A 144,179-nucleotide genomic window follows, 5' to 3' on the forward strand; every position below is an offset into this window, starting at 1 on the left:
AAGCAGCCAAACACAGTAGCCTGGTTTAAACGAACCATATCCATATTTTATTTCGTTTTTGCTTTTATAAAAATATGGGGCACAAAGGCTACCGTTTTCTAAACTCGTTGGAATATGCATACTATATCCTGACGAATCTTTGTAAATACACACCTGTGTCTGTGGTACGCTCAGGTAATGTGTGCATGAACATGTGTATGTGCGCGCGAGAGTGTCTTTTTATACGCATGTTTTATGTGTAATAGATTTGGTATATTTCGTTGGACCTTTGCATTCTCGTTTACAGTTACTTGTAACTTAAAACCAAAAATATTTTACAAACACATCTTACGTCACAGGTCATATGTTTATGACAAACTACACCATCTTCTGTGAAAGCTTTGTCTGTGTTTTTGTAAAAGTCTGAGAATGTTCTTTCTAATACAACCACGTGATTCAAATGACGTCAATGTCGTCCCACTGACACCCACAGACGCCAGAAAATATTTGTTCTGACATTAAACTTTGTATGTGTGAATATGAGTCAACGTCAGACCTCTTGACTAAACTCTTTAAATCCAGAAAGATGATTTGCGAGTTGTGATATTTGTGAATATGTTATAGAAAACCAGGAGACAGAAGTTTGTCGGGATAGATACATATAACAAATACGCCAGTACTTCCTCAAACTATCGAGCAATAAATCGTCATTTTAACACAGCAGCGCCAAACGACTTCCTGAGGACCCGACGTGTTGTCACTGCTCTGCCTTAATGAAACAGGCTGTTAGAATTTATATGCATAAATCATGGGAATGACATATGAACCATCACAACGTTTTGATCCGAAGAAATAACAAGACAGATACATATGAGCATTAATAGAGCACCACCCTATTGAAAATATAATATACTCATGGAAACAAATAGAGGAACGCATGAAGGCACGCATTGCTAGTCGTGACATCCTGTGAATGTTTGGATGATGTATGGTTGAATGTTGAACTAAACAAAATATACTGAGGTAGATTGTGTTGCTAGGTTACTGTAAGATTGCGAGAAACAACCACCTTTCAGCATGAATTTAAACATCAAAATAAAATATAATTTTTCAGGATTGAAATCCATTAAAATCGCCATAAATCTAAAACATAGTTCAGTTCTATCAATTTCACTTTATTAAAGTGTTTAGGTTAATGTCACACAGTCTCCAGTACCATTTCTAAATTCCTTGAGTTTTGCTCATCAGTATATGTACGAAAATAGTATATGTTATTGCAAATGGCTTAAAAACAAAATTAAAATGGTTAATATTCTATTCTGATTAAAACAAAGACATAGCTTAAATTGAAATTTAGTAACAATTTACTTGCAATCTGAGAGGAATAAAAACAAATATATCAACTATGCCGGAAAGTATGTCAACAAGACTACGTCACCAATCTGATTGTCCCACTGTTCTCAAATAACGTTTTGGGTGATTCTATGACGGAATGTAGTCACGCCTCAAACGGATATCATATGCCAATTCTCAGCATCAGAATCCTCGACATGGAGTGTTTTGGGGATAATTATAATAACATACATATCGTATTAACTATACCCAACTTTTTAATGGTAATCATTGTTAATATGCCGATTATTTTTGTAAATGTACTAAATATATCTGTGCCAGAAAAACAAAATCGAAAAGCTCTGATTCGATTTCAATAAATATAGCTTGAATATAAGAATTAATTATTGATGCAATGGTGAAATTATCACAGAGCATTAACCGACATATAAATTGTTGAAGGAAAAAGAAAATCTCGTTTATTGATACCAGATTTTGCCATGGATATATAAGACATGGAATGTGTTAATCTACTAAGTTCATTAACAATGTCTAACTTATATATAATCATCATTTTAATGTGTCAATTATTTTTGTAAATGCAAGTAAAATAGCTCTGTCAACAAAGGTGTCATCTCGAAAGACCTCGTTCAGTTCCAAACAATATAAAGTTTCCCCCACAAAAATATAAGAATCACTCACTAAAATAATGACTATAAAACAATGACTAAAAATGATTATAGAGCAGGAATTGATACTGCACATTTGAATGAAGAAGGTGATTGGATAAAACATGTTATCACGGAGATATCACAATAGCAGATATTCGTATAACTAATACCAAACTTGCTTGTACCATGCTTGTACTTCATCTGATTGCAAATGCAACAAAATATTACAGATATATCTGTACATAATTACTGATAAAATATTCTTTAAAAGAAACCGGACACACCAGTTTTGTTGTGTTAGTCAGAAGTTTATGTCCTTCGAGTAGCCTCTGTTGCTCACAAACAGCATCCACACTTGAACTTAAAACATTGGAAACAGTTGTTCAAATTCTCTGGCAGCTTGTGTTTTTCATTTCTTTCACTTGACCGTTTTGGGTTTTGAACAAACTCAAATTCAGCAGGTGAATGGCAACATGACTTACTGGATCGATCGGTTTTACCAACTAGGAAATGTAACTATGAGGAGTTTGGTGACCTAAGACTTTTCTTATCACATGTTGGAACTGAATTTGCTTCTACAGAAAATCGCCTTTAGTGAAAGATTTGCTTAAGCTCAATAATTTGAAAAACACCTTCTGAAAACCGCTTACGTAGTTAAGTCTATAAATTTACGTTTGATATCAGTACAGAATATGAAAGTATGGAAAATAGTGTCACATCTATATATGTGAAATAGTTTGTAGCTGAAGTAACGGTATCTATATATTCTGGCAATTTCATATATTTAAAATTTGGGCCACAAAGGGCTACAAGAATGCCTTATACATTCTGTACAATCAAATCCGGAGATTCGACGCAACATTTATACGATAAGCCTAAGCATTTGTCGTCACAGACGCTGTGAGTCTATACGATGGTATACATACCAGGAACTCGGCTGGTGTTCCGTAGTTGGTCAGATAGTGAGCGCCAAAGTTTAAGCCCCGACATGTTGACAACAGGCATGGTATCACCAGCAGCAGAGGATGATTCATTTCTACAGCACTCAACACTCAATTAACTCAAACAACTCATGACTCAAGTTCCAGATTCTGAGTATTGCCGCAGTGAATCCTGAGATGAACTTCTCTGACGGAAGAGGAGTCACTCTTCAGTGTTGAACTGTCTCGGCGCCCAAACATGTAGGCTTTCTTACCAAAGATTGACAAAACACTTGATTGACAGTTGCTCTATTTTAAGATGACAAACGACCTTTTGATACTTTGAAGTCTAAAACATGACTACAAGCATTAACGTCCTGAGTCACGTGTATTTCGTGTATGGGTATGTCTGTGTTCATTGCTAATAAAGGTTTATTTATGATGACAGACGTAATGATGTATTGTCACCAGGTAAGCTGTATTCCATCGAGGCTGGATATGTTAACGCCTGAGCCCTCTATCGAATAGAGATTACACAAAATTAAATGACAGTTGAATGAATATTTTTGATTGACACCCTGTCATTTAGTTTCATGTCGGTTTTCACTGTGTGACTGTGCATTTTGTTAAAGTATTTCACGATTAATGTGTGTACAGTGTGTTTCATATTGAACATAACAGTCTCGGAGATCACAAATTACAGGACAGATGAATGATATTTTATTGATTGATAACTTGTCATTTAGTTTGATGTTAGGCTTTCAAAGTGTGGCTATGCGGTTCGTTAAAGAAACTAACCATCGTCACCATTAATGTATTTACAGAACAAAGCCACTCCTGAGATTATTGAAACGTTGTATTTGTGCTTATATTATTTTTATGCGTGGGCTTTGACATTTTATTCTTCAAGTTTCTGAAAAATACATACTCCTTCTTAATTCGTTTGCATGTTATGCATTCGGTGTTCTAAAAAATACACATATGCAAGATTTATGTCCGCTGTCTGTCTGTCGTTTCCGAGTTTATGAGGCCAAAGTTTTAAACCTTGTCTAGGATTTGTCTTCATAGCAACACCCTGTTTTATTAAACGACACGTTCGCTCATATACTACTGAACAAGGTGGAACTCTAGGAGGGCAAAATGCAAACGTAAAACCACCCATGTAAAAGCAAACCTAAATGACTGAGTGAGAATCGGTACTATACTTAGAAAGTGTAATCCCAAATGTAGCATTTGTTACGTTGCTTAATGCTTTCCAGTTTGAGAAGAGTTGGAAACCTGTTCAAAGCCACAGATATGCAATTCATTAGTGGTGACAAAATATTTGCGCACTGGAGTTTTGTTTGGTGACGGGACACCTTTAGCTTTCATGTTTTTAGAAGTTTGCTTTGGCACTCGATCCGAATATTGACCATGGTTTGTCTGACCATTCAGTTAGATTTGATGCCGCTGTGTACAGTGTTCCACTTCTACATTCCGTGTATAACTGTACCAATGCTAAGTGTAGATAAGACATGTCCAGATTTTCATAAATCGTCTCTTGTTTTTATTATTTATGCCATGCTTTTCCAAATCTTAGGTATACTTTGTACCCTGTCAAATCCAATTAGAATACCTTAAAGGGTAGCATTCCATGTTCAATACTGAAGTTTCATGTGAAAATATATTTCTCTATTGAGATTTATTGGGAAAAATGAAGCTAAATCCATAACTCAGATTAACACCATTTGAGATAAAAACAAATGATTCGAATAATGCAAGGAATGCCGTTCCAGTCTGACGGTACAATGCTTCTATCCTGTCCATCGAAAATGCCAGATTTCAAAGTTCTGACTTTTTAATGAATGTTAACTGCATTTTGTTCTGACAAGCGCCCTTCACGCGTTTCAGGAATTCCAGGTAAACATGTCAGTTCTGATGCGATATTTTTAAGCCTTCCTTGCAGGTGTCATGGGTGTGATGCAGAATTATTTGGAAAAATGTTTACTTTTTGTGAAATTGCATCAAAACAGACCTACAGGGGAAATAGCCCGACTGCCTTGTTAAGATTGATCTACCTGTCATTTTACAAACACTAAATGTAAAACAGATGTCTCCTTGGGGACACAGACATCGTTTATTAGCATGCATTAGAAGATGGTTTCATAACAAAAAATACACGTTACTGTTGAAAGGGTGCACATGAAAATGTTGAAACTTGAGGATTGCTGAACAAATATTTTCATGTAGGGAGATGCCTTTTTAACGATGCATTTGTTGAACCAGTGTAACGTTTGGCTGCTCTCATTACTGTGGACTATCTGAAAAAGAAACCACCAAAAGTTTTGTAATAACAAAATAACTGTTTTTCAGATATAAATGCTTTTCAGAAACATCCAGGTCTGTCATTGCACTATATCTTGCCTTCTTTACTCTTCACTGAACGAAGTCAAGGTCCGGGTTAGAATTACCCATATCATCGTATCCCAGCTGCGCCATCCGACGGCGTGGATCGTTCCATCAGATTGAAGCGTATGAATGTCTTTGTTGTTTAACGCCACACTCAGCAATATTCCTGCTAAGCGAGTCTGGGGCGGATAACCCAGTGATCAACAGCATGAGCATGAGGTGATATACCTGTTAATATTGTTAAGATGGCGTTAAACCCAACTCACTCACTCACTCACTCACGATACTGACTACAAAAGTCTATAAAATGTTTTCCCCCACTGAGGTTCACCTTGATAAAGAAAGTTCAGTGAGATAAACATTAAATCACGCCCATGCAGCAGTACCAATAAATGGCCATTGGATCTGTTCCCTTTTATTCGAACGGTGTAGGTGGCTAACATTACCCGAAACTGAACCTCTTGCCAACCTACCTGTATATTTCATATGGACCTTCCAGTTGCCGTATGTCTGCTGTTTTCCGCCTGGCAGCAAAAATATTCACATGTGTCATTTTAAGAATTCATTTTCGAAACATTCCGATTCATTTTACATTTAAATTCTTTCATTTATCGTTAACCGCTAGCTACATGTAATGTTTGGTGACGTGCAGTGTCAAATGTGATTAACCACTCGTAGGCGTTCTAATGACGTTGACTCTTCACAAACACCTGCTTTTGTGATGGTGATTCATACACATATGCTTACGTACGATATTGTAGCAATCGTACAACGAATTCTATTTCTAGAATATTAATATTTCCGTATGATTGTTGCCTTCATGTAAAATTAAGAGTCACTGCAAAATATTCCCGATGAAATTTGTTTAATGTCGTAATTTTCAAAGCGAAAAATGGATACTTTTCTTCATACAAGCAGCTAGCAACTTAATAAAACTTTTGTTTCGTCGATATGGGACGTCCAGTCCTTTGGATAAACAACATGAAGTGAGTACCAAACAAAATGCCGGTCGATCTATCACAATCGTCTCCCTTTGTCTTGTCCTTTTGTCTATAATCAGTCTAATGGTATAAAACCTTACGATTCCAAGGCATTAAATTACTGATCTTGTTCAAACATGCTTGCAAACCATTGTTGAATGTAAATCTCTACTTTGTGTAGCAGATATTGTACACGAAATGTGCAGGTCCATACTTTAGATTGCCCCTAATGGAAACAGAAATACATTAATGATATTGGGGCAAGCTGATTGGTTGAACAACACAACAACACAAACGACACCCTGTTATGGCGTGTTGGATATCTATTTAGTATTTCCTCCGATTGATTATTTGGAAATTGTACTAACCAGGCAGCTCTCAGTACGACCATTTATAGAAAAGGGTCACAGTCAAAATGTTGTATTTGCAATGTGGATGCATATATCAGATTTATGGACAGAGATCGATGCAAATGAAGGTTTAGGGTTTAAATGCTAACAACCCTCAATCAACATGCTGCAATATCCTGATGTATGTATTCTTAACACTTACACATGTTGCATGACTTCATACAGAGCTTGGACATGTACCCTGGAATAAGGCGGCAGTAGCCCACCCTGGCCAGCATCCCACACTGGCTGCCCACGTCCTTGCAGTGTATCATCACAGCTGGAGAAGAGGAACGAAAAGGAATGTCAGGAAGACAGAAAGGGGTAACTGATTCTTATATAATTGAATAATCTATACTACCCATCAAAAGTTTAGAACCGCCTCCGTGGTGTAGTGGTTAGAGCTTCCGCCCGGAGAGCGGGAGGTTGCGGGTTCGATCCCCGACCGCGTCATACCAAAAGACGTTAAAATATGGTACTTGTTGGTCCCTGTCTGGTGCTCGGCATTAATGGGTACAACAAGAACTGGTCGGCTCGGAGTCAGTATAATGTGTCTGAGTTGGGTATTCATACTTCACTGCGGCATGGTATCACAGTGGGCTAGCACTCTAAAACCAGCTTCAGTCTGGGCTAGTACAAGCAGCTGCACATACACATACACACGCATGCACGTCGTCATATGAGCGAAATATTCTCAAGCACGACGTAAAACCCAATTTCACCTCACCTCACCTCAAAAGTTTAGACTCACTTAAAGCATTCACTATATGTTATGTATATGGTTACATCGAATATTGATTTCTCCACTAACTTGAGGGAACCAACTGCAAACCTTATGCAGATGAATTGCACGAGGATCATGCATCAAATTGCTGAAAAGCATGTGCATGCAAATACCGTGCATGTTAACAGCTGCGTTTTGAAGGAAAGCTTTCTTAAGAATTCGTCAATTTTCACTGAGTTTCATCATTTATTGAACTCATGACAATAATTTTTACAACGTTATGAATTTGTTTTACAATACATCCGTTCATGTGTAAACAGTTCCTTTGAACAGTATGGAATATTTAGCAAAATCTACTTTAGGACAGTTGACTGAAGTAAGTGCCTACATTTACACTAGTGAGTCTAAACTTTTGATGGGTAGTATACATATGGGTAGTATACATATGGGTAGTATACATATGGGTAGTATACATATGGGTAGTATGTTTCCCCTCAAGGTTAACTAACGGGGTGGTAGGGTCTGACAACGAAGGATGTACAGTACACCCAGAACAATTTGGAGTACACTACTTTCAATGCTTATAGGCTGTGTTTTAATTAAATACTCAACCAGACAGCATATTTCTGAAGGTTTTAAAGCGACTTGTTACTTTTCTTAGTCATCCATGTAGACTCGATGACAACTTTAGGGAATGATGTTGATTTTCCCTGTCACTGTTATGTAGGAATAAGTGTTCAAGAGGTGAAGGGAGATCGAGCACAAGTCACAAACCTAATAATCTTGAATGTGAGACCTAACAACATTCTAATACATGAACTGGGTATCACAAACGTCAGGTGTTGAAATTACTGACTTGTAATCTGAAATGCTCTTCGGAGAACGTTGTTTTGAAAGGACCAAGCTGATTTCGACCGTGGGCGACTACTACGCCACTAGAAGGAGACTATCAACACCACTAAGACCTATGCACGACGTTGGAAGAGATGTCCAGAGCTCTTGGGGACCTATGTTGAAAAGTAACTGTGAGCCAAGTCGAGCGTCGCAGACCTTAATGATTCTGCTCGAAACATTTGATTACAACAGGGCCCATCTAACAGTCCCAGCAATATCTCCCCCACCAAACATTCACTCTACACCCAGCATATATCCTAAATATCGCTGATGTAAATGCCAACACATTTTAGTCCAAGGGCAAGTTTAAACATCCCGGAAACAAACTGTAATAAATATTCGTACCTGTCCATTTCTTCCGTTCCTGGGTGGTAAGAACGGCTCCCACACAGACCACTGCGAGGTATAGAAAAGCCCAGGAACTTCCCTTTGTGATCATTTTACAATTTGTAGGAAGCGTCGGGATAAGTACCACTTCTTACTGTCGATACTTGTATAGGAGGGTAAAAGTATTATGAGAATATTATATTTATATGGCGAGTCCACAATACACGAGGGGTGTCGATGACTCATAGAAAATACTTGTATAATCTTAGAAACAATTAAAATGATCAAGGTGAAAGTAGATAAATAATGAACGTTGAACAATTTGTAACATTATCTGATCAATAATACTTATTTGGACACATACCAAAATGTGCCTTCGTTTTCTTTCGAACATGTCGGAAGACTACAATGGACTAGGCCATTATTTGCATGTGGTGCACACATTTGTATCAAGGTCCGATGTATCGTATAGCAACTTTCACGTGATTCATATCATTATTTTGCCCTTACACCTGATTATAATCTCGGTACTAATATTCAGAAACATGTCAGACACTGATCTATCTTTGCACATAGGCTGACATTTTTGGCAGGCTCTCAGATTTCTTTATAATGTGCCAAATGGTAAGAGAGTATATGTGTCCAAGGATGAACTTGCACATATGCCTATTGGAAAGCCGTTTAATGTGTTAAAGGGAGGGCGATAGATGTGCCAATGGGTATGTTAAACAATGCGCCCAGGGAAATGCTTGTAAATGTTCCAAAGGAAGAGCTAGTAAATGTGACCCTTGGTGAGTTAGTGAATGTAAACACTTGTATCACTGGTAGGGAACTTACAGTGAGAGTGGAGTCTTTGTGATTTTTGCGACAGAAACTTTTTGATTTGTGACAGAGTCTTTGTGATTTGTCACATAGTCTTTGCAATGATACGTGTTATAATAAGATAAAATGATAATTATAGCTTTCGTTTGTGGTATTAAAGACTATAATTTTCCTTATCAACACATGATATCATCTTGCAACTTTATAATTTACTTTAATAAATCTAGCAATAGTATAGATATCATTTTTATCATAATCTGCATGAAAGTTATTTTGATAATACATATGAGTGAAACATTAAGATTAACAACCTCAAGAAGGACAACATATTCACAACGAATTAGGTCAAGTTTCCACATGAAATGGTGTCATATATATCAATGTTTCAACATCAATTTCACTTAAATAATATTTTAGATATGTGACAGAGTCTTTACCACTGGTAACGGATATTATGACTTTGAAATTTCTATTATTTTATGTTCATTCAGGATAAGGCAATAAGTTGTTCTGTTGTATATAAAAACTTCCTTGGTCAATAAATGGTGAGTATCATGCAATTTCAAGTCGCCCAAATGAACAAGTCCTTAGATGATATGATTTCTATATTATCCCAAGGGAAATTTGGTGTGCATCATGTACAGTTCTTCAGTTTTTACATTCTTAAATCATGTCTACATAACATTTTTTAATGAGTACCTGCAGGTGATTGCAATTCACAACATCATTACCTCTCCAAATGGAACACATACAAATACATAGTACAAAGCCCCATTCACAGTGCTTAACTCACATAGTCTGTACAAATACAATAATTTTCATCAGAAGACAATTTAGTCAATGTTCATGATGATTTTGATGATGATTGTGATCTACACATTGTTGTTGATAATGATGAGTATCTGTCAATCATAAATAGACTTCAAAGCGTAAAATGTTGTCTCATGTAACACACTAGGTGAATAAACACGACAGACTTGAGGAATGGACGTTTACATTCAAGTGGCAATTCATAGTGTTGGGAATTGGTTAAAATCTCGTAATCGATGATTGGTTAACTGCAATCGATCAATCATCAAAAATAGTTGGTTAGCGTCATTTATCAAACTTTCCTGCATTGTTTCTTAATGCACAAAAAGAAAGAAAGAAAAGACATGCAATTTTTTTATTTTTTGTGTGTGTGTTGCAAATTGCACAAAATGCAATTGCAAACTTCACATTTTTAAAGAAGTGAGTGAGTGAGTGAGTGAGTTTGGTTTTACGCCGCTTTTAGCAATATTCCAGCAATATCACGGCGGAGGACACCAGAAATGGGCTTCGCACATTCTTAAGCATGACGAGCGAACACTTTAACCACTAGGCTACCCCACCGCCCCATTTTTAAAGGATGACTAGTATGTTATGAACATATATTTTCTGGAGTCTTTAAGATAAATTCAATCATGACCTGGAACAAACTTGTAGTGCTTATGAAATGTAAATTTAATGACAGACAAAACCAACCTTGTGAAAAACATTGTTAATGCTAGTCAATGTGTCCATGGGGTAGCTAGTAAATATTATATAGGTAAGCTAGTCAATGTGTCCATGGGGTAGCTAGTAAATATTATATGAGTAAGCTAGTCATGTGTCCATGCTAGTAAGCTAGTCAATGTGTCCATGGGGTAGCTAGTAAATATTATATAGGTAAGCTAGTCAATGTGTCCATGGGGTAGCTAGTAAATATTATATAGGTAAGCTAGTCAATGTGTCCATGGGGTAGCTAGTAAATATTATATAGGTAAGCTAGTCAATGTGTCCATGGGGTAGCTAGTAAATATTATATAGGTAAGCTAGTCAATGTGTCCATGGGGTAGCTTAGTAAATAATGTGTATGGGTAAGCTAGTCAAAGCTAGTCAATGTGTCTATGGGGTAGCTAGTAAATATTATATATATTGATAAGCTAGTCAATGTGTCCATGGGGTAGCTAGTAAATATTATATGGGTAAGCTAGTCAATGTGTCCATGGGGTAGCTAGTAAATATTATATGGGTAAGCTAGTCAATGTGTCCATGGGGTAGCTAGTAAATATTATATAGGTAAGCTAGTCAATGTGTCCATGGGGTAGCTAGTAAATATTATATAAGCTAGTAAATGTTATATGGGTAAGCTAGTCAATGTGTCCATGGGGTAGCTAGTAAATATTATATGAGTAAGCTAGTCAATGTGTCCATGGGGTAGCTAGTAAATATTATATGGGTAAGCTAGTCAATGTGTCCATGGGGTAGCTAGTAAATATTATATAGGTAAGCTAGTCAATGTGTCCATGGGTCAATGTGTCCATAGCTAGTAAATATTATATGAGTAAGCTAGTCAATGTGTCCATGGGGTAGCTAGTAAATATTATATAGGTAAGCTAGTCAATGTGTCCATGGGGTAGCTAGTAAATATAATATGGTAAGCTAGTAATGTGTCCATAAATATTATATTAGTCAATGTGTGTCTATGGGGTAGCTAGTAAAAGTATTATATAGGTAAAATATAGTCAATGTGTCCATGGGGTAGCTAGTAAATATTATATTGGTAAGCTAGTCAATGTGTCCATGGGGTAGCTAGTAAATATTACTTGGGTAAGCTTGTAAATGTGTCCATGGGGTAGCTAGTAAATATTATATAGGTAAGCTAGTAAATGTGTCCATGGGGTAGCTAGTAAATATTATGTGAATTAGCTAGTCAATGTGTCCATGGGGTAGCTAGTAAATATTATATAGGTAAGCTAGCCAATGTGTCAATTATTATTATTATATTTTATGGGTTAGCTGGTCAATGTGTTCATGGGTAAGCTGGTCAATCAGCTGATGGGTAAACTAGTGAGTGTGTTAATAGGTAAGCTACTAATTGTGTCCACGGGTTAGCTAGGAATTGTATCTAACGGTAAATTTGTAAACCTGTCCATGGGTAAGCTTGTCAACGTATCTATGGGTAAACTAGTAAATGTGTCTGTGGGTACGCTAGTGAATGCGTCCATAGGTCACATACTCGATGTGGCAAATGTTCCAAAGGCAAAACAAAAAACGAACCGGAATACAGCCCAGGTATAAGTCCTTGGATGCAGTCATGTAACGCTGTATCAAGTGTTATACCATACGTGGGGGAATTAGGCACTTTACAGCCACAAGAAGACAACCGGTTTAGGAGCAGTGCCATAGTTCTGCGTCATACATATACTCATTTCAGATTTCATTTAAGAGATTTCATTCATAGGTTATAATAAAGACGTTCCATAACTTCATCTTTGAAGACCAATGGTTAAATATCTGCTAATGTTTAAAATATTAACACTTGTTCGCCTACTTGTTACATGAATAAAATAAAAATGCCTAGAAGAGTCTCTATCAATGGAAAGTAAATCGCATTGCTTCGGAAGGCAGGTGAAATATATTATGTTGTTAGTGGTTCAAGATGACTATGGGCGCATATACCGTTAAGGATGACACACCTATCGCTTGCATGTCTGTCACTGTGTGTACCAGTGGGTTTTGGTGAAACCTACTGTCGGAGTACAAAAATTGTTTATGTCTTAATTTATGGCTAGGGGTGTGATTTTAAAGGGGGTGTGGGGTGTCACCCATTTTGTTCTGGGGAGGTAGAGGGGGGTTATAAAGATTGTACACATGTACTCGGGGGTGTCATTGATTTTGTACATGTCATACAGGAAAAAAACTGTTACAAATGACAGTGTCAGATAATGAGTATAACATTTTCAACAACTGTAGCATGTCCTTAATTGTCCCCCCCCCAACACCCCCCCTTTCATCGAATCAACACATTCAAGCAGACCCTGCTACTCAAATAGTTGCCCTTAGTCCAACAGAACTTTATTTTCAATGACTGCATGGTGCCAGAATTCCACTGAACCCATCAAGATTGATGTATTGTCCGCGGATATCAAGCTATGACGCACACACCAACCTTGGATTTACGCCCGCGTCTCAAATTCATTTTCAAAAGTTATTAACATAATAGGTCCGTATAGATTCTGAATGGATACACAGTAACATTCTTTCTGACAGAATATTGTTGAACAATATCACGGAATGAGAGAACGCTTTTGTTGTGCCATTCAGGCAAGGTCATTCAGCTTATACGAGAACCGTGGGAATGTGGTCGTACCAGATCACGTGTAAAGTCAATGAAATATAAATGGGCTGAAATATATACACGAGTAATCATACACATGTTCAGGCAATGATGTTCATATGGTTTAAGGAGCCACAACTCGATCTGCAGAATTATTCCCCTTATTTACAAGGGTCCACATGCATAAAGCAATCTTAGCACAACAACCATCTTAATGATAAATACGTAAGGGTATAGGAGTTAAGATCATCGTGAACGCTGTGTGCAAGTGGGACATGGTCCTCTTTTCACAAAGTGATCTTAACATTGTGGTGATCGTAAGACAGAGTAAAGGTATGTGAGTTAAGATCATCGTAAGAACGCTGTGTGCAAGTGGGACATGGTCCTCTTTTCACAAAGTGATCTTAACATTGTGGTGATCGTAAGACAGAGTAAAGGTATGTGAGTTATTTGATCATCGTAAGAACGCTGTGTGCAAGTGGGACATGACCATTTTTCCACAAAGTGATCGTAACATTGTGATGATCGTAAGGAGTTAAAGATAACCGACACATGTAAGATCGCTTTGTGGAACGGGACCTGGATCGGTGGGTTATGGGTTTGGATACCTCAAGGGTAGCTGAAGATATTTTAATTTCCTCCTGATGGATTGATATGATATGCTGCAGTTGTAAGAACAACATTTCGCCTCGGATTTTGAGAGAAACCCTTGCTTCTCGTACGAATTGGATCGATTTGATCGCTTGATCAGATAAAAGTGACAACCGTTTGCCACATACAATTTTATATGTGCATTATTTAATATCCACTTATGTTTCAATAGCTTAGACTTTACCGTACAATCTGGGTTGAAGAAGTTTTACTTTTACTCTTCAAACAAATGACAGTGACAGGCGAACATAAAATCGCTTAGGTATACACTGAAACAATACAGCCTTGGTGTTTTGGATTAAATATCCTTTTACTGAAGCATATTGAGGACACCTGCCCCGTATAAACCCTCTATGAATATAACGTCACTACGTACAGTAGTTATAGTATGCAAGAATGACATTACATGGTGTACAATACAAACAGCTTAGTGGTTCTGGTACTTTCCAATGTATGCCATGACGTAGACAATAAGCACATATTTTGTTGTAATTAACTCGGTGTCAAAAGCTACTATAATACGTGAAAAAAACACTTTGTAGGAGTTAGTTTGGTAGGAGTTTCTTGAACCTGTTCGGTGTATAATATCACTCGTCGATCATGTCCAGCGTCAGTGTTTTCTTGGCGGTGTTCTGTGTGAATCTGGCATTGTTGGACACACACCTGGTCTCTGGCTCAGGTAATGGGGTTTATCTTGTTATCATAATCAATAACTTCACATGTTATTTCGTGAAACATCGTTACTCGAGACAGATTTTCATCAAGGCAAAGGTTCCTTGTCGACCTCACATACTGCTTCTTAAATTTCAGCTGTTCACAACAGTGGGTGTAGCGACCGGGTTTCATTGCTGTGCGCAAGGCATCTCCGCCAAGGCCACTGCGAGCAAGACAGGTGGAACCGTTATTTGAAGAACATCTGCAAAAAAACTTGCAACTTTTGTAAGTATTCGACGACGATCTGTATGCGTGTGTGTGAATAGGTAAAGGCTAAAATGGAATCCTTGACAGGGCATTGTGGCGTTGTCGCCCTTACAAGCAAAATGTGTTTCTATTTGCATAGAGACAATAATCTGAGTCCGGTCACACAATCTGACCACCTGATCCATCGAGACAAGCATAGCGTTTCAGGCACCTTTCTCCACTGAAATCCTTGCATTTCTACGGTTTAGCTCAGGGAGTGATGTTTTTAGTTTTACGCTGCTTTTAGCAATATTCCAACAGTATCACTGCTAGGGACACCAGAAATGGGTTTCACATATTGAAATCATGTGGGGAGTCAAACCCGGGCCTTAGGCGTGACGCGCGAACACTTTAACAACTGGGCTCCCCGACCACCCCGTGAGATTATCAATATCCTATTTATGAAAAATATAACTTGATCTACGAACGTCTTCGATGATTGTGAAAATCATATTGCCTAACGGGATATGTCTTAGTGATGTGGTGAAAGGGTCTTTGACGGGGAGGTCAAGATTATGACACGTGGGTGTTATTGCTTGTAATAGTCTGTACTAATGCAGATTTTGAAGTTTTAGATAACTAAGATACCATGTATCAGTTATATAGATAGAGTAAAATAGCTGTTAAACAGTCCTAGTTTTATTCCTTAAGTTAATATTTTAACTTGATTTCATTACGAAACGGCCCGGACATGGAAACACCGACCATCAATGTTGTATATTACCCAGGTGGGAATGAGGAGTGTGTGGATGTGAACAGGGTCCTGTGTGAGGAGAACCAGAAACAGGGCGAGTGTCAGGAACCCACGCCCTTTACCCTCAACATGTGCAAGAAGACTTGTGGATTCTGTAAGTTCACATATTCATACCTCACGCTTTCACACATTTGTGTAATTCATTGCGTTAAATGTTTATAGTGTTTCACGTCTAGCATTCAGTGCACATAACACGTGTATAATTTATTCCCCATTAACATGCATATAACGTTCTTCCTCATTTACGTTTATATCACTTTGTTCTCCATTCATTATCACGTTCCTCATTTTACGTGTATATCATCCTCATTTACGTTTGTTCTCCATTCACGTGTATATCGCATATCACGTTTTTTGTTCCTCATTTACGTTATACGTGTATATCATATTTTGTTCCTCATTTACGTGTATATCACTTTGTTCCTCATTTACGTGTATATGTTTATCATTCACGTGCATATCACTTTGTTCCTCATTTACGTGTATATCGCTTTGTTCCTCATTTACGTGTATATCATCTCGTTCCTCATTTACGTGTATATCATTTTGTTCCTCATTTACGTGTATATCACTTTGTTCTCCATTTATGTGTATATCACTTTGTTCCCGATTTTCGTGTATATCACTTTGTTCCCCATTTTCGTGTATATCATGTTGTTCCCCATTTACGTGTATATCACTTTGTTCCCCATTCACGTTTATATCATTTTGTTCCCCATTTACGTGTATATAACTTTGTTCCCCATTTACGTGTATATCATTTTGTTCCCCATTTACGTGTATATCACTTTGTTCCCCATTTACGTGTATATCACTTTGTTCCCCATTTTCGTGTATATCACTTTGTTCCCCATTCACGTGTATATCATTTTGTTCTCCATTTACGTGTATATCACTTTGGTCCTCATTTACGTGTATAACCCGTTGTTCCTCATTTACGGGTATATCTCTTTGTTCTTCATTTACGGGTATATCCCTTTGTTCCTCATTTACGGGTATATCTCTTTGTTGTTCATTTACGTGTATATCACTTCGTTCCCCATTTTCGTGTATGTCACTTTGTTCCCCATTTACGTGTCTATCACTTTGTTCCCCATTAACACGTATGTCACATTTTTCCCCATTAACGTTTAAACCGCCAAGTCCATATAAGTGTATCAGTTCTTTCTATATTTACATGTCTATCATTGCCTTTCACCTGTGCGTGAATATCAGAATGTTCTAGTGAATATTTATGTGCTCCAATCATTCAAATACGCATCTGTTCCAGGGACTGACAAGAAAGGGCAAAATCTTACTAATAAGCCTCGGGCCAATTACCATTGCCTGCAAACACTGACATTTAGCACCAACTAAGCCCTTTGCCGTTTACTGGCGTGTTTCAGCCTTACAGTTAATTGTTACCTTAATCACACACAATGTATCATGTATTAAACTAACTACAATGTCTAGACGTAGCCTGGGGACCAGATCGTGCAGTATTCTCCCTCATGCGCTTTCTTTGGTTTCACGAGGAAGGTCAGCTCATGTACAAAACTCTTGGTAACTCCTTACTGTTCTGCAGGGGCGGCAGGGTAGGAGCGTGCGTAGAGTGTTCGCTGGACACCCTTAAGGCCAGGTTCGATTCCCTACGTGAGAACCATGGTGTCCCTACTATGTTATTACTGATACGTTGCCAAGATCGACCACGCCACATTCAACATTCGCCTAGCCATCAACCCACCTTCATCCATACACCCACACATACACTCACCCCCTCATCCACTATACAGTACAACCAGAAATTATTAAGAATTTAAGATTGTTATTGTTTATATTTTTTTCACTCATTACTCACGTATTAAATGAGAATATTAGCAGAACATAACTCCAGATTCAAAGACAGGTGAACAGTTAGTATTTTGTCAAGTCACCATGGGCAGCAATGCAAGCTTCAATGCGGCGGGACATAAAACTGATCAATATCGGACCACCTCTTCTTTCATTTCAGCAATATTTGTCAGATTTTTCTTATTGACACTTTCCTTTATACGTCCCCAAACATTTTCTATTGGATTTAGGTCAAGGCTATAGCTTGGCCAATCTAATAATGTCATATTTTGGGTCCGAAACCAAGACTGTGAATGCTTTGTACGATGTTTTGGATCGTTGTCCTGCTGGAAAATCCAAACACAGATATGCCACCCCATACGTTAAATTTCGGACTGTACTTTGGGCGCTGATACAAAGGTTTTTCATTTTTTTTGGTCCAGAATTTCAGTGTATTAGGAAACAGCCACACAGAACTTTCATCTGAGAAAATCACATTGTCCCAGTTAACATTTCTATGCTGTAAGCACCAGTTCAACCTTCGCTCCTTTTGTTCAGGTTTCATGATCGGTGATGGAATTCTTCGACTTTTCTGCCAACCCATTGCATGCAGCTCAGTTCTAATTGTCTCCTTACAGACAGCCATAGTTCCTCTATCAATCATATCCAGCCTTACGTTTTCTAAACTCCTTCGTTTGTTTTAGAAACAAGAATACCAAGCCGCCTCCTGTCACCGACAGTCAATTTTCTGGGCCTACCTGCGCCTCCCTGGTGCTCAATGCCATATCCATTTGCAATATTTTTCAAAACACGATAAACAGTGGACAAAGAGATGTCTGTTCTACTTGAATTCACTTTAGCTGATCTGTTGTCCTTGTTATAATACTCTAAAATCAAGTTCATCCATACTGAGGATCACTGAAAATGTCGTCTGCTAGCAAGTAAACAAAGGGGGATAACTCTTCACAAACTAATGAAAAAGGATTAACGGAGTTGTCTCTCTTGAATGAAACCAAGCACTTGATAGCTGGTCAAGGTTGTTTATACTAGAAATCCAATTAAACATATTCCTAAAATTCTCAATAATTTCTGGTCATACTATAACTTCAGAGGAATTCGGGGGCGGTGGGGTAGCCTAGTAGTTAAAGCGTTCGCTCGTCACACCGAAGACCCGGGTTCGATTCCCCAAATGGGTACAATGTGTGAAGCCCGTTTCTGGTGTCCCCCTCCGTGATATTGCAGGAATATTGCTAAAAGCGGCGTAAAACTATACTCACTCACTCACTCTCTCAGAGGTATTCGAGAGGTGACAAGCTTGAATCACCTACGTGCATGCTCTATGCAAACAAACACAGGCATGGAGGTCAATGGAAAAGATGACATTAAGAATCACAGTGAAATGTGTCGTTCCATTTCATATGTTGAAAGTGTACAGGCATTGTGTTCCATAGGACATATGCTTCACATACTTGACATACAGAAACATGTTGGTTTATAATCAATTATTGTTTTACAGGTGATGTCAGGAAGTGAGAGAACGTTGTCCCCGTCAGCAACTTCACCAACAGTACATCTTCTTAACATACATCATGTACACTCGTCAGATATAAAGATCTGTTCAATCTGATTTGTTGATATTTACTTTCTACTCACATCGTCTACACATTTAGTTTAGTTCAAGCCTACACCGGGTTTACACCGACTTCAAGTAACCTCAACTTGGTGTAAAAGACGAGTACCCGTAAAGAGCCGGGTAGAATTGGTCTTCAGCAACCCATGCTTGTCGTAAGAGCCAACTAACGGGATCGGGGTCAGGCTCGCTGACTTGGTTGACACATGTCATCGTACCCAACTGCGTAGATCATGGTGTTGATCGCTTGATTGTCTGGTCCAGACTCGATTTTTGAACGCCTCCATATAGCTGGAGTATTGCTGAGTGCGGTGTTAAACAACAAACTAACAAAGGTCTTACGAAGAAACATGAGTGAGTGATACACTAATGTAAGCCACTTCGTGAACAAAGCTATAGGCATATATGGACCAAAAACGCTGGTGGTATATATAGCGCCGTTGGGATTGATGGAACGCAAGAAATCCATCCCCATGACTGATAACCAGATCCAGTTCCGTCGAATATGGATGCTATGAGATGGACCCAGGTATTCGGACATACACATCTTAGGTGATAAAGCCCATCCTGAGGGTATGATTGCGGTGATATGGACCCAGGTATTCGGGTACTCACCATGGTTGTTGAGTCTTCTCATGGCCCAACAGACCTCATGACTGAAACCATCCCCCGACTTCAGAATGTCCATCATGACATAGCCAACAGACCTCATGACTGAAACCATCCCCCGACTTCAGAATGTCCATCATGACATAGCCAACAGACCTCATGACTGAAACCATCCCCCGACTTCAGAATGTCCATCATGACATAGCCAACAGACCTCATGACTGAAACCATCCCCCGACTTCAGAATGTCCATCATGACATAGCCAACAGACCTCATGACTGAAACCATCCCCCGACTTCAGAATGTCCATCATGACATAGCCAACAGACTGACAAGCTCGCTCTAAACGACGAGAAACATCAAAGTCAAGTTGTTATATACATAATCAGCATTGCTTTATCTGTTAAAGGGAAAACATATACCCCTTAGAGCATGGGAATCTGTTCGAACGACTCGAAGTGTACAGATTATGTTGTTTTTTGTTGTTGTTGTTTTTTTGTATGTTTATTTCTGTAGAGATATTACATGAGGTATGCATGATTTGATTAATATGTATATGCGTTGTACAGGACATGATAAATAAATAAATAAATAAATAAATAAATAAATAAATAAATAAATAAATAAATAAATAAATAAATAAATAAATAAATAAATAAATAAATAAATAAATAAATAAATAAATAAATAAATAAATAAATAAATAAATAAATATTCTTCTTCACACACTTTGTTTGTGGTGCACTGTAATCACGTTCGCTAAAGGGAGTTACTTTTATTATTTTAAGCCCGCTTCAATCGCTAGATCATACGTTATGAAATAGCCAGAAAATTTGTGTGTGTGTGCATCGTTTTCGCGGTCCGTGGTTCTGCCATGGTTTGGACAAGTGGAATAGCACACCAGCTCAGACAATCAGCAGAGTGTCACACACAGTAGAATGGTTCCGCATATCACCAAGGCAACGCTCTATGGGAACAGAAATCAGAATAATCTTGAGAGGTTGCCAACACGCATGGAGTGTTGTTGGTGTGTTGTTGGTGTGTTGTTTAACGCAGCAATAGCCCAGCTAGATGACTGTGGTGCGTAAAGAACTCACCCGGCTGTTATTTGTGAGTTGGTAAGGGTGATATTTAGAGTTCGAGTGAAAGTAATAGGCACATGTCGTGACGTGGCTTACTCAACTTCTCTTCTCAACTTCTCTTAAAGATTAACTGAGTGTAATACAGTATTGCGCGAGGGGTGCGAGTCAGCAGTCCTGTCTGGTTGCCTGGTTGTTCACACCTACATACACGGGTTTCCTTTACAAATGGGACACTTCCGGGTTCTCTTTGTAACTGTTTACTTAAAGTTTGACCCGGAAGAGCCTCATTTGTAAATGAAACCCGTGTATGTAGCTGCAGGTATATGTAACCTGAACTGCATGATCTCATCGAGGCTCTAATATAACACACACCAATATCACGTGTAGACAATCAGTTACCGTATGGAAGGAGATAAAGTTCAATCCGACAAGCCTACTCTCAGTTGTTGCGACATGTAAATAGCGCAGCGATAAGGTTTGTAGAAATGTTTTTGTACTTTACAAATACATTTTGCTCTACCTCCACGTATAGTGTAATCCAGCTGTTTTGCCCTAAGCTATGTTGACGTTAAAGCATTAAAGCGACAAGCGCAGTAAAACAAATGCACGTGCGGTACGTGATGAGCGTTAACTTAGACCAACCCTACATGTTATTGGTGTTTCATTTAATGTGCATACCCCCTTGTGATGCAAACGAATAAAGCGATTTGAAACTATGATCGTTTGTTAAACAACTTTTATCCTAAGTTGAATAAAATTCTGAGATTTGAATGTTCAATTGGCAATGTAAAATTATGAGGATTCGCAATCTTAATTTCACTTTATTCGATTTACATTTTTGTTTAAAGTGAAATTCATCGGTAGGTTTTCTCTGCAAATAGACTATAACAGTGGTTTCAATACTTTCGGTAGTAAACCAACACATGGCATATCTAAATTAGAACATCCAATCTACTTACTCGAGCTCCCTGTGTATTATGTCTTTGTCACAAACAAACAGTTTATAAAAACGCTTTTGGGGACTATTTTATTATTCCGTAAGATGTGACTTGACCGGTGAAGATCCAAGCTACTCATGCTTGTCGTCAGAGACGACTAACCGGAGCGGGTGGTTAGGCACGCTCAGTAATTGTTTTAATACATTAACAACAAAGTGTATCGACGCTTCATTTAAAGCGCTCTGAAAACGGACTGGAGAATTAGATCAGTTTCACTCTTAGTTATTTAGCGACCCCCGATTTGAAACAAATCGTCGAGTAAAAGTTGAACCTGGGCACAATGTGTGAAGCCCATTTCTTGTGTCCCCCGCCGTGATATTGCTGGAATATTGCAAAAAGCGGCGTAAAACCTAACTCACTCACTCACTCACTCATTCATAGCCTCGTTTTCCCTTTATGCATACTTGTTTGTGACATCAGCATTATTCTGAAAAATATTGATAAGCTTCACATTAATATTCAAAGTCGTTCAATATCACTAAAGCTCTACTTAACTCGATACATCCCTTGGCGGTATATGGTTAAATCAATATGAGTAGATTATACTATGTTATAGCACGACAGTTGAAACTAGTTAGAGATACGTCAAAGACGTACCCGATCGGCAATGTGAGTAAAATCTTCCTTTATTATCAGGGGACACCAGAAAACGGGCTCCCACATTATTTCCCATCTGGGGAATCGAACCAGACGAGCGAACACGACTGACCGAGAAATGCCACGCATTCCAGCACACAGTTATTGATAGAGTTGCAGTGCTGTTATCACAGTATGGCAGATCAGATAACACCTAATGCGAGGCTGATCTGTTGGTTCAGCTGCCTTGACCTGAAACACGATGTGTTCACAATGCATTATGCCTACCTTTCACGATCTACGCTGCACCTGACAAGGAGTGTGATATGCTCCATGTCTATCCCTCCCAACTCAAATAACATAAACCTCCATATACCGGGGTACCATATAAACACTACTGACAAAAGCATTTACAACAGGGGATGACATCTTCGTTATGAGGGGTTCCATGTCGCCAGGTGAAATACTCGAGCCTATCACTGGACTGAAATATATACCACTGCTTCAGTTATTGGCATTCTGAACTGATTACTTCTTGTCTAACCTTTCCGACCCCACCATCAACAGTAGATTGTAGTGGTTAGAGCGTCCGCCCGGAGAGCGGAAGGTCGCGGGTTCGACGTTAAAATATGGTACTTGTTGGTCCCTGCCTGGCGCTCGGCATTAATGGGTACAACAAGGACTGGTCAGCTCGGAGTCAGTATAATGTGTCTGAGTGGGGTATTCATGCTTCACTGCGGCATGGTATCTCAGTGGGCTAGCACTATAAAACCAGCTTAAGTCTGGGCTATAGTACAAGCAGCCGCATATACACATACACACGCATGCACGTCGTCATATGAGCGAAATATTCTCAAGCACGACGTTAAACCCAATTTCACCTCCCCACCTCTCTCTGGTTATGTTTGTTGGTAAGTGTGAAAACCTTGCTCTGTGTACCTGTCAACACACTCACAGTCTCCATGCTTGAAGTTTGCCGTGTTCGGTTCAAAATGGTAATTTTCTGTGATAATTGATATTTTCTAAACTGTCATGCCACAGGGTATAAAAGTGTACGGAGTTTAAAAGCTACGTATTTGGAAAGGTAGACATTGATGAGCCTCACGTTCTCAAAATATACAATGAGTTTAAACTACAGTTTGTGTAGTGTTGTGTCACTCGTAAGATGCGGTTATTCAGAATCAGTCCCAAGTACAAGGTGTATTCAAACTGATGAATGTACATTAAATGGGGACCTTGGTTCACATTCTTGTGTTTAATCTGTATCTTCTTATGTTTAATCTGTATCTTCTTGTGTTTAATCTATATCTTCTTGTGTTTAATCTGTATCTTCTTGTGTTTAATCTGTATCTTCTTGTGTTTAATCTGTATCTTTAGTTGAAATAAGACACTTGACACTATGTAATTTCGATAATCGTTGTTACATTTATGTTCATCTTGTGACCAGGTTGTTATGTTGGCAAAGGGGTTTTCAACGAGTTGAATCGAATTTGCTTACAGTTCTAGCCTAGAGCCCCTAAATATAGAAAACAAGTGGCACTATGAACGACTTTTGTTTTATCAAAGAGTTAAGGCGTCATTTCTGAAATAACTGTAACACACACACACACACACACACACACACACACACACACACACACACACACCCCCCCACACCCTCCCTTACTTCATTATGTGCATGTTGAGAGAGCTTAGTGACCAGTTTAGGTAGCTTGGGCGGTTGGGTAGCCTAGTGGTTATTGTTATTTTTATTGTTGGACTTGGTTAAATATTTTATATGTTGAACTTAATAAATGTTTGGTATCAACAAGATTGTGCGTGTTTTTGTCAGCAGTTTTTGTCAGAGGTTTATCAGGAAAACTCTTTGAATATGTTGCGACAATTAGTTGATTGGGTCTGTCAGGAGTGCTGCCTCGAACCAGTGTGGACTTTTAAGTTCCGAATCTCACACACAGGAGGAGTAGCGTGAGTTACATATTAAATCCAGTAAATTCTTGAAACAACAGAGAGAATTGTCTCTCTTTGACAAGCCTAAACATGACCTTGAAAAATGGACAGGCTTGAGGAATACTTGCCATAGCCCTTATCAATTTGAAGGATGACGTCATGGAAGCGAAGCAAAACGTTTTGGATAGCCAAGAGGACTTGGATATGAGATGGACTTTATATTATTGGGATACAATCTTCCCCAATCGTGCCAAACTTATATTAGTGTTTGTTTGCTCTTTCACCCATGCACTCCAACACTCTGATGACGGGCTGTAAATATTGGAGTCTTCCCCAGACAATCCAGTGATTGACATTATGAACATCGATCTACACAGTTAGAAAACGATGACATGCATCAATCAAGTTAGCGAGTCTGGCCAACCGACCCCATATAGAAGGTTGAATATGTCTGAGTCAAAACTTTTCAATCAAGATGCAGATGTCCCTGATCAAGATTGATGGGAAAAGTGACCGATATTAAACCAATCCTGCACACTTTAGTGGCCCGCGTTAAAATATGGCCAACACACGAAGTCAGCCATCCACTCTGCCACCGCTGCTTCAACAAACTGGATGTCAGATATCTGATAGTGTAGATCATATAATTTGTGTACCCCTCTGAAAAGTGTAAACTGGCATGGCACATTCCAGTGACAAAATCTTATTTCTATATCATTTATATTTCTATTGATAAAAATCTGTTTGGCCGTTTGTTCACTAAATGTACACATATTTACTACTACTGTTTATGTTAAAGTATACGAGTTTCGACAGTCGTAGCGTTACAATAGATTAGTGAACCGGTACCCTGAAACATAACACTGTATGGAGTTTGACCAGACAATGGTTCGTGGGTGTATAACAACAACAGAGACGTGTTCCAGGTGTGTTCGGTATTACGAAACAACTGACTGATATATCTCAATACAGTACGCACAGCTCTTGTGTATGTAAATTGAGCATCACGTGGGCATCTGCGCTATCTATGTGGGAGGTGTATCTCTTATCTACATATAGAGATTGATGAGGTAGGGACGACATGAGTATAAATTGAGTCCAGCAGGGCTTCTTGAAGGACACACTTATATGTGAGATGCGTTATATGCCGCAATGTTCAGGAAGGAGAGATTCGCGAGGTAACTGTAACTATTTATTTCTAAATATTGGTCGGCTTTTGATACTGCTGCAGTTGGATTCTCGAGGTGAAGTGCTGATGGGTTTGTGATTGATTACACTGTTGTTGACTACGTGTTGATCAGCACACTGGCCTCACTAGTGTGGTCACATGATGTACACATCGTTCAGCAATTATATGTGTTCTAATGATTGTATTCATTTTCAGTTTGCCAATATCATGTGTCTCGGTTATTGTTTTCCAATACTAATTTAAAATACATTCAGCAGCCATCATCATCATCATCGTCATCGTCATCATCATCATCCTCCTCCTCCTCATCATCATCATCATCATCATCATCATCATATTCGTCATCATCATTCATCATCATCATCGTCGGCAGCGGCGGCGGCGGTGGCACTGGGATAAAAATTATCATCGTCATCATCAACAAATGTTCATCATGACCTACATCAAAGAAAATCATCAAGCTATGAAACAAATCAGGCATCCCAAAGGCAGCCACTTTAAACTGTCTTTTATGTTGCAGAATGGACACATTCCCGCTGTGTTCATTGTGTCAGATGCAGTTTACCCTGAAAGGCCCCGCCCCTTACCTACTGCCCTGTCTACACGCTGTGTGCGAGACGTGTGTCACATCTGCAGCTGGTGGTGTGATATCGTGCACATGTCAGAGAAAGGTCAACCTAACAGACACAACCCTCCAGAAGGATGCAATCAGAGAGAAGGAAGTGTTCTACCTGACAGTCAAACATCGCCCGACGGTGCTTCTCTGTACCCATGAAGATGACGGCAACCAGGCTATGTGTTGGTGTCAGGATTGTGCGGAGTTCCTCTGTGAATACTGTCAGAACACGCACAGCAGCTTTAAAGCCACCAAGATGCATTCTGTCCACACCCTCCTAGAGATGGAGCCTTCTCAGATTGACGGCCACCCCTTCTGCAGTATTCACAAATTTTATCCTCTTGACAGGTTTGACAAGGACTGTAAGACTTTGCTCTGTGATCGATGTATGCGAGAGGATCATGCTTCTCACGACGTGGAAGACTTGACTGTCATCGCCAGTGCTTCCAAACAACAGATAGAACACCACTCACAAGCCATGTCCTTGCTGCAGACCCGGCAACAGTCTCAAATTGAAAGAATCGGAAAAGATATTGAAGTCACCGAGACCACATGCAACACCCTTAAGAAGACCATCAGACAGACATTTGACTCTCTGAGGGACCAACTTGATCAAAAGGAGAAAGAGTGCATCAGTGATATTGCAGGTCGGTCAAAGCAAATAAAGTCCAACCTCCAGGATCTGCAAGGTAGATTTAATGACAATCAAATGAGAGGCAGTGGGGCCTCAGACTACATTAGGAAGACACTGATGTATGCTTCCAAATCAGACATGGTGGCCCTTGACAAGGTATTGAGGGATGAAACCAAGAGCTGCATCGACTCAGTTCCCCCTAACTACGAAACGCCTATCCTTGCTCTGAACATGAACAAACTCGATGATTTGAAGGACAAAATATCCACCATTGACAACATCAGCAAATTGGGATCTGCAAGTGAAGATGGGGCGTGTAGAGGTATGTGACTACGTCTTCCCACTTCCTCAATACACTACATATATAAGTTGTTCACTGGTCACGAGGGGGGCATGGGTTAATGTACCCTCGATGTTTGTTTATGTTCCCGTCGCCCTTCGGGCTCAGGGAACATAAACAACATCGAGGATACATTAACCCATGGGCTCCGAGGGACCAGTGAACAACGTATTTATCTTACCGAACACCTTAATGTTAATTTTGAATTGTTTGAAGCACGGGTACAAATCTCTTTGTAGCCATCACTAGATGTTGCTGACAAGAAAAACAGATTTAGAGTTATCTCCCATCCATCGATTTGCATTCGCAAAACATCGGTAATTTCCGTACATCATAAACGTGATTCAATGTAATTCTAGATAAAGAATTAGTACCACGAAGTACCAAATGAGTTGCCATTGACAGTGGGGTACATTGAAATGTTACTTGCTTGTAAGCGGGGTACATTGATGATAATAAAAGAGCGCTCAGCCAATCAGAAAGCGACATTTATGTGTGAGGTAAGATAAATATTACTAAACATAATTTACCCAACATTTATTTCAAGTTCATGTGAAGGAGGCATCAAGGCATTGTAAGGTTCCGCTTTCCTCTTCCAGGTCACGGGGCTGTACATGCTGGTGATACAAACAGAAACCAAGACAGACGAGTAAGAGAGACTATGTCTTCCATTTTTTTGTTTAACTCCAGTTTACCAATGAGTATGAAACACATACGCACATTTTACGAGTGTCCACTTACATGGTGCAACACTTGTTGTATCTCTATTCAAACACATAGCTGACTGAAATAACGAAATCCCCTATATCTTTATTCTATCTTTTTTACCATCAGATTGTATGATGGCGCTTTGTAGGCACGTCTTTCATAAAACCTTTACAGTCATCCCTTGCCGCCGACACCTGGTTTAAATGATATGACCATGACCCTATTGTCATTACTTGTACATCTAAAAGGTGTTCATTGAAATGTTATTGTGTGAACAGTGGAAAGTCAAACTATTATGTCTGACTATTGCTACAACATGAACCAGGTGTTTTGGGTGTTGTTTTATTACATACTCTATTGTACTGACTAGAATATGAGTGAAGGTTCACATAATCTGCCAGTTCCCAGGTTTCCTCATGCGATACTTGTCACATATCAGTGAGTGAGTATGATTTTACGGAGCTTTTAGCAATATTCCAGCAATATCATGGCGGGGACACTATGAGTGGGCTTCTCGAATGCGGGTCTTTGGCGTGACGAGCGGACGCATTCACCACTAGGCTACCCCACCGCCCCTTGTGGCATGTCAAAAATTGTGCAGCAACTTATTGTAGGACATGTATTAATCAACCTCAGTAATCTGATATAACTGAACAGATATTTGGTTTTAGCCTCAGGATTGTTTCTTTGTCCTTGCTTTGCACGAGATTACATCCTGTTCCTCATTTCAGGAAGTTGCTTGTCTGCAGAAAGATGTTCAGCAGGTCACAAAGAATGCCAACAGTGGGGACACCGTCAAATCAGGTAGGAACATTGGGACTGTGGAATCAAGGGTGTGTTCATTAAAAGTGAATCAGCGTTTGAGGTATCTTTAAATGCACAAAAACAGTCTGAGGAACATTTTGTGCTCACGGTTAACTTTCACTCCACGCAGATGGTGCTCCAGTCACCTACCACCTTCTGGAGACAACCGCCATGGACCAAGCTCCTGTCATCCTACAGTGTAAGTATCTATCGTTATCTGTTGCCATGCAGTTTGTTATCTGTTGATCACGCAGTTTCAATGACCATGCATCTTGCCCCCCTTGGCTACACTGATAGGTTGAATTCCAGTGTGTGTAATATTTTCTTAAACATTTTGTCATGATAAATATACATTCCTCATTGATATATAATAACGATCTAACAATTACCATTTGTTACACAATTCGAAACAAATATGTTATTGTCATATTGAACTGTATTCTTTAATGTAATTATTTTTGTAATATGAAAACTTGGTGTATGGGTGGCGTAGTCGTCAAAGGCAGAGCATGAAAACCAAGCAAAGATACGTCCCTTTAGCACGCAAGAATCCCGGTTTGCCCCGATATGTGTCCAGATTTGCTATCACCAGGGGACGTGGGTTTTACCGAGTGTTAAACGTCATTTTACCTCCCACAGTAACTCGTGAAGATCCGGGTTAGAATTGATATTCAGCAACCCATGTTTGTCCTAAGAGGCGACTAACGGGATCGGGTGGTCGGGCTCACTGACTTGGTTGACACGTGTCATCGTATCCCAATTGCGTAGATCGATGCTCATGCTGTTGATCATTGATTGTCTGGAATATTGCTGAGTGCGGCGTAAAACTAAACTCATTCACTCACTCACCTCCTACAGTAAGCTGACACCCCGTGACGTCATTGATATAATGCTGAAAGGGGCGTTCAACCCAACTCACAGTCTCCTTGTGTAATCTTAATTACGTTGTAGGCATACACGTGCAGTACGACTACAGCGCATTCAATCTCGACTATGTCAACGTCACTAAGGAGGAAGACCTGGTCAACAGGAGACCGGACACCAGGCTTCCACGGCAGGGGAGACTGAAGACGTACCGGGGTACCTGCAGCACCAACCCCCTCCCCAGGACCGGCTACCCCCAATACTGGGAGATGATCGCTCGGCTAAGCTTGAAAAGGACACTTCGAGGCACTCGGTCTGTTTTGGAAACAGGCATCTGCAGAAGGGATGTGTTGGATAAAATAGAATTAGTAGGGGGTCAGAATCACTCCTACAGTCTCACCATTTCCCAGTGCCCTACGCATGGCGGCATATGTAGGAACATATGGAAGAAGCGGAAGCATGTGCTGCATCTTCCCGTAGCTCTCGGTGACATACAGGGCTCAACCACACTTCATTACGGCGTGGTGTATGATGACAGCAGGAAGAAGATTGCCTTCGTTGACGTTAATGAGAACAAAGTAATGGTGACCTTAGACAATGTAGACTCTAGTCAGCCCCTGTGGCCGATGTTCGGGGTATATAACCCTGATGACGTCAACGTCAAGATGACGCTTGTAGTCGGCCATGGCATCTACATGACACAGGAGAAGAAACTGATGATCACCCATGCGCTGCAGGCGGAGCAGCCACACTCTCCCTAGTCAAAACGGCCACACACTTCCAAGTCAAAACGGCCACACGGTCAAAACGTCCACACGCTCACAAAACGCCCACTAGTCAAAACGTCCACACCTCCCTAGTCAAAACGTCCACACGCCCTCCTAGTCAAAACACACACTCCCTAGTCAAAACGTCCACACGCTCCCCTAGTCAAAACGTCCACACAAAGGCGCCCTAGTCAAAACGTCCACACGCTCCTAGTCAAAACGTTCAAAACGCTCCACACTCACCCTAGTCAAAACGTTCACACTCCCTAGTCAAAACGTCCACACACGTTCACACTCTCCTAGTCAAAACGTCCACACTTCCTCCCTAGTCAAAACGTCCACACTAGTCAAAACGTCCTAGTCAAAACGTCCCACGTCAAAACGTTCCACTCCCTAGTCAAAACGTCCACACCCTCCCTAGTCAAAACGTCCCTACAAAGGCTCCACCCCTAGTCGTCCACACTCTCCCTAGTCAAAACGTTCACACACTCCAAAACGTCTAGCAAAACGTTCCAAAACGTTCACGCTTCCACTAGTCAAAACGTCCACACACGCCTCTAGTCAAAACGTCCACACACTCCCCTAGTCAAAACGTTCACACTCTCCTAGTCAAAACGTCCACACTTCCCTGTGAAAAAAACGGCCACACACTTAAATCAAAACGGCCACGCACGAGCCTAGTCAAAACGTCACACACCCACACATGCGCCCTAGTCCTAGTCAAAACGTCCACACACTCCTAGTCAAAACGTTCACGATTCCACACCCTCCCTAGTCAAAACGTCCACACACTCCCTAGTCAAAACGTCCACACCCTCCCTAGTCAAAACGTTCACGCTCTCCCTAGTCAAAACGTCCACACACTCCCTAGTCAAAACGTCCACACACTCCCTAGTCAAAACGTCACAAGTCAAAACGTCCACACACTCCCTAGTCAAAACGTCCACACTAGTCAAAACGTCACACTCCCTAGTCAAAACGTTCACAGTCAAAACGTCCACACACTCCTAGTCAAAACGTCACACACTCCCTAGTCAAAACGTCCACACACTCCCTAGTCAAAACGTTCACGCTCTCCACTAGTCAAAACGTCCACATCACGTCCACACTTCCTAGTCAAAACGTCCAGTCCTAAAGTCCACACACTCCCTAGTCAAAACGTCCACACACTCCCTAGTCAGTCAAAACGTTCACGCTCCCTCCACTAGTCAAAACGTCCACACAGTCAAAACGTCCTAGTCAAAACGTTCACACTCTCCTAGTCAAAACGTCCACACGCTCCTAGTCAAAACGTTCACACTCTCCCTAGTCAAAACGTACACTCGCTCCCTAGTCAAAACGTTCACACTCTCCCTAGTCAAAACGGGCACAATACTTAGTCAAAACAGATACACTACCTAGTCAAAACAACCACAATGCTTAGTCAAAACGACCACACACAACAGCCATGGTACCAAGTCTAAACAGATACACTACCAAGTCAAAACGCCACACGCACCCTGATCAAAACGGAAACACACATACTTGTCAAAAAAGTGTACATTGTCTTAAGCTCTATTTCTTTAATGATCACATGTGATGACATGTAGTTAGTTGTTAAACGTATATAATATTTTCACCCCGAAATTCAAGGCGTTTGTTACACTGTTTACTTCAATCTTGAGAAGGAGTCAGTCGGCTGACCACCATCGGACTGTGACTTGAGCTTGTTCCGATCTGAATAAGGCCACTGATAACATTTACTGTGAAGCGAATTGGTCTTCTTATCAATGCAGTATGTAATAGTATGATGGACAAAAGATAGTGAGTGATGTGAAACAGATGCTGAATTGAAACCAGGAGTATTCATGTTGTTTTAAAGATGTCTGTGTTGAATAAATGGACTAGGGAAGATGTACTGGCATTATAACTGTTGATGCTTCAAAATCTTCTTGCCAGTTATGTATGACGCACTGATGCTTGGCGATGAAAGCGCTGGAAGAGAGCAACACAATTCCTCTTTGTTCCCAGAGATATGTCAAGTGAAGTGTTTGTCATGTGTATGTAAACGAGTGGTCGGATGGATTGTGAGGGAGTATCTTTTCCGCTGGAGGGTGTATCTTGATAATGATAACATGTCAGTGATCGTCGTCGAGTCGGTATGCTATCATATATTATTTATAGACAACATTACACAGTGTATCTGAAGTATCAGTCAATGTTATAATGTTATCAGCTAGCACCTTTAGTTTCTATCCACCAGAGGGCGCCATTATTTGTACTTTACATCTACTAGGCAGAAATTCCATATTCTAGCTGAGTTGTGAAATGTTTGGAGAAAAACATACAGCCGTACATAATATATCCAAACACATGAGATAAATCTTTTCAGATAGTTCGCTTATTCAAACAGAGAAAAACTGTTGACCCCTCAAATTGACACATGCTTTCTACAATTGTACATATGCATTATTTGTGTTTGTATTTTTTGTATGGATCGGAGAGTTTGAATACAGTAAACTGAACTTCCGGCCATTGAATGATACATTTAAATGATGGATTTGTCTTGAACGTAACAAACGTTAGTAAAATGTTACTTTCCTGAAAACAGTCGCCGAATCACTGCAATAGTATCATTAAGATTGGTGTATACTTACTTTAACATTTTACTTACATTTTAGCAGCAATTGAATTTGTCACTTTTTTGTACTTTGATTTGTAAACTTAGTCAATTCTAGAATACAAATGTTGATTACGATTTCTTTCACGTACAGTAGCAGATTTCGGGTTAACTTATGTTTTCAGCTTGGAAATAGACGCACAGCAACATTGTTATTGTACGGTTGACTAGAGTGAGTGAGTGAGTGAGTGAGTGAGTGAGTGAGTGAGTGTCATTCTCACCATACACGAAGGATGTTGTTGAGGTGGCTGGAGACGGGATTGTTAGCATTGTGTTTTTTTCTTTTATTACAGACAGCCACTGATATGGAATCCGAGAAGGAACATTGTCGCGTTGTCGCATTGTCGCCCTCTCAAAAAACAAGTAAAATGAGGCAAAATAAACCAAAACGCGACACGCGACATTTCGCCCATTTGTCGCATTGTCGCGATGTCGCGTGTCGCGTTTTGAATAATATTTTTCTATTCCTCCAAAGGGCGACACGCGACATAGCGACAATTTTCAATGTCAAAATATGTCGCGTTGTCGCATTGTCGCCCTATCTAAGATGTGTAAAAGGAAAAAGATTACCGGTGCGCATGCGTAGAAAGGCAATTAGTCTACGCATACGCAGGAAAAGTTATACTCTATTTCACACTTCAGTGGTCTTTTGTTACCTCCAATGGTTTTTACAATGAAGTAGTACGCGTAATGATAATGGGGCTGCTTTTCTTGAACTTAATGCAAATCTTTCATTGTTGCTTTGAAAATTATTGTATATATTGTAAATGTATTTGGCCAATCAAGTGTGTTTTAGCAGCAAGTCAAATCATTAGCGCTACTATTCCTTGTAATGGCGGCACACGGTGGCCCTGTCATTCAAGGCGGGGCAATTTGCTGTGCAGAAGTTGTGTCTCTTAGTCACACCAGAAAACTATGATCATAGGTTCTAATCCCAGCACCATACACACTCATCACTTTGGACATTTCACCGATATCAAGCTGACAGGTTGTGAAAAAACTGAAATATTGTTAAAATTCAGGCCACACCATCAGAAACATCAAGTGATGTCCACGAATGGGTCACTATGTTCCACAGTTTGGCTCCTGACAGAGTTTCTTGGTACAGTCCTGTCCGACGGTGATGAATTTGTCCGACATCTGCCTCTGTTCAGCCAGCAGTGGATGGATACCAGGTAGAATGAGATTGGTAATATCACTTAACCATCCAGCACCTCAAAGACAGTTTAGGTCGGCTTTAAACGTGATATTCTTCTTGGGAAAACGCCATACAAATGGACTGTTATCATTATGATATTAAAACCGGTGAAATCGCTTGGCAGAGTTGCGTACCCTTGGAGTGCAAGAAATCAACTCTCCCTCGCTCGCTCGCTCCCTCCCTCCCTCCCTCCCCCCGCTCCGCTCCACTCCACTCCTCTCCGCTCCGCTCACTCATTCACTCCACTCCACTCCACTCCACTCCACTCCACTCCACCTCCACTCACTCACTCACTAGGGCGGTGGGATAGCCTAGTGGTTAAAACGTTCGCTCGTCACGACAAAGACCCGGGTTCGATTCCCCACATGGGTCCAATGTGTGAAGCCCATTTCTGGTGTCCCCCGCCGTTATGTTGCTGGAATATTGCTAAAAGCGGCGTAAAACTAAACTCACTCACTCACTCACTCACTCACTCACTCACTCACTCACTCACTCACTCACTCACTCACTCACTCACTCACTCACTCACTCACTCACTCACTCACTCACTCACTCACTCACTCACTCACTCACTCACTCACTCACTCACTCACTCACTCCCTCCGCTCCACTCCACTCCACTCCGCTCCAAACATCGAAAAGTAATCATGCTTGTGATAGTTTATAAAATCCGCCGTAACTAATAAAACGCGACATTTTGATGAAATGTCGCATTGTCACGTGTCGCGCTTTGTTAAAATATTGACTATGGTATGTATTATAACGTATTGACTAAAACGCGACACGCGACAATGCGACAACGCGACATTTCATCAAAATGTCGAATTTTCGCATTGTCGCGTTTTAGTAAATTTTTAGGCCGTTTTAACACATCTTACATAGGGCGACAAGGTGTCAGTTCAACTCACACACCCATTCATAACGATGATTTTACTTTCTGATTTTTATTCCATTGTCCACAAAGCATTGCTCGATGGGGATTTAAATTCTGAACCCATTGAGATTCTTGCTCCAACAGAACGAGTAGCAACAACTTTCCGCATTCATTAAACGGGGCGGTGGGGTAGCCTAGTGGTTAAAACGTTCGCTCGTCACGCCGAAGACAGGGGTTCGATTCCCCACATGGGTCCAATGTGTGAAGCCCATTTCTGGTGTCCCCGGGATATTGCTGGAATATTGCTAAAAGCAATATGAATATTGCTCATTCATTAAGCTGACACGTGAGGATATAACTGAAATAACTCACAGTGGGTGTGACAACAAAGCACTCCCTCATTCATGATGATCAGAATCATTCATTACCAAGGAGACTTTGTAAACCCAGCCTTACAACATCGCTCACTCACATAATAAGCCGTGTTGTAGAAGTAATCACAAAACAATATTGCTTTCAGATGCATGTAGTATATTATACATGATGTTTACATGTCATTCACTGTGGAAGCCAGCCTGGTGCAAGTCATCACTGGCAGTCACATCCACTAGGACAGTTCTCGAATGCAGCGCCGCATGTAGTTCTGCAGCTGCGTGTCAGGGGTCCATTTGGACAGATGGTTTTGTCGAATCTGCACTGCATCTCCTGGTTCGTGCAAGCTCGTACACACAATGTGCATCTGCTTGCCTGGCCCGTCACAGTCACTGTCATAGTCACTGCCAGGATGACTAGGATTGCAAGTCTCTGAAATAACAACGTTCTTTGAAAACAATAATCACTCCTTGTATATATTTACGAATACGAACCGTTTGCTGGACGGGCTGTTATTTTTAGAAAATATTGTGGTGTGGATACAGAGCATATTGTGCCTTTTCCACCCACAGGCCGTGTTGTGTTCGGCAGTGAAGGAATTAAAAAGAGAATTTGCAGCGTACAGTCATTACAACGAGGAAGTATCTCAGTAAACCAGCTTAAGTCTGAGCTAGTACAAGCAGCCGCACATACACATACACACGCATGCACATCGTCATATGAGCGAAATATTCTCAAGCACGACGTTAAACCCAATTTCACCTCACTGACTTGGTTGACACATGTCATCGTATCACAATTGCGTAGACCGATGCTCATGCTGTTGATCACTGGGTTGTCTGTTCCAGAATTATTAACATACGGCCTCCATATTACTGGAATATCGCCTAACCTAACTAAAACTAGATTCACTCACTCACTCACCTACTCACTCAAAGGTCTAGTAAATAAGAATCTATCCTTAACACGATATTACAGACTATTTCGCTTGACCCTATCTCGGGACAAACCGGTTGGTTGAAGCGCTGCCTGAAAACATATTCTGTCTCAAACACAATTCCGAATATCAAATATTCGTGTTATCTTCATAACGACACTCGGGCGGTGGGGTAGCCTAATGGTTAAAGCGTCGGCTCGTCACGCTGACGACCCGGGTTCGAATCCCCACATGGGCACAATGTGTGAAGTCCATTTATGGTGTCCCCCGCCGTGATATTGCTGGAATATTGCTAAAAGCGGCGTAAAACCCAACTCACTCACTCACTCACTCATAACGACACTACTCATTCTTGACCGCATTTCAGTTTTTCAACCTTGTCTAAAAAATAATGAATAGGCTACCACTAACTGAGGACACATCCAGAAATACCATGAACAGGTTACCACTGACTGAGGCCACATCCAGAAATACCATGAACAGGTTACCACTGACTGAGGCCACATACAAAAATATCATGAACAGGTTACCACTGACTGAGGCCACATACAAAAATATCATGAACAGGTTACCACTGACTGAGGCCACATACAAAAATACCATGAACAGGGTTACCACTGACTGACACCACATCCAGAAATACCATGAACAGGTTACCACTGACTGAGGCCACATACAAAAATATCATGAAAACAGGTTACCACTGACTGAGGCCACATACAAAAATACCATGAACAGGTTACCACTGACTGAGGCCACATACAAAAATATCATGAACAGGTTACCACTGACTGAGGCCACATCCAGAAATACCATGAACAGGTTACCACTGACTGAGGCCACATACAAAAATATCATGAACAGGTTACCACTGACTGAGGCCACATACAAAAAATATCATGAACAGGTTACCACTGACTGACTGAGGCCACATACAAAAATACCATATCATGAACAGGTTACCACTGACTGAGGCCACATACAAAAATATCATGAACAGGTTACCACTGACTGAGGCCACATCCAGAAATACCACGAACAGCCGGTTACCACTGACTGAGGCCACATCCAGAAATATCATGAACAGGTTACCACTGACTGAGGCCACATACAAAAATATCATGAACAGGTTACCACTGACTGAGGCCACATACAGAAATATCATGAACAGGTTACCACTGACTGAGGCCACATACAGAAATATCATGAACAGGTTACCACTGACTGAGGCCACATCCAGAAATACCATGAACAGGTTACCACTGACTGAGGCCACATCCAAAAATATTATGAACAACTGGTTACCACTGACTGAGGCCACATCCAGAAATATCATGAACAGGGTTACCACTGACTGAGGCCACATCCAGAAATACCATGAACAGGTTACCACTGACTGAGGTCACATCCAGAAATATAATAAACAGGTTACCACTGACTGAGGTCACATCCAGAAATATAATAAACAGGTTACCACTGACTGAGGCTACATCCAGAAATATAATGAACAGGTTACCACTGACTGAGGTCACATCCAGAAATATAATAAACAGGTTACCACTAACTGAGGTCACGTTCAGAAATATAATAAACAGGTTACGACTGACTGAGGCTACATTCAGAAATATTATGAACAACTGGTTACCACTAACTGAGGCCACATCCAGAAATATTATGAACAACTGGTTGCCACTAACTGAGGCCACATCCAGAAATATAATAAACAGGTTACCACTGACTGAGGCTACATCCAGAAATATTATGAACAACTGGTTACCACTAACTGAGGCCACATCCAGAAATATAATAAACAGGTTACCACTGACTGAGGCTACACCCAGAAATATTATGAACAACTGGTTACCACTAACTGAGGCCACATCCAGAAATACCATGAACAGGTTACCACTGACTGAGGCCACATAAAAAAATATTATGAACAACAGGTTACCACTGACTGAAGCCACATCCAGAAATATTATGAACAACTGGTTACCACTGACTGAGGCCACATACAAAAATATTATGAACAACAGGTTACCACTGACTGAGGCCACATACAAAAATATTATGAACAACTGGTTACCACTGAGGCCACATACTGACTGAGAAGCCACATACAAAAATATTATGAACAACTGGTTACCACTGACTGAGGCCACATACAAAAATATTATGAACAACTGGTTACCACTGACTGAGGCCACATACAAAAATATTATGAACAACTGGTTACCACTGACTGAAGCCACATCCAGAAATATTATGAACAGGTTACTGACTTACCGACTGACTGAGGCCACATACAAAAATATTATGAATAACTGGTTACCACTGACTGAGGCCACATACAAAAATATTATGAACAACAGGTTGCCACTGACTGAGGCCACATAAAAAAAATATTATGAACAACTGGTTACCACTGACTGAGGCCACATACAAAAATATTATGAACAACTGGTTACCACTGACTGAGGCCACATCCAGAAATATTATGAACAACTGGTTACCACTGACTGAGGCCACATACAAAAATATTATGAACAACTGGTTACCACTGACTGAAGCCACATCCAGAAATATTATGAACAACTGGTTACCACTGACTGAAGCCACATCCAGAAATATTATGAACAACAGGTTACCACTGACTGAGGCCACATACAAACATATTATGAATAACTGGTTACCACTGACTGAAGCCACATCCAGAAATATAATAAACAGGTTACCACAAACTGAGGCCACATCCACCGCTCCTTACAAGAAGGATAGACGTCCAGGTAACGGCAGTGACTAATTATCACCTGGTGTTAATGACCTCAACAGTCAAGAGAGTGGTTAGTTAGAGAGAAAGAAGCACCGAAAGCCTACCCCTAAACGTTTGTAGGATGTCTCTACAGAATCGTTTTGTTTTGTACATACATACCAGACTCAGCATCTTGATGGTCAGCGGGATCTGTAGGCGATTTGAGTTATGAATATATCTGAAAACAAAAATGGGCAGAGTTAGGACTCTTAATACACACTGACCAGGTTTTCAGTGAAAGCTGAGATGTCTTTTCCTGGTGCGTGGGCAGTTCCAGTGTATCAGTCTGTTTCTATGGATGACTTCCCCTTGTTCTTGGTGGCTTAGGTTTGGTACCTCTCAGTCTCATCACTGAATTTGGAGAGTACCCAACCCTTCTAACAATCTGGGTAATGCAGACGGCTGTGGTGTTGGGGAGTCTTCACAACCTCCAGAAAGTGTTAGGTGGGTTCGACAAGGCAGCGCTTCCTGGGAGGAGTCCCATTCACTATTTATGCTGCGTGTTGAGGGAACAATTGCCCGGAGCTGATGATGAGCATAACCAGCCTTACTGTGCTAGAACCAATCGAACCCTCTGCTGCATTTATTTCTGTTCATTTGTAAAAATAATAATGTTTCCAACAACGTATATTCATGAAATTGTTATGAAATTTAAACTTTATCAGTACATACCGAACTCTAGATCTACACGTTTCTCTCTCCAAATGCAAACAGTGTCTAGGCCGAGCTGTCAGCCTCTATGTACTCTCCCACTGTAGTATGCGTGTGTTTTGTATTTGTATACGTCGCGAACAGCAGGAGGACACGTACACAACGTCAGCAATGTAGCTGTGTGCAGTCATGGACGTTGTGCTCGTGCCTGACCCTGAGGCGTTAACTGACTCTTACTTTCATTAAACACGTCACTGCACTTTGGCTTCATCGCATATCAACCTCACCTTGATTGTTACGTGGCGAGCATGGAGTAGATTTGTGTGTTTGTACAGCGTCGCGATGTGTTGTCAGTAGTAAATGAACAAACATTAGCTTCCGCAAACTACATAATGTGTCAAACACTTGCGGTATCTAGTTCGAAAACAGTGTTATTTCATGAACTACGGAAACCAATACGATTTTAGGATTGTTATTATCAAATTAGAGCAAAGACTCTTGGCCAATTTAAATTTATTACTTCGTGGTTCTGTTTATTCAACTCGTAAATTACATAGGAAACTTCGTGAAAACAATTGGGTACTCTTTTTGAAAACGTCAGTTCAGCATAACTTTGAGTGGCCGTGCATGCGAAAGAAACACATAGCTGAGGCATACATTAAGTATGTTGTGGCTATTTAAGCATGTTGAATTTCCGGCACATTTCTCTAAAAATAATGAAGATATTTTGTAGTGAAAAGTGCAATGTACCGGTTTGGCTGGATGAAAGAGCTCGACTTTGCTAGCAACAGTGATTACTTATGCCGGTTTTATAATACTAGCTCAATGAGACAGGCTGTCCACAAGTACCACAGTCGAACCCCTGCTTTTAGGGCAGGTGCTCTATCCATTAGACTATGATGTTTTAGGGGAGATTTAGTCTTGCTAAATTCATTTTACATAAGGTTCAGATGTAATGGATCGATATAACGGCAATAGTCATTGTTAATGTCTGTTTTCACTCCTCCTAAATGGAGAGGTGCATGTTCCCCTATCAATATATCGGTCGTTGAATTGCATATGCATACGTAAGGGCAGCATTTTTTTCTGCGTTTTTCATCGCCATCGCCCTGAATTGAATCCCATTTCATGTTTCATATCTTTATATCATATATTTTTTTATGCAACCGTTTCCGAATTGTTCACTTACAGTACGTCACACGAATCCTTCCTGTGGCGTAAAACTAAACTCACTCACTCATCACATGAATCTTTCAACCATGCATCATATGTACCTACCTTGTCTGTGTGGAACAGGCTGTGTGGTGTGCTCGGACTCTCTGGGTCTATATATACTAAACCTGCCTCGTTATCCACATACGAGGCATACGACTGTGGTTGAACTACGCTGACACAACAAAAGAGATGGTCATTATTGATGATCATCACAATCACACGCTCTGAAGCGGTGTTTAACATTCTACAACTATTAAAGAACAGGCCTCAATTTAAGTTCAAAGTATGAACACACTTAACAGGAAATGTCAGGGCAATCGCAATAACAATCTTTTTCGGTATGGCGACCACATGGTCTAAAGTACATTTAGAGTACACAGATGTTGTGCACAGCGGTACAAGATAAGCTCAAGTTATAGTACTGTAGAAAATCTAAGGTTCTATTCAGATAAGGGCGGTGGGGTAGCCTAGTGGTTAAAGCGTTCGCTCGTCACGCCGAAGACCCGGATTCGATTCCCCACATGGGTGAAGCTCATTTTGGTGTCCCCCGCCATGATATTGCTGGAATATTGCTAAAAGCGGCGTAAAACCGAACTCAGTCAGTCTTTTCAGATAAATACGTAAGGATAGTATATGCTCCTCATTAGTTGATGATAACAATTGATAATACTTGACGAGTGATGGGTCTACCTGGTAATAAGATGGAATAATCTTCTGACGACTTTCTGCATAATCAGGACAAATAAGCAGAAAATTATCCTCATTTTCAATTTGCTGTAACTGACACTTGGAGCAGACTAATTCATTTCTATCAACATTGTTATCAAACCGATACTGCTGAATATTCAACTTATGTGAAAGACAACGAAACTTACATAACAGTCTTCTCAAATCTTTTTTGCAAGCAGAGTGAGGATGTGTACATTTCTGGAGTTAACGATGAGGTAAAGTGAATTGTTAATCTTATAATGCCAATCCTGGAACTTGATATCTTTACAACGGTGAACTGTTAATACGTCAACATGCCCACAGTCCTGGGAGATCTAGACATATGAAACACCAGTGTAAAATAGGAATAATCTAACCCTTGACACCCAATCTATTTTTCCATTATCATCATAGACCTTAAGCATTTCATAGCATGCCTTAGGGTATCTACAAGATTCCAAACATATCAATCGACACCGGTACTTGATACAGCGAGTAAAATATCTGATACAAAGTGGGTATCTGCCTGTCTCACCGAGAATGGCATTTGTTGAGACACCTGACACCTATATATCTCTTAAAGAAATGTCACTGTACTTTTTCTATTACCTCCTTTGGCATGAAGCCCCAAATTTCGGACCCATACAACAAAATTGGAAACTTTTGCAAAACTTTGCAAAAATCTTTGTTACACTATTAAACTGAATAGCTGGATATTTTCTCAAAAGTTGCTGTAGTGGGCAAAGGACTTTACTAGCTTGCAGAGCTAATGTTTCACAGGCTTAAATTTAGACCAACATAGTCTTTATGAAAACATAATTCCATGATATTTAAAATAAGTTACTATCTGCCTTTCAGATCCCCTATAATACCATTTTTCAGTTGATTTCAGGTAGCCACCATTTCTGAACAAAATAATATTTGACTTCAAGTCCTCATTTTCTACAATAGCTATCAAGGGCATCAAGTTTTCTCTGTAACCCAACGACACTTGAGTGAATCAATGACATATCATCAGCGAACATTAACATGATGATTTCTTCAATACTTTCTGTTACATGTATACCTCGTAATCCTAACTGTTTGAGTTCCTTAGTACATTTATGAATAAGATAAACAGTGCAGGACTAAGCATGCATCCTTGTCGTACATAGGAAGATATGTCAAACACGGATGAGTTCCTGTTCCCTAAAATGTCAGGGCAATATGTTACATGGTATTATCTATTCTTGTGCTTAAGTGCTGTAATAGGATTTGCGGGAAGTTACATGTGTATAATTATACTAACATGTAGATCACGGACAAAGTTTTCATACTATTTTATCACGTCACTTGCCATTGAAATTATGAATATTACAAACTAACGGACCATGTCCCACTATCTTAAACCTGCCAAAGGTCAAATTGATAACGACCACTGGACATAATCAGTGACCATTGCGTCCTATTGAGCTGGTAAGGCACGGATTTAAGGCACAGTATCTCTTAGTGTGCCGATTAGCTACATTTAAAGGAACAATGTCACACATATTCGACAATATTTTGGCCTATAATTTCTATATTAGGGCATATGCACTCACTTTGGCTTCCTATTGATGCAACACAACACTTATTATCCCTTACGACTTGCCTGAAATCGATAATTGAAACTTCCAGGCGAACAGCTTGCAAACAGAGAACACTTGCCATATATGGTAAATAAATAATTGCTCCGTACATCGAAAACTGTCGCACGCGGTGCTGTCGGTGTTTGCCGAAGTGGTTTAAATCACAAGTTGTGCGCAGGATATGCGTAAGGAGCACTCCAAGGGACATAACTCTATGGGATTCGCTTGAGATCATTTTCGGCAGGTAGAAAGGGCGACAGTCGACTTACAGCAACGTTGCAATTTATTATTGTAATCTAAACACGTATTGTTTTGGAATAAACTATATGGTAGCTTCCCTGAGGGCTGATAGTTAGTATTATTGAGAGAAATGCATTATTTATTTTTAGAGAAGTACGGTGTGAAATAGTCACTTTAAGGAACAATTAATTTAACTGTATTATGGCTACGTTTATCAAACCAGATCACATCAAATCGCATGTACTTCGTGTAAGAACGGCGACATATAACCAGAGCAGATAAATAATTCACATTATACTTCATCCGGACACGCCATTGTCATTAATATCTTCGTCGAGATACAGTAACTAAAGTTTACAGTAGCAACCTTATCGCCATTTTAACCAGACAAATGGGTTATCATAAGAAGCTGGAATATATATAAATATGGACGATATTCACTCTATGTGTTGACAAATAAACTTGTGGTATATTTACTCCGGTGTTGTGTGTGTTGGTACACGGTGTAACGGTGTGCCTCTCCTGAGCGGGCTGATTTCCCAAACTATATTCAATATATATTCTACATTCTGTATTTTGGCCTTTAGGACGTTTCAGTGAGTGAGTCTAGTTTTACGCCACACTCAGCAATATTCCAGCTATACGGCGGTGGTCTGTAAATACTCGAGTCTGGACCAAACCATCCAGTGATCAACATCATTCTACGCAATTGGGATACGATGACATGTGTTAAGAAAGTCACCCAATCCCGTTAGTCGCCTTTTACGACAAGCATGGGTTGCTGAAGACCAATTCTAACCCAGATCTTCACGGGCCAGGACGTTTCAGGGACATATATGGAATTTTAGAATGCTTGAGTTGTGATCTACATTTGTTGCTTACATATTCTATATTGTTTGTTGTTTAACGCCACACTCAGCAATATTCCGTCTATATGACGGTTTCCTTTAACCCATTTAACACCGTAGGCAGGAAAACCGGCCAAGACGTCACGAGTCCCCACACACCGTAGGCAGGAAAACCGGCCAAGACGTCACGAGTCCCCACACCGTAGGCCCGGCCAAGACGTCACGAGTCTAAACCCGTAGCCAGGAAAACCGGCCAAGTGAGTCCCCACACACCGTATCATCAAAATGATATTACTAACGTATGATTCATTTATTGAATCTGTCACTTTTAGCAATGTCTGAAAACACTTATTTCATTTCAAATGACCATATATTATCGACAGCATTAGAATTATAAACTATTTTTCGCAATGTTATTGAAAAATACAATTCTCGAACAACGGGTCCACGTCAAAGTTGTCAAAGAGCAAAGTAACGATGTTTCGAGATAATAATTAAACAAATTGAATAAAAGAAAGAATAGAATCAACAACAGTACTCGTAAAAGTTGTCAAACGTACATTACAACTTACTTTTTCCATCTTTATTGTGCGATCGTGTAATGTAATTCAAGTGACATCTCGGCTTTCATCGCCTCGAACTTAGCACTCGGACACGATGTTTAATGCTAAAATATATGCATGAAGCCTTTCTGTCACAGGTCATAACCTAGCACGATATGACCACTAAGTTCCATAATATACGTAACACGTTCGGAATAGCATGATTTTGCCCAAAACTTCCGTCTGAATCTAAAAGTTCTCGTTTACGAGGACGGTATCCATTGCTGTCTTATGATTGGCTGCCTTAGGTCACGTGCCTGATTTTGACCAATCACGACCCTCATAGCAGACGGTGGCAGAAAAGCGTCATTAGAGACCAATATTTATCCTGTAAAATCGCTTCTTACAACTGCGAAAACACTCTTGGCAAGGGTGCAGTGATATTGTTGATGTTCAGAGCTTTCGATACCCGTCATCAAACGAATTGCGTCACATGTTATTCGTACGAATCTTACAAAACCGAGGTATTTCCCACTGTTGTATCACGTTACCGAGCAGAAAGCCACTGGTATCGGGAAATAGACACCATACATATTATTTGAGAAATCTTTTCATAATAATTTTCCGATTAGGTAAAAATGAAAATATAAAAGAAAAAGGTAAGGGGATATTATAACATGTTACAAATGGAAAAAATCGCCACATTGTTTGCCCCCTTCGTGGTTTAACTGGACACTATAAATGTGTAAGCTTGCATTTTCATTAAATATTAACTTATTTACGTTGTAGTTGTATTATTTGAATAATATGATAAAAATAAATTTCATATTTATAAACAGTAGGATTAGACCTTTCAAATGTGTATGATATGTAGTAGCAATAATGTTTTGCAAGCTGATATTTTCCTTCATAAACATAGGCTTCATCTATGACCTCAGAGGCTCTGGGAACTCGGTGTCATGGAAGTAAATGCCTCTGGTTGACTGGTGTTGAAAGAGTTAAGTAACTGAGCCCGGATCAAACGGTCCAGTGATTGACATAATGAGCATCGATCTTCACACTTAGAATAACACATATTAACCATGTCCGTTTGCTTCACCACCGGATCCCGTTAGTCGCCTCTTATGTGTTTTTGCTGAAGATATAATTCTGACGGGACTGAAGCTACTAGTACGCCACCAGCGAATGTTGCCGTTTTGCTTTGCCACCTTAATTAAGAGGTAAGCAGTTTAGCCTGTTAGGCAGATTTTGAAGAAGACCCCAGCCTGCAACACCAGAACGAAGAACTGATCCATAGAATCCATTCTATAGTGACGACGAATTACGGTCGGAGGTTAGTTTCTTACACACCCGTGGGTGAGAAACCCATGTAAGAAAACTGGTATCACACATATGTGTGAGATCGATTTCTAATCCCTTGATTGGCCACTCCATGGTGATGACCTAGGGTCAGGTTATGACGGACTACTTTCCTGATTAAAATTCATTGATATGTTCCTCGTTCTTCAATCGAACAGAAACCTGTTACTCGTACCAAGAAAAGAAACCCTTTACACCTACCTGTTATTTTCGCGATTGCAACATAAACAGGTATTTATACAATGAAACAGAATTTGAAGAAATATAACACGAATCTATTTATTTTCTAATTCCTTTTATTAAAACTTTTGATTCAATTAGTGAAAAATCGTGTATTAAAACAATTATGTGAAAATCGCCCTTAAAAATAAAGACCGGGATTCCCTTCGAATATTCAAAATGTACAACATTGGTACTTTTACTGGAGAGATGCGACAAGTCATGTATGGTCTTGCAAAAATTTCTGACACGATAACGTCAGTGCCTGTCCTTTTGGAGATCGATTTGCCTCGTCGTTTCTTTGATGAATTGATGAAGATGACATTTTGCATTGATAAACATGATAAAGACCCACTTCCAGCTCCGAGCTACTATGTGATTCTGTTATCAAATTCACTCATGACAATCAGGACCAAAACACACTCGTTGTAACACAGTACAACATGAAACGTTTGCAAGGGTTCATGAGTGCAAATGGCGGCACACGTCCTTTCTATTCAATCGAACATACAGGAACGGTTTATCTACACATTAGTCATTGCTTAAGATATTCCTCCGACGCATGATAATGCAAAGTTCATGTCTTCATAACATACAGGATGTAATCAACTCACATTTCATACTGACAACTCCGTAAATTCCGTTACATTCCATGTGGCAGTTTTCTGGCTCGGGAAAACGAGAAGGCTGTGGCGAAGAAGAGTAGTCCCCTATTGATAGTGAACGAAACCTCAGCAATGTCATATTCAAGCACACGGATTACACCTAATGACACCCACTCAATAGTTCTGGCTCCGATTCGATGGAAGAACATTGAACGTAAACTGGTACACAAGTACAGATCCCCAATGACAATGTGCAGAGATATCCAAGACAATCTTCCGATGACGACAACCACCAAACGATGACGATGACGTCACACGCTCATTTATTTTGTGCTTGCAAGAATTAAAATTGTCCACATTTACATGGTAACATCATCGTTTTAGAGTGTTTAATTAATTTTCTGTGATCGTATCTACTTTACATTAGGAAGCCAAGTGACGTCACTCATCATGAACGTTGTGTTGTGAATTATTGCTCAGCTACGATGAGAAAATATGAAATTTGATTCTATTCGACCATAATATGGTGGGATTTTATGGTGTGTAAGAAACAGATTACTGTACTCGTGTAAATGATATCTGACAGACGCTCGTTTAGTAATCTCTATTTAGGAAACAATTCCCAGGAGAGAGTGCATTTCATTATGGCAGAACATCTAGTAACAAGAGAGTATAAGCTTTTGTGGTTGCGAAGCTTCTGACATCTTGTCCAAATCGCACCAGGAATGACATAAAATATACCTGTAGTCCTGTTTATAGCTTATCCAGAAAGATTCTTGAAAAAGATTGCGTCTTTGCGACGCCACATGTACTTTGGTGTGGATCAGGGTCGGAAATCCAAACACCTACACACAAAAGCATAACACACGAACACACACACGCACGCGCACACGCACACGCAGGAGTCACCTCTTTCTACGAAGGAGGTTATTAGATTCGTCACCAGGCCTTACAGCTGAACGTTAAATACCACCAGGCTTGTCAAGTTGAATACATCGGCTCAACATCTGCATTCGAAATTTAATGATGGTCATGGAATTCCCTTGAGACAATGGACTGACAGTTATTGATAAAATGTGAATTAAAGGTGTGGTTTTGAATTCTACAGGAAAATAATGATACTTTGTTTTCATGCTGTTTTTTTTATCAGTTTCACTACAAGATAGATATGGAATTGAAAACTGCCATATATGTTTCAAATATTTCGGTGACAGTAATACTTTCCACTGAAATTCTATATTTAGATTTGCACCAAATGTTACATTGTTTTTCACATGTGATCAACTAAACTTCTCTGGCACTATTTTTCGTTAAGATTTACAAATATGGAAAGGCATTTTGTCGCTTCATTATATTTAATATATCATTTACCATGCGACATCCACCCATTAAGATAATAAATATATGTCAACACTCTTTATCTAAACTATCTTTTTTATGACTATATTATAACACGATATTCAGCATTGTCGATAAGGTGTACTCTTGGTAGTGGCTGTATTTACCATTGTCAATAGGGTGTACTGTTAGCAGTGGTTGTATTCACCATTGTCAATAGGGTGTACTGTTAGCAGTGGTTGTATTCACCATTGTCAATAAGGTGTAGTCTTAGCAGTGGTTGTATTCACCATTGTCAATAGGGTGTACTGTTAGCAGTGGTTGTATTCAACATCATTAGGATGTACTGCTAGAAGTGGTTATATTCACCATTGTCAATAGGGTGTACTGTTAGTAGTGGTTATATTCACCATTGTCAATAGGGTGTACTGTTAGTAGTGGTTGTATTCACCATTGTCAATAGGGTTTACTGTTAGTAGTGGTTATATTCACCATTGTCAATAGGGTGTACTGTTAGTTGTGGATGTATTCACCATTGTCAATAGTGTGTATTGTTAGTTGTGGGTGTATTCAGCATTGTCAATAAGGGACACCAGAAATGTATTTACCATTGTCAATAGGGTGTACTGTTAGTAGTGGATGTATTCACCATTATCAATAGGGTGTACTGTTAGTTGTGGATGTATTCATTATTGTCAATAGGGTGTATTGTTAGTAGTGGATGTATTCACCATTATCAATAGGGTGTACTGTTAGTTGTGGATGTATTCATCATTGTCAATAGTGTGTATTGTTAGTTGTGGATGTATTCATCATTGTCAATAGGGTGTACTGCTAGTAGTGGTTATATTCACCATTGTCAGTAGGGTATACTGTTGGTAGTGGTTGTATTCACCATTGTCAATAGAGTGTACTGTTGGTAGTGGCTGTATTCACCATTGTCAATAGGGTGTACTGTTGGTAGTGGCTGTATTCACCATTGTCCATAGGGTGTTCTGTTGGTAGTGGCTGTATTTACCATTATCAGTAGAGTGTACTGTTGGTAGTGGTTGTATTTACAATTATCAATAGGGTGAACTGTTGGTAGTGGCTGTATTCACCATTGTCAAAGAGGGTGTGGTGTAAGCAGTGAGTGAGTGAGTGAGTGAGTTTGGTTGTACTCTGCTTTTACCAATATTCCAGCAATATCACGGCAATAACACCAGAAATGGGCTTAACACTGACTGACTGAGTTTGGTTTTACGCCGCTTTTAGCAATATTCCAGCAATATCACGGCGGGGGACACCAGAAATGGGCTTCACTCATTGTACCCATGTGGGGAGTCGAACCCGGGTCTTCAGCGGGACGAGCGGACGCCTTAACCACTAGGCTACCCCACCGCCCCGGTGTTAGCAGTGGTTGTATTCACAATCGATAGGGTGTACTGTTGGTAGTGGCTGTGTTTACTATTGTCAATAGGGTATACTGTTGTAAGTGGTATTATTGACAATTGTCAATAGGGTGTACTGTTAGTAGTGGATGTATTCACCATTATCAATAGGGTGTACTGTTAGTTGTGGATGTATTCACCATTGTCAATAGGGTGTATTGTTAGTTGTGGATGTATTTACCATTGTCAATAGGGTGTACTGTTAGTAGTGGATGTATTCACCATTATCAATAGGGTGTACTGTTAGTTGTGGATGTATTCATCATTGTCAATAGTGTGTATTATCAATAGTTAGTAGTGGGTGTATTCACCATTGTCAATAGGGTGTACTGTTAGTTGTGGATGTATTCACCATTGTCAATAGGGTGTACTGTTAGTTGTGGATGTATTCACCATTGTCAATAGTGTGTACTGTTAGTTGTGGATGTATTCACCATTGTCAATAGTGTGTACTGTTAGTTGTGGATGTATTCACCATTGTCAATAGTGTGTATTGTTAGTAGTGGATGTATTCACCATTGTCAATAGTGTGTATTGTTAGTAGTGGGTGTATTCACCATTGTCAATAGGGTGTACTGTTAGTAGTGGATGTATTCACCATTGTCAATAGGGTGTACTGTTAGTTGTGGATGTATTCACCATTGTCAATAAGGTGTACTGTTAGTTCTGGATGTATTCACCAATGGTATTAGTGTGTACTGTTAGTTGTGGATGTATTCACCATTGTCAAAAGGGTGTACTATTGGTTTTGGATGTATTCATCATTGTCAATAGTGTGTATTGTTAGTAGTGGGTGTATTCATCATTGTCAATAAGGTGTACTGTTAGTAGTGGATGTATTCACCATTATCAATAGGGTGTACTGTTAGTTGTGGGTGTATTCATCATTGTCAATAGTGTGTATTGTTAGTAGTGGGTGTAATCACCATTTGCAATAGGGTGTACTGTTAGTTGTGGATGTATTCACCATTGTCAATAGGGTGTACTGTTAGTTGTGGATGTATTCACCATTGTCAATAGGGTGTACTGTTAGTTGTGGATGTATTCATCATTGTCAATAGTGTGTATTGTTAGTAGTGGATGTATTCACCATCAATAGGGTGTATTGTGAGTAGTGGATGTATTCACCATTATAAATAGGGTGTACTGTTAGTTGTGGATGTATTCATCATTGTCAATAGTGTGTATTGTTAGTATTGGGTGTATTCACCATTATCAATAGGGTGTACTGTTAGTAGTGGATGTATTCACCATTGTAAATAAGGTGTACTGTTAGTTGTGGATGTACTCATTATTGTCAATAGTGTGCATTGTTAGTAGTGGATGTATTCACCATCAATAGGGTGTACTGTAAGCAGTGGCTGTATTTACCATTGTCAATAGGGTGTACTGTTGGTTTATGTCAATGTTCTTTCGACACAAATGAATCGGCAGGAGCAATAACTATCGATATATTCGATTACCTTAACTTACTAGTTCTGAGACATTACGAAGTGGTATTAGTGTATTGTAAAACTGTTGATGTAATAAAGAATAAAGAAGTGCCTTCTCTGTTTGGTGATGTAAACCCGATACCAAGAAAATCTTAGCACCGTTTTTGATACATTGGGACCGACTGAGCGAACACCTTTTCCGTAGTTGAAGAAGGATTTTCGCTGAATCGGCCATAAGCCGTACAGCCCATGGTACATCGCAGACGCTTAACTTGATTTCGACACCCCGGTCCAAGTCAGATAGACAACGTGTGACAGAGACACCGAGGAGAGTATGTTTGCAATAATGATAAACTCGGTTCTTAATAATGATTTTTGTGGTTGCTTCAACGACGATTTTGGCCTGCATGAAACCTTCGGGTCTGACGACTGATTCCGCCTTGCCGACACGCACAACATGCGAGAACAGTAAAGCTCAAGCAAGCTACTTTCCCATCAAATAAAGTACATTGTCATTTCAGAAGTAGAACAGGATGTTGATGTGACCTGGAACGGATCATTAGATGATTATGTACAGGATGTATAGTTAATGAGATTAGTCATTATGCCCTCTCATTTGAGAAGAATGAACAATACCGTATAACTGTTTTATCTGTAGAAATATGTTCATTTCAAAGACTAGATGGCCGTCTAATGCACCACAGGAACAGCTCATTTCATTACAGTCCCGTTGCTGCAGGTTTTGAGATGTCCCCTGTGGACTGTTTTTGTTCAAATGCTGGCCTCTTTCCTGTAATAAGTACTCAGTTTTCCTTTCAGAAAAACTACTACTCTCTTATGGTACTTTGAATGACTTGAAACAATCATTAAAGTTAGACTAACTTTATGCAAGGAGGATACTGCTAATAATGAAGTACAAAGCCATTTAGATTGTTCATGGAATATTTACTATTCCAGAAAAGAAACGCATAACCCAGAAATCTGCTGCGAAAATGTTGTATTTTTAAACATGTATAACTCGTCCACAAAATGAATTTAGTACATGATTTTTTACATCAGTTTAGATACAACGAAGTGGATAATTTTAGTTAACGGAGACGTTGAGCGCGATGGCGACGATGTAGCACGGTCCCGACGTTGGGTCTCCTGGATCTCTCTCAATCTGTTCCGTACCGTTTGACGGGATATCTTCCGAAGTCCAGGCACCCTGGCTGCTGTGCTCTCATCGGTGGCAGTACGATCACGCAAATGCGGTGACTCGAGGTCTGCCTGTACGGGGACGGTCATTTGTTATACATGTTTGGTTGTAACGAGCTGCAAGCCGTGTTATCGTGCTCAGAATAACATTCAGACGCCTGGCAACAGGAGATTTGGTATTCTCCAGCGTGATTCTTTCAATGGCGATGTTCTGTGTCGCAGAGTCAAGACGTGGGGTAGTGATTTGACCTTGAAACTTCTTCAAAACGAATGTCGATTTCCGAAAGCAATCTTGATTTTATATCCAGACAGTGTATGCACTTTGCTGCACAATTTCAACTGGATGGTGATTCCTGTTGCGTTGTGGCGATGCCTGTTTAATCCTTGTAAGAAATCTCATCAAAATCAACATTTTCGGGTAAAGTCGATTTTTAACTTGTACAATTGTTTAAAATCATGTTATCAACACTTTTGTTAGATATTTTGACGATTGTTTAAACACAATAGGTGATTAATAGATTCTAAAAACTACAAAATGCCTATGCGTTTCTTTTTATATAGTATATAAATCACCCTAACTGTTAGAGTGAGTGAGTTTGACGCCGCACTCAGCAATATTCCAGCTTCATGGCGGTGGTCTGTAAATAATTGAGGCTGAACCAGACAATCCAGTCATCAACAGCATGAGCATCGATATATGTATGAACTTGGCACACGATGACATGTGCTAACCAAGTCAGCGAGCCTGACCACCGGATCCCATTAGTCGTCTCTTACGACAAGCATGGGTTGCTGAAGACCAATTATAACCCGGATCTTCACAGGTTAACTGTTAGAAAGGTTAGACCATTATAAACTAATGTTTTCAGTACAGCCTAACAAGAAATACGCTGGCGATGATGTACACGTCTTTTAACCTTTCTAACTTAGACTTCTCACATTTTGAACAATTGTACCAACACTGAAACCTTTTTGTTGGGCAGTCCGTGGTACAAAATGTACAACAATCTTTGAAAACAAGCTGTATATGTTACATTCAGTATGTTTTGTGAAATATGGTACAAAATATGTTTAGTGAAACATTGATCTAAGGGAGATAACTCCCTTTTCTTTAGCGGTATGCAAGGTGAGCATGTCGCTGGAAAAGAGGAATAACTCTCGGGTTTGTAAAGGACGTTTGAAGGTTGTAATGGTTTCTGGAATAAAAGACTCAACTGCACACAACTTCACACGTGGTGGAGAAGTCAAAACTTGAACATTACCACGGTTTGCCACATGACCATGGCGCTATAGTTTGGCATGAAATGCATGTGGACCCGGTTTTGTGTAAATATCTCTTCTTCCAATGATCCAATCGATCTCAAACTGTGCAAGTGGATGTTTTGTCAGACAACCTAATCACATTGTAAATCACCGATTTTATGCATTTGTATTAAAGAATCTGTCTATGTAACTGTCAACAAAATAAACAGCAGAACGCAGACTGCTTGCAGAGGGAGGGAGCCAATGACCGGTAACAGCGGCAGTGTTGGGTCATAAAGGTCAATGCACGTGCAGTTCATGATAGTTACCTGTGCACCGCACAGTGATAGACCGTTTGGATCATTCACATTGACTACTTCTAGCTGTCAACCTTCGTCAATGTAGGTCAGCTATGCACGTGACAGGTATGAAGAGGTGTCACAGGTCGTGAATAGGGTAAGGTGGGTGCCAACTGTTAACTATCATACGGAGTTTGTTTCTCTGATGTGTTCAACATTAACCACAAAACCCATTAGTGAGAATTATTCTGTAGGTTAAAATCTTTAAATTTGTAATGTTAATGTCATATTTTGTTTATGCAGTACCTAAGAGGAAATGCATTTAAAGAACACAGAAAGTATATGTACACTAAATCATTAATCGGACCACCTATGGTTAGAACTCAACAACTGTTAAAGTCCCGTTCCCTCGGACACAAGCACACACAATCATGCACACTCATTGAAGAAAAGATAGAATGAAGACAAAAGTGTTATGTTTTGATGTCGTTCACATTCCAAATTAAGCAATGCATTTCTAATAGCTTTAAGCATATAGATAGTTAATATTTATATTTTCATGATAATTTTATGTGAAATGAGTGTTTCATGTTACACTATAAGTCGTTGGAATTAGTCAGTGCTGTCATTGTTAAAAGAAGTTATATTTCTTTGAGCATATCTGGCTGGATACTATTATTATCTGTAAATATAATAACAGAATTAAACTTCATCAAGTTCACTCCATTCTTCCACAGAGGAGTCATCAGTGTCCAGGCGAATGACAACTGGATTAACTGTTTGCTCCTTCAAGCCATCTTTGAGCCAGTACTCTTTCTCCACCTTCTTGACATGTTCAACACATGCATGCCAGCGTGCAATGTCAATGTCACATATAGCAGTGTTGACAATGTGCTTGACATCATTCAACTTGAATGATTGATTTTTCCGGTCCACTGTACTTTTAAAGTCTCCCCAGATAAGTTCGATTGGGTTGAGATCACAGTGGTACGGTGGTAATCTCAAGACCTTATGGCCGTGTTGGCGTAGCATGTTGTCAATGTTATATGTGGGTGGAGGTTTGTTAGGTTTAATCAAAGAGTACAACTGTGGTTTAGTGGCCTTAATTAAAAATTGTATATTGTTATTTGTTAGCCATTGCTGCATATCTGACTTCTTTGTATTGGAAGTTGGGCACCTATTGTTTGGATCTCGAACACTGTGATAGGGAGCATTGTCCATGACAACAAGACTTTGGTAAGGCAGATCTGGCAACAATTGTTCCTCAACATACTGTGTGAAAGCCGTTGAGTTCATTTCTGTATGATAGTCCCTACCATCTGTGCTCTTTGACCGAAATACCAGATCACACCCAGATCACACCCACATCCACTGTGGGAACCAGCATGAAGAACGATTAAACGTTCACCTTTGCCACTGTCTGGCAGCAGTATGGTTTGCATTGACCCAGGTCTCTTCCAGATATATCGGTTCGAACCCATCCTCTCTTGCTTGCTTAATTTCTCTCAGATAGTTACACCTTATTTTCACAATATCAGATCTCTCACACATTACAAGTTTCTGGTTTGCTACCTTCTTGTACTTGTATCCAAATTTGAGCAGTAGTTTGCTTAGCATAAACCTAGAGAACATTAATGTCGTGATCCTCTGCAAGGATGTGTTCTAACTTTCTTGTGGACAGGTGTTCATTTCTAGCAAATAACCGGCGAATGACATATCTGATGACCCTGATGTCAAAAGAATCTAACTTTGGATGCCTACCTTTTTGTACAAGGTTTTGTTTATTGGTTGTTGGTTTATTTTTCACAATTTTTAGCACGATGTTCTTTTTCATGCCAAGAGCAAAAGTTGTACGTTTCATGTAATCCGACCACCTTATAAATCGGGTTGCTCTCTTTTTAAAAACAATTAAACACATTTCTAATCAAACGTTTAGCATCATCTGAATAAGCTTTCATGTTGACAGCTAGAAGTAGTCAATGTGAATGATCCAAACGGTTTATCACTCCCTCCCTCTGCAAGCAGTCTGCGTTCTGCTGTTTATTTTGTTGACAGTTACATAGACAGATTCTTTAATACAAATGCATAAAATCGGTGATTTACAATGTGATTAGGTTGTCTGACAAAACATCCACTTGCACAGTTTGAGATCGATTGGATCATTGGAAGAAGAGATATTTACAAAAAAAACGGGTCAACATGCATTTCATGCCAAACTACTTGGATACGGAAATTTGAAGCATGGGCGGCAATTCAGAGGTATAGTGATGATCAACACGGATCAGTTATGTTGTTGTGTCTGGAGGACGCTGCTTTGCAATGGTTTCTGGATTTGCCTGATCATGTAAAGCAAAGTAAAGACCAACGTGTTTATCACTTTAATGAACACTTTGTCCGTGGTCAAAGTGCATGGCTGTAGGAGCAACTGTTGTGGGACCGCACAATGCTTGATGGAGAGCCGCTTGAATCTTACATAGCAGATGTTCAACAAAAATGCTCACGTTTAAATAAGACTGAACATGATAACTCTCTCTTTTTAGAGGGTTGAAACCTATCCTGCGTGGTCCGGTTATGCAACACAGACCTGCAACGCTCACAGAAGCAATTCAACATGCACGATTAGTACATGAGAGGCTCCGTCCGTATTTAATTGTGTCAGCATTTAAACTATGATGGTGTTTCTGTTATTGACAACGAAACTCCCCCCCTGCGTGTACCTAGCTGCAAAAGACTTCAATACGGTGGGTATACTACAGTCCGTTTGAGTCAGAAACGGACCGATGAATTGCAAATTTTATCATTGTACAAAATTGCCACATAAATATAAATAGTACACATGTTTATCATTTACGAATACCCAACAGCTTTCTTATATTTGAAAATTTTCCGGATTCCACCAAAAAAAAGTTGTTTAAGAAACTATCATCATTGAAAACGCAAAAGTTGTTATCTGTCGCGGCGGGGTGAAACCGCAGAAACGGAACAGCCAGTCATGGCGGGGACATCTCAAAATCTATTCCGGGAGACCTGTCGGTTCCTCGTCTGTCGTAGTGTCATAGTCACGACTTAAAGGGATGACAAGTGGTGCCACAGTTGCCTGTTGTAAGCCATCCCGAGACCAGTAACCTTGTTCAATGACGTTAGCTACCTTGTTGACACAGTTTTGCCCAGTTTCAGTCGTGATTTTGTTCAGGGATTCCTTAACCAAAACCTCTACGTCACGTTATCTAAAAGTTGTGTTTGATCTGGCAACATCTCCTTTGACAATACCCCATATCATTTCAATGGGGTTAAGGTCACAGTGATAGGGTGGAAGTTGCAGAATATCGTGACCCTTACTTTTTATGTAACTGTCAACTTTGTAGAAAGGTTCACCTTTGTGGGTTTTTTATGATCTCATATAGCTGAGGCTTCGTTGCCTTTGAAGGCCGTGCGATCTGAAATTTGTCGAGCCATGATATCATATCACCTTTTCGACTGTTCGATGTCGGGGCTTTACTATCGGGGTCCTGCACGCTGTGGTATGGGGCATTGTCCATTACGATAAAAGACTTCTCTGGTAGAGCTGGTACCAACTTGTTTTTAACCCAATCGAGGAAAACCGCACCATTCATCTCGGGATGGTAGTCTCTGTTATCTGCGGACTTTGCCCTGAATACCAAGTCGCAGCCTGGGAGAAAGCCTTTGCTGGAGCAACCAGCATGGAGAATGATTAGTCTCTCTCCTTTCCCTAGAGGCAGCTTTCTACGTGACCCCTTATCACCCCCATCGGGTACCCACTGACTGCTGGCAGTGTGCGAGGCATTGACCCAGGTCTCGTCCAACTACACTGGCTCGAACCCTTCTTCACGCTTCTTCATTATAACCCTGAGAAAATTAATTCTCAAGCGAACGATATCAGGGCGTTCACAGAGTACTGACCTATTCTCCCCCGAAATTTTCTTATAACGATACCCGAAAGAGTGTAAGAGTCGCCAGAGTGTGTACTTTGATACTCTGAGTTTGTGTTCTTGCTTCAAATGCTTTTTAAAAATTTTCAGCGACATGTATTTGTTTTCAGGATAGAGCTTGTTGATAGACTGCCTTACAAGGTTCTTTTGAAAGTTGTCCAAATGTTTTAATTTGTGTGATTTTGACACAACCCTACCTGCTTCGCATCACCCTCACAATGTTTGTGTTCCAGAACATTTGTCAGTACTCTTGCTGATACTCCTAAAGCTTTTGCTGCCCGCTTACGGAATTTATTAATGGCATAAAATGGTTTGCCCCTTTCGGCTTCAGCATGGAAACAATCGTACACTTTAATCATCAACTGTTTCACGTCAACATTCAACTTCATTTTTCATCAGGCATGTGTATCCCGTGCACGACGAGATAGTGGCTGTTCCGTTTCTGCGGTTTCACCACGCCGTGACAGATAACAACTTTTGCTGTTGTCAATGATGATAGTTTCTTAAACAACTTTTTTGGTGGAGTCCAGAAAATTTTCAAATATGAGAAAGCTGTTGGGTATTCGTAAATGATAAACATGTTTACTATTTATATTTATGTGGCAATTTTGTACAATGATAAAATTTGCAATTCATCGGTCCGTTTCTGACTCAAACGGACTATATCTCATTCTTCTCCCAACTATAACACGCCATAAAACTACTGAAATATTGTTGAAAGAGACTCCCTCGATCGCAATGAAACCACGGTCCCTGCTTGGTTAGGTGAGAATTGATTACTACCTACAATCGAAGCTGTTTTTCAAAGCTCTCATATATTCACCACAGCTAAATGGAACTGTATTCAGCTCCCAGATATGGGCTCAAATACATGGGGTGAATATCTAGGTCACGAGGTTTCGGATGCCTACGCTGCCTGTCAATACACACGATTGCGAAACCCGAGGGACGTTTTCAGTTGGATATGCAGGTCAGTCACAAGACGCATAATTCTTTAACGGCTGTGGTATATTCGATTTACATGAACATTTCAAGGGTATATGTCGATTGTTTGTTGGGTTGATGTGTGTATGTTTATCGAGTAGCCGAGTGGTGGGAAGGTGTGTTTGGGATAGCTTGAGATAACCTCGCGGATGATGATTTTTATGGAAAAGCATGTACAATGTGAATGACGCCCCCTAAAATGTATGTACAAAATAAGTGCCCCTGCCTGTCATTTACAAATCAGTTACCCGTCCCTCCCCATGATTTCTAAGCAAAATCTTACACATATTTTTATGTACAAAATTTATGACCCCCACCTAGTAAGTGTGTACAAAATTGATGACCCCCCATCTAGCTCCCTCCCAAAAACATTGGGTGACACCCCAAAACAAATAATCATCAACCCCACCCCACCCACCCCTAGCAATAAATTATGAACGGTCCCTAAAGTGAATGATATGACAACGTGCAAACAGTAAACATTCGACTCAATCGCGACTCAAGAGCTCAGTGAATTTGTGCACCTAGAACTCAAAGTCCGCCGGCCGAAAGTCAGCGTTTTCTCCAGGCGACTTTGCCCGAATAGAGACACCAAGCAGGTAATTATGTTTGTGTGTTTTGAAAAAGCTTCGAACATACGTTAAAGGTATCTCATTACTAAGCCCAAGGTTATGTAACCTTCGCAGTTGTGTAAAGGGTGTTTTCATGACATTGAACATAAGAACCTCAAAAAGGGACCGTTTATAATTTATGACTAGGGGTGGGTGGTGGACGGGGTTGTGATGATGATTTTAAGGTCACCCATTTTGTTCTAGGAAGGTAGGGGGGTCACTAATTTTGTTCACATGCTGTAGGGGGGTTCGGCTAGTTTGTACATGAAAAAGATTATAGGAGGGGGTCATTGATTTTGTACATGACATGCGGGAGGGGGCACTTACTTTGTACATAAATCTAAGGGGAAGTGTCATTCACTTTATGCCCATAAAAATCATCATCATTTCTCAGCAATAAATTATGAACGGTCCCTAATATTGCTTGTATCGGTGGTGGGTGTTCAAACATATACATGTACATACAGGACAAGAGCGACATGTACATGTTGGTCGCTGTAGGATTCCATCTAGGTTAAGGGGTGGTGGGGTAGCCTAATGGTTAAAGCGTTCGCTCGTCACGCCGAAGATCCGGGTTCGAATCCCCACATGGATACAATGTGTGAAGCCCATTTCTGGTGTCCCCCGCCGTGATGTTGCTGGAATATTGCTAAAAATTGCGTAAAATCAACTCAGTCAGTCAGTCAGTCAGTCATTTAGGTTAATTTCATTGAAATGTGAACCAATACATGAAGGTTAGCTGTTTTGTTTAACGCCACAATCAGCAATATTCCAGCTGTATGGAGGTATACATGATTGTACATGGTGAGTGAGTGAGTTTAAGTTTACGCCTCCTTTAGCAATATTCCAGCAATATCAGGGCGGGGGACACCTGAAATGGGCTTCACACATTTTACCATGTGGGGAATCGAACCCACGAATACTTTAACCGCTAGGCTACACCAGCGCTCCCCGATGATACATGGCGAGACGAGTCGTCCATTTACTGTGTGCTCCCGTGGTATTGCTGAAGACTCACGTAAAATACACTTGTCATCTATCAGGAACTATTAAAACAATTTGAAATTCTGAAATGGAAGGTCCTAGTTAATTAAGGCAAGACAATCACATGACAAAACAAAATTCATTATATTAATTTTTTTGTAACTTTTGGAACTTGGGAAAACAGCGCGAATTCGTTAGAAAATTAAAAACAACCCATCATGCATACATTTGGTTCTGTCATTCAATCATACATTTCAGTTTGATTACTCAGAACAAATTTGCCAATTCATTTTAATTGTAACACCATTTGGGAATTAAAGAAAGGCTTAAATATGTTTACTTTGTCTATGTCAGTCATTCAAGGAAAGTGCACCAATTGTCAAAACATCGTAATAACTATAGATTGATATAAATGTCAAACATAAACCTCGCAACGCCAAATCAAAAGAGTATTTTATATTACCTACTGCTGTATCTCTGTCTCTTATCAAAGTCGTACATATTCAATTGTGAATAATTGCTAAGAACGGTATCAGACGGAAGAGCTGTTATGACAACGGAAGACTGTGGTAATCTGTGTTGCAGGATGGGTAAATGCACGGCACTGTTTGTGGTAAGCGGCGTCCTGCTAGCCGGTCTTGGATACATGCTGTACACACCTCTACCTGCCCACTTGGCCAACCAGTGGCAACTGCAGAAGATGTTTGGCAGGTTCAAAGTGGCATTTTTGGCTGTGAGTAGATCAAACCAATCCAGGAACTGTACATACACTCCATAAATTTCTGTCTCGTACATACATTTTGGCTGAATGCATGCAAGTTTTAATGGATAACAACTTGTATTTATTCCTTACAGGGCGTTTCAGAGCTTATTCTTGGTCCTTCATCATCCCCGGTGAAGGAGGAAGAATTAGTTGTTATCCGTAAAATCATGTATTCATGTTCGCCCAACTTCTAAATGCTTTTCAAGAACTTCATTTTGGTTGAAGATCAGGACTTATAATCCGTTTGATTCTGGAATCGAAACCAACGTTCACCGGATTATGTTTTGGCTAAGGGACGCAACTCTACACAATGGGTAATGAACATGTAGAATAACGATAACACAAACGACACTCCTGGCCATGATGATGGGCGATCACTTCGGTCACGAACTGAAGCATGTTTGGCACAGGGTATTTTAGTTGTCACAGCTTCAAGACTTTCCAAATGTCTCCAGTGACCTACACATTTTGTGTTAATTTCAATTGTCATCATTCCTTGGAGAACTTCACCTAAAACTCTTACTTATAAATGACAAAAGAAAGTGTATCGGCGTTATTGTACATTTTGCCTTTTGTTTTGGAAGTCTGAAGTGTCTTACCAACTTGGCTTGAATGGGAACGAGAGGATGTACGGAATAAGGAAGACCATTAACTACCTGTTCAAAAACTCTGCAACGGAGGAGGACCAGGCTGCACTTGAGGTAAAATTATTTTGGTTCGACGACCTCCTGTTTAATCCCCGACCCCGACATACCAAAAGACGTTAAAATATGGTACTTGTTGGTCCCTGCCTGGCGCTCGGCATTAATGGGTACAACAAGGACTGGTTGGCTCGGAGTCAGTATAATGTGTCTGAGTGGGGTATTCATGCTTCACTGCGGCATGGTATCTCAGTGAGCTAGCACTATAAAACCAGCTTCAATCTGGGCTAGCATAAGCAGCCCACATACACATACACACGCATCCACGTTGTCATATGAGCGAAATATTCTCAAGCACGAAGTTAAACCCAATTTCACCTCACCTCACCTCCTGTTTGACAAATGTTAAAATTAGGATTACTCAATTTCAGTAAAATGTAAAGTCGAGTACTTTTGGGGTTCATCGGGAATCGAAATTTAAAAGACTCACGTGGCTGCACACAACATGAAATTGTCAAAAGCAATATGTATCGGTGTCTGGCTGATGTAAACAACCTTTCCTGAACACAGTCCTACGTCAGCTTCTTCTCTCAATCTTGAATTTCTGTACTCTTTTTTTTCTTTAAATTCACTGCTATTCTTTTCAGATTTACGACACAGAATTGAATGGAGTCCCAGTTAGGGTGTACAAACCCAAGTCAGCCAAGGGAGCATTACCTGGGTTGGTGTATTACCATGGTGGCGGCTGGACAGTCATGAACATTGGTGAGTATGTGTCTGAGACAGTGAGGGAGGAGAGAGAGAGTGACAGAGAGAGTGAGAGAGAGAGAGAGAGGGCTACAGAGAAGTGAGAGTGTAGTGATTGATTGAGTGAGTGAGTGAGTATGTTTTTACGCCGCTTGTAGCAATATTCCAACAATATCACGGCGGGGGCACCAGAAATCACTTTAATCACAAGGCTACCCCACCACCCGATAGTGAGAGTGAGGCTGAATGTAAGAGATATACTGAGAGTTCCTCCCATGTAAACCATGAGGTATTTATTTTCCAGCCACCTACGATGCACAGTGTGCCCACATCGCTCGTAAGACCAACATAATCGTCATCTCCGTTGAGTAAGTTCAACTACAGAAAATTACAACTTATCTCAAACCGCCGCATACCCAGAACCTACACTCTCTCCGACGCACGTTTGCTCCTGAAGTTGTTATCAGTAATCTTGCCAATACAAAGCGCCTCTGAAATGAAACGCAAACTGGAAATACACCCGAACCTCAGAGCAAGTACATGTATATATATTATATTTCCCTCACTTCATCAGGTACCGACTGGCTCCGGAAAATCCATTCCCTGCTGGTTTCGATGACTGTGTCCAGGTGGCGCTTTATGCTTTACAAAAAGGGTCGCGACCTCAACCTTGACCCGACAAGGATCGCAATAGGAGGTAAATGTCATGGTCAACGATGCTTTTGGCAGGGGTTTCGTAGATCCTGGTAGTTTTCCTTCTGATTGCGTGAAATTTGGGGGTTAGTGAGTTAGTAAGTGAGTTTAGTTTTAGGCGGCTTTTCGTAATATTCCAGCAATATCACGGCGGGGTACACCACAAATGGGCTTCGCACATTGTACCCATGTGGGGATTCGAACCCGGATCTTCGGTGTGACGAGCGAACGCTTTAACCACTGGGCTATGCAATTTGGGGTTAGGAGTTCTGAAGCATTATTGCCTGCAAGTGCCGAAATCTGTTGTTTCTGAATATTTGTTATCCATAGAAAGGCCGAGGTATCCGTTTGTTTACAAGTGGTTTGTTATGTTCTCAGACAGCCCTGCTAATCTTAAGTCAGCTAAGGGAATCGGATGGGAAGTGTATGTGACTTGGTGGATAGTTACCGTCATACCCGGAACACAGGACATATTGCTCATTATATCAATCAGTAGTTTGTTGCCCTGTCGATCCAGAGATGACATTTTCTTGTATGCAGTGTTTAAACAACAAAATAGTAATCTTTTATGGGGATTAGGTCAGGCAAGAAGGGAACCTCTTACGTTAAAGATCTTATATTGTTTTGGCATAATGGAAACTTCCTGGGTTCAACTTCGATTTTGTCAACGTTTTAATAGTTCACACTGATTAATCAGAACAGTCGAAAATTAAAATGCAAATGTTTGATACCAACATCTCCTAGGTGACAGTGCCGGAGGGAATCTGGCAGCAGCAGTATCCTTGAAGCTGAGGGACGACAAGGTAAAACCAGCTCTGAAGTCCCAGCTCCTGATCTACGGTCTCTTCCAAATGTGCGACATGTCTCTGCCAATCATGAAAGTACGTGAGGAGTATGAGAACTCCACATTGATGTTAGCCTCCTTCTACAAAGCCTATTTCAGTTTAACTGAGGCTCAGACTCGACTTCTGGTGACGATGAAGTACTCCACACCGGAATTGGTGCAGAGATGTACCAAACTCGTTGATTACAGACTTCTCCCAAAGGAACTTATTCCGGATGGCTATGAACCGGAAGTGACACTTGCAAGCTCTGTAACCGATGACGTCAAGTACATCAGCAGGATGTTCAGTGACCCCAGGGCGGCCCCAATGATGGAGGAGAATCTGAAGAATCTGCCAGCTTCTCTGGTTGTGGCTGCGGAATGGGACTCGCTCCGAGACGAGAGCTTCATCTTAGCTGAGAGGCTGAAACAAGCTGGGAACAAAGTTCAGCTTAAGTACCTGCCCGACTCGTTTCATGGAATCTTGAATGCTTTTGATTATGAGAAGTTTGGGTTCGATGCTGGTCCAGTTATCATGAATAGTATTTTAGAGTTTATTAACAAAGAACTGAAGTAACATTTTACACCACATTGTAATAATACATGAATATTTCCATAAATATGTACAGTGACTTTATATATGTTATATTTCTTGGCAATAGCAGATACAAGAATATATACATCAGGCTTGAAATCTAAGCCAAAACAAATTGATGAAGTGTTTTCTTTGTGCTTACATACCACATGAGTGGCGATAATTGCGATACTGTTTGGTTAGAGAATTTGGTTATACAACTCTTTGAACCGTTTTTCATGACGGCTTACGAATACTGTTCCATTTTGACAACTCTTACCATGAGTACAGTAACGCAGTTTAGGCTGTCCGTACTTCCTGCTGTGTTTCCCATCTCCACCCCGCCCAGAGTTGGCATTCCGACGAGAAATAATAAAAAGTGAAATATGCAATAATTAATGTGTTAAATAGTGTGTAGGTAAGGATGACATTGATAGATCGATGTATTGCACCAAAAGTTCGTATTGCAATATATTGCAATACACTCTTCTGCACCGCAATACGTATTGCGGTATATTGTGAAAGAAAAGTTAATGAGATCTGTCCACTTTGTAATATTCTTTTACATTCAAATTGAATCATAGTATATGTGAGTAACCATTGTGCATTGTATAGCTTCTTTCAAAGTAAAAAACGGCAAAACTAGACCATTCTTCTGTTTTCATTTAAAAAACTCATTAACAGTAATTTATGGCACGAAAGAGTCAAAACAAAACAGACCTCTACCTGAGACTACAAACTAAATTCAAAAGTTCACAAATAAAAGTTTCACCACATAGACAATTTCTGAACACAAACATGTTGATTGCCAGAGTGTCTCATACAGACAACAAGTATCACTGATACACTGTACTTATTTAAAACAAATAATTCAGAAAGAGGAGAATGTCTACATTTTCTGGTTTCATTGAGGAAAATCCCTTTCTGAGGGAAGACGTGTTGCTTGTATACTTAAAATCATGACAAATGTACCAGATGGGGGTACTTGCCCTCATTCATCTTCCACCAGGAAAGGCTGCTCGCACTCAGTACCATACCGGGCTCACTGCGGTACTGCTCCACATCACGTTTCGCTGGCTCAAATGGGGGCTGTGCTGGCTCAGATTTTACAATAAAGCCTCTCCGAGCAATCCTTGTAGGAGTGTGATTGGTTTCGGTGCAACCATGGCTGATTGACTTGATTTTCGTTCCTCATTGTTAGATTCAGTGGGAGTAGATGTAAGCTCAGACTCTGTTTTCACTGGGGCGTCCGGGTGTAGGTCTGGCAAATTTGGCAATGTTGATTCTTTGTCACCTGTATCAGGTTCAGTTTTGATAACAGGCTTGTATTTTTCTCTGTTATTTTGGCTGTTTGTGCTGTGACATTTCCTAAAACATCATATTTCTCTTCATCTGAGAGGAAATGAAGAGGTTTGCATGATCAACAACTAAGGTTGCGTACAGCATTTCTGCTTGGTTTACATACCTTGGTTGAAAATCTGTTGCCACTATCCGTTTTATTTTCCGTTGAGGAAAGACGACATTCATCAAATGATGTTTCTATGGCATGATGACTTACACAGTGGGGGAGTTTTCTGTGCATAGCATTCTGGTCATGTTCTTCATCGGTTTCAAGAACTGTATCACATCTTATGCCAGTCGAGCTTCCTCGTATCATAATGTGGCCAAATCAGCTTTGCACTTGCCCCATTTTTCGTCCATCAGCACTGTAAGGACAGCACACGGCATTTCTAGGAATCTTGCCATCATGTCATAGACACTTTCCGCTGTGTTTCCCATCTCCACCCCGCCCAGTGTTGCCATTCCGACGTGAAATAATAAAAAGTAAAATATGCAATAGTTAATGTGTTAAATAGCGTGTAGGTAGGTCTCACTGAAGGGAAACTGGTTTGTTCCCGGAATGCCGGCATGTTATGGTTGCTGAACTAATCCGCTGTTGTCACAAGTCGTATCAAATTTAAACGTACAATTTACATGCAGGGGTTAGTAATGGGTGGTACTTGTCTTACTAGGGAAAATGAAAGAAAAATAGATGTCACAATTAAAAGACATTTTATTTTTGTAAAGCAATGGACATATATCCTTCATTAATACGTGAACACCAAAGGACATAGTTAAGACATTTACACAGCTAAGGCAGTAACATTCTATCGCACGAAATTCTGAAACATTTAGGAAGATTTGTTAGAAAAAATGTTAAAAGATAGCACACAGTAAGTCAAATGGTTATGAGCGAGTCAACGAGTGTTATGTATTATCAATAATTTACTATTATAGTGAAATCAAATAAACTCCATTTGTAGTTAACCGCCTCCGTGGTGTAGTAGTTAGAGCGTCCGCCCGGAGAGCGGAAGGCCGCGGGTTCGATCCCCGACGGCGTCATATTAAAAGACGTTAAAATATGGTACTTGTTGGTCGCTGCCTGGCGCTCAGCATTAATGGGTACAACAATGACTGGTCGGTTCGGAGTCAGTATAATGTGTATTCATGCTTCACTGCGGCATGGTATCTCAGTGGGCTAGCACTATAAAATCAGTCAAAGTGTTGGCTAGTACAAGCAGCCGCACATGCACATACACACGCATGCACGTCGTCATATGAGCAAAATATTCTCAAGCACGACGTTAAACCCAATTTCACCTCACCTCACTCATTTGTAGTTAAATGAACTTTAAATTTCCTGCTTACGTCCAACTTCTTCTCTGTAAATCTGCGTGACAGGTGTGGCGCCTTGTCCTGCCATCTGCTTGATATTAGAAAGAAACCTTTCTACGTACGGCGAATATGGTATTATCTGTAGGATGGTTGTGAGGCTGACCTAGCTTAGTGACAAGATCATCTTTCGTGTTGACAGTTGCGGTGCAGTCTGGTGTTGAGCATGCCCAATAGGTGCTATTTTGTCGTCTACTTTAGCATGCTTCACTGCTTTACCTATCTAAATCAAAGGGTGCCGGCATTCCGGGAAGACGCCGGGAAAATATATAATTATACTATATATTTCAGTTAAAGTTTTTGTTTGTCAAAACACCTGTGCCTGGTGTGTTTTTAGTCCAAATCGAAAAGTAAGACGGTTTTTTGTGTATCAGATGCTACGGATGTTTAGTCTGTGTGTCAGCTAACGATGACTGCCTGAATCGACGCTTTGAACCACTGATTGGACAGTTAGACAGTGCTGGCAGTGGCACCCGTGAAGATCCGGATTAGAATTGATCTTCAGCTTACCCATGTTTGTCGTAAGAGGCGACTAACGGGATCGGGTGGTCAAGCTCTTGGTTGAAACATGTTATCATATCCTAGGTGCGTAGATCGATGCTCATACTGTTGATCACTGGATTATCTGGTCCAGACTGGATTATTTACAGGCCGCCGCCATATAGCTGGAATATTGGGGAGTGCAGCGTTGAACAACGAACCAACCATGCTGACAGTAGCGTAAAACAACATTCACTCACTCGATGCATGCTTAACACAACATGGCACAAACAGCAGGACTAAAGTGTGTTTTATGTAGGTGTAGTTTTGCGATCTCACATTCTCGCGATCTCGAGTTTGAAATGAGGTAGGTATGCCCAAAGCGCGAAAATCTCGGGTTCTCGCATTTAACACTTGTGGCACATTTAAATTAATTCCAAAGATCGACATCGCGATAACGTGAGATCGTGGGAATATCCCTTACAGTGTCCCATAGTATGCAGAGAAGAACAGCGTGACATTTATTATAACACCGACGGGGGTTTTGAGTTGGTCATGTCAGCACAAGTAAACATATGACTCAAGCGCTCACTGAAACTGCTTACCCTCAAGTCAAAGTCAAGCCTTGATTCGGGGTACATGCAAGGCGGTCTCACACAGCAGCCGGACACCAACGCAGGTAAACATGTACATGAATTAGTGTTCTAACGTTAAAGCACCTTTCCTTATTACCTTCAACACAAGGATGTTGCATTGCCAGTAAAATGTGTGTGAACTACAGTCCGTTTGAGTCAGAAACGGACCGATGAATTGCAAATTGTATCATTGTACAAAATTGCCACATAAATATAAATAGTACACATGTTTATCATTTACTAATACCCAACAGCTTTCTTATATTTGAAAATGTTCCGGACACCACCAAAAAAGCTGTTTTAGAAACTATCATCATTGAAAACGCAAAAGTTGTTATCTGTCGCGGCGGGATGAAACCGCAGAAACGGAACAGCCAGTCATGGCGGGGACATCTCAAAATCTATTCCGGGAGACCTGTCGGTTCCTCGTCTGTCGTAGTGTCATAGTCACGACTTAAAGGGATGACAAGTGGTGCCACAGTTGCCTGTTGTAAGCCATCCCGAGACCAGTAACCTTGTTCAATGACGTTAGCTACCTTGTTGACACAGTTTTGCCCAGTTTCAGTCGTGATTTTGTTCAGGGATTCCTTAACCAAAACCTCTACGTCACGTAATCCAAAAGTTGTGTTTGATCTGGCAACATCTCCTTTGACAATACCCCATATCATTTCAATGGAGTTAATGTCATAGTGATAGGGTGGAAGTCGCAGAATATCGTGACCCTTACTTTTTATGTAACTGTCAACTTTGTAGAAAGGTTCACCTTTGTGGGATTTTAGGATCTCATATAGCTGAGGCTTCGTTGCCTTTGAAGGCCGTGCGATCTGAAATTTGTCGAGCCATGATATCATATCACCTTTTCGACTGTTCGATGTCGGGCTTTACTGTCGGGGTCCTGCACGCTGTGGTATGGGGCATTGTCCATTATGATTAAAGCCCGCTCTGGTAGAGCTGGTACCAACTTGTTTTTAACCCAATCGAGGAAAACCGCACCATTCATCTCGGAATGGTAGTCTCTGTTATCTGTGGACTTTGCCCTGAATACCAAGTCGCAGCCTGGGAGAAAGCCTTTGCTGGAGCAACCAGCATGGAGAATGATTAGTCTCTCTCCTTTCCCTTGAGGCAGTTTCTACGTGACCCCTTATCAACCCCATCGGGTACCCACTGACCGCTAGCAGTGTGCGAGGCATTGGCCCAGGTCTCGTCCAAGTACACTGGCTCGAACCCTTCCTCGCGCTTCTTCTGTATAACCCTGAGAAAATTATTTCTCAAGCGAACGATATCAGGGCGTTCACAGAGTACTGACCTATTCTCCCCCGAAATTTTCTTATAACGATACCCGAAAGAGTGTAAGAGTCGCCAGAGTGTGTACTTTGATACTCTGAGGTTGTGTTCTTGCTTCAAATTCTTTTTTAAAATTTTCAGCGACATATATTTGTTTTCAGGATAGAGCTTGTTGATAGACTGCCTTACAAGGTTCTTTTGAAAGTTGTCCAAATGTTTTAATTTGTGTGATTTTGACACGACCCCTACCTGCTTCGCATCACCCTCACAATGTTTGTGTTCCATAACATTTGTCAGTACCCTTGCTGATACTCCTAAAGCTTTTGCTGCCCGCTTACGGAATTTATTAATGGCATAAAATGGTTTGCCCCTTTCGGCTTCAGCACGCAAAAAATCGTACACTTTAATCATCAACTGCTTCACGTCAGCATTCAACTTCATTTTTCATCAGGCATGTGTATCCCGTGCACGACGAGATAGTGGCTGTTCCGTTTCTGCGGTTTCACCACGCCGCGACAGATAACAACTTTTGCTGTTGTCAATGATGATAGTTTCTTAAACAACTTTTTTGGTGGAGTCCAGAAAATTTTCAAATATGAGAAAGCTGTTGGGTATTCGTAAATGATAAACATGTGTACTATTTATATTTATTTGGCAATTTTGTACAATGATAAAATTTGCAATTCATCGGTCCGTTTCTGACTCAAACGGACTGTATCTCATTCTTCTCCCAACTATAACACGCCACAAAACTACTGAAATATTGTTGAAAGAGACTCCCTCGATCGCAATGAAACCACGGTCCCTGCTTGGTTAGGTGAGAATTGATTACTGTCGACAATCGAAGCTGTTTTTCAAAGCTCTCATATATTCACCACAGCTAAATAGAACTGTATTCAGCTCCCAGATATGGGTTCAAATACATGGGGTGAATATCTAGGTCACAGGGTTTCAGACGCCTAAGCGGCCTGTCAATACACACGATTGCGAAACCCGAGGGACGTTTTCAGTTGGATATGCAGGTCAGTCACAAGACACCTAATTCTTTAACGGCTATGGTATATTCGATATACATGAACATTTCAAGAGTATATGTCGATTGTTTGTTGGGTTGATGTGTGTATGTTTTTCGGAGTAGCGCAGTGGTGGGAAGGTGTGTTTGGGATAGTTTGAGATAACCTCGCGGATGATGATTTTTATGGAGAAGCATGTACAATGTGAATGACCCCTCCCTAAAATTTATGTACAAAATAAATGCCCCCTGCCTGCCTGTCATTTACAAAATCAGTTACCCCCCTCCCTTGCCATGATTTCTAAGCATAATCTGAAACATATTTTTATGTACAAAATTTATGACCCCCACCTAGTGTGTACAAAATTTATGACCCCCACACACACACACACACACACCTAGCTCCCCAGAACAAAATGGGTGACAACCCCAAAAATCACCCCACCCCCACCCCACCCTCCTTTAGCCATAAATTATGAACGGCCCCTAAAGTGAATGATATGACAACGTGTAAACATTCGACTCAATCGCGACTCAAGAGCTCAGTGAATTTGTGCACCTAGAACTCAACGTCCTCCGGCCATTAGTCAGCGTTTTCTTCAGGCGACTTTGCCCGAATAGAGACACCAAGCAGGTAATTATGTTTGTGTGTTTTAAAAAGGCTTTAAGAAATTTCGAACATGTGTAAGGTATCTTTCCTCTCATTACTGAGCACAAGGTTATGTAACCTGCGTAGTTGTGTAAAGGGTGTTTTCATGTCATTGAACATAACAACCTCGAAAAGGGACCGTTTATAATTTATGGCTAGGGGTGGGTGGTGGGTGGGGTTGTGATGATGATTTTAAGGTCACCCATTTTGTTCTAGGAAGGTAGGGGGGTCACCAATTTTGTTCACATGCTGTCGGGGGGTTCGGCTATTTTGTACATGAAAAAAGATTATGTCCCCCGCCGTGATGTTGCTGGAATATTGCTAAAAGCGGCGTAAAACCAACTCAGTCAGTCAGTCAGTCATCTAGGTTAATTTCATTGAAATGTAAACCAATACATGAAGGTTGGCTGTTTAGTTTAACGCCACAATCAGCAATATTCCAGCTGTATGGAGGTATACATGAAGGTACATGGTGAGTGAATGAGTTTAATTTTACGCCACCTTTAGCAATATTACAGCAATATCAGGGCGGGGGACACCTGAAATGGGCTTCACACATTTTACCAAGTGGGGAATCGAACCCACGAATGCTTTAACCGCTAGGCTACACCAGCGCTCCCCGATGATACATGGCGAGACGAGTCGTCCATTTACTGTGTGCTCCCGTGGTATTGCTGAAGACTCACGTAAAATACACTTGTCATCTATCAGGAACTATTAAAACAATTTGAAATTCTGAAATGGAAGGTCCTACTTAATTAAGGCAAGATAATCACATGACAAAACAAAATTCATTATATTATTTTTTTTGTGACTTTTGGAATCTTGGAAAACAGCGCGAATTCGTTAGAAAATTATAAAAACCCATCATGCATACGTTTGGTTCTGTCATTCAATCATACATTTCAGTTTCATTACTCAGAACAAATTTGCCAATTCATTTTAATTGTAACACCATTTGGGAATTAAAGAAAGGCATAAACATGTTTACTTTGTCTATGTCAGTCATTCAGTGCACCAATTGTCAAAACATCGTATTAACAAACGATTGATATAAACGTCAAACATAAATCTCGCGACGTCAAATCAAAAGAGTATTTTATATTACCTACTTCTGTGTCTCTGTCTCTTATCAAAGTCGTACATATTCAATTGTGAATAATTGCTAAGAACGGTGTCAGACGGAAGAGCTGTTATGACAACGTAAGACTGTGGTAATCTGTGTTGCAGGATGGGTAAATGCACGGCACTGTTTGTGGTAAGCGGCGTCCTGCTAGCCGGTCTTGGATACATGCTGTACACACCTCTACCTGCCCACTTGGCCAACCAGTGGCAACTGCAGAAGATGTTTGGCAGGTTCAAAGTGGCATTTTTGGCTGTGAGTAGATCAAACCAATCCTGGAACTGTACATACACTCCATAAATTTCTGTCTCGTACATACATTTTGGCAGAATGCATGACACGTTTTAATAGATAACAACTTGTATTTATTCTTTATAGGGCGTTTCAGAGCTAATTCTTGGTCCTTCATCATCCCCGGTGAAGGAGGAAGAATTAGTTGTTATCCATAAAACACGAGTCATGTATTCATGTTCGCCCAACTTCTAAATGCTTTTCAAGAACTTCATTTTGGTTGAAGATCAGGACTTATAATCCGTTTGATTCTGGAATCGAAACCAACGTTCACCGGATTATGTTTTTGCTAAGGGACGCAACTCTACACAATGGGTAATGAACATGTAGAATAATGATAGCACAAACGACACTCCTGGCCATGATGATGGGCAAACCCTTCGGTCACGAACTGAAGCATGTTTGGCACAGGGTATTTTAGTTGTCACAGCTTCAAGACATTCCAAATGTCTCCAGTGACCTACACATTTTGTGTTAATTTCAATTGTCATCATTCTTTGGAGAACTTCACCTAAAACTCTTACTTATAAATGACTAAAGAAAGTATCGGCGTTATTGTACATTTTGCCTTTTGTTTTGGAAGTCTGAAGTGTCTTACCAACTTGGCTTGAATGGGAACGATAGGATGTACGGAACAAGGAAAACCATGAACTACCTGTTCAAAAACTCTGCAACGGAGGAGGACCAGGCTGCACTTGAGGTAAAATAACTTTGGTTCGACGACCTCCTGTTTAACCCCCGACCGCGTCATACCACAAGACGTTAAAATATGGTATCTGTTGGTCCCTGCCTGGCGCTCGGCATTAATGGGTACAACAAGGACTGGTCGGCTCGTATTCAGTATATTGTGTCTGAGTGGGGTATTCATGCTTCACTGCGGCATGGTATCTCAGTGGGCTAGCACTATAAAACCAGCTTCAGTCTGGGCTAGTACAAGCAGCCGCACATACACATACACACGCATGCCCGTCGTCATATGAGCGATATATTCTCAAGCACGACGTTAAACCCAATTTCACCTCACCTCACCTTCTGTTTAACAAATGTAAAAATTAGGATTACTCAATTTCAGTAAAATGTAAAGTCGAGTACTTTTGGGGTTGATCGGGAATCGAAATAATAAAAAAAACTCACGTGGCTGCACACAACATGAAATTGTCAAAAGCAATATGTATCGGTGTCTGTCTGATGTAAACAACCTTTCCTGAACACAGTCCTACCTCAGCTTCTTCTCTCAAATCTTGAATTTCTGTACTTTTTTTTTCTTTTTTCTTTAAATTCACTGCTATTCTTTTTCAGATTTACGACACAGAATTGAATGGAGTCCCAGTTAGGGTGTACAAACCCAAGTCAGCCAAGGGAGCATTACCTGGGTTGGTATATTACCATGGCGGCGGCTGGACAGTCATGAACATTGGTGAGTATGTGTCTGACACAGTGAGGGAGGAGAGAGAGAGAGTGACAGAGAGAGTGAGAGAGAAAGAGTGGGGGAGGGCTACAGAGATAGTGAGAGTGTAGTGATTGATTGATTGATTGGGTGAGTGAGTATGTTTTTACGCCGCTTGTAGCAATATTCCAACAATATCACGGCGGGGACACCAGAAATCACTTTAATCACAAGGCTACCCCACCACCCGATAGTGAGAGTGAGGCTGAATGTAAGAGATATACTGAGAGTTCCTCCCATGTAAACCATGAGGTATTTATTTTCCAGCCACCTACGATGCACAGTGTGCCCACATCGCTCGTAAGACCAACATAATCGTCATCTCCGTTGAGTAAGTTCAACTACAGAAAATTACAACTTATCTCAAACCGCCGCATACCCAGAACCTACACTCTCTCCGACGCACGTTTGCTCCTTAAGTTGTTATCAGTAATCTTGCCAATACAAAGCGCCTCTGAAATGAAACGCAAACTGCAAATACACCCGAACCTCAGAACAAGTACATGTATATATATTATATTTCCCTCACTTCATCAGGTACCGACTGGCTCCGGAAAATCCATTCCCTGCTGGTTTCGATGACTGTGTCCAGGTGGCGCTTTATGCTTTACAAAAGGGTCGCGACCTCAACCTTGACCCGACAAGGATCGCAATAGGAGGTAAATGTCATGGTCAACGATGCTTTTGGCAGGGGCTTCGTAGATCCTGGTAGTTTTCCTTCTGTTTGCGTGAAATTTGGGGGTTAGTGAGTGAGTGAGTGAGTTTAGTTTTAGGCGACTTTTCGTAATATTCCAGCAATATCACGGCGGGGTACACCACAAATGGGCTTCGCACATTGTACCCATGTGGGGATTAGAACCCGGGTCTTCAGCGTGACGAGCGAACGCTTTACCCACTGGGCTATGCAATTTGGGGTTAGGAGTTCTGAAGCATTATTGCCTGCAAGTGCCGAAATCTGTTGTTTCTGAATATTTGTTATCCATAGAAAGGCCGAGGTATCCGTTTGTTTACAAGTGGTTTGTTATGTTCTCAGACAGCCCTGCTTATCTTAAGTCAGCTAAGGGAATCGGGCTGGAAGTGTATGTGACTTGGTGGATAGTTGCCGTCATACCCGGAACACAGGACATATTGCTCATTATATCAATCAGTAGTTTGTCGCCCTGTCGATCCAGAGATGACATTTTATTTTATGCAGTGTTTAAACAACAAAGTAGTAATCTTTTATGGGGATTAGGTCAGGCAAGAAGAGAGGTTCTTACGTTAAAGATCTCATATTGTTTTGGCATACTGGAATCTTGCAGGGTTCAACTTCGATTTGTCAACGTTTTAATAGTTCACATTGATTAATCAGAACAGTCAAAAATTAAAATGCAAATGTTTGATACCAACATCTCCTAGGTGACAGTGCCGGAGGGAATCTGGCAGCAGCAATATCCTTGAAGCTGAGGGACGACAAGGTAAAACCAGCTCTGAAGTCCCAGCTCCTGATCTGCGGTCTCTTCCAAATGTGCGACATGTCTTTGCCTATCATGAAAGTACGTGAGGAGTATGGGGACTCCTCAATGATGTTTGCCTCCTTCTACAAAGCCTATTTCAGTTTTACTGAGGCTCAGACTCGACTTCTGGTGACGATGAAGTACTCCACACCGGAATTAGTGCAGAGATGTACCAAACTCGTTGATTACAGACTTCTCCCAAAGGAACTTATTCCTGATGGCTATGAACCGGAAGTGACACTTGCAAGCTCTGTAACCGATGACGTCAAGTACATCAGCAGGATGTTCAGTGACCCCAGGGCGGCCCCAATGATGGAGGAGAATCTGAAGAATCTGCCAGCTTCTCTGGTTGTGGCTGCGGAATGGGACTCGCTCCGAGACGAAAACTTCATCTTAGCTGAGAGGCTGAAACAAGCTGGGAACAAAGTTCAGCTTAAGTACCTGCCCGACTCGTTTCATGGAATCTTGAATGCTTTTGATTATGAGAAGTTTGGGTTCGATGCTGGTCCAGTTATCATGAATGTTATTTTAGAGTTTATTAACACAGAACTGAAGAACTGAAGTAACATTTTATACCATTGTAATAATACATGAATATTTCCATAAATATGTACAGTGACTTTATATACATGTATGTTATATTTCTTGGCAATCGCAGATACAAGAATATACACATCAGGCTTGAAATCTAAGCCAAAACAAATTGATGAAGTGTTTTCTTTGTGCTTACATACCACATGAGTGGCGATAATTGCGATACTGTTTGGTTAGAGAATTTGGTTATACAACTCTTTGAACCGTTTTTCATGACAGCTTACGAATACTATTCCATTTTGACAACTCTTACCATGAGTACAGTAACGCAGTTTAGGCTGTCCGTACTTCCTGCTGTGTTTCCCATCTCAAACCCCGCCCAGAGTTGGCATTCCGACGAGAAATAATAAAAAGTGAAATATGCAATAATTAATGTGTTACATAGTGTGTAGGTAAGGATGACATTGATAGATGCGATATATTGCGATACACTCTTCTGCACCGCAATACATATTGCAATATATTGCAATACACTCTTCTGCACTGCAATACGTATTGCGATATATTGCGATACACTCTTCTGCACCGCAATACGTATTGTGATATATTGCGATACACTCTTCTGCACCGCAATACGTACTGCGATATATTGCGATACACTCTTCTGCACTGCAATACGTATTGCGATATATTGTGAAAGAAAAGTTAATGAGATCTGTCCACTTTGTAATATTCTTTTACATTCAAATTGAATCATAGTGTATGTGAGTAACCATTGTGCATTGTATAGCTTCTTTCAAAGTAAAAAACGGCAAAACTAGATCATTCTTCTGTTTTCATTTAAAAAACTCATTAACAGTAATTTATGGCACAAAAGAGACAAAACAAAAGAAACCTCTACCTGAGACTACAAACTAAATTCAAAAGTTCAAAAATAACGTTTCACCACATACACAATTTCTGAACACAAGCAGCAGAAAAAGGAACATTTTGATTGCCAGAGTGTCTCATACAGACAACAAGTATCACTGATACACTGTACTTATTTAAAAAAAGAGGAGAATGTCTACATTTTCTGGTTTCATTGAGGAAAATCCCTTTCTGAGGGAATACATAAAATCATGCCAAACGTACCAGATGGGGATTCTTGCCCTCATTCATCTTCCACCAGGAAAGGCTGCTCGCACCATACCTGGCTCACTGCGGTACTGTTCCACATCACGTTTCGCTGGCTCAAATGGGGACCGTGCTGGCTCAGATTTTACAATAAAGCCTCTCCGAGCAATCCTTGTAGGAGTGTGATTGGTTTGGTGCAATGGCTGATTGACTTGATTTTCGTTCCTCATTGTTAGATTCAGTGGGAGTAGATGTTGATTCTTTGTCACCTGTATCAGGTTCAGTTTTGATAACAGGCTTGTTGTTTTTCTCTGTTATTTTGGCTGTTTGTGCTGTGACATTTCCTAAAACATCATATTTCTCTTCATCTGAGAGGAAATGAAGAGGTTTCCATGATCAACAACTAAGGTCGCGTACAGCATTTCTGCTTGTTTTACATACCTTGGCTGAAAATCTGTTGCCACTATCCGTTTTATTTCAGCAACTGTAGGAATGTCATAATCTTGAGGACAGACAACATTCATCAATGATGTTTCTATGGCATGATGACTTACACAGTAAGTGTGCTGCGTTGAACAACAAACCAGCCGACCATGCTGACAGTACCGTAAAACAACATTCACTCACTCGATGCATGCTAACACAACATGGCACAAACAGCAGGACTAAAGTGTGTTTTATGTAGGTGGTGTTTTGCGATCTCACATTCTCGCGATCTCGAGTTTGAAATGAGGTAGGTATGCCCAAAGCGCGAAAATCTCGGGTTCTCGCATTTAACACTTGTGGCACATTTAACTTAATTCCAAAGATCGAGATCGCGATAACGAGAGATCGTGGGAATATCCCTTACAGTGTTCCATACACAGGAGCAAAAGCCGGATAGTAAACCATTGAAATACTCGTAAATACAGTAGGAAATACATGCCATGACCGGATTTACGTATGTAATTCAGATATTTCCTAACTTCGGGCATATATTTCATAGGAATCTATACCTTTGAAACATATGCTCATCGTACATTTTCGTATGCACAAGCACCTCGTTCATGTATGCCATGACCGGATTGTCAGGTATTTCCAAACATGAATTGCAGAACAGATACCCTGGTAAATACATGATCATACAGTATTTCCAATGCATTCCTTTGAATTTCAATGGGTGCTGAAATTTCCAATTTCGTTCTAAGTTTACTCGGGTCGGAAACATGTGAATTTACTTAGGTGGGGGAACACATGTAAATTTGCAAATTTGCAAATATTTACACACCTTAGATATCTATGTATCATACCGGATTCCATGGGTATGTATATGAACGGTTCATACACCTTCATGTTACCTGTACTCAAGCAATATGATCATATATATCCATCATGTGAATTACTTGGTTCATGTAATTTTATTTTCACACGTTTTAATACGTTTGAAATCAACGTTCACATGACCTCAATATTTTTATCACCAAAAGAGCCTGACAAAGAAAGCAGTATTACGCAAGCTAACACGCCTTATCAAGCTGCACTCGCTCTTGCTACCAGTATCAGTTACGCCTTGTCTGTGGTGTTGGCAAATCTTTTGAGGTGCATGATTTGAGGGATTAAAAGGTTCAGTGGTGAACAAAGGGCAACGCATCGCCCTTTGTGTCCCTAGCTGTCCCAATATAGAATAGCACTTTGTCTCTCTTGGATCACAGCCAAATATGCTACACGAATAGACTCGTAATTTTTTAAGTCTGTTCAGTTCGCGCATCGCTACTGTAAAATATTTTGTGGCAGTACATAATTGGAATATTATTGCACTGCATGAGGCATTCCTTAATAGTCTCACAGTGCCTGAACAATGTTTTTTCTCCATTTGCTCAGCCTTTGCTGTAATAACGCCATACATAAACTTTAAAGTTTTCCACATTTGTTTAACTAACGCAAATGTATACGATAACAAACAATGCCATATCAAATTATATATTCTGTGAGACATGAAATGAAGAATTGTTTTTATTGTGTAGCGATTATGACCGGATAGCACAGGCGGTTGCGTTCTCTGAGTATATCATAGGCATGTTGGATCTCTATGCCTTTTGTGAAATTCGTCTATATTGTCCTGTTTAAATTGACGATCCATAACTCAGATTGCGAGTAAATATCACGTAAGTAATTGTGATGTCGCATCACTGTACATTTCCCTGTCGGAGAAGTCATTCTCACAAGATATATATACCCTCATTTGGAGAAGATATATGGCTATTACGCCCCAGTGTTGCTAAACATCTTGTAGGCCTTTAGTCTGACACAGACGCAGACCTCGCATGTTCTGACAGATCTGACAGGGGCTGAAAATATAATTCCGACATGAATACAATATCTCAGTGTTTTCCTAAGTAAGTGGAGAGCTTTCTACAACATCGGAAATAAATGTATCGTTGTCCTTCTGATATTCCCCCGAACGAAAGCTCTACCCATTTAGGGCACAATGTGTAAGTTACGGAATTGTGGGGAATAGTCTTAAGACTTTTCTACTTTGACCAGGATTCTTCGAACTTGTAACAGTCGTTTGAGGAGATAAAAAGAGAAAAGGGTAGTGCACAATATATCTGACGGACGTATTTGGAGAACGTTCAAAGAACTTTATAAATACAATGATAGAAATACCGGTTATGTTTAAAACGTACCCTCAATCTGATAGCCAGAGGGATTGGAAAGACTTCCGCCCGCATCCCCCCTTAAATTTCATTCTAGTCAAATCATATCACCTGAATATGCATTCCTCATCTGATAAGGATGAGTTTTAACATGTTTCTTCAACTGTGTCTGAACATACTGAAAGACATGTCCAACTTCTGAAAATGACTCTCAATGACAAAATGGATACTAGTGCTGTTAAATGTTATTATACATATACATTCGTCCTTGTCTCGGTAGAAATGTATATTTTCCACCAAATGTACCTATCGGAGGATATCGAAATCTAGGTTAAGCTATTTGAATCATATTTACAATTAAAAGACCCAAACAATGGTTTGTTGTCAAAAGTTTTGGTTTTCCATAGTCACAGAACGATAGTTTTTCCCCTTCCGTCTGTAGGAAAACTCATTGCAGGGTTGGGTTATGGAGAGCCATATCAAACACCCACAGCTGGCGGGACCAACATCTCCAGTAACATTTACATCTGCCAACGCTTAATTCGCAAGTGGTGAGGCAATGAGCTAATGAGCTAATGAGGCTAAGGGTCCTGTACCATGTTTGTGAAATATCTATGATGCCTTATATGAAGTCTATCATCTAAGCAAGTCTAGCTATGTATGGCGTTAAGTCACTGCTTGAAGAAAGGCTCCTTTAGAATTTTATTTGGTAAATACATGTATTAGTAGTTTCATCATATTGGAAAATACATAGACTAACGCTCAGTGTCTGAATATATATAAGTGTAATAGCAACAAACAAACCCATTTAAATTGAAAAGGAGCCCCAGGCAGACACGAGATTCAGTCCCGCTAGCCATGACAGTTAGCTATAGATATGTTTACTTTGTAACCCGACCCCCAAAGTGAGTTAGGTTTCTTGCAGATGTTAACAGACTCTGGGCCTGAGGAGATCTAGACTTGCTTCATTTAAGGCTTTAACATTGCAGAGAGGGCTTGGCAGTAGGGGGAATAATGTGGTTCAGGGACTGTGAGACAGACTAAGCAGTAAGGAAAATAATGTGGTTCAGGGACTGTGAGACAAACTAAGCAGTAAGGAAAATAATGTGGTTCAGGAACTGTGAGACAGACTAGAAAATGCATGGCAGCCTACACTTCATTTTGACTATGATTAAGGCATCATTTCAAAAGACAAGGGTTATTTCCTTTGCGTCAACTGACAGGTTTTCGGTGTCAAATTATTTGGAACTCCAGCCCAAGGTGGTGTTATGCTGTCTGCAAATATGGCTTTTTTGTAATGCTTTGGTTGCACATAATGATAAGTGACATATGATGTTCTTGAAGGATAATCTCAGCTGACTAATACTTTGCACGTGCCCCCACACACACACCCCCACACACACTCTTTCCATACCCGTAAAAGTTAACTTTCCACATATATGTCTGTAAGAAAATACTGTAAAGTAATGGGATGGCTGAATATGGCCACCTGAGGTACTGACCACAGCACTCTGGTAATACTGCATTGAGAGAGGACAGAGCTTGGCAAGATAACAATAAATATGCTTGTCATTTAAACCTTTATCTGATGTTTGTGGAATGTGATTTTATAATTGAAGATGCTTCCTGCACCTGTAGCCCCGATATAGACGTTGTTAGTCTGTGAATCTTCCAAATTACTTCGTCTGTTTTTTTCAATTGAAATTAAGATCTTTCCCTTTTATAAAAATAATAAACTGAGGGGCAAAAGAAACGTCCCCGATCATTTTTGTATCATAAAATGATACAAACACGTGCAATTCAATGTTGAAATGTTTGATATAATTTTTGAACATATTATGCAGACTGTCATTACAGAACAATTGAAACAATTTGCTGTAAGTAGAGTTTTTGTGACGTTTTTCACAGGAGTTGCAAATGTCCGGTTGTCGATCATGACAACACATGCACATCAGTACTGACAGAGTGTCTTTGAGTGTCCAACTCCTCAGTAGCGAGTGTGTCCACCTCTTGCAGCGATACATGCTGCCACACGACGTCGTGCAGAGTGCACAAGACGTCTGATCACGTGATGTGGGATGCGACGCCATTCTTCCTGTAGAGATTGAGCCAAAGCGTTTCTTGTCTGTGGGGATGTTGACGTTGCTTAACCTGACGGCCGAGATGATCCCATAGGTGCTCAATAGGTGATAAATCGGGGATCTTGCTGGCCGAGGAATGACGTTTACGTTGTTGTTGTTCAGGAAGTTCCGGGTAACAACAGCAGTGTGGGGAGTAGCGTTATCCTGCTGAAACAACACGCCTCGATTCTGCTGGAGGAAGGGTAACACGACAGGTCGTAAAACAACATCAATGTATCGACGGGCATTCAGGTTTCCCTCTATCACCAACAAGTCAGTCTGCCTCTCGCCACAAATTCCCCCCCACACCATCACACTACGCCGCCAAACGTCTCAACTTCCTGAACGCAACAACGTGCTGTGCGTTCGTTCCGACGTCTGTAGACTCGTACCCGACCATCAGCTTTGTTCAACTGGAAGCGGCTCTCGTCACTGAAGAGTACCCGGCGCCAGTTCCGCGGCTGCCACTGCCGAACTCTACGTGCCCAAGCCAATCGACGACGTCGATGTTCACGCGTTAACGTCACGCCCCGGAATGGTCTGTAGGCTCTGATACCGAATCGGCGGAGTCGTCTGGATATGGTCCTTCTACTGACTGGATGGGTAAGGCTGGTTGTTGCTGATGACGTCACAGTCAGGAATCTGTTGCGCAAGTGAAGCACCCGTAAATGGCGGTCTTCCTGAGGGGTGGTTACGGGTGGTCTCCTGTCCTAGGCCTGTCTGCAGTCCGACCTGTTGTTCTGAAGCGTGTCATCAGTCTGGTGATGGTTTTCTTGCTGCAACCCATGATTCTTGCAACGTGACTGTGAGAAGCACCCAGCTGCAACATCCCAATAGCTCGTTCTCTCTGTTCTGCCGTGAGTCGAGGCATGTTCTTTGTGTCCAACGTATTGAAGTGATGAATTCGAACAGTCGAGCATAATTTTTATACTGTACTTTCATACGGGTATGTTTCCACAGAAGCATGCAAAAAACGTGAATAAAAGCAATTTTCATGCTTACAAAAAACTCCACGTGGATTTCCTTTCTGTGAGACGTGGGGATGCGTTCGGGAGATGTGTTCCTAAATAAATTTCCGTCATAACGAAAACAGAAGCAATGTTTTTTACAATTTTACTTTGGGGACGTTTCTTTTGCCCCTCAGTTTATATTTTCAGTCTTAATGTGCCTATGTCGGAAATCAACCACCGGTTTTTGACCTGACAGGCGAACGCTTTAACCACGAGCGTACCCCATCATTCTTTGATACTGTTAAAGAATATACATGGTACTTTTATTATACATTCAAGATTGAACCCAGTTTTGTCACCATATATCCTTCAGCTTTTATGTTAGTGACATGATCTGCACACTGATAATTTAAAAAGTGGAATATAAATAATGATTGTTTGCGATCTTTATCCAATTTAGTTTTCCATTGATCTAGTAATTTTCAGTTTCTATTTCCTCGAAATTCTGTACGAAGGTACTTTAACAGTTTCACCCAATAACAGTAAAGCATACAGATAATACGTTTCGGTACTTTGATAGATTAATAAGTACACATTATATTCCATGATATTGAGATGCCAAAATGATTAACATAATTATATAATGTATAACAAATTAGACAGCAATAAGCAAAAACAAGAAAGAAAACGCACGAGCAACATAATGCTGTCAGGTTGTAAGCTTTCAATAATTATCGAAACTGCTTAGTTATGAGCTAATTGCAATCACTACAATTTTCTATAGTCTACCCAAGAGATGGAAACAGAATAGGTCTATTATGAAAAATTATGAGCTAATCGCAATCACTACAATTTTCTTAGTCTACCCAAGAGGTGGAAACAAAATATGTCTACAGTATATTCCGTCGGGTGACTGAAATTTGAGAAAACGTCCGTATGGAAGAATACCTGTATTCCGAATCAAAAAGAGGTCATACCAAGCATGTAGTATGTGCATGTTCACACATTTACAACAGTAATTTACACCGGGAATCATTAATACATTGTAATCATCTTTTATGAAAGTATAGATAATGAATTTGTTTCAGTTATGATCAGTCGGATAACTCATACAAGTGAGCACTAAAATTAGGGACCTACCGGTTCATGTCTGTGTGAACACATCTGTCTGTGTTTTATTGTAATTAGCAGTGTCTCCTTGTATAGCATATATAAGAAGTGTACCTAAGGTCAGTTATTTAAACTGTTATGTAATTTCCATTACAAAAAGTATAAACGATATTACCTACTGACTACTGGTCAGAAAGACTTATCAGTACCTCAACACCGACCCACCGCCACCACCCCACCCTAGGCCTACCCCATGCCACACCCTCTCCCTCGCACACACACACACACCCTAACATACATATCGCTCTGGCCAATAGACCCGATATTTGAACCTGTTAAACAGACACCATGTGTATGTCAAGAAAGACACGCACGTTATTAGTGGTGCTCAGTCATGGGTATCACTTCACCATGTGTTTCTAATTATCTCAGTACATTATGGCGTGGTCGGACGCGCTAACGAACCCTATGTGACAGTTACATTACAGAACCATTGAAATACATGTTAAAGTAGTGCTAATCTTGTAACACTATGTTTACCCATTTCCAACCATTTACGCATGTACTAAATATATGACAAACCTAACCCTGGTCATACGAGATTTCAAGGGTATTGAAATGCATGTCCTACAATCACAGCATTTACATATGTTACACATGTTAGGAAACACCTGGAAACAATGGCCAGATTTACACACCTGTGAAATACATGTAAATGCAGAGTTGAATGTTCGTTTATTTTAACACCCCTTTAAACGTGTGTAAATCTGACGACCAGATGATACGTAGATTTCAAACGTTGTTCATATGGCCGCCGGATGAAACAAGTATTTCCTGACGTTAGTAAATTTGGCTAATACAGTCATTTTGTGTGGTGATAGTATGCAGAGAAAAAAACAGCGGGACCTTTATCATAACACCGACGGGGGTTTTGAGTTGGTCATATCCGCACAAGTAAACATATGACTCAAGCGCTCACTGAAACTGCTTACCCTCAAGTCAAAGTCCAGCCTTGATTCGGGGTACATGCAAGGCGGCCTCACACAGCAGCCGGACACCAACGCAGGTAAACATGTACATCAATTAATTTTCTAACGTTAAAGCACCTTCCCTCATTACCATCAACACAAGGATGTTGCATTGCCAGTAAAATGTGTGTGAACTATAGTCCGTTTGAGTCAGAAACGGACCGATGAATTGCAAATTTTATCATTGTACAAAATTGCCACATAAATATAAATAGTACACATGTTTATCATTTACTAATACCCAACAGCTTTCTCATATTTGAAAATTTTCCGGACTCCACCAAAAAAGTTGTTTAAGAAACTATCATCATTGAAAACGCAAAAGTTGTTATCTGTCGCGACGGGGTGAAACCGCAGAAACGGAACAGCCAGTCATGGCGGGCGACATCTCAAAATCTATTCCGGGAGACCTGTCGGTTCCTCGTCTGTCGTAGTGTCATAGTCACGACTTAAAGGGATGACAAGTGGTGCCACAGTTGCTTGTTGTAAGCCATCCCGAGACCAGTAACCTTGTTCAATGATGTTAGCTACCTTGTTGACACAGTTTTGCCAAGTTTCAGTCGTGATTTTGTTCAGGGATTCCTTAACCAAAACCTCTACCTCACGTAATCTAAAAGTTGTGTTTGATCTGGCAACACCTCCTTTGACAATACCCCATATCACTTCAATGGGATTAAGATCACAGTGATAGGGTGGAAGTCGCAGAATATCGTGACCCTTACTTTTTATGTAACTGTCAACTTTGTAGAAAGGTTCACCTTTGTGGGGTTTTATGATGTCATATAGCTGAGGCTTCGTTGTCTTTGAAGGCCGTGCGATCTGAAATTTGTCACCTTTTCGACTGTTCGATGTCGGGGCTTTACTGTCGGGGTCCTGCACGCTGTGGTATGGGGCATTGTCCATTACGATAAAAGCCCGCTCTGGTAGAGCTGGTACCAACTTGTTTTTAACCCAATCGAGGAAAACTGCACCATTCATCTTGGAATGGTAGTCTCTGTTATCTGTGGACTTAGCCCTGAATACCAAGTCGCAGCCTGGGAGAAAGCCTTTGCTGGAGCAACCAGCATGGAGAATGATTAGTCTCTCTCCTTTCCCTTGAGGCAGTTTCTACGTGACCCCTTATCACCCCCATCGGGTACCCACTGACCGCTAGCTGTGTGCGAGGCATTGACCCAGGTTTCGTCCAAGTACACTGGCTCGAACCCTTCCTCGCGTTTCTTCATTATAACCCTGAGAAAATTATTTCTCAAGCGAACGATATCAGGGCGTTCACAGAGTACTGACCTATTCTCCCCCGAAATTTTCTTATAACGATACCCGAAAGAGTGTAAGAGTCGCCAGAGTGTGTACTTTGATACTCTGAGGTTGTGTTCTTGCTTCAAATGCTTTTTCAAAACATTTCAGCGACATATATTTGTTTTAAAAATAGAGCTTGTTGATAGACTGCCTTACAAGGTTCTTTTGAAAGTTGTCCAAATGTTTTAATTTGTGTGATTTTGACACGACCCCTACCTGCATCGCATCACCCTCACAATGTTTGTGTTCAAGAACATTTGTCAGTACCCTTGCTGATACTCCCCAAGCTTTTGCTGCCCGCTTACGGAATTTATTAATGGCATAAAACGGTTTGCCCCTTTCGGCTTCAGCACGGAAACAATCGCACACTTTAATCATCAACTGTTTCACGTCAGCCTTCAACTTCATTTTTCATCAGGCATGTGTATCCCATGCACGACGAGATGGTGGGGTATTGTGAAAGGAGATGTTGTCAGATCAAACACAACTTTTAGATTACGTGAGGTAGAGGTTTTGGTTAAGGAATCCCTGAACAAAATAACGACTGAAACTTGGCAAAACTGTGTCAACAAGGTAGCTAACGTCATTGAACAAGGTTACTGGTCTCGGGATGGCTTACAACAGGCAACTGTGGCACCACTTGTCATCCCTTTAAGTCGTGACTATGACACTACGACAGGCGAGGAAAAAATTCTACATGTAGGGGCGGTTGTATAGCCTAGTGCTTAAAGCGTTAAAGTACTGTCGGAAATAGAAAAAAACTGGATTTGTTAACATTTTATCTCTACAGTTTGTGTAGTTATTATGTAAAAGTGTGAAATATCTGTTAAACTAAGTTCGGCCTAACTACAGTCTCAGTGGTAGGGAGATAGGAAACGTAAAACATGACTTTACTGAATAGAGATTTGTGCAGAAATGAGCAATGCGGGGGTTTTCTAAGTCACGATAACATATACAGGGAAGCAAATTTTGCACACTGAAGGAAAGACGATATCGCTCTAAACTCATAACTTTCTATAAATGTATCATCGTCTGTTTCCTGATTATCTGAACGATAACTCCACTTAATATTATGACCACTACATAGCCACTTCCTGTGATTATGACCACTACAGTGTCCTCCCATTTGTGAGAACTCCCAGTTGTGAGACACATTAATTTATGGTTCAGTGCACACAGGTGGTGCTTCCCCATCCCTACGATGAGAATGGGAACAGCCCTGTTGCTGAAGAGTACCTGCAGGATAGTTCGTTATAAAAATGAGTTAATTAACACAGAAGACATTGTTCGTTGAAGAGCATTTATTGTTTTCAATAAAGAACAAGTTAGATACTGAAATACTGAAAAAGATTATCATTTTATTTACACAGAAGAAATAGTTCATTAAATATTTCATTATGATTTATGATTCACACATTTTGATGATTCACACATTTGATTAACTATTATGATGTTTGCGTGTCATTATAAAACACTTTTGTACATGGGTCCATATTTGGAAATCTTGACACTTTTCATATTTCCAGCAGTTTGCCGAATGCATCAAGATACTGCATGTGATTTTTCGTTCCATCGGCGAATTTATCTTTGAGTCTAAGTAGGCGATTGTCTATTTCCCTATACACGCGTTTCCTCGATCGAGGGGCGCCTCCCGGGTCGAGTTGGCACAGCTTGGTCTTCTCTGCCTTCTCTATTTTCGGAGGCGGTGGACATCTTCTGGAGGATGGTCATGATCAGTCACTTTCCAAACAAAGTCGCCGAAGTGTATTTGCCGTTGTTTTTCTTACCTCCACAAGATTCAGTTAAATAGCTAATCCCTAATTAGCTGGGGTTAATCCATCTATCAGATAGGTGAGTAAGGTGTGTTTTCTTTGCTAATTACCTACTCCACTGTCTCACATCTGGGAGTCTCACACTGGGAGTTCTCACAAATGGGAGCAGACCACCACTACATAACCACTTCCTGTGATTATGACCATTACATAACTACTTCCTGTGATTATGACCACTACATAACCATTTCCTGTGATTATGACCACTACATAGCCACTTCCAGTGATTACGACCACTACATAGCCACTTCCTGTGATTATGACCACTGCATAACCACTTCCTGTGATTATGACCACTACATAACCACTTTCTGTGATTATGACCACTACATAACTACAGACTGTAATAGTAACACTCTCAACTCATTACACCAGTTCATTTCTAACAGTAACCGCTCCCAGTGATTATCACCACTACATATATATTCAATGTACCTCAAGTTAATATAATTGGATTTTCTGCGGCAGTTCATTTCGTCGCTTGGCATAACCAGAGACCATATAATATGGTCTCTGGCATAGACAACACATTACGACCATATTCAATCATGTATCAGATATAATGTATGATGTTCTCTCAATATTCTTTCTCAGTTTTATTCTTTGTAGTTAAATTAATTTATCTGAAATGTTGTTTCTTTTGCTTTAATGTTACAAACACACGCATGCATCTTCAATTGTGTTGCATTGTAGATATAGACTACAGCCCTGGTACAAAGGCTCACGCTTCAGTGTCTCTTGCTAATTACCTGGCTCGCATCTCTCACCTAGCCATAGTGCAATGTTGTCTTAACAAGACCTTTTTGGGTAGACTCTGGCTAAGTGAGAGTGAACCGTCCAAAGGGACTTATGTGGAACAGACTATGGCTTTATGCAAATAAGTGTGCTATGATATTGTATTACAAAGAACACTTTTTAAATGCCCATTTTGAAATAAACCTTAGCTTCATTATCAACGATAGCTGACATAAAATTAATAACTTTAATACTGAATATAGAGTCTCACTATCACTATAAAAAGAAACAGGTAGGAGGGGTCATTTCAAAAGCAAAACCAGGACGGGTATTTTGAGACATTTAATACCTTGAACTATGGCTGACTTTTTCTATGGGTATCATACTGTTTTACATATCTCAACATAAACCATATGAAAGAAGGACACGTAAGATGTTAATCAATAGATGAACCCTTGTGTCTGTAGGCAGCACATGCATTTCATGCCAGGTGAGTCAACGGTCCGTCGTCATACCTGGCTGAGCGACCTAAATGCCTGATAGTCTGATCTATTGTTTTCAGCAATTCGTATTTTTTCTTTTGCCCTTTTTAAGTTTTGCCCGATTTTACGAGTGAACATGCTTTTCTGGATATCCTATTACGCATCCCACTGAACGCCCAGTTTGGCCGACGTTGGTTATTTCGACATATGCTATTTGCAATTGTGTACAATTTAGGGATACAGAATAACAGCCTAAAAACATTTTTTTTCTATTTCCGACAGTACTTTAGTTCGTCACGCTCGTAAAAACTCACTCACTCCACTCCACTCCACTTCACTACACCACTTACTCATTCACTACCAGTAAAAGTGGTAGAGTAGAGATTTTCAAGAATATTTCCAGAATGTTATACGTGAATCACCATGCTCTTTTTAAATATTGGATACCGAAGTAAGTGCCATAAATCTATCTGTCTACCCCTCTCTCTCTCTCTCTCTCTCTCTCAGTAGCATTTTAAATGTTAAAGAAAAACAAATAAAGGAAGAGCAGTTATGACGACGTATGACTGACTATGCTAACCTGTGTTGCAGGATGGGTAAATGCCGTACAGCACTGTTTATAGCAAGCGGCGTCTTGCTGGCTGGTTTTGGGTACATTGTGTGCACACCATTTCCTGTCCACTTGGCCAACCAATGGCAACTGCAGAAGATGTTTGGCAAGCTCAAGCTCGCATTTATGGTTGTAAGTAAATCACACGTCATGCAATATGTATCACAAGTGAGTGAAAGAGAATCATAAATTCCGCTTTAAGAAAATTTCATAATTTCACTTTTCTGTTTTTCCGCGCGATGGAAGGCTCTGAAAGACACTCAGATTTTGTATTGTTTGTTATGTAACGCCATACTCGGCAATATTCCAGCTATATGTCGGTGGCCTGCAAATGGTCGACTTTATAATTAGACCAGACAATCCTGTGACTGACACCATGAGCATCGATATCCACAATCAGGTCTTAGATGTGTAACACTCTTGTGAAACCCCATGCAAAGATACGGAGGTCACTGTTTACTGTTAAAGAGACCACACGAATCTGGGCTCTCCCTCTCTCTATACTGAAATAGCAAGGGTATTGTAGTAAGCCTTGTCGTCCAGGTTCATTTTGACATTTAGTAATGAGATGGGGGCCATTTGATGTGTCTGACTTTCATTCGAAGACACTAGCTATAAGATGACATTGATCAACATTCAGTCTACGAAGGTCACATGACTGTGCGCAACAGTCTAGCTATCACATACAATAGAAATACATAATATAATGATTTACATGATATACATGCACATACAATTTTCGCTGTCTGAACATGGGCGTCCGCATAGTCGAGCAGCTTAGCTCTGAGTTTGTCAAATATGGTTTGGTGCAGTATTTGAGACTATCTGTGTCATGTTCTTTCAAAGCAATGGCTCATAGCCTGGCCGAAGCCCCGCAGCATCACCAGTAGCATGTCGCCAAGATTTGGTGGGTTCTAACGACCAGCACGAGTCACCAGTAGCATGTCGCCAAGATTTGGTGGGTTCTAACGACCAGCACGAGTCACCAGTAGCATGTCGCCAAGATTTGGTGGGTTCTAAAGACCAGCACGAGTCACCAGTAGCATGTCGCCAAGATTGGGTGGGTTCTAAAGACCAGCACGAATCACCAGTAGCATGTCGCCAAGATTTGGTGGTACTAACGACCAGCACGAGTCGCTAGGGATGAACCTATTTGCGAACCCCAGCTAGTGTGATAAATAATTTTCAGTGGTCAATTTCCTTTTTAATTATAGTTTGGGATTAAGTGGAATCTCTCTGAGGACATTCGAGTATTTTTCGCACTGATATTTCTTTGTTTCATGCAGTATATATTGTTTCCATTGCAAGAATGAACTGTCGTTCCAACTTGGTTGAAATGGGAAAGAGAGGATTGAGGGAATACGACGAGTGATGGACGACCAGTTTTCATTTGGGCCATCCGTGGAGGATGAGGCTGCAATTGAGGTAACAACCTGTTCCACACTGTGACGACCTTCTTCTTGCTTGTACCGATTTGTTGATTTGTTGGAAGAATATTCCAGGGTAAACTCTGAGTATTTTCGTTTTAAAGATATGATCTTTGAGCACACAAAATCTATATTTTTTAATGTTGTAAACGTGAGCATGTACTGAAAGCTTGTATGCCTACTGACGAGTTCATGTCGTAAAGAGTCAAAATGTGGTCTGACGAGTTCATGTCGTAAAGAGTCAAAATGTGGTCAGCAATACAAATGACGAGCCCAAGTATACCCGGAGACGTCAGAGCGTGAATGATGACACCGAGTATATCCGGAGACGTCAGAGCGTGGATGATGACCCCGAGTATATCCGGAGACGTAAGGTCGTGGGTGATGACCCCAAGTATACCCGGAGACGTCAGAGCGTGTGTGATGACCCCAAGTATTCCCGGAGACGTCAGATCGTGGATGATGACCCCGAGTATATCTGGAGACGTAAGGTCGTGGGTGATGATCCTCAGTATATCCGGAGACGTCAGAGCGTGTGTGATGACCCCGAGTATACCCGGAGACGTCAGAGCGTGGATGATGACACCGAGTATATCCGGAGACGTCAGAGCGTGGATGATGACCCCGAGTATATCCGGAGATGTAAGGTCGTGGGTGATGATCACGAGTATACCCGGAGACGTCAGATCGTGGGTGATGACCCCGAGTATACCCGAGAGGTCAGAGCGTGGGTAGTGACCCCGAGTATACCCGAGAGGCCAGAGCGTGGGTAGTGACCCTGAGTATACCTTTAGACGTCAGAGCGTGTGTGATGACCCCGAGTATACCCGGAGACGTCAGAGCGTGGGTGATGATCCTGAGTATACCCGGAGACGTCAGAGCGTGGGTGGTTATCCTCAGTATACCCGGAGACATCAGAGCGTGGGTGATGACCCCGAGTATACCCGGAGACGCCAGAGCGTGTGTGATGACCCCGAATGTACCCGGAGACGTCAGAGCGTGGATGATGACCCCGAGTATACCCGAAGACATCAGAGCGTGGGTGATGACCCCGAGTGTACCCAGAGACGTCAGGGCGAGGGTGATGATCCTCAGTATACCCGGAGACGTCAGGTCGTGGGTGATGACCCCCAGTATACCTAGAGACGTCAGAGCGTGGGTGATGGCCCCCAGTGTACCCTGAGATGTCAGATCGTGGGTGATGACCCCCAATACACCCAGAGACGTCAGATCATGGGTGATGATGCCCAGTGTTCCCTGAGAAGTCAGGTCGTGGGTGATGACCCCCAGTATACCCGGAGACGACGGATCGTGGGTGATGACCCCCAGTATCCCCGGAGACGTCAGGCCATGGGTGATGTCCCCCCCAGTATACCCTGAGACGTCAGATTGTGGGTGATGACCCCTTCCCCCTATACCCGGAGACGTCAGGTCGTGGGTGATGAAATAATAAGTTCATGACCCCCCAGTATACCCGGAGACGTCAGATTGTGGGTGATGACCCCCTCCCCCTATACCCGGAGACGTCAGGTCGTGGGTGAATATGGATGGAGTGCATGGTGTATTCATAGTTTTCTGCCACAGGAGCCGTGCCACTTTACGTGATCTAAACCACCCCTTACTAGACTTAAATTTTGGCTCAGTGGGTTAGGTCTCCGACTTAGTGTGCTGGCGATTGGGTTCCTTACTCTGAGAGTGTTGGTTCTTATACCGAATGAGATTCAACCACAACGAATAACGGAATGTGAACTGAGTACTGAGTAAGTGTTATCAGTGATACAGCATATGTTCAATTTGACCATTTTCAGATGGCAAAACGCAAACTGTTCTTATTTAAAATTTATTAAACCGCGTTACTTAACACTCTCTATCATCAGGACGATTTGATGTTAAGTGAAATACTGAGAAATAGCATGTATGTGTATTAATGAATGATTGGTGCGATGCAGATTTCCTCTGTGTTGACCTTCGAATCAGGTGATACCCGTGAAGGTCCGGGTTAGAATATTGGCCTTCAGTAACCCATGCTTGTCGTATGAGGCGACTAACGGGATCGGGTGGTCAGGCTCGCTGACTTTGTCGACACATGTCATCGGTTCCCAATTGCGCAGATCGATGCTCATGCTGTTGATCACTGGATTGTCTGGTCCAGACTCGAGTATTTACAGACCGCCGCCATATAGCTGGAATATTGCTGAGTGCGGCGTAAAACTAAACTCACTCACTCTAGTCAATATTTCCTTTCAGATGCCTACGATCTCCCGTGCGCCCGCATTGCCCGTGAAGCCAACATAATCATCATTTCTGTGGAGTAAGTTCAATTAGATTTCATGCAACGAGCGGAAGTGGCCCAATCTAATGCGCATTTCGCTTTGCAGGTCGTCAGGCTTGCTGACTTTGTTGGCACATGTTTTTGTATCCCAATTGCGTAGATTGATGCTCATGATGTTGATCACTGGATTGTCTGATCCAGACTCGAATATTTACAGACCGCCGCCTTATAACTGTAATATTACTGAGTGCGGCTTTAAACAACAAACGAATCAAACATCGCTTGGCGGGGCTGCGTCCCGAGAGCACGAGAGAAACATATGGTTGTGGGTTCAAACCACGTCTCGCCCCGATTATATCTATAAGCACCCAGCTGGTAAGTTTAACCAAAATGGTCTATTTCTGAGACCTGCATCACGAATGGGTCTCCAAAGTCAAGCTGCACGCCATGTTGTAAGCGGAGGAACACACGGTCCAAAGCAGCGTTAAAACCAAGCTCGCTCTGGTGACTACAGATCACAAATTTGCGCGCATATCCGAACCCTCTACCAAGATCGTTTACGTCGAAACGACCAACAGGCTCTTCTGTTTGGAAAACAAACGTCTAGGCCACTATGGGGCATTGATTGTCTCAGTCCAATCAAAACGCTGGACATTGTAGTGTGTTTTCAATGTTCGATGGGGCGGTGGGGTAGCCCAGTGGTTAAAGCGTTCGCTCGTCACGCCGAAGACCCGGGTTCGATTCCACAGATGGGTATATTGAGTGAAGCCCATTTCTGCTGTCACCCGCTATGATATTGCTGGACTATTGCTAAAAGCGGCGTAAATCCCAATTCACTCACTCGATGTTCAAAACAATGAGATGACATGCAATCACGGAAATACTCCCAAGGTGGCGTAAAACCCAAACTCGGCCACACATCAATACGCACATGTTGAAACATATTACTCACACATTCTTATAGCTGACTTGTAGTGCAGTTGACGTACGATGCACTAAGTGTGAGGGTAATGAAGTTGACTGTTTTCGCCAGGTACCGACTGGCTCCAGAGCACCCATTTCCTGCTGGTTTCGATGACTGTGTCCAGGTGGCGCTTCATGTGTTGACACAAGGTCGTGACCTCGGCCTTGACCCAAACAGGATCTCAGTTGGAGGTAAATCATGCTGACCGTTTTTTTGCAATGGAGTCATGAAGAGATAGAAGTGCAATGGCGCAAAATGAATATGTCCTATTACCTTTGGCAACATGAGTTTGGGAGTTCTGAAGCATTTTGTGCAGAGGTGTCGTCATGAGATCATTGGCTTGTGATTGTGTGACCTTTATGCGTCGATGAGCCCATGTTTTACTTAATCGCGATATCTCAAATATATTTCATCATATTTGATGAGACGGGTTTTTCTGATATCGAATGTATACAGTTCCAGTGGGTTATAGGCGGCCATTTATGTTAGTGATAATGCGCATGCTCATCGATAGACTGGTATTTGAGTCACACGGTTGTGCCTTAAGGCTTGTTCATTTTTAAGATTCGAATGGAAGGAATTTTTATCTTAGTTTGACCTATCAGAAACACTCATTCTTCAGACTCACGCATTTCACGGCTTAGTATTGGCAAACAAAATAACTTCAGTCTTTATCATTACAAAATATTATTGACATATATAATTTTCCCCGACGGAAACCAAACTTGTTCGAGGTCTCACATTGATTAATTATAAATATAAATGATGACGATTGTTTTGCACGACCGTTTCTGCAAATGACGTTTAGAATGTTAATTAAACATCAATTTCATCTAGGCGACAGTTCTGGTGGAAATAATGCTGTGGCAGTTTCCTTGGCGCTGAGGGACGAAAAGACAAAACCGGCACTGAAAGCACAGATCTTGATATACGGGATCTACCAATATTGCGACAAATCCCTGCCAGCCATGAAGCTGCGTGAAGAGTATGAGAAACCCACGGCAATGTCTACATATTTCATTGACTCATATTTCAATTTAACAGCGGCTCAAAGTGAACTTCTTATAGCAAGGAATTTCTCCACACCGGAATTAGTGCAGCGATGTACCAAACTCGTTGATTACAGACTTCTCCCAAATGAACTTATTCCTGATGGCTATGAACCGGAAGTGACACTTGCAAGCTCTGTAACCGATGACGTCAAGTACATCAGCAGGATGTTCAGTGACCCCAGGGCGGCCCCAATGATGGAGGAGAATCTGAAGAATCTGCCAGCTTCTCTGGTTGTGGCTGCGGAATGGGATCCACTTCGCGACGAAAACTTCATCTTAGCTGAGAGGCTGAAACAAGCTGGGAACAAAGTTCAGCTTAAGTACCTGCCAGACTCGTTTCATGGAATCATGAATGCAGTAGATTATGAGAAGTTTGGGTTCGATGCTGGTTCGACATTTATGAACAGCGTTGTAGATTTTATTAAGAAAGAAATGTAATGTTTTCATATACAATGATATATAAATATAAGTATGTACAGTGTCTATTTGTTATTTTGTAGTTTTATATTATAATAAAAACCTTTAGGGATAAAATCACAGCCAAACCAACTAGTCCAGTCTTTTCCTTGTGTTATAGCGCCTCAAATGACTATGATGAAAATAAAAGTAATGGTGATATTTTCAGTGAATGGATGTTGTTTAACCACCCTTTTAACGTACCTATGGTGATGAGAGGTGATCGATATTGGCAGCAGTGGTGGAGAATTTGAGTCATTCTTAGATTCCAAGAGATTTCATTGTAAGATGGTCCTAAAAGATAGGTACGTTTCTTACATATATATTTTACAGAATATACATGTGCATGTATTGTTCACAGAGGGGAAGACTTGCGCGATGTGATATCTACTACTTAAAAGAACACCGCAAGTTTTCATAAGACTATATTCATTCTGTCATTGCTGATAGATAATACGCAGTGTTCGAATTCTACTTCCCTTTAACAATGTGTGTAAGAGAATATGTCGTACTGATACAAATTCCTCTCCAAACTACGTTTAGGATAGTATAGCTACACGTTTCTAGTTTAACGATGCACTCTGTAATATGCCAGCTATCTAACCAGTCTTTCTGGACCAGACAGTCCAGTGATTGATGTCATGAGCAAACGTTCCACTCGTCGGGGTAAAACGGCCAGCACTCACCCATGGCACGGGGTCTGACTATTCTGTTCACTAAGGCATCCTTGACTTCAAGCATCAGTATCAAGTGCTCAAGTTTTAAAGCATTCACCAATTCATGTCTTGATAAAATCTATCCAAAACGACTTTATAAATATAAAATATACGTATAGCTCATCAAAACTGATAAACAGATTGCTTCATTGTTAAGTTGCAAACGGACGGTCTTCTTTCCTTTGCATTGTCAATACATATTATTGTTTCAAGTATAGATCCTCCCTTTAAGGCACGTGAGAAGGTTAGTAAATCTAATGTGAATGAGTGGCAAAGTTCATGAACATCAGTGCGTTTCATGGCTCCCGGCATACATGTATTCCATACTGCCTTACACACTTGTGTTCCATACATCCTTACACACTTGTATTCCATACTGCCTTACACACTTGTATTCTATACATTCTTACACACTTGTATTCCATACATCATTACACACTTGTATTCTATACATCCTTACACACTTGTATTCCATACTGCCTTACACACTTGTGTTCCATACATCCTTACACACTTGTATTCCAAACTTCCTTACACACTTGTATTCTATACATTCTTACACACTTGTATTCCATACATCATTACACACTTGTACTCCATACATCCTTACACACTTGTATTCCAAACATCCTTACACACTTGTACTCCATACATCATCACACACTTGTATTCCGTACATCCTTACACACTTGTATTCCATACTTCCTTACACACTTGTGTTCCATACATCCTTACACACTTGTATTCCATACATCCTTACACACTTGTATTCCATACATCCTTACACACTTGTATTCCATACATCCTTACACACTTGTATTCCATACATCCTTACACACTTGTATTCCATACTTCCTTACACACTTGTATTCCATACTTCCTTTCACACTTGTATTCCATACATCCTTACACACTTGTATTCCATACATCCTTACACACTTGTACTCCATCCATCCTTACACACTTGTAATCCGTACATCCTTACACACTTGTATTCCAAACATCCTTACACACTTGTATTCCATACATCCTTACACACTTGTATTCCATACATCCTTACACACTTGTATTCCATACATCCCTACACACTTGTATTCCGTACATCCTTACACACTTGTATTCCATACTTTCCTTACACACATGTGGTCCAGTCGGCAAAGGCGCCATAATTCGATGTACAGAGTTGCTTCCCTTGGACACGCCGGTTATGTTTCTGAGTTTGTGAGTGAGTATAGTTTTACGCTGCACTCAGCAGTATTCCAGCTATATGGCGGCAGTCTGTAAATAATCGAGTCTGGACCAGACAATCCGGGAATCAACAGCATGAACATCGATCAACGCAATTGGGAACCGATGACATGTGTCAACCCAGTTAGGGAGCCTGACCATCCGATCCCGTTAGTCGCCTCTTACGACAAGCGTGGGTTACTGAAGATCAATATTGTAACCAGGACCTTCACGGGTCTGAGTTTGTGATCACCATACCCGTGCTCGGTGGTTTCACATGAGACGTGCATCACTTGGGCTTGACATCCAGCAGACGCGTCGTGATATGACTGGAATGCTGTTTAAATCGGCATCCAGCTTTAGTCACTCATTCTTACACAGCAACAAGCCATCCTACTAATGCCACCTCACTTCACGAACAGGATACGTAAGTCCAGAAACGTTCAAAGTTAATTCAAACTTACCAGATTGTTTAAATGTAGTATCTTTGTGATTTTAAATTTTGACTAAATTTGTCTACATTCCCCAGCGGCTAAAGGGATGATATAAATTAAGCTAGGGTCCATGCATCCTTGATAATCTTCAGGGTATACGTTACGATCACTCTCCACTATACCCTGGACGCATCTACGGCTTGGCCCGATGATTTTATTACCTCCATTGGCTGACTGCGCATTCTCACAGTAGCCAATCAGCTAAGCCGCCGTTACAACCGAACTTGCCAGTGTCAACAAAGATAGCGGTTGCAGCCTCGAAGGTTTGTTCGCAGTGCGACTCAGATTTTTTGGGAAATCATACAGACAAATTTACAGGTCTGAAACTTTAAAAAAATATATGCAAGAACACCTTCGACCTCTTTCAGAGTACCTCTGCATCAATTGTGTTGCCAAGTTTAATCTGTTAGATAACTTAAGAAGCGAACGTGAGTTGTGATTGGTCCGCTCAACTTCCCAGCGTAGACACCTGATTGGATAAGAAGCCAGCCAAGGGAGGTAATAAAATTATCGGGCCAAGCCGTATATGCATCCAGGGTATAGTGGAGAGTTATCGTAACGTATACCCTGGAGATTATCGAGGATGGGGTCCATGAAGGTAGCAAAAGCACTGTAAGTCCCCATGGTCCCAAGTATGGTGATCTACCTTCAGTTGCTGGCGGTCTATAAGTTATATTGTGTTGTAAATTAACAATGTACTATTTTTTATTACCCACGTGGTCAACGTATGGGTTGTTGCATACTGATCTCGTACGTCACACGAGTGACACGTTGACCTGTGTCGTAACGACTTGACCTGAGATTCTAACGATTTGATTGGATAACCGATGACCTCTCAATTAGGTCACATTCTGACGTAACTATTTTTTTATTCATAACAAACACGCGAATTCATTCATTCTACAACTTAAATGCATTGTGGGAATGTAAACATTGCGAACGTTGCCGTGTCACTGTTTAATTGTGAGTCGAACTGAGACATTATAGCCGTCGAAAGACATTAGCGCAATATTTCCACCAGTGATGTTATCCGAATGAAGCAACTGCAAACCAAGAAACGGGGTGCTACGGAGTAGTTTACTGTAGGAGGCTGTACGAGGCGATGACAACTGACATTCATCGTGACGTCGGTTACAAAGGCAGTGACGTCATTACAGTGTGACGTCATGCAAATATTGTACTACAGTACAAAACTCTTCCGCAACCTCTTTATGAAACCGGTTTCGATTTGAAACCAAAATATGAACAAAAATACGCTATTTTGTCAATTTAATGCATGTAAAACGTGGGTAATAAATAAAATACCACACTCGGTCTCATTACTTACGAATTAAACGAAACTCGTGACCTTCCTATGTTATCTGACCTCGCTTTCGCTCGGTCAGATACCATAGGAAGGACACTCGTTTCGTATAATTCGTATGTAATGAGACCTCGTGTAGTATTCTCTATATATGTTCCCAAACTAGCTTAATATACAATGTGATAATCTAGTTGTTGTACTGTAATTTGCCGACAGGATTTTATACCGTTTTAATATATGTCATATATTTGTTATTGACGTATATGTCTTTCTCTCGTAACGATATGGCTGAAATATTGCCGATGTGACGATAAACTTTAACTCAACCACTCAGTTCACGAACAGAGAGTTTCACTTGTTTAAGTGAACAGTAGCATGAGTAGAATATGTCCGTTGTGGGGGGAAACTTTGAGGTGAAGCAGGTCTCATGTGTCTACCACGTGACTGAAACCTACAAACAAGGGTATGGCGGTGACAAGCCAGGGGGTGGTTGTCGCAGTAACACTGCCGGTGACACCAGAAATTGGCTGCACACATTGCACCAATTTTGGGAATCGAACCTGGGTCTTCGGCGAACCTGGGTCTTCGGCGTGATGAGAGAACGCTTTAACCGCTACGCTACCACACCGCCCCACCGTTACTGCACCGTACTACTCACTAAACCATCCGAGCCCCACACATAGACTTGACGACACCACTTACAGTGCGCGAGCCATGAGTGAGGAGGTTTGAGGTTGACGCTGCTTTTTGTGATATCCCAGTCATATCGTCACCGTGGGGTCACCGCTCATTCAGGGGTCACCGTGCGTGGATCTTCACAATGTGTACACCTTCCTGTTTGTTTGCTATTTAACGCCACGCTCAGCAGTATTCCAGCTATATGGCGGCGGTCTGTAAACGATCCAGTCTCGGCCAGACAATCTAGTGATCAACAGCATGAACATCGATCTACGCAATTGGGATTCGATGACCTGTATCCCGACTACCCGATCCCGTTAGTTGCATGGGGAATCAGTGCGGCGTTAAACAACAAACCAATCAATCACGCAATCGAGTTTAAATCAGCGAATCAGATTGCTGCAAACTTTAATCGGGCCACTGTGGCACGGTTAGAGTTCGTCCACTTGCAGCTCATATCCATGAACAACGGCCACGTGTAGTGCCGTTCCTTACAAATCGTCAGTCATACTGCCTGCTGACGTCAATAGTGTACACTAACTTGGGTAATCTTTGCCAGTAGCGTGTTATATTTTCAGATAAGTCCCGATTCACTTTGCACTGCCTTGATAGGCATGATCGTGTCTTGTGACGTCATGCAATGGAAACCTGAGACATTATGACATCACTGTAACTGAGCGAACCTCACTCCACGTTGTGAAAGGGATGAGTGAGTGAGTATGGTTTTACGCCGCTTTTAGCAATATTCCAGCAATATCATGGCTGGGGACGCAAGGAATGGGCTTCACACATTGTACCCATGTGGGGAATCGAACCCGGGTCTTCGGCGTGACGGGCGGACGCTTTAACCTCTAGGCTAACAACAAACACACACACACACACCACATACTGCCACCGCCCCTGTTATGAAAGGAAGGGTAATTGGATAAGACTATCAGGACAATATACGGACATCCTTTGTTGTTCCTTTTGCAAGGGGTATGGTTCGACGTTTTGTCTTTCGAAAACGCCATTTTTATCACTGACGTGTCGTCACTGCCCACTTCCAGTAGCACAACACAGTATGGCCATAGCCAGTTATGAGCCTAAACCTTTCCCCATCGAATAGGCCTGTACTGGGACATGATGCATGGAGAGACGTGTGCATCGGCTGAACTTGGTCCGGCGTTGCAAGAGGAGTGGAACAGACTCCTCAAATCGCCACTGTGAGACTCATACACCGTGTAATGAATACTTAACAGAACGTGGCAGTATTATGCACAACTCATCGAAAACCTTCAGAAACCCATTTTACCCCTATCGCCTCAAGACCGCCTCCATGGTGTAGTGGTTAGAGCGTCCGCCTGGAGAGCGGAAGGTCGCGAGTTCGATCCCCGACCGCGTCATACCAAAAGACGTTTAAATATGGTACTTGTTGGTCCCTACCTGGCGCTCGGCATTAATGGGTACAACAAGAACTGGTCGGCTCGGAGTCAGTATAATGTGTCTGAGTGGGGTATTCATGCTTCACTGCGGCAAGGTATCTCAGTGGGCTAGCACTATAAAACCAGCTTCAGTCTTGGCTAGTACAAGCAGCCGCACATACACATACACACGCATGCACGTCCTCATATGGGCGAAATATTCTCAAACACGACGTTAAACCCACCTCACCTCACCTATCGCCTCAATTGTTCTGTTGTTGACGGTTATCCCATCTACTGACATAATTAACCACACACACACACACACACACACACACACACACACACACACACACACACACACACACACACACACACACACACACACACACACACACACACACACACACACACACCAAAAAACCAGCAACAACAACAAAAGGTCATTTTTTGGAAAGGCCAATTTGTACGCTATCCATAATAGTTTCTCGAAAATGAAAAGATTCACTCACAGACAACTTTTACCCAATCGAAGTATAACCGTGTATGAGGGGTACCGTATGAGGTATAGTGATGAGCAATGATCGGTTGCCTAAACACACCCGCGTGCAACACGTGCGTGTGACGTCATCTGAGGTATAAAAGCGCTTGTCGACAATTTTCGACGACAGGTACCGAGTTAGAATCGTCGTGGCAAGGGTAACACATTATTTGTAGCACAGTTTACTGACGTTTAAAGAGCAATATGTTAAACTTTCGAAAACTTAGTTTGAGTTGTTGAGTTTAATAATATTCGTTTACGAATTCATTTAAAAAGGTTTTTAGCTGTGAATTTTCATTTGCAGGCGAAAGTTGAAAAATGGCAGCTCCTGTGGCTATTTTAGCTGTTCTTGCCTTCATAGTAAGTACAAAACAAGGGTGTCTAAGTACTTACATTAATTGCTATAGTGATATGGAGTCGTACCCGGATTTAGTTGCTTATGCTGTCGACCTGTTTTGTCGATCGCTGGCTACTGTGTGAAAAACATTCACTCTTGCTGCGGAAAATGGTTTCACCGTGAAGTAAAAAATTGGAACCGTTGCACGGATGTACTGATCAGAAACAGTTTACTGACTTCGTAATTTATCCAAACACTGCAATTAAACACTGTAAATCTGCCCGCGTTGTGTGTGTCTAAAACGCATTGGTAACATGGTCGATTGATAACCAGTTCAGTCGTAAGCTTTTGGCTACACTATGGCTTTCTGCATGTGAATATTTTTCTCTCCAGGCTTCTGTCCAGGGTGTTGTACCTCCAGGGTATGTATTGGATAGTAAGTATAGTCTCATTCCTACCTCACCACGTTGTTTTCTTCAGCAGTCCAGACACACACACTAGCTGTACTAATATCAAGTGGGGGGAATGTGATAACAAGTGAGGGTAGCATTGTATTTCTCATCGCCCGACCGACCCTTCTAATTTCATTCCAACATCGTCGTAAAACGTACCGCTTCGTCATATAATACGTTTATCTTTTAATCAGACACTGCCACGAGTCCAAAGAACGAGAGCAATTGTGATAAGAATTACAATAAATGAGTATCAAGTACATTGTTCAGATAATTTTTTCTTTATTAAGGTGGTTTTGGGGTTTGTTTTTCTCGACAGACAGACCCATGTTCAAAATTTGGTGGCTACGTGCTACACAAATACGTGCAACACATAAAACAAATGATGCCCTAAATCAGTTTGTATTCTCCCACAGTAGATGAGAACGAAGCTCAAGTGCTGGCAGACCCACTGTAGCAAATGTTTTTGTTTAGCCTCCTTCCGTGTATATTTAACATACTGAATTTCGGTTTACATCAAGAGTTGGTCAGGCACCAAACGATCGGGTCACACATATTTACAATTAACACTGATGTATAAACTGATCTGTATTACCGCGATAATGAGTAAACTCTTGCTGAAAACCACCTCGGGTATTTAAGGACCTAAGTAGTTACAATCTACAGGATTCATCCCCTAGGTATGTCCAGCTTAGAGTTAATTACACTTCGCTCCACCCCCACGTGTGTTTGATTCTAGTTTCACCTGACTGTGGGGCAAATGGTATTTCCGACGCTGCTGTACATCTGATGACTGACTTCGACGCCGAGGCCAAGGCGATCTGTGCCGGCAACAAGGAAGTTAGCTTCACCACGCATGATGGAGTGTTCTTTAATCTACCCGTCTCCTACCCTACTTCCGGGAAATCAACATGTAAATTTGTGGCAAGTATCCTACACACCGCGGGATATTGGTTCTACTAGGCCGGGGTTGGTGGGGTAGCCTAGTGGTTAAAGCGTAAGCTCGTCACGCCGAACGCCCGGGTTCGATTCCCCACATGGATACAATATGCGAAGCCCATTTCTGGTGTCCCCCCGCCATGACAATGCTGGAATATTACTTAAAAACAACGTAAAACCGTATGCAGTCTACCAGGCCGTTTAATATTTCATTTTCCTTGATTTTTAAGTCGGTTAACTACATCTAAATTATCACATTTCAGCATACATTGGATGGCCGTATGTAATACTGTATAAACTTTATTTTACAGAAAAAGAAAGACGCCTTTGTGTACACTATTCTGGTGATTGTTGCGTTCGGTAGTCCCGGTAGCCGTCTCCACCAGTCGGATGAACGATACACCGTCACGTGCTCCTTCCAACCAGGGGGCAACAAGAAGAGCTTCCCACTCACGATCAAGCCAGGGTAGGTTGCCGGAGGGGAGGGGAGGGGAAGGACATACATTGTACGAAGCCCAGCGGTGGACGTAATTTTCTTTCTTGAAATTCAAAGCAGGTAAATTGACACTTTTATAGTGCCCAACCAATCTCGCGTTTAACGCCGTTGTCAGCTATAGATGTATATGACGGTCTAGCAGACAATGTAACACGGATCTACGCAAATCTACCGCGCAGACAATCTTACGATAAGCATGGGTTGATATCGTGAGCGACGATCTACATAGTAAATGGCGACTACCGCGTCTGAGCACCCGATCCGTCAACCATAAAGACTCGCCTAAGACATGTCCACTATTGCCCGTGAAGACCCGGGTTAGAAATGGTCTTCAGTAACCCATGCTTCTCGTAAGAGGCGAATAACGGGATCGGGTGGTCAGGCTCGCTGACTTGGTGGACAAATGTCATCGTATCCCAATTGCGTACATCGATGCTCATGCTGTTGATCACTGAATTGTCTGGTCCAGACTCGTTGATTTACATACCGTCGCCATATAGTTGGAATATTGCCTAGTGCGGCGTAAAACTAGACTCACTCCTTCACTCCAATGGACATAACTACTGAACTACTGACGTCAGATATTAACTGGTATTTTCTTATGTTTCTGCTAATGTTGGTTGCTGCATTTCTGAACACTTTATTTCTGTACAAAAGGACTTAGGTCTATGAAATGGGTTACCCATGGAGATTAGAATTGGGCTTCAGCAAAAAGTTGCTTGTTCTGAAGCGAATAACGGGATCGAGTTGTCAGGCTCGTCGACTGATGGTCGGGCTGGCTGATGGCATGGGTAAAGAAATGTTTAACTTCCATTTTTCAGAGGGGGAGTAAGTGGGTACCGGGAAGTAATTTTGTCGATGTTGCATACATGGGCAGTTTATAACCATGTAAAGGCATGTATAGTCAAAGGCGTTTGATTTGATTGGTGGTTCGAATCTCAGATTTAGCCCGATAATCTTTGTAAACACTATGCTCGAGATATTACCAATGGTCACCGTTATTTTACGTTTAGCTTTTCTCCCGTCTCGCGCCAAAATGACTTTCAAGGCGTACTAATCCCATGCTGCATAGAATAACTGTACTGGGAATCTAACTCTCGTGTACTTCTGTTTGTTTAACACCGTACACGGCAATATTCCAGCTATATGGCGGCGGGACAATCCAGTGATCAACGGCATGAGCATCGGTCTACGTAATTGGGATACGATGACATGTGTGAACCAACTCAGCGAGCCTGACCACCCGATCCCGTTAGTCGCCTCTTACAAGCATGAGTTGGAAGTCCAATTGTCACCAGGATCTTCACGGATGTGTATTTCTGAAGACATGTACAATAGTATGCAATAGTATTATATCTATAGCAAGAACCTTCCTTTCAGGGACACTGCTCCCAGGGTGGTGGAAGGAAACACGCCTCCAAAGAGTCCCTCTGTCATCCATCTGTACCTGGTCAACATCGTTGGCAAGAAGATAACTGGTTCCGTGTCAGCGGGCAAGAGTGTCAGACTGAAGGCCGTAACTCTCGGTGAGTTTAAGGTTTATATTTGGCAAGTTATTGTATGTACTATGTGTCTGACGCACTCCAGATGACCTTGAGACCCAGGCCCCGTTCAATGCGATCGTAGCGCTACGACTGTCGTAAGTCTATGTTAAAGTATGGGAGTTACGATCACCTTAGCGCTACGATCGCTTTGAGGAACGGGACCCCGGTCCGTAATTCTTTATTAGTTGGGGCGATGAGGTAGCCTGGAGGTCAAAGCGGTCGCTCGTCACGCCGAAGACCCGGGTTTGATTATCCATATAGGTACAATGTGTGATGCCCATTTCTGGTCTGGTGTAGTAGGGGATATCACTTTCCGTAGTACCCGTGAAGATCCGGGTTAGACTTGGTCTTCAGCCACCCATGCTTGTCGGTAAAGGCGACTAACGGGATCGGGTTGTCAGGCTCGCTGACTTGGTTCACACATGTCATCGAATCCCAATTGCGCAGATAGCTGCTCATGCTGTTGATCACTGGATTGTCTGGTCCAGACTTGATTATTTCCATACCGCCGCCATATAGCTGGAATATTGCTGAGTGTGGCGTAAAACTAAACTCACTTCCCGTAGTTTACCAACATGGATCTTCTAGGACCTTCTGACAAGGGAATCCGACCGGAGTCGTGCGATGCTGTCAACTCAAAGGGCGCCCGATTCTCTATTCTAAGATCAGGGTGAGTTTGGTTTTATTTCCTGAATCGCCTCCCTTTCATCCATTGACATTCTCTTGATATAATCATGTAATCCTACCGTGTGTGCACAACTCGGTATATATCGAAACAGCCGAAAGTATTAGCCCATAATTAAATCGGACTTCTGAAAATTGAATGCAAGCATATAGACAAATGAAAGACGTGTAAACAAAAATGTGAATACAAAATCTGGAATGTCAAGGCCGAAAAACCGATCTTTGATTTGCATCTCGGTTCGTCCCCATAGTGTAGTGCTGAAAACCCCAAACCCGCGTACAATCTTTGGGGCGGTTGTGTCGCTTGGCAGTTAAATCGTTCGTTCGCCATGCAGAAGACCCGGGTTCGATTCCCCACTTGGGTACAATGAGTGAAGCCCATTTCAAGTCTCTTCCCCCCCCCCATTTTAACGCAGCTGGAATAGTGCTGACATAGTGCGTTAAACCAAAATCACTCGCTCCAGTCTAAATGGTAAATGACTATTTTCCTTTCTTGGTTTCACTCCAACATGCATGCATATTGTTTCAGGTATAAATCATTCCTTGCAGGCACGTCAACAATAGCATTAATAGTAACTGTTGGTGTATGAACGCCCTCGTACTGGATTCCCTGTTCGATACCCAGCCTAGTGGGGCCCAGGTGAGATATTGCCTCTTTGTACGTTGTTTCAGGTGTGGAGACGGAATGGTCATGAAGCAGACGAAAGGTTTCAGAACCTATGGCAAGGTGGCATACAGCGCTTTCTTTAAACTATTTACAGTCAACGGGGACCCACAACTAAGTATAGATTGCAACTTTACCATCTGCGCCAAAACGTGCAATGGGGTAAGAGCGCAACTTGAACCTTTCTCGCAGACGCCGACATGAAATACAACATATCCTACTCTAACTGGTAGCCTACCAATCGTGAGGTCATCTCCAGTCATTTCCAGTCATTTCCAGTGCTTTCCTGAAGCGACTAACGAGATATCCCAGTGTATGCTTATTATGTCGCCCACTAGATTCTGGTCCAAACCAGTCATACAGCTGGAATATTGCTGAGGGGGCGATAAAGAAACAAAAGTTGTGCCTCTGGCACAGTGCGCTCTTTACGCTAATTTTTATTTTTTATAAAAGAATGTACATGAAGACTGTGTCTTAAGGGATCTTTCACAACTACCGGTCTGAAATATTTCTAATATTGCTGAGTGCGGCGTAAGATTAAACTCGCTCACTCAAATATTTCCTTTTGAACTATCCACTTTTATTTCGTTTTAGCAATCTTTTCAACGGATCTTTTACACGCATAACTTTGGGCTGATTTGTCATATTGCTGAAATGTTGACTGCTTCTTTAAACATTTGGAACATTACATTACTTTATACTTGTGATATTTTGCATTTCAGCCGTCGTGTTATTTTGAATGGCGTAGACGCAGGGAGCTGCCAGGCAAGTTATAAAGACTTTACGCTGAAACCGTAGTTTCTCCTAATTGCTGTAAATCAATTCGCAAGCTAGTGAAAAATGTGAAAGAATGTGCCCAAATTCCTTATGGGGATTCTTAGCAGCAGGTGGGGTGGGGGTGGGGGTGGTTGGCATATTGTCTCGGCTGCTGTGGACAAACTAATAACGAGTTGTATGTGTATATATATATATATAAAAACAATATATTGCAGGTGACGGTGCTGGAAACTTTCATAGGAGTTCCATCAGTTTTGCCAGGACTGAAATGATCACGTTGAACGGCGTTTCTGATGATGTTCTGCCACATCCCGCAGCTCCTCGGCCGCGTGCCTGACGCAACCAGTAAATCCTGTAATATTTTTTAAACTGGTGATTGGACAATAAAAAAATAAAATGATACATCAGTTTTTGACTCGTTAATTGGAATTGGTATTATGTTTGGGCCTGTCAGTGAAGTTATCGGCAGTATCGACCAGCAGGGACAATCGGCTTAACGTCACTAAATACAGAACTAACGTTTGGCAGGGCATCACTTGCCAGTGGAGTGCTTGCTCTGATGATCTCTGAAAATTCACTCAAAATGTTGGGTACAAATCCAAGTTTGACTGTAGGCCTGCGCTATTACGACGTCAAAGACAATGACATAACAGATGAACCCATAAAGACTCAATGCACTTGCATCTTAAATACACAACCCTGTGACACAATCGTGCCGAACACACAACAGACTGTCGGACTAACATCTAATTGTACCTAAAACAGATGTCGTCAGCCTCATCACTAAAACCTGAAATAGATTTAAATGCTTAGTTATGCATCTATGTACAAAATATAAAATCACTGAATTCATCCCAGCTACACTATGCGTGCCTCAGAAGGTCTGTCGCAACATGTTCATATGGGCGAGCACATGTGCAGAGCTTCCAACCCCACATGATGAAAAGCTTCAGTGTCCGGGTCCAAGACCGAGTCCAGGGTCCACCCTGGAGGGGTTCATGGGAGTGAAGCAAGGAAGCCAACTCATAATTGCAAATTCCCTTCTCGGAAAAAGTCATTGTAAACTATGTAATTTAAGATATTTGTGATTTTTAAAATTTATTTTCTTTAAAAAAAATGAAAGCGGTGGAAATGTGCATGCTAAAGTTTGGCGTGAGATTTAGCAGTTGTCTTGAGAGCGTGCCACGAGTGATAAAAGCGTGAGTCTCAAGGCAAAGGCGGAAGGCGGTATGAATGTGACGTAATGTCCCTGCATGATCTCGAACGATGTCGGCCTGGTGGCATGTACCATTCAAATTGCCATACATATACTGGACAAAAATAGTTAGGGATATATGTAAATTTAGAAATTATGAATCATGATCTATTTATTAATTGATACACTGATAAAATATCAATCATAAAAATACCAATATTCCTAACTTATTTTGTCCAGTATAGGATGAGTTGTGTCGTTACCCAATACTATAACACTTCCATCCTTAAAACCAGCGACGTTGAGTAACGCCAGACCACCAGAGCGATCCAGTTGAACTCTTTCTTTCTATTTGTTTGGACATCAGACAGTCTTCACACAGCTAGGCCGATGGAACTTAAAATTGATTGATGCTCATCGACGGATGCTGGGACAGATGTTGTGATCCTTCAACAGGCTGCATATGGTTCTGTCACAATAGCTCCCAACCAAAGGAATTGTCCAAGTTGTAAATGTAGCAATTTGGTACCGATACTGTAGACGCACCGATCGAATATGGTTGAATTGTGAAGTTACACGTGGAGGACCGGCTAATGGCAAGTCATGAGTGTTGAAATTCTGTAGAAAAGGCAACAATATCAGTTCTTTTTTCAACAGGATGGTTGGTTGGTTGTTGTTTAACGCCTCACTCAGTTGTCAACAGGATAATGCCAGCGCTGCTGAAGGGATTGTACTATCAAATCGATAGTAGCGAGGTGTATCCTTATATTCCTCGGGTTCGATTCCCAACATGGGTATAATGTGTGAAGCCCATTTCTGGTGTCTCCCGCCGCGGTATTGCTGGAGTTGCTAAAAGCGACGTAAAATAAACATGCTGCGCTTCACTCCACTCCACTCACACACTCCATTGCTCACTCACTCTTTTATTCCTTCGAGAGCTTCACCACCCGTAGTGTTTGTAACCAACCAGAGGGATCATTTCGATAGCCACCACGAGTAGAAACGATCAAGATGTGGGGCAGCTTTTTAATACCATTCCGATTACTTGAATTGATAACTGAAATATGCGTTTGTGAGTTCCAAGCCATGGGGTATTATAAGATATACAGCCTCATATATCGAGGCTGTTGGGTGTGGGACCATGTTTTTTTGCTGTTTAACTCGGCAGTATTCCAGCCTACTGACGGCGCTCTGTGATTATCGTGTCTGGATCTGACAAGCCAGGGGTTGACATCATGAGCATCGTTTACACAGTCAGGATACGATGACATGCAGTAACCAAGTAAGCAAGCTTGACCACCTGATCCCGCTCAGCACAGTTTGCTGAAGGCCAGTTCTAACCCGGTTCTTCCCAGGTAGGGAGATCATGTTGGATGGTAGATTCCAATACACACGCGTGTTCGTGTTTCTTGTAGTTTGACAGCGCCATTGATTTCGTCTAAACTAAGTAATGATTAGAGGCACAAAGACCTGGGCCTAGATTTTCGAAGCTCTCTTAGCGCTAAGATAGTCGTAAGTGCCATACATTAACATTAACTTACAACTATCTTAGCGCTAAGAGAGCTTCGAAAATCTAGGCCCTGGAGTCTAATCGTAAAACCATTTTTACCAATTTGATGCCTGTGAAGATCCGGGTTAGAACTGGTCTTCAGTAACCCATGCTTGTAACAGGCGACTAACGGGATCGGGTGGTCAAGCTTGCTGACTTGGTTGACACATGTCATCGTATCCCAATTGCGTAGATTGATGCTCATGCTGCTGATCACTGGATTGTCTGTTCCAGACTCGATTCTTTACAGACCGCCGTCATATAGCTGGAATATTGCTGAGTGCGGCGTAAAACAAAAAATTAAACCAATTTGATACCTGGGTTCGAGTGAGCTAAACCTTTGAAACCTTGGCCAACATTAAAACAACCTGAGCATCTAACATACGCCTTAACAACATCGTTTCGAATAGATGCTCAAGAATTCTGACAATACCGCGTAACTTACACTTGCGAGATACACGTTAATTCTTACCCCTGTGTGGGTTGCCAATGAACGTGTATCTCGCAAGTGTAAGTTACGCGGTACTGTCAGAAGTCTTGAGCATCTATTCGAAAAGATATACTTGTAATATATAATTCATATGGACCGACCCGAGCTCATTTATATCTCACACAGATATATCTAATCATGTTAATGGGACCAATATGAGAGTTTTATTTAACGAACAGCTACGAAACTACACACGCGAACCCTACTATAGCACCAATATATATGCTCTTAAGCTTGGGAAAAGCTATCGGAGTTATCCATCTTGTTTGAGGCTTTACCGTGTACATCCGCCAGGGTCATGATTTCCAGTTGCCTCATCACGGAATGGCATGACTTGATCAGTTGTGTCGGGGACACAGGTAACCCACTCGTCTGTGCAGAGTTGCGTCCCTTGTTACATTTCCCAGATGAAACTATGTGAACTTAGAAATACGTGAAAGAAGTGAGTGTCAAAATCGTCAAACCACAATGAAATGCCATACAACAAACAATTGTATTATATAATAACTATCTACAAATCAATGTTAATTATTGCAAAGGAGTGAGTGAGTTAGTTTAGTTTTACGCCGCTTTTAGCAATATTTCAGCAATATCACGGCGGGGGACACCAGAAATGGACTTCACGCACTATACCCATGTGGAGAATCGAACCTGGATCTTCAGCGTGACGAGCGAACGATTTAATAACTATGTTACCCACCCATATTGCAAAGGAATTGAACTGGCGATACTAAACAGAGTGGCAGTACAAACCCAGTGGTAGTAGAAATACAATCTGCTTCTGGCAAGACAATATCAGTGCCGGTATTATAGCATTAAAGATCAGCGCACACCAACAACAGCGATCAAGCCTCCAAAATAGGTCTAGGCGGGGAATACTGGGCGATTAACGATCGTTAGACTAATGGTATTGAATGAGTCAGTGAGTATGGTTTTTATGCAATATCACGGAAATGGGTTTTACACATTTAACCCACTTGGGGAATCGAACCGGGAACTTTGGCGTGACGAGCGAACGCTTTAATCACTAGACTGTACCATCGCTCCTTATTGGTCTTGAAGTAATTTGAGATAACAGAGATAAGCCTGTTGATCTTTATATAGTATACATACCTCCTGGGACCGCCTCCGTGGTGTAGTGGTTAGAGCGTCCGCCCGGAGAGCGGGAGGTCGCGGGTTCGATCCCCGACCGCGTCATACCAAAAGACGTTAAAATATGGTACTTGTTGGTCCCTGCCTGGCGCTCAGCATTAATGGGTACAACAAGGACTGGTCGGCTCGGTGTCAGTATACTGTGTCTGAGTGGGGTATTCATGCTTCACTGCTGCATGGTATCTCAGTGGGCTAGCACTATAAAACCAGTTTAAGTCTGGGCTAGTACAAGCAGCTGCACATACACATACACACGCATGCACGTCGTCATATGAGCGAAATATTCTCAAGCACGACGTTAAACCCAATTTCACCTCACCTCACCTCACATACCTCCTGGGAGCTTCTATCCAATGCTGGGTTAGTCAGCTGCTCTGAACACTTCCAGAATATTCTACACTCCCAGTCTAAATGTCGTAACTACAAAGTCCGTTTGAGTCAGAAACGGACCGATGAATTGTAAATTTTATCATTGTACAAAATTGCCACATAAATATAAATAGTACACATGTTTATCATTTACTAATGCCCAACAGCTTTCTTATATTTGAAAAATTCCCCGACTCCAACAAAAAAGTTGTACAAGAAACCACCATCATTGAAAGCGCAAAAGTTGTTATCTGTCGCGGCGGGGTGAAACCGCAGAAACGGTTTTTTGTAGCACACAACTGCCTTCAATTGAATCTTAATAGAGTGAGTGAGTTTCGTTTTACGCCGCACTCAGCAATATTCCCGCTATATGGCGGCTGCATGTAAATAATTGAGTCTGGAGCAGACAATCCAGTGATCAACACCATGAGCATCAATATACGCAATTGGGAACCGATGACATGTGTCAACCAAGCCAGCTAGCCTGACCACCCGATCCCGTTTTACGACAAGCACGGGTTACTGAAGATCAATTCAAACCCGGATCTTCGCGGGTCATCTTAATAGAAAAAGGGGAACAATATTATCAGAACAATGTTTCAAAGTAAATTACACTGTCCCCTACAAATGTGGGTTCGAATCCCATTTTGTCCCGATTATGTTTCTTGGTTTGTGAGTTTCACCAAAATGGTACATGTAAAGGTCTGAGGCTTTCATCGCTTAATCTTCACTCCCACACTAAGATGACACGACCCTAAAAGCGGTGTTAAGCTTAACTCATTCACAATTTTATAAGGGTTATACTCATCACGAATCCCGTTTGTCGTAAGAGGCGACTAACGGGATCGGGTGGTCAGGCTAGCTGGCTTGGTTGACACATGTCATCGGTTGCCAATTGCTCAGACCGATGCCCATGTTGTTGATCACTGGATTGTCTGGTCCAGACTCGATTATTTACAGACTGCCACCATATAGCTGGAATATTGCTGAGTGTGGCGTAAAACTGAACTCACTCACTCACTACTCGTCACGATATGGCTGAGATATTTTAACTCATTCACTCAACAAGGGTTGTGAACAGATTGCGCTGGTAGGGTCAACAAAACGCAACCTGGCGTTTCTGCACGTGTTCCACGCACACGAGCGCCATATAAACGAACGCTGAACGCGTTCTATGCTCTTGCCGATTGCAAACCGCCGTTGCGAGCGCAGAACTGTGGGCACAAACATCAAGGTAGGAATTTATTGTGGTTTTAGTTTATTGGTATTGCAATAAGCGATATTGTGGGCAAGGGCGTGACCACAATTCCAGTTAATAGCCATACTTAAAACGCTGACTTATGTTTCCTTTGTAGGATAAAAATGGCATTTTCCTGCACAGTCTTGGTGATTCTCTGCTTGGCGGTAAGTAACTTCTAAATTAATTCATAACCCAGAACGTGATATTCTTGCTGAGGAAACCACAAGTCGCTCATGTTGATTATCGATCTGGTAATTTGAAGGCGATCGTGACCTTGCTTGAATATTTCAAACCGGGCCTCGTCAAAACCATTAGAGGGGCGGTTGGGTAGCCTAGTAGTTAATGCGTTGGCTCGTCACGCCGAAGACCCGGTTTCGATTCCCCCACGTGGGTATATATACAATGTGTGAAGCACATTTCTGGTCTAAGGTGCACGGTGCTAAGGATCACAAATTCCCAACATTACTTAAACATAGATTTATAGTAACCATTTTAAAACTAGATAAATAATATGGTAACCCCTCTTTAGGCAAACAGCCACTTTAATCTAGCCTTATGCACTTGATACATGAGTGACCATAATGTTTTGGCACCACTCAACCATTTTGCAAATCATGGAACGAGTCTTTGACAGGTACAAACTACCTGTCAATAGTAGGTACGGGATCCACAAGATGCAGTGACGTGCTGAATCCTAGAATCAATGCTTACAATAGGCTTAGATATTTAAACCAAATTAGACCCCACATAGTTTTCTGTTGAATCAATGGTTTGATCCTTAGCAAAGTCTCAATATGAAATAAGATCTGGTCGGACACTTGCCCTAAAATGCACGTGCGTGAAATGCCTGGGAAGTGAAAGTTCTGGCATCCCCATTGTCCAATTCTCCGTCTATGCCAACGGCTCATATGAAGTACTTAAATATCTTCACGGATTGGTGAGTTTTAAAAAACTAGTTTCGGTTTTCAGTTATCGCTACAAACGATGTGTCTATTGCTTTTAAAACAAAGCATTAAAATATAAATTGCTATTGCATTTTACTTGACGATTAATCAATTGCAAGTGCAATCATGTGATCTGTTTCAGTTAGCGTAGAGGCCAGTATACTCTATGAAATACTGTGTAAAATTCAGAGACGGTTCCAGAGTACCAGCTCAGTATTCATAGACCACCGTTATGGACATTCTATGCAAAAGTTACAAAATTGAACATGAATGGCCTAGTACAATGATTGCGTTTTTATGCATTTGTAGTTTGGTTGATGACGCATCTTTAACGGTATGTTTCAGGCAAGCTACGTCAGATCGGCAATCCCACCCGGCTATATTCTTGACAGTAAGCATCACTCTTATCCTGTTTCAGGATTGTTTACGTTTGTTTTTTTGTAACCCATCTTTCACCAAAACTGAAGCGATGATGGAAGGTTCTACCCAAGTCTCGTTCACCAGTCTTACGGGGCTACCCGTGAAAGTCCGGGTTAGAATATTGCTCTTCAGTATCCCATGCTTGTCCCTGTGTTGGTTGAGACATGTCATCGGTTCCCAATTGTGCAGATCGATGCTCATGCTGTCGATCACTGGATCGTCTGGTCCAGACTGGATTATTTACAAACAGCCGCCTTGTAGCTGGAATATTGCTGAGTGCGGCGTAAACTAAACTCACCCTACGGGGCGGTGGGATAGCCTTGTAGATAAAGCGTTTGCTCGTCACGGGTTCGATTCCCCACATGGGTACAATGTGTGAAGATTTGTAGTATCCCGTGATGTGAATATTCCTAAAGGCGGTGTAAACATAATCGCTCATCAGTCTACAACTTCGTGTAGTTATCAGAATGTGTATTGTTTGCAGTGTTCCTTCATTATACAGTGCCATTTTTATAACCTTCAGTTACTCCCGACTGTGGTTCTAACGGGATCGAGGACGGTGTCGTCAACCTCATGACGGACTTCAGTGCTGAAGCTAAGGCCATATGTGCCGGGGGAACCCAAGTCAAGTTCAGGTCCAAAGATGGAGTCAACTATGCAGTGCCCATATCCTACCCCGGCAAGGGAGGGAAGTCTGTCTGTAAATACAAGGTATGTGTACTGCCAAAACCTTCACAAATATTGCCTCCCTTGTTTTTTGGAAAGAAACATGTGTTCGGCCACTTTTGTTGCATTGTGCCGACAGGGCTTTCGAAGTTTGTGTCAACAGTAGTTCACTGTCACATTACCCGTGAAGGTCGGGGTTAGAATATTGATCTTCAGTAACCCATGCGTGTCGTAAGACGCAACTAACTGGATCGGGTGGTCAGGCTCGCTGACTTGGTTGACCAATGTCATGAGTTCCCAATTTAGCAAATCGATGCTCATGCTGTTCATCACTGGATTTGTCTAGTCCAGACTAGATTATCTACAGATCGCCGCCATATAGCTGGAATATTGGTGAGTGCAGCGTAAAACTAAACAAATAATGCTTAATGAGTGTATTGTGACAGCTATGCATCCCCACGGTGGTGATAACTCTCCACTAGTTGGGCAGGTATTGTGTATATACATCGCTTTCCCGACACTTGACAAAGCCGACTTTTGTAGTTGACACCAGCAAGCGCAACAGACCCAGGGAACCGGGCTGAAGCTTGCGTTGCTGTAAAGGTTCACTTGCTATCAAACTGACGGTAAACCTTGTTTAGCCTGTCAAGATACAGCCTTTATCCATCGGTAGTAATTTCACTGAAACATGTGTTGCAAGCCATGACAACCTAGGTTAGAATTCATCTTGAGCTACACCTGACGGGCGATTAACAGATTCGATGGTCAAGCTTGCTGACTTGGTTACACGTGTCGTCGTATCCCAATTGCGTACATCGATGTTAATCACTAGATTATCTGTCAGATTCGATTATTTACAGACCGCCCCCAAAAAGTATATTCGTTATTCACAATGTTAAAGAAATGGCATTGTGACCCGATTGCTGAAAACCTTGCCATTTTCTTCCCTATTAGAAAAAGCGAGATTCCTTAGTCTACACAATTCTAGTGATCGTGGCCTTCGGCGAGCCCGGCAGTCGTCTTCACCAGTCTGACGAGGAGTACACTATTACATGTACCTTCCAACCAAAGGGCAAGAAAGACAGTGGTCCTCTGAAGATCGTTCCAGGGTCAGTATTCATCTTGTACTGAATATGCAACGAAACAATAAGGTAACCTTTACCAAGTCCCTCGGATACATCTTACAAATAGTGCTATAGATGTATCTCACAGTAGCAGCATTGCCCGTACAAACCCTAACAGATTTAGCATTTACAGTGGCGCATTCCTGTCTCGTCCAGCTTCAATGTTCATACAGGTGTAAATGTAATATACCACCCGTCGACAGTTTAGACTCGCTTAGAACAGTTACATGTATGTTGCATCCAACTTGAATTTCTCCACTGACTTGGAACTACAAACATTATGCAGATGAATTGCACGAGGATCGTGCATCAAAATGCTGAAAGGCATGTGCAAATATCGTGCATGTAAGCACCTGCGTTTTGGTGTAAAGTTTTGCCAATTGTCACCGTTTCACCATTTATTGAACTCGTGACCATCTTTTCAACGTTACGAATTTGTTGTACAATACATCAGTTCGTCTGTACACAGTAGGCATGAACAGTATAGAATATTTAGCAAGATAGTTTAGACTTTAATATACTTGTATCAATTTAGTCAACTGTTCTAAAATCTTGACGGGTAATGTATTTCGGCAAAGTTATTAAGGTGGTATTTTAGCCTCTAACCGTAACATTACCACACAAAGTTACGTATTCCACTACAGCACAGAACCTCGGTCAGTTAAGCGCTTCATCCCGCCTTGTCATCACCATGGAGTAGCAACATCCAGTTCAATCTGAAACAAATTTCATCACCCAAACTCCAGCGCATGAGAACTCCCAGCAAAAACAGAAGTGATAGTCTACAAATCACCTGCTTGACATGTCCTCAGTTTAGGCGACGGTGGGGTAGTCCAGTGGTTAAGGTCTTCGCTCGTAACGCCGAAGACCCGGGTTCGATTCCCCATGGGCACAATGTGTAAAGCTCATTGGTGGTCCCCCCCCGCCGTGTCGTGATATTGCTATATTGCTTAAAGTGACGTAAAACTATACTCACTCGCTACTCAGTTTTCTCTGAAAATTATATTTTTATCCTAATGTTTCAGTGTAAGTGCTCCAAAGGTCATAGAAGGCAATAAGGCACCTCCCAGCCAGTCCGTGGTCAAGATATACTTGGTTGATGTCAAGGGCGCCGCACTCACAGGGAACATACCGACTGGCAAGAGCGTCCGACTCATGGCACGAACCTACAGTAAGCACTCATGTTTACACCCCGTTGGTTTACAGTTAAAGTTGCTCCCCAGTAGCCTCTGCCTGTACAAGTTCGAGGGCATGGATTGCAGTTTGAAGTAGCAGTTCATAGTACCTCCAATGAGGTCCATAATTTGCATTTCAATTCCGGTTCGCTACTAACTATACTACCATAGTCGACAAATTACCACTTGCTCGTAAGTCTCTGAACACTTCTCCATAGTAACCCGGGTGATAGTACTTTAAGTACTCGAGGGAAATAAAAACATGTTTTTTGGCATATATTTATTACATTAAAAAAAATAGGTATTCACAAATAATACAGTATGACCTTTTAATTTGGTCCTATCATCCAAAATAACATTTTTACAAGAACAAACAAAAACGTCCATATCAACAAATTTTGAAACGTATTACAACTTACGTCAATCAACAATGGGAACTAACTACCAACATCACTGATAAGACGGCAAGATGCATTTCCACGTGCGTTGCCATAGTGATTTCTCAAAAGCTATGAAAGTAGTAAAAATAGTACTTTCAACAAGAGTACAGGCATAAAAAAATGAACCGTGAAAATCCTGAATCATTTTTGCATATCGGTTAGGATAAAAAGGTTTTTGAATTGTAGGACGTTTTTTCTGAAGATATATATTATGTACGCGAACTAAAGCGAGCACATTTGCATACTGTAGCTTGCCTCAGACGTTCATATTTCCTTTGAAATTTCAAGGAGTAAAACTGACGATTTGCTCTCCTCCTATAAACTTTCAGATTTTGCAAACTGATTAAAACAAATTGGTGGAAAAGCGATAGTAATTGAATATTTATATGATCAACCTTTAGTTGTGTTCTAAACTACGCCACAAACATTTTCTATTTCCGCGAGTACTTTAACAGCAGGATTAAGCACAACTGCCTACACTGGGCCACACACTGGTGACACTTCTTTTCGGCAACTTTGTCGCTCTCCATCTGCATAATGCCAAGAATACCCTGACTTGTAGTGAAAACCTGCCACATTCCCTTACTACATTGCTTAATATCAACCCTTAATTTCTTGCATGCCATAAGATTTCCGAATTAACTGCAAGAATCTTTTATGATACGCGTTTTATGGGCAATCCCCACATTGATACAGCGTGGAGACAAATATTCGCGACTTTTCAAAATGACGGAAGTAAACACAAGACCGTATGAATACTTTAAACAGCAATATTTCAAAAGAATTGTCATACCTCAGTACTTGGTCAAGTTCCCCCTTAGAGCGGTTGCAGGCCATAATCCGTGGAATTGATTCATATGTTTCTAACATAGTGTAGAGTGATATTTGTCCAGACATCGTAGATGGCCTCATGCAGTTAGTCAGTGGTCAGGATAGATTGTGATCGTCACTGTTGTGTTCTTTTGATGTGTAGCCATAAATTTTCAATATTGAGATCGGGAGACTGTGCAGGCCAAGTCATGCAATTTACAGCGTTGTAACACTTGTATTCCTGTATAATTAGTGCCCGATGCAATGGGTTGTTGAAGTTCCGAGCTATAACGGGCCAGAGGTTGTCTTCAAGAATTTCACCATGTGACACGACACAAGGTGCCAACACCGTACCAAGTTAAATGACCACAGATCATTACTGATGGCCTGTTTCGAGTAAATCATGCATTCGGGGCGATAGGCTCCATGCGCACTTCTCCAAACGAAAACTCTTCCATTCTGACCAATAACTACCTGCGATTCATCACTGAATATCACCTGTTCCCACTCATTTTGTACTGTCCAAATTCTCCTCTCCAAACACCAGTGAAGTAGTTTCCTTCTGTTCACTTCCTTCACAACAAGGCGCTTTCTAATAACCCGATGAAAAACACCATTCCGATGCAAAACTCTTGAATTGTTCTACTGTTTACTTGTTGATGTTGACCAACATTACAATCATGGCTAATGTCTCTAAGGATGTTAAATCTATTCTTGCGGACACTGAACAAAACATGTTCACTATCAATCTCGGCCTACCACTTCGTCGGCTGTTTTCAACATTACCATGATTCAAATATTTTTGCCAAACATACCGAATTGTTGATTTCAGGTACACCTAATAATTTTACAATGTCGGAAGTTCTTTCCATTCCGTTTAAAATCCACAATTAGTTCTTTCGTACTGATTAGTTCTTTGATTTTTCGGCCCGTTTACAGCAGACTATTTCTGCATTCCAAGCAGACGACATATGACGTCATTGCACATGCGCACTAATCGTATATCAAGCTCACAAGCGACTTGTCAAACATGAAAATCTGTTCAGTATTTGCGGCAAGAGACAAAATACTTCGACGTTTCAAAGTCGAACGGCCATATTTGCCAAATCGCGAATACTTTTGTCACGACACTGGAAGTGGCCTAACCTCTTTACGTCCATTTCAGCAAAGACGGACTTAGGCATACAAGTGGAGTCGTGTGACGCAATGGATTCTAAAGGAAACAGATACTCCCTATTGAGAGCTGGGTAGGCACAACGATTCGTGACTGTTTAAAAACTTTTCTTTAATGACCCAATTCGACCTGCCCCAAAAGACGAGTTTTGCAACTTTAAATTGCGAAGTATTGACATCTGCAAGACCAACAACTGACTATTGATTTACTTAAGGACTCGGATACTATTCACGTCTCCTAAGTTCTATTTCATTGCCCAGTTTTTTTAATGACAAAAGTACTATATTGTCATGAACTGTCTTATTCCTATAAGATTCTTGAATGCTTGTAAGAGGCGACTAACGGGGTGGGGTGTCAGCAACTGTCATCGTATCCCAATTCGATGTAGATCGCTGCATTGTCTGGTCAAGACTCAATCACAGACTTCAGTGTTTGCTGGGGTGCGCACCCAACCCCACCGTCTTGTCCTGAACGTTTATTAAAGGACCTTTGAAACTCTCGTAAAAATGAGTTTCAATGGTCCCCCCCCCCTTTTTTTCTCAAAGCTGTATCCGCTCTTGTCCCTATAGGTAGGTTCAATAGTTCACTTTCATGCATCATATCCTGCATCACTGTCTTGACCTCCTGTTGATACTTTTCAGCTGTGGGGACGGCATGATCATCAATAAGAATGAAGGCTTCATCACTGCCGACAGGCGTTCGTTCAGCCCTTTCTTCAAGGTGTTCACCGTCAATGGTGACTGGACGCTCCGGTTCGAATGTAACTTTACAATCTGTGCTGTAAAATGCAATGGTGTAAGTATTTTCTGTGTTGGAGGGGGAGGGGGAGAAATTGAAGTTGCGGGTAGATAAGGAGGAGATTCCTTTGAAAATAGTTACGTTTACTTAACGGTATCATCTTGGCTGTCTAAACCTGTTGAGGAAAGTTACTTTGTCACATAATCGGACCAAGTTCAATCACAAAGATACTTTAGTCGGCACTATTACTATTTATAGTTTCTATAAATCCTATATGACTGAGGAAATAACATCAGTGACCCTTAGAACTGAATTCTTGCCAAAATTATTTATGTCGGACACGTCACTTTCAGCCATCCTGTTCATCACAGAAAGTGGTACGGAGACGCAGAGACGCAAGTCTAGGTAAGGAAACCACCTTTCAGTTCACAAAACGTAATGATGCTCTAGTTATCTTCTAATTCTTTACACCGAGCGGCAGTTGAGATAAGACTAATCACGTTTGCAGGTGGCCACAAAGCTAGACTCTTGCCCATGGCTGTGTTAAACAATCGAGACGTGCTTCATGTTTTCAGTTGGAAGACTGCAGTCTTTCATATCCGGATGGAAGACCAATATGATCACAGAACCTTACACCTTGACGGACAACGGATTTACTGTCCAGCACAACGTCAACACCAACCAGCGTCGTTCATCTAGGTTGTCCCGTGACCTACACAACCTATAAAGGTTGAAAAATGTACAGGGTGGTTGGTTGTCAATAAACGTTAGTCTTATTTTGGAGATTAGTTTTTACACGACCTTGTTCACGTTAACAAAAACAAGTCTTTCAATACAATACATATCCATCCATCGCCCTCCCGACTGTTCAGTAGATACATAGATATCCTGCATTTAGCACCGCATTAGTCGTATATACTACCCATCAAAAATTTAGACTCGCTTAAAGCACTCGCTATGTTCTTTACAAATATAAATATAGTTGCATAGGAGAAGAATTTCTCATTTAACTTGTAGGAACCAACTGCAAACGTTATGCAGATGAATTCTACGAGGATCATGCATCACATTGCTAAAAATGTGCAAATCACGTTCATGTGAACAGCTGCGTTTTGGTGTGAAGTTTTGTTAAGATTTCGCCAATTTTTACTGATTTTTATCATTTACTGAAGTCATGACGATAATCTTTTTTCAACGTTACGATTTTGTTTTACAATGCATCGTTCATGTGTAAACAGTACCAACTGAATGGAATATTTTGCAAAATCCAGGTTAGAAAAGTTGGACTGAAGTAAGTGGCTACATATACACCAGTGAGTCTAAACCTTTGATGGGTAGTTTATATGCCCAATATGTTTTACACCTGATTGTGTAAAGTTCAGGTCAAACTCGCAATGCATATCTGAAGCAAGAAGCTGGGCCACGGTATTCGTAACTCCTTGCTGTCAGATAAAACATGAAAGTTTCGTGCAAAGGACCACAACTGGTTCCAACAATGCCATTGATAGTTGTTTCTCATACTAAACAACTTTACACTCGCAGAAATCAATTGACTTGAGAAATAGGAGCACAAGGTACTTTATATGGGGGCGAACACAAATGGCCAGATCCAACCTGACGCCGCACATTTCATCTGTTGGGGTAAAACATATTCTCGTTTGTGAAAACTCGACTTGCACTTCTGCGGGGTCTCTGAACCACAATTTTCAGGTGCCTAACCACCAACGCGTACAGAAAGTGCTGTTATTTTTTAAAAGAACACTTTTAATCCTGAAGACTAACAAAATTACCACGCCTTAGCATTGGTGACGTGCAATTTGCATGCTCCACGCCGGCCAGTCTATTTTGGCTGTTGCACGTACCATGAGATGCCGTACACCGACAATCCTCAATCCACTTTCGAGCTTGATCGTCCTGTGCAGGAGAGGACAAAGCCACTCGTGAGGAATGGTAGTGAATTGCAATGCCGACAATTCGATGCTTGATCGCCAGTATGAGACTTTTGTCCCTGCAAGGCTGGCAACACCAGGTACTGGTGCGGTCACTAGTGGTATTTCATAAAAGGACAATCATTGTGACAAATCTTAACGATAAAAGTCATAGTGACACCCTCTGGCAATATTGAGGCAAGCCCCTCGTGGTCGGTGCTAGGTAAAGCCACATTTAAAAAAACAATCTTGTTTCTCATCAGTTTTCAAAATACTGGTGGGGCGGCCGATTGTATTAAATGTTATATCGTGTCCAACACCCCTTGCTTTCTGTGGAAATTTACACCTTTCCTCAGAAAATTAGAACTTGGCAGTGCAAACGTCCGGGTCGGGTTGCATTTTGGGTCGGCCGTTAATGAGAAAGGAGTATTTGAATTTTTGTATATACTCCAGTTAAGCAACACAAATATTTAGTCATTACATTTTCATTTATTGAAATTGCAAGTCATGGAATGATGCAATAGAAAGGTGAAACATATGTACACACGATTAACAACATGAAATGATCATGGGCAATGATACTAACAAATCATCAAAAGCATGTACCCGTGAAACAGTCGTGCAAACTGAGCTGCACTGATGGAGCAAAATGTTAACAATAAGGTTCCAGTCCGTTCTTAACAGTGTTCAGTAACGCGTATGACCGTGAGCACAAACGCAGGCTTCTACAAGTGTTTGCATTGACCAAATGAGCCTTTAAAGTTGCTGTTGTGGAATGTTCTGCCATTCTCTGTAACGCCTGCTCAAGGTCATCCCGTCTTGGGGTGAACATGGAGACCGTAAACAGGATTTTCTATAATGTTCAATGGGATTAAGAGCAGGTGACCTTGCAGGCCAGTCCATATGTGTGATTTTGTTGTTCTAGACATCATTAACAAACTTTCTCGGGCATCATCCATAAAGATGAAGTTAGGACCCGCTTGTAGCAGAGGAATGCTTACAGGTAGGTTTACACCGATCAGGGTGCATGCATGAAGAGTGGAGCACATTCATGACACACATTTTACATGGATCTGAGGGTGGTAGTGTTCCGGTGATATCCATGTTATCCGATAAATCAATTTGACAGTCACTGAAGGTTATGTATTCTTTGAATATTTACCTTTCAGTAACATGTTGGCAAAAATCTATATCGAGATCGATAAATATATTACACTGAAAATACTTGTTGCTGAATTTTTTTTGTGAGGAGTATATATGGCCTAACACATGTTGCTCTTCGCCCATGTACCCAAATGGACATCAACAGAATGTAACTCGCACGAAACATTAGTTTGGCGGATGCTCATAAACAAACTGCTCAGAACTAAATGACACTTTGCTTCTGCTGGGGGACGTGGTCCTCAGAATGTTTGCATCCAAACCGTCGGTTTTGAAGAGATCTATAGATATAACGGGTTTTAAAGAAAGTCATCACAAATCTTTACTCATTTGACATTACAAGTATGAGTGAAGTAACTACAAGGACGTATGCTATAGTGACTGCTCGTCAGTTTTGACCGTTTATATTACTTCTATAGTTTCTACATTTTTAATTGATAAACTTTTAAAATCATTACTATGTGCAAAGGCAGAGCCAATAATGCTGCGCTGTAATTGTCAGAACTGTAATAAACGTTTATGGAATCGTAAAATGTCCCCAAAACTCTCACTCTCTAACTCTCAAAATGTTCAGTCTGTTATTTCTGCAACTGATTTGGAATGAGATGATATGGATCATGTCACTTCTACTTGGAAATACGTATAGCAGTCTACCAAATGTCCAGTAACATGCCTTAGTATTATGAAATAGTCATTTATACTATAATACATTATAACATAAACATAAATCTCAGAATCAACTGCACATTTATTTATGACGTAACCTGTAGATCGCGGCAAAATTCGAACTGATTACTGGAGCGAACAATAAGTGTTAAAAATTACGATGATAAATTGAATTGATCTTATAACTACAATATACAGTGTTTTTACACAAGTCTTATATGTAATGATAATCATATCTTGAACAGTTATGGTTTGCTGGGTTTTTTTACCCGTGAGGATCCGGGTTAGAATGGGTCTTCAGTAACCCATACTTGTAAGAGCCGACTAACGGAATCGGGTATAAAGCTGGCTTCAGACAGGGATATACGACAGTAGATAATAAGTATTATTCAAAAGTATCTAAAACAAAAAGGGGACAATTCTAAACATTATTTGTAGATTTTTCAAAAGCTTTTGATTCAGTACAACGAAAAATACTTTGGCTTCTATTTTATACCCACGGCCTCAGTGGTAAAATGAGTAAACTTTTATGCAATATTTATGCAAAGGTTAAGGCCTGCATTAAAAAGTAATCATAATTTCTCAGAAACATTTGACATGCAAAATGGTGTAAGACAAGGTTGTATACTAAGCCCATTTCTATTTTCCTTTTTCATAAATGAGTTGGCACAAGTCGAAACGAATTGTGTACACGGGATTCAACTCCACCCTGATATAGTTCATATTTTCCTATTGTTATTTGCAGATGTCATTGTTATATTCTCAAGCACGATTAATGGCTTACAGAATCAAATTAATGAACTTGGAAGTTACTGCGATAAATGGAAATTAACTGTAAATAGAGAAAAAACGAAAATTGTTGTATTCAAAATGGAGGCAAATTGTCTAAAAAGGAAAACTGGTTATATAAAAGTATGAAGCTGGAGTGTATTGGCTTTTATAAATATTTGGGATTGTATTTCACCAGTGGCCTGTCATGGACGATGCATGTAAAATATGCAGCGTTACAGGGACAAAAAGCATTAATTGGAATTATGAAACAGCTGAGTGTACTTGGTAACATTTACTACTCTTCATTCTTTAAAATAATTGATGCCAAAGTAAGTCCAATTCTATCATATGGAGCCGAAATTTGGGGAATAACGAAATTTGACGAAACTGAAAAAATCCATTTGTATGCATGCAAAAAAACTTCTCAGAGTTAACATTATCACTATTAATGGTGAATGCTGTAGGTATCCAATGCACATTCTTACAAGCATTAAACTTATTAAATATTGGCTAAAACTGTTGATTATGCCTTCAAATCGCTTACCCAAGAAGTGTTATTTCGATGTTGTTATATGATAAAAGTGGACAAATAAACTGGGCAACTAATGTAAAAAAAACTTTCTATATTCTATTGGTTTTAGAATTACATGGAATGCACAATATGTCGAATCACCTACATTATTCATACAATCCTTAACGACAAATTTCAAAGATATGTATATTCATAAGAAAGTAAGAAAGTTTTTGGATAACAACTTCTTTATTATATATGATGCGACGTTTCGGTATGGATTCTTATACCGTTGTCAAGCAAGAGTGAAGTACTACAGCACAGAACAGACTTATATACATGAACAGGGATTAAGTAATAACAACATGTAGGACTGAATGAGGGGGATTAACAATAACAACAAGGCACGGTGGCAATAATGTAGTGACAATAGGAAGCCAATGGTGGTGGAGGTAAAAAACAAAATATACATGCTGATGAGATTAATTAACAATGATGGCTGAGGTGCTCTAATCTGTTGTTTTTATGAGATCATTGTATGCAGAAGGGATGAGATATCCCTGGTCTCTGTTGATTGAGGGCTTGTGTCTCCGGATTTGAACTGCTTCTGCAAGTTTCCTTTTGGTGAAGTCCTGGTGGTTTTTGGATAATATCTCCACATTGCCCCAAATTATGTTGTGATTGGGGCAGTTGATGATGTGGTCTGATATTGCTGATTTTCTATCAGATTTAGTGGTAGATGATAAGTGTTCTTTGATTCTAATATTTATGGGCCGGGAGGTTTCGCCTACATAGGCCTCGCCACAGTCACAGTTGATTTTATAGAAAAAAACCCTTTGGGTTGATGTTGTCGTTTAGAGGTGTTCCTGCCATTCGCTTTCAGTAGGGTTTTTAGTGGTGTAGAGCTGGTAAAGTAGGTTTCGATGCCTGCTTCTCACTTGAGGAGACGGCTGATGTGGTGAGAGGTTTTCCCTATGAAGGGGAGGGAGATACGAATAGGTGCTGGTTCAGGTTTTTTGGAGGCCGGTTTTCTTGTTGGGTGGAGTGTGGTGCTGATAATTTTATCGAATAGTTTCGACGGGTAGTGGTTGAACTTGGTGAAAACATGGCGGAGGTGCTGTATTTCTGTAGTGGGACTGGTAGAGGAAAGGTTGATGGCTCGTCTGGTGAGGGTGGAGATAATGCCACTTCACTCTTGCTTGACAACGGTATAAGAATCCATACCGAAACGTCGCATCATATATAATAAAGAAGTTGTTATCCAAAAACTTTCTTACTTTCTTATTAGTCACCAACTTCTAAATGCCAATCAAACAGATCATATGTATATTCAAACAAATAAATACATGTATATTCATTGTTTAAAACTGCCATAGCCATTGAGTCATATCTATCCTGTGTTAATGTAAAACGGTTTAGAATAGCACTGACACGATTCAGATGTTCTTCTCATGATTTGTTTATTAAAAGAGGCAGATATATGAATGTAAAAAGTGAAAATATATATATTATGTACACTTTGTAATTTAAACGAAATAGAAGATGAATTACATTTCCTCCTACTATGTCCATTTTATTACCGGTTGCGAATCAAATATATTAAAAGATGTTACTATGTCCATCCACATCTAACAAAATTCTCCTCACTGTTAAGTAGTAAAAATTTAGTTCTTCTCCAAAATATTTCAATGTTCATTTACTATGCTATGTTTACCTGATCTAAATTCCTCTCAAATGTAACATAACTTTATGTACTTTAGGCCTGTGGCCTTCTCAGTGCAAATAAAGATTAAGGTTTAGGGTACACATTTATCCCTGTCTATGCCTGATCACATATTAGCACCCGAGGAACGTGTGTTACATCAGACTTCACCATACACCCAGAGGACGACCTCAACTGTGTGTCAGCCCATTCACCACTCTCTTTGTCTCTGAATCTTCGTCATGACTCAACTACTGACATCACACCCGTAACATCTGTGACGACAGTGCTTCCCATGTTAATGTGAAATATCAACATATCGTTGAGAGTATCATCAATGCAAGTGGTGCTGTCCTACCAGCCTCTCGAACTAATCCTCACACTAAACCAGATTGGTCAGAAGAACTTAAACATATCCATGCTCTACAAAGACAAGCACGACAGTTGTGGATCAGTGAAGCAATTGGAAATGACAGCTTCCGTCTCAAACATGATTTCAGAAAAAAACGTATGCCATACAGGCACTATCTGAATCATCACTTCAAGAATTTGAGGATTCGTTTGAATGTGACCTCCGATTCTTTTAGAAAATGATTAACAAGAGACATGGAAAACAAACCAACTATTGTGTTCACCTTAAGGTTAACAACACAGAGATCTGCGTCCCAACTGAAATAGCCAACGCATTTGCTGATTTCAGTCAAAGTGTTCATTCACCCCTTGACGATGCAAACTTTGACAAACAATTTGACCTGAAGAACTCTGAAATGCTAAAGCTAATATCATTAGACTCTTCACATCACGGCCTCAGTGAACCAGATACCTTACCAGAGTTAAACCTAAAAAATTACAAAGTTAGTAATCATCATTCCAATCCATAAAGGTAGCAACAAACCTAAAATTCACGTTACTTCCAGTCATATACACACTGTTCGAGGCGCTTCTACCCGTGAAGGTCCGGTTTAGAATATTGATCTTCAGTAACCCATGCTTGTCGTAAGAGACAACTAACGGGATTGGGTGGTCAGGCTCACTGACTTAGTTGACACATGTCATCGTATCCCAATTGTGCAGATCGATGCTCATGTTGTTGATCACTGGATTGTCTGGTCCAGACTCCATTATTACATACCGCCGCCATATAGCTGGGATATTGCTGAGTGCGGCGTAAAACTAAACTCACTCACCCATACGAGGGCTACTCTACAATAGACTCACAAAGCGGATCCAGCAAAACACCATTCCACTTCCGAAAAGTGGAATTGGCAGTACAACTACAGAATTCAACCTTACGGAGTCTATCCACTACAGCAATGAACCAGACAACAACGTGTATGCAGCATCCTTGGATAATAAACGTGCCTTCGACACTGTCTAGCAGTGGACTGTTACACCAGCTCGGGATCACGGTACTCTCATGGAAGCTTCTATTCAATGCCTATACAGATCTGAGAAGCTCAGCTGCAGTGAATGGAGCCCAGTCAAGATCATTCTCAATACAACAAGGGGTAAAACAGGGAGGAGTCCTATCTACAACCCTCATATTCATAGACGAACTCCTTGATCAAATCGAAACTTCAAACTGTCGTGTCAGTGTCATGGATCTGAGTCATGGTAATCCAAGCTTAGCTGATGACGTCACCTTGTTAGCCTTATCCCCAAGTGCCCTTCAGTCGATGCTAGATATTGTCTCTCAATATGCTAGGAAGTGGAGTTATGAACTCAATCCTTCACAGTTTCATCTTGTCGTCTTTGGCCATAAGAAGTATGACTCACTTCTGCAAGAAAGCTAAAGCATGCTCTGATGGGAATAGGATTGAAACCCAAAGGAGTCAACCAGTTGATATCTGCAAGCACTGTACACAAGACCATATTGCCATGCATGTTGTATGGATGTGAACTCTGGACTCAACTTTCCTGAGAAGATATCAGACACCTTTCTCCAATATAGCATTACATGGCGAAATCACTGCAAGGATTCCAGCTCCGGAAGAGAAATGATATGTGTTAGAGCATGATAAACTGGCTGTTATGAGTTAGAGCATGATACACAAACGACAACTGATGTTCTTCCATTGACTCTGCTCACTCCCCTCAGAAAACATCTCAAAGAAACTGTTTCATGGAAGATTGTATCAATATTTTCAATTGGACAACAATTCCAAGCAAGGTTTCATGGTGGTGATGATGATGGTGGGCCTCTAGCTACATAGAGTACTCTAAACCCCACTGATATACACTATTGTGGAACTTACTAACACATAATTAAAAATAAAACCGACAAAACACATCCAATGTGGTAAACAAAAAGTCTGTTATGAACATTCCATTGTACATTGAGTGAGTGAGTTTAGTTTTATGCCGCTTTTGGCATTATTACTGCAATATCACAGCGGGGACACCAGAAATATGATTCACACATTCTACCCATGTGGGGAATCGAACCCGGGTCTTTGGAGTAACGAGCGAAGGATGTAACCACTAGGCTACCCCACCGCCTCTCCATTGTACAATTTGGACTATATCGTAAGCATGTATATTAATCGAATGTCGGTTTCTGTTTTTCACAATCATAGAGGTATACGTAAATTAACCAAGCCAAATGTTTCGTCTGAAAATAAATATGGCAATTTCTATAGCAATTTACAAAATGTATAGAAGACATGTTCCAATTATCATACTATTTAACTGTATAAAAATAAATGTTTCTAACTGTTCGTGCATAGTTAGGGTATCCGGGTCCACGTGCACCCAGCAGGGACACAAGTTTTCAAAATGGGAAAAATGTAGCTGAAATATAGCAAATTAAGACACAAACTTTAATATTCTTGGACTCTGCTATCAACAATTCATCCATGTTAAGGACCCGTGAAGATCCGGGGTAGAACAGGTCTTCAGCAACCTATGCTTGTCACAAAAGGCGACTGTGCTTGTCGTAAGAGGCGACTAACGGGATCGGGTGGTCAAGCTCGCTGACTTGGTTGACACATGTCATCGGTTCCCGCAGATCGATGCTCATGCTGTTGATCACTGGATTTTCTGGTCCAGACTCGATTATTTACAGACCACCGCCATATGGCTCGAATATTGCTGAGTGTGGCGTAAAACTAAACTCACTCACTCATTCATGTTAAGAAATAACTGGTCTATTTGTCCAGAGAACGAAACACCGAGAACAGTTCATGTTACGGAATCACCAAAACGCACCAAATCCGTAATTTCACGAGGTTTGCGTTTCTCCCTTTACGTAACTCCGTAACTCTCGGAGACAGTTGACAAAGAAACCGTCTTGGTGAGAGCATAACGGTAAGAGAACACTGAATTAAACTAAAATAACTCTAGTCCTATAGTGGTAGGCAGGTTACAAATACCTCCCAGTTCTTAATACTCGGTTGTTGCATGTCGCCGTATCCCAAACGAGAAAAGTCTTGCTCATGAGATCTGTTGCCAGATTGTCTGGTCAACACTTCAATATTTATAGACCACCGCGTAAAGCTGGAAAACTGTTGTGTGTGGCGCTCAGAAACCAACATATACTACCCATCAAAAGTTTAGACTCACTTAAAGCAATCACGATATGTTATGTACATACATATGGTTACATCTAAGATGAATTTCTCCAGTAACCAACTGCAAACCTTATGCAGATGAATTGCACGAGGATCATGCATCAAATTGCTTTAAAACGTGCAAATATCGTGCATGTGAACAGATGCGTTTGGGGTAAAGTTTCGTTAAGAATTCACCAATTTTCACTGTTTCATCATTTATTGAACTCGTGACAATCTTACCGGACCCTGACGTCCGGTAATTCCGCGTACCTAAGCACATCGATCGCAACACGGCAACTAACGTCTCTTATTTTGTGGTTTACGTGACTAAACATGCAGGTGTGCATCATATTTACCTAGAAATATAAGTTTTATTGACGACTAAGATTCTAACGGTGCGTTATGCCATACTGTTGACCTTACCGGCGTTCTGACGACATCGCTTGCTGTCCGGTAATTCTGCGCAGCAACTGATGCGCATAACATCCAGCTGGAGATCCGTATGGAAGCGTATTAGGGCCAGATTATTTTAAAAATCACTTCATCAATGTAAGGAAGAGTTTCATATTAAATCAAATTATGAAGAAAAAGGTTTAAAAGTTTGAAGTAAACGAATTTTCATAAAACTGTCAATGTATTTGTCAGTTACTGTTATTTACTTGCCTTTAGTGATTAAAAGCCAGTCCCTTGTAGAAATGTCCCGATTTCAAGCATAAATGTGGTAGCAGACTATGTTTACCTTCGATACGGAAGTAAGCTATTGCAGCTGCGCGGAATTACCGGACTCGCTTGTTAATGTCCGGTTACATATGAACTAAGGTCAAGCTTTTAACTCGCACTGTTCATTCTCAGATAACAGCAACTGGTTTCGATCGTGAAAACATGACCGGTTGACTATCCCAGACAATATGTTGAAATGGAAATAAACCGAAAAACTTGCATCAGTTTATTTTTGCATCTTGCTTTTTAATGTTATGTTTATCTAATTATGATGCAGAATCATGTAACGTATGTTATCCTTTCACTTTTGTTATTGAGGCGGCGATATTTCGGAGGGGAACAATTGATGCACTGCATCAATGTACACTTTATTGCACTGATAACAGCCTATGCCATTTAAACTTGGTGACCGAAATCTTGTCGAGACTTTCTTTCCCCTCCACGACGCATGCACCAGACTCGTGCATGTACATGCATGTAAACCCCATGCATGTAAACCCCATGCATTCCGTATCCTTACCGATGCTTTAGCAATGCAATACATGAGCGGACATCCCATCCTGGAACCTATTCACAGAAGCAAGTTATTACCATGAATGTCTGTTGCAGGTGAACGATGACTGCATGCATTGTCTTGATGGTGTTCGGCTTGATGGTCAGTATTTACTTAAGCTCATGCTTTTACATATCTGTGTGAGAAACCCATGTGCGGTGTCAAAAATGTCAAACAATTCCTGTCCATGCTTAGGTTTGACAGGCGCTGGGATTTGAGAGACGGACTGTTTTCAGCCATTGCCTCCAAAGGTTACTTTTTCGTCTTAAGCTTCCGAAAGTCTATAGTCCGTTTTACTCCATTTGAGACCGATGAATTGCTCACTAACACAAAATCTAATAATTGCAACAAAACCAAATTTTGCAGTCGCATGAAATCCACAGACCAACTCTGCATTGTCTCATAATTTTGACACCCGAATAAAAAAGTTGTTTAACAAACGATCATTATTTTGTTGTCGCTTTTCGCTATTTGTAACGAAGGGGGACCACTTGCTGGTAGAACAGCCAGGTAATCAGCAAGCGTGTGCAGTGAAATTTCAATTTCACTCGTACAACTCGCACACCTGGCTGTTCTACTAACCAGTGGTCCTCCCTCGTAAGAAACAGCGAAACGTAAGCCAAGAATTGATCTGACATTTGGGAGAAGTCTAAGCACATGTCCTGTTGGTCTTGTATCAATTTGTAAAAATTGTGTTCGACATTAGCTTGACCACTACCTCACGTGTTGGACAATGTCCACTCCTTTTGGTGGACAGTACCATTTAACAATGAAACCACCCGAATTAACAATCGTGGTTTCCAAAACCTTCATACATTACTGTTTAAAGGCACATGGTCACACATGTTTCACAATATTTTGGCCTATGTTATATATATGTAAGGGGCATATGCTCTCACTTTAGCTTCCTATTGATGCAATAAAAACTTATTATACCGAACGACTTGCCTGAAGTGGTTTCAGTCATAAGTTTTGAGTAGGATATTCGTAAAGAGCGCCCCAAAGGACATAACTCGATGGGGTTCGCTTGAAATATGCGGCCGGTAGAGGGCGCGAGAGTCGATTTAATGCAACGTTGCATTAATTCATTCGAACCTTTTAATTTGATATTGTAATCTAAATACGTATTCTTCTTCCTAGAGATCGTCCTTGGGGTACATATTATGCATTTTCCACGCTGAAAATGTCCTGTGACAGTTGTATCAATGTTTTTGAATAAAAATATTGTACAATAAATAAACTTTTTTATTTATTATGCGGCCCCCACCTCGTGGAGTTACCTCCCGTTGCGCATGCGCACCAACTGGGTAATCACCTAGGCCCGTATCATCATTCCTTCTGCTGTCACTCGTGTGTAGACGTGTAATGTGTAGAGCAGCGCTGTACTCTTCAAATAGAGAACTCAAGAGAACTATGTCTGAGACGACACCACCTGTATGTATGGTCTTTATTTGTCGTTGAAAGGAACAGTAAAGCTTCGCGGTCGGTTGTTTCATAATTGTGACTTTGTATTAATTATTTTACGCTCACTTTCCCGTGGTTTAAGCACATGTTGCTCTGCCATGGCGGGAAGTTTAGCGTGCCACGTGGTTGTAATATTGCGTATTGAACCAACTATTTCTTCCAGTGGTAGCCTTCACGTATTTTTCAATGTTTTCTACGTGTATCTTAGCTGCTGGTCCGCTGTTAGCTACATGCTTGCGTGTTTGCTTTCAGGCCTTTTCCTCCTGTTCGGTCTGTGGGCAAAGCATACCCAGGGCCGACCGCCATGATAAATGCATCGTGTGCTTGGAGAAAACTGACCATATCTCAGAAACCTGTGAGATTTGCATGGGTTTTTCCCCCCGGGCCCAGAAGAGAAGGGCGGCGGATTTTCTCTTCTATAGAGAGATGTGTGAGGCGGGAGGGGAACTGACCGAGGTCCCCCCGTCCAAAGCGAAAAAGCCTCGCAGTAAAGGCAAAAAGTCGCGAAGCCAGTCGCCTTCTCCCGCTCCTAGTAGCGGTTTTGATATGTCTATCATTACTCAGTTATTCCAGCAGCACGTGGACTCGGTGAAGTCCCTTGTTCATGAGTCGGTTTCGAGGGCTACGGCAGGAGTTCCTCGCCCACTCTGGGCAGGGGGCGGAGAGTCTGGGGGTGGGATCGCCGAGCCCGGCTCGATCCCTCAGCCTTGAGGCGTCTGTAGATCCGTTGCCTCTGGCTTCGGGTCCGGATGCCTTGGCTGCCCCGGAGGGGGAGGCTTCGCTCCCAGTCCCCCTCTCGGAGTTGGCGCAGGGGCCGTTGATGATTCCTGGGGTTCCGATCCCTGCGCCGTCCCGCCCCATGAGAGCGGAGGCACCAGTTCTGCCTGGTCTGCCTCCAGCGTCTCGGGACCGGCGTCCGTTCGTGATGGCAGGTGCTGACGTGGGGCGCTCTGTCTGCTCCTCCCTCTCTTCTGTGCCTGGTGCTAGGCCGCCCACCGGGTTGGGGTTTGGGTCCTCTTTGCGAGGAGACCCAGCCTCGGACTCGGGCTCGGGCGCCGAGTCCATGGATACTGGGGAGGTTGAGGAGCAGGAGGGTGCCTTCCGTTTTTCGTCGGCTTTGCGGGAGGTCCGGCAACGCATTGCCGAGTTCCTACCCCAGGCCGCTGTGCCTGCCAGCTGCTCGGACTCGTCTGAGTTCCACCTGCCAGGCGAGGCGTTTGCCCCTCGGCAGCCTACGCAGACGCTGCTCCGTATTCTACCGTCGTTGGTCCAGGACGTGGTCGATCCCCTCCTGTCTGGGTCTCGCCTCCGTTTCGACTTGCCTGAGCTTGTCAGGAGGTACCAGCTTGGGGAGGATTCCCTGTTCGCTGTTCCAATGGTGGATGAGTGCGTGTTTACTTCGGTCACCTTGGGGGGAGGCTCGGCTTCCTCTGGAGCAGCTCTGGCTGCTCGGCAAGGGCGTTTAACACCACCGTTTGCCCTCGAGGGCGCCCCCCTGCAGCATGCGTACCGGACCTACGAGGAGGCCTACCGGAACGCTATGCAGCAGGTGCGGGTCGTGGTCCATGAGGCCTACCTCTCCTCGATCCAGAGGTTGGCCCTGGAGGCGGAGGGGCATGCTGGAGACGTATCTCCGCATGTCGTGCTACTCCGTCAGTTACCCAAAGTCCAGGCACACCTCGCGCGTGACTCCTTGCGGTGAGCTGCGTCGACGGTGATGTGCGCAGTCATGGGGATGCGCAAGCTGTGGCTGTCAACGTCTCGGTACTCGGCAGCTACACAGCAGACCTTGCTGGCCCTTCCCTACCGTCTGGGAGCGACGCTGTATCCTGGGGCACAGCAGGTCATACGGGAGGCTGCCGCTGCAGCTACCTCCTTCAAGGATTCTAAGGCCTTGTTGGAGCACCCGCGGGCTTCTCGCCCCCGCGCTCCCGATCCACCTTCCTCCGCCATGGTGCAGCCTACACCCGAGTCCGCTGGCTGGCTTCGGCCGCTTGGCAGGGGTAGGCGGAGGAACCGGTCCACCAAGGGTAAGGGCAAAGAGCAGTCCTCTTCCCCTAGCTCCCAGCCTTTTCGCGGGCGCGGGAGGTCTGCCCCGACCTCCCGTTAACCCATCAGGCTGTAGACCCAGCCGTGTGTCACTCCCAGTCAGCTCCGCTACTCGGGACCACTCACGCGCTCTTACCCAACGTCCCAGTGGGAGGCCGCCTCTCTCTATTCCTGCCGGTGTGGGAGAAGGCTACAAACAACACTTGGGTGCTGTCCACCGTCAGTGTCGGCCATCTACCACTGTGGAAGCGAGGTCCGCCAGACTTCACCGGCATACGCCGCACTCCGGTGCCGTCATGTCAGGCAAGGGCGGACATATTGCGCGACGAAGTCCAGGCTTTGCTGGACAAGTCCGCAATCGAGCGCCTACCACCGGGAGAGGAACCGGCGGGATTTTACTCCACGTACTTCCTCGTCCCGAAGAAAGACGGCGGGTTCCGTCCCATTCCCAACCTCAAGGGGTTGAATCGCATGCTCGAAGTTCCATCCTTCAAGATGGAGACACTGCGCTCGGTGATCTCCTCTGTTCAGCCTGGCGATTGGCTCACGTCAATCGACCTCAAGGATGCGTATCTGCATGTGCCCATACATCCATCGTTCAAGCAGTACCTTCGGTTCTCTTACGACGGGATGTGTTACCAATTCACGGTGCTCCCCTTCGGCATATTCACTGCCCCAAGGGTGTTCACCAAGCTCATGTTAGTGCCGGCTACCCTCGCTCGCAAGGAAGGCGTTGTTACCCTTACCTCGACTGGTTGCTCGGAGCACTAACACAGCCAGCGAGCCTAGATGCTACTCACACGGTGATAGACATTCTAGTTCGACTGGGGTGGATCATCAACCTCAAGAAATCCGACCTGGTACCCACCCAGGACTTGGTTTTTCTCAGGGCGAGGTTCCAAACACACAAGGATCTCGTTTCCTTGTCGCCCGACCGGGTCACTAGAGTACAGGAGATGGTGTCTTCGTTCCTCTCCCAGCCCCAGGCACCAGCACGGACTTGGCTCAGTCTACTGGGCCATATGGCGGCGATGATCTCTGTAGTGTGGTGGGCGCGGTTGAGGATGCGCCCTATACAGTAAGCTTTGGCGAGTCGGTGGGCTCACTCGGAGGACCTGGAGCAGAGTCTCAGTCCCCGGGTGGTTGACACCTCACCTTCAGTGGTGGACCAATGTCGGGAATCTCACCAGGGGATCCCCTTGGAAATCCCGACGCCAGCTCTTACAGTTCAGACCGATGCGTCCCTCACGGGCTGGGTGGGGTGTTCTTGGCAGTCTGTCGGTGTCCAGACTCTGGTCCGAAGCCGAAGCCCACCTTCACATCAACGTGTTGGAACTGAGAGCTGTGCGGTTGGTTTTCGAGCGCTTCCGAGAGCATGTCCAGGGCCAGGTGGTTCGTATTCAGTTGGACAACCAGACCAACTGTGTCGTACATCCTGAAGCAAGGCGGCACGGTGTCCCAAGCGCTCCTCCGGGAGACATGGGACTTTCTCCTCTGGTGCGACCAGTGCGATTGTCAGGTACTCCCTGCTTATCTCCCGGGGCTGGAGAACGTGCGAGCAGACGCTCTCTCTCGCCGGATCCTGGCCCCGCACGAGTGGATGCTCGACAGGCAGATGTTCGGAGTTATCTCCCAGTTGTACGGGTCGTTCCAGCTGGATCTGTTTGCGTCCGGCGGGACGAATCAGACACCCGTGTTCTGCTCTCGAATACCGGACCCGAGGGCGTTGGCTGCCGACGCCTTCATGCTGGATTGGACGGGCAAAGTGCTCTGGGCGTTCCCTCCGTTGCCACTCATTCCCCGTGTCCTTTCACAGCTGTCCACCCAGCCAGCTCGGCTGCTTGTGCTACTGGCACCGCTTTGGCCGTCACAGAGCTGGTTTCCGGTAATTCTCAGGTTTCTGCCTCAGCCTCCTGTTCTATTACCTTTACGACCGGACATTCTCACTCAGAACGGAGCGCCCCACCCCAATCCAAGGATTCAATGGGTGGCTTGGTCTCTCAGGTCTAGCCTCGAGGCACGCGGAATTCCTGCAGCAGTTACAGACACAATTCTGGCTTCGAGGCGGGATTCGACAAACGTTCAGTATGAGGATAGGTGGTCCCGCTATGCGCGCTGGTGTTCAGTTAGGGGGATTGCAGATCCCTTTTCTGCTGATTTAGTCCGAGTATTGGAGTTTTTGCAAGCCCGTTTGGAAGAAGGCCTGGCGGCTTCGACCATTCGTGGCTACTCCACCACTATTTCCACTTTTCACACCCCTGTCGATGGTGCTCTTCTGGGGCAGCACCCTCTCGTACAGCGTTTTTAGCTGGCGCGGATCGGGTTCGACCTGCTGTCAGGCGAACCAGCCCACCTTGGGATTTGTCAATTGTGCTCGATTGGCTGTCCGGTCCCACTTTCTCACACCTATCGGCTATTTCCATTCAGTTGTAAACTTGGAAGGCTGTTTTTCTGGTGGCGGTAACATCTGGGCGTAGGGTCGGCGATTTACATGCTATGTCGTCCGACCCGGCGCTGACTGTGTTTCACACTGATCGTGTCAGTATTCGCCTCCCGGATAACTACCGCCCGAAGGTCGATCACACTTTCCATGTGACAGCTCCTATCGAACTTCCCACTCTTACCCAGCCTTCCACATCGGGGACCTCTGCAACGAGCACTCACCCGTTGGATGTCCGTAAGACTCTCAAGGTCTATATCAAACGAACACAGGGAATCCGTACGGGTACCCAGCTGTTCTGTTGTTACGGTGGCGGGAAGGCTGGTGTGCCGGCGAGCAAGCAGACTTTGTCTCGCTGGCTAGTTTCGTGTATTTGTGCTGCTTATCAGGCTAAGGGCAAGCCTCCCCCTGAGGGGTTGAAGGCTCACTCGGTCAGGGCAGTAGCCGCATCAAAAGCTTTTGCATCGGCACTCCCCATTGAAGAGATCTGCTCTGCCGCTATTTGGAGCCGGCCTAGCACGTTTATTCGGCATTATCAGCTCGATACGCATTCCCGTAATCGTGCGAGCTTTGGCCGTTCTGTTCTCTCCAGTGGACAGTGTCCTGCCACCCTGACCGAGTGAGTCTTGGTTCATTGGTTTTTGTTGACGCTGCTGTTCAATACTGAGTTTTATTGACATATCCGCTTCTGGGAGCTAAATAACCTCATTTCGATCCTCTACAGAGTATTTAGGTCGGTTGTGAGCGTTTTGACATTCCCCCCCTACGGTGCTCACTAATCGACACAAGGTGGGTGGGGCTTTGTTTACCTCTGAGGTCGTCTTTAAGTACAATCCTCCCTGTCAGTTCTCCTTCCACAATGCCACTCGCGGAAGCGAAAACTGGGACATGTGACAGGTGAGTGTTATGGCGTCTGTTACATTATTCAATTGACGATAGCTATTTGTATGTTCTTGGACAGAATTCCCTCCTCCCTGGCCTCCGGTCTTTGGGAGTCTGTGTTTATGCATAATATGTACCCCAAGGACGATCTCTATGAAAAGAATTTACCAAACCTGAAGAGGTTTTCAATTCTTCGAAGAGAGTCGTCCTTGGGGTAGGGCCTCCCGCCTCCCCGCAATTCTGTTCACTGATTTATTCAGCAGAAGGAATGATGATACGGGCCTAGGTGATTACCCAGTTGGTGCGCATGCGCAACGGGAGGTAACTCCACGAGGTGGGGGCCGTATAATAAATAAAAAAGTTTATTTATTGTACAATATTTTTATTCAAAAACATTGATACAACTGTCACAGGACATTTTCAGCGTGGAAAATGCATAATATGTACCCCAAGGACGACTCTCTTCGAAAGATTGAAAACCTCTTCAGGTTTGGTTAAATTTATTTTTAACATATTATATGGTAGCTTCCCTGAGGAGGGCTGACAGTTAGTATTGAGAGAAATGCATCAAGTATTTTAGAGCAGTTTGGTGTGACATTGTGCCTTTAAGTGCAAGACACTATGTCTATTCCCACAGGTGTTGGTCAGGGCTCCTGCTCCGCCTGGCTATGTGTTCGACAGTAAGTACTTCCTTTCGCTAAAAACCTTTTAGCTCGGGCCAAAGACCTGTTACAATCCCAGCAATGTACACTGAACAATTTCAGCCCATATTAGTGTGAAATAGCTGAAAGTACAGTACGCAAAGAGAATTTGAGGGTGTTGCACGCATGTTGTAACATCTCGATTGTACGTTGTATTCTTTTACTTTATGCATATTCATGCTGTACGCATTTCCAACCATTGCTTCGTTTTGTGGCGGTGGGGTAGCCCAGTGGTTACAGCGTTCGCTCGTCACGCCGAAGACCCGGGTGGTTCTGGTGTCCCCGCCGTAATATTACTGTAATATCGCTAAAAGCGGCGTAAAACCCAACTCACTCGTGAAGGTGATCGGACTTGGATGGTGCTTGTCATCGTATCACATTCTCATCGTGTCCATTATTGTTTGATATATCGTAAGACCCGTGAAGATCAAGGTTAGAATTGGTCTTCAGCAACCCATGCTTGTCGTAAGAGGTGACTAACTGGATCGTGTAGTCAGGTTCCATGAGTTGGTTACCACATGCTATCGTATCGTATGCTGCCGCCATGTAGCTGGAATATTGTAGAGTGCGGCGGTAAACAACAAACAACATAATATATCATAACTTGTACATTTGGTACTTTCTTCTCGACTGTGTCGCTTTCCTATTACCATTAATATTACTGAAACATTATTCAAAGCATGTCCCGAGCTCCATAGAGGGGACCCCTGAAGATCCGGGTAGAATAGGTCTTCAACCCATGCTTGCCACAAAAGGCGACTATGCTTGTCGTAAGAGGCGACTAACAGGATCGGGTGGTCAGGCTCGCTGACTTGGTTCACACATGTCATCGGTTCCTAATTGCGTAGATTGATGCTCATGCTGTTGATCTGTGGATTATTTACAGACAGCTGCCATATAGCTGGAATATTGCCTAGTGCGGCGTAAAACTAAACTCACTCACTCACTCCATAGAGGGAAGACGTATTTGTTAATTAAGTACAGGAGACGGCTTTTTGACAAAGACAACGCACTAAAGCCATCCTACAAAATGTTTAACCTTGCCACATATCGTCATTAGTGAGGTAGCCAAGTGGTTAAAGGGTTCGCTCGTCACGCCGAAGACACGAGTTCGATTCATCACATGGGTCCAATGTGTGAAGCCCATTTATGGTGTCCCCAGCTGTTGTTACCGGAATATTTAAAACGTTAAACAATACTCGCTGACACCATATTCATTTGGCCGACGATGCATCATGCATCATGTCGTGTGTGTCGTGTGTCGTGTGTCGTTCGTCGTGTCGTGCGTCGTGCGTCGTGCGTCATGCGTCATGCGTCATGCGTCATGCGTCGTGCGTCATGTGTTGTGTTATGACTTCAGTTTCTCCTGAATGTGGAACTGATGGTGTCTCTGATGGTTTCGTCACTATAATGACCGACACCGGGATGGAAGCAAAGGCAATCTGTGCGGGAGGAAAGGAGGTTATCTTCAGCACCGAGGATTTTGTCTTCTTTGGGCTGCCAATATCGTATCCGGGCAAGGGGTCGTCGCCTTGCGTGTTTGCGGTTTGTATCCATATGTTGAGAACGTGAAGATCCGGGTTAGGATTGATCTTCGTCAGAAATTGTAATAAGAATGTCAATAAATGACAGTCAAGAACATTATTCAGATAATTTTGTCTCAAGTTTTGGGGTTTTTTCCCGACCGACCGACCGACCGACCGACCAACCCATGTTCAGAATTTGGTGGCTACACATGAAAAAAAAGTATGACCTAGTGTAATGTATGTTGAAACGCATTTCCTCAGAAAAAGCCAAAGGCCAAGGTGTTCACGGTGGAGATCCATGTCTCATTTGGGGAAGCAGGCCAGCGTCTCCACTCCCCGGAAGATGAGTTTAAACTGTCGTGTTCCTTCCAGCCTGAGGGGGAGAAGGGAAGTGAACCTCTCCAAATCGCCCCACCGTAAGTCAGACAGACAATTCATACTGTTTCTCATACTACCCATCAAAAGTTTAGACTCACTTAAAGCACTCACTATATTTTATGTGATTATATATGGTTATATCGAAGATGAATGTCTCCATTAACTTGGTGGAACCAACTGTAAACTTTATGCAGATGAATTGCACGAAGATCGTTCCTCAAATTGCTGAAAAGCATGTGCAAATATCGTGCATGTGAACAGTTACGTTTTGGTGTGAAGTTTTAAGAATAAGCCCATTTTCACGGAGTTTCATGTCTTAAAACACATGACAAAAACCTTTCAACGTTACGAGTTTGTTTTACAATACATCAGTTCATGTGTAAACAGTACCTTTAAACAGTATGAGATTTTGCAAAATCTAGATCAGTTGACTGAAGTAAGTGCCCACATTTACACTAGTGAGTCTAAACTTTTGATGGGGAGTATATATCCAAACCCTGGCGGCAGAAAGGATAAGGTATGATTTATTGTGTGTGAACCAACGTGTTAGTAAACCCGAAGTGCTTTAAGGTTTAAGACGGTTTGAGGGGTTATGGCACATTTTAAAATTAAAAAAAATGTTTACTTTCCTGTTAAACCGGATTTG

The 144,179-nt window shown here is 41.7% G+C and overlaps 9 protein-coding genes and 4 long non-coding RNA genes across 24 annotated transcripts in view; 11 read left to right on the forward strand and 2 right to left on the reverse strand.

Annotated features, from left to right (window-relative positions):
* Positions 1–4,996: 4,996 nt before the first annotated feature.
* On the reverse strand, positions 4,997–5,814 carry LOC124266820. The gene is made up of 2 exons (XR_006895863.1): positions 5,764–5,814; positions 4,997–5,202 (listed from the first exon to the last, which is right to left on the reverse strand). It is a non-coding gene; the product is annotated as an uncharacterized LOC124266820 (long non-coding RNA).
* An 8,937-nt stretch (positions 5,815–14,751) lies between these two features.
* Positions 14,752–19,347, forward strand: LOC124266815. Its single transcript, XR_006895861.1, has 3 exons — positions 14,752–15,136; positions 15,886–16,005; positions 19,237–19,347. It is a non-coding gene; the product is annotated as an uncharacterized LOC124266815 (long non-coding RNA).
* A 6,270-nt stretch (positions 19,348–25,617) lies between these two features.
* Positions 25,618–31,429, forward strand: LOC124266759 (E3 ubiquitin-protein ligase TRIM33-like). Of its 2 annotated transcripts, XR_006895844.1 has the most exons (8): positions 25,618–25,741; positions 26,273–27,324; positions 27,942–27,991; positions 28,782–28,854; positions 28,985–29,053; positions 29,806–30,491; positions 31,105–31,159; positions 31,255–31,429. XR_006895844.1 is itself a non-coding variant. In XM_046701550.1 (6 exons), exons 1-6 carry the CDS (start codon positions 25,716–25,718, stop codon positions 30,477–30,479), a joined length of 1,944 nt encoding a protein of 647 aa, XP_046557506.1. In that variant the 5' UTR covers positions 25,618–25,715; the 3' UTR covers positions 30,480–30,587. The 2 variants fall into 2 exon arrangements, 1 of the variants encoding a protein (XP_046557506.1); XM_046701550.1 differs by lacking the exons at positions 31,105–31,159; positions 31,255–31,429 and having other exon boundaries at positions 29,806–30,587.
* Positions 31,430–35,730: 4,301 nt separating this feature from the next.
* Positions 35,731–41,366, reverse strand: LOC124266760. The gene is made up of 3 exons (XR_006895845.1): positions 41,267–41,366; positions 39,458–39,515; positions 35,731–36,020 (listed from the first exon to the last, which is right to left on the reverse strand). It is a non-coding gene; the product is annotated as an uncharacterized LOC124266760 (long non-coding RNA).
* Positions 36,863–38,609, forward strand: LOC124266761. 8 transcript variants are annotated; one of them, XR_006895852.1, is made up of 4 exons: positions 36,863–37,177; positions 37,484–38,094; positions 38,182–38,426; positions 38,472–38,609. It is a non-coding gene; the product is annotated as an uncharacterized LOC124266761 (long non-coding RNA). The 8 variants fall into 8 exon arrangements; XR_006895847.1 differs by having other exon boundaries at positions 38,182–38,210; positions 38,253–38,609; XR_006895848.1 differs by adding an exon at positions 37,222–37,347 and having other exon boundaries at positions 36,949–36,966; positions 38,182–38,609.
* Positions 41,367–59,056: 17,690 nt separating the features above from the next.
* Positions 59,057–65,685, forward strand: LOC124266763 (neutral cholesterol ester hydrolase 1-like). 2 transcript variants are annotated; one of them, XM_046701555.1, is made up of 7 exons: positions 59,057–59,190; positions 61,385–61,532; positions 62,147–62,263; positions 62,851–62,968; positions 63,255–63,318; positions 63,525–63,647; positions 64,388–65,685. In XM_046701555.1, the coding sequence occupies exons 1-6, from the start codon at positions 59,078–59,080 to the stop codon at positions 63,622–63,624; spliced, it is 660 nt and encodes a 219-aa protein (XP_046557511.1). In that variant the 5' UTR covers positions 59,057–59,077; the 3' UTR covers positions 63,625–63,647; positions 64,388–65,685. The 2 variants fall into 2 exon arrangements, with proteins under 2 accessions (XP_046557511.1, XP_046557512.1); XM_046701556.1 differs by lacking the exon at positions 59,057–59,190 and adding an exon at positions 59,698–59,803.
* LOC124266798 (arylacetamide deacetylase-like) lies at positions 63,657–65,043 on the forward strand. The gene is made up of 2 exons (XM_046701604.1): positions 63,657–63,696; positions 64,388–65,043. Exons 1-2 carry the CDS (start codon positions 63,657–63,659, stop codon positions 65,041–65,043), a joined length of 696 nt encoding a protein of 231 aa, XP_046557560.1.
* A 3,123-nt stretch (positions 65,686–68,808) lies between the features above and the next one.
* On the forward strand, positions 68,809–77,116 carry LOC124266762 (carboxylic ester hydrolase LipN-like). 3 transcript variants are annotated; one of them, XM_046701552.1, is made up of 7 exons: positions 68,809–68,911; positions 73,043–73,190; positions 73,810–73,926; positions 74,526–74,643; positions 74,941–75,004; positions 75,211–75,332; positions 76,072–77,116. In XM_046701552.1, the coding sequence occupies exons 2-7, from the start codon at positions 73,044–73,046 to the stop codon at positions 76,728–76,730; spliced, it is 1,227 nt and encodes a 408-aa protein (XP_046557508.1). In that variant the 5' UTR covers positions 68,809–68,911; position 73,043; the 3' UTR covers positions 76,731–77,116. The 3 variants fall into 3 exon arrangements, with proteins under 3 accessions (XP_046557508.1, XP_046557510.1, XP_046557509.1); XM_046701554.1 differs by lacking the exon at positions 68,809–68,911 and adding an exon at positions 71,100–71,173; XM_046701553.1 differs by lacking the exon at positions 68,809–68,911 and adding an exon at positions 71,656–71,797.
* Positions 77,117–91,989: 14,873 nt separating this feature from the next.
* Positions 91,990–93,188, forward strand: LOC124266799. The gene is made up of 3 exons (XM_046701605.1): positions 91,990–92,043; positions 92,285–92,764; positions 92,946–93,188. The coding sequence occupies exons 1-3, from the start codon at positions 91,990–91,992 to the stop codon at positions 93,186–93,188; spliced, it is 777 nt and encodes a 258-aa protein (XP_046557561.1).
* A 90-nt stretch (positions 93,189–93,278) lies between these two features.
* Positions 93,279–96,771, forward strand: LOC124266800 (arylacetamide deacetylase-like 3). The gene is made up of 4 exons (XM_046701606.1): positions 93,279–93,399; positions 94,293–94,356; positions 95,351–95,472; positions 96,119–96,771. Exons 1-4 carry the CDS (start codon positions 93,279–93,281, stop codon positions 96,769–96,771), a joined length of 960 nt encoding a protein of 319 aa, XP_046557562.1.
* A 6,462-nt stretch (positions 96,772–103,233) lies between these two features.
* On the forward strand, positions 103,234–109,446 carry LOC124266764 (vitelline envelope sperm lysin receptor-like). Its single transcript, XM_046701557.1, has 10 exons — positions 103,234–103,309; positions 103,456–103,511; positions 103,882–103,924; positions 104,680–104,864; positions 105,191–105,345; positions 106,756–106,901; positions 107,508–107,589; positions 108,276–108,429; positions 108,990–109,032; positions 109,260–109,446. Exons 2-10 carry the CDS (start codon positions 103,470–103,472, stop codon positions 109,379–109,381), a joined length of 972 nt encoding a protein of 323 aa, XP_046557513.1. The 5' UTR covers positions 103,234–103,309; positions 103,456–103,469; the 3' UTR covers positions 109,382–109,446.
* A 5,482-nt stretch (positions 109,447–114,928) lies between these two features.
* Positions 114,929–123,313, forward strand: LOC124266765 (vitelline envelope sperm lysin receptor-like). Its single transcript, XM_046701558.1, has 10 exons — positions 114,929–115,033; positions 115,155–115,203; positions 116,329–116,374; positions 116,927–117,114; positions 118,024–118,178; positions 119,219–119,364; positions 121,784–121,865; positions 122,434–122,587; positions 122,884–122,935; positions 123,106–123,313. Exons 2-10 carry the CDS (start codon positions 115,162–115,164, stop codon positions 123,255–123,257), a joined length of 1,017 nt encoding a protein of 338 aa, XP_046557514.1. The 5' UTR covers positions 114,929–115,033; positions 115,155–115,161; the 3' UTR covers positions 123,258–123,313.
* A 9,166-nt stretch (positions 123,314–132,479) lies between these two features.
* LOC124266767 (vitelline envelope sperm lysin receptor-like) overlaps positions 132,480–144,179 on the forward strand; it is a 21,935-nt gene continuing 10,235 nt past the window's right edge. The window contains exons 1-5 of the mRNA XM_046701559.1: positions 132,480–132,575; positions 134,150–134,195; positions 141,566–141,608; positions 142,990–143,174; positions 143,417–143,571. Coding sequence (XP_046557515.1) covers positions 134,157–134,195; positions 141,566–141,608; positions 142,990–143,174; positions 143,417–143,571 — 422 coding nt within the window. The 5' untranslated portion in view covers positions 132,480–132,575; positions 134,150–134,156. The remainder of the gene's footprint in view (positions 132,576–134,149; positions 134,196–141,565; positions 141,609–142,989; positions 143,175–143,416; positions 143,572–144,179) is intronic.

This window comes from Haliotis rubra, unplaced genomic scaffold (genome assembly GCF_003918875.1).
Source record: "Haliotis rubra isolate DU_JTF1 unplaced genomic scaffold, ASM391887v1 Scf128, whole genome shotgun sequence".
Taxonomy (NCBI): domain Eukaryota; kingdom Metazoa; phylum Mollusca; class Gastropoda; order Lepetellida; family Haliotidae; genus Haliotis; species Haliotis rubra.

Bases quoted from the DNA above. Each gene is read 5' to 3' on its own strand.
- LOC124266762 (XM_046701552.1), top strand. From the start codon at position 73,044: ATGGGTAAATGCACGGCACTGTTTGTGGTAAGCGGCGTCCTGCTAGCC. The intron at 73,191-73,809 runs GTGAGTAGATCA...TTGTTTTGGAAG, and splicing joins TCAAAGTGGCATTTTTGGCT to TCTGAAGTGTCTTACCAACT. The intron at 75,005-75,210 runs GTAAGTTCAACT...TCACTTCATCAG, and splicing joins ATAATCGTCATCTCCGTTGA to GTACCGACTGGCTCCGGAAA.
- LOC124266799 (XM_046701605.1), top strand. From the start codon at position 91,990: ATGGACGACCAGTTTTCATTTGGGCCATCCGTGGAGGATGAGGCTGCA. The intron at 92,044-92,284 runs GTAACAACCTGT...CATGTCGTAAAG, and splicing joins AGGATGAGGCTGCAATTGAG to AGTCAAAATGTGGTCAGCAA. The intron at 92,765-92,945 runs GTCAGAGCGTGG...GGTTATCCTCAG, and splicing joins ACCCCGAGTATACCCGAGAG to TATACCCGGAGACATCAGAG.
- LOC124266764 (XM_046701557.1), top strand. From the start codon at position 103,470: ATGGCAGCTCCTGTGGCTATTTTAGCTGTTCTTGCCTTCATA. The intron at 107,590-108,275 runs GTGAGTTTGGTT...ACGTTGTTTCAG, and splicing joins TTCTCTATTCTAAGATCAGG to GTGTGGAGACGGAATGGTCA. The intron at 109,033-109,259 runs GCAAGTTATAAA...AATATATTGCAG, and splicing joins TAGACGCAGGGAGCTGCCAG to GTGACGGTGCTGGAAACTTT.
- LOC124266798 (XM_046701604.1), top strand. From the start codon at position 63,657: ATGGTCAACGATGCTTTTGGCAGGGGTTTCGTAGATCCTG. The intron at 63,697-64,387 runs GTAGTTTTCCTT...AACATCTCCTAG, and splicing joins CAGGGGTTTCGTAGATCCTG to GTGACAGTGCCGGAGGGAAT.
- LOC124266800 (XM_046701606.1), top strand. From the start codon at position 93,279: ATGGGTGATGATGCCCAGTGTTCCCTGAGAAGTCAGGTCGTGGGTGAT. The intron at 93,400-94,292 runs GTGATGTCCCCC...ATTTCCTTTCAG, and splicing joins CCGGAGACGTCAGGCCATGG to ATGCCTACGATCTCCCGTGC. The intron at 95,473-96,118 runs GTAAATCATGCT...AATTTCATCTAG, and splicing joins AAACAGGATCTCAGTTGGAG to GCGACAGTTCTGGTGGAAAT.
- LOC124266759 (XM_046701550.1), top strand. From the start codon at position 25,716: ATGTTCAGGAAGGAGAGATTCGCGAG. The intron at 27,992-28,781 runs GTAAGAGAGACT...TCCTCATTTCAG, and splicing joins ACAGAAACCAAGACAGACGA to GAAGTTGCTTGTCTGCAGAA. The intron at 28,855-28,984 runs GTAGGAACATTG...CACTCCACGCAG, and splicing joins TGGGGACACCGTCAAATCAG to ATGGTGCTCCAGTCACCTAC.
- LOC124266765 (XM_046701558.1), top strand. From the start codon at position 115,162: ATGGCATTTTCCTGCACAGTCTTGGTGATTCTCTGCTTGGCG. The intron at 122,588-122,883 runs GTAAGTATTTTC...CGTCACTTTCAG, and splicing joins GTGCTGTAAAATGCAATGGT to CCATCCTGTTCATCACAGAA. The intron at 122,936-123,105 runs GTAAGGAAACCA...TCATGTTTTCAG, and splicing joins ACGCAGAGACGCAAGTCTAG to TTGGAAGACTGCAGTCTTTC.
- LOC124266763 (XM_046701555.1), top strand. From the start codon at position 59,078: ATGGGCTCAAATACATGGGGTGAATATCTAGGTCACGAGGTTTCGGAT. The intron at 62,264-62,850 runs GTAAAATTATTT...TATTCTTTTCAG, and splicing joins AGGACCAGGCTGCACTTGAG to ATTTACGACACAGAATTGAA. The intron at 63,319-63,524 runs GTAAGTTCAACT...TCACTTCATCAG, and splicing joins ATAATCGTCATCTCCGTTGA to GTACCGACTGGCTCCGGAAA.